This window comes from Oppia nitens, unplaced genomic scaffold (assembly GCF_028296485.1).
Source record: "Oppia nitens isolate AA-2021 unplaced genomic scaffold, nextdenovo-longstitch-racon4-pilon3 scaffold8_pilon_pilon_pilon, whole genome shotgun sequence".
Taxonomy (NCBI): Eukaryota; Metazoa; Arthropoda; class Arachnida; order Sarcoptiformes; family Oppiidae; genus Oppia; species Oppia nitens.
Genome location: NW_026533252.1, coordinates 1 through 122,513, shown reverse-complemented (window position 1 = coordinate 122,513; position 122,513 = coordinate 1). Strand labels below are relative to the sequence as shown.

General features: G+C 26.2%; 15 protein-coding genes across 15 annotated transcripts; 7 read left to right on the top strand and 8 right to left on the bottom strand.

Annotated features, from left to right (window-relative positions):
* Positions 1–2,619: 2,619 nt before the first annotated feature.
* Positions 2,620–9,097, bottom strand: LOC128963900 (longitudinals lacking protein, isoforms H/M/V-like). Its single transcript, XM_054310441.1, has 4 exons — positions 8,669–9,097; positions 4,901–5,752; positions 3,173–3,514; positions 2,620–3,110 (listed from the first exon to the last, which is right to left on the bottom strand). The coding sequence occupies exons 1-4, from the start codon at positions 8,982–8,984 to the stop codon at positions 2,716–2,718; spliced, it is 1,905 nt and encodes a 634-aa protein (XP_054166416.1). The 5' UTR covers positions 8,985–9,097; the 3' UTR covers positions 2,620–2,715.
* A 1,247-nt stretch (positions 9,098–10,344) lies between these two features.
* On the top strand, positions 10,345–12,760 carry LOC128963844 (leucine-rich repeat-containing protein 47-like). Its single transcript, XM_054310367.1, has 5 exons — positions 10,345–10,857; positions 10,928–11,325; positions 11,388–11,814; positions 11,912–12,249; positions 12,321–12,760. The coding sequence occupies exons 1-5, from the start codon at positions 10,560–10,562 to the stop codon at positions 12,654–12,656; spliced, it is 1,797 nt and encodes a 598-aa protein (XP_054166342.1). The 5' UTR covers positions 10,345–10,559; the 3' UTR covers positions 12,657–12,760.
* A 32,673-nt stretch (positions 12,761–45,433) lies between these two features.
* LOC128963880 (beta-galactosidase-1-like protein 2) lies at positions 45,434–47,729 on the bottom strand. The gene is made up of 5 exons (XM_054310415.1): positions 47,377–47,729; positions 46,841–47,312; positions 46,473–46,781; positions 46,080–46,382; positions 45,434–46,023 (listed from the first exon to the last, which is right to left on the bottom strand). Exons 1-5 carry the CDS (start codon positions 47,620–47,622, stop codon positions 45,449–45,451), a joined length of 1,905 nt encoding a protein of 634 aa, XP_054166390.1. The 5' UTR covers positions 47,623–47,729; the 3' UTR covers positions 45,434–45,448.
* Positions 47,730–49,395: 1,666 nt separating this feature from the next.
* LOC128963877 (beta-galactosidase-1-like protein 2) lies at positions 49,396–51,734 on the bottom strand. Its single transcript, XM_054310409.1, has 5 exons — positions 51,327–51,734; positions 50,790–51,261; positions 50,427–50,729; positions 50,069–50,371; positions 49,396–50,003 (listed from the first exon to the last, which is right to left on the bottom strand). The coding sequence occupies exons 1-5, from the start codon at positions 51,570–51,572 to the stop codon at positions 49,429–49,431; spliced, it is 1,899 nt and encodes a 632-aa protein (XP_054166384.1). The 5' UTR covers positions 51,573–51,734; the 3' UTR covers positions 49,396–49,428.
* A 660-nt stretch (positions 51,735–52,394) lies between these two features.
* Positions 52,395–53,798, bottom strand: LOC128963939 (adipocyte plasma membrane-associated protein-like). The gene has a single exon (XM_054310486.1). It carries the CDS (start codon positions 53,769–53,771, stop codon positions 52,485–52,487), a length of 1,287 nt encoding a protein of 428 aa, XP_054166461.1. The 5' UTR covers positions 53,772–53,798; the 3' UTR covers positions 52,395–52,484.
* A 1,415-nt stretch (positions 53,799–55,213) lies between these two features.
* On the bottom strand, positions 55,214–56,544 carry LOC128963856 (cytochrome c1, heme protein, mitochondrial-like). The gene is made up of 3 exons (XM_054310379.1): positions 56,356–56,544; positions 55,514–56,215; positions 55,214–55,408 (listed from the first exon to the last, which is right to left on the bottom strand). The coding sequence occupies exons 1-3, from the start codon at positions 56,404–56,406 to the stop codon at positions 55,289–55,291; spliced, it is 873 nt and encodes a 290-aa protein (XP_054166354.1). The 5' UTR covers positions 56,407–56,544; the 3' UTR covers positions 55,214–55,288.
* Positions 56,545–57,628: 1,084 nt separating this feature from the next.
* LOC128963832 (MICAL-like protein 1) lies at positions 57,629–65,016 on the top strand. The gene is made up of 9 exons (XM_054310354.1): positions 57,629–57,692; positions 59,116–59,288; positions 59,438–59,486; positions 59,594–59,744; positions 60,753–60,982; positions 62,385–64,036; positions 64,121–64,194; positions 64,264–64,378; positions 64,458–65,016. Exons 2-9 carry the CDS (start codon positions 59,131–59,133, stop codon positions 64,891–64,893), a joined length of 2,865 nt encoding a protein of 954 aa, XP_054166329.1. The 5' UTR covers positions 57,629–57,692; positions 59,116–59,130; the 3' UTR covers positions 64,894–65,016.
* A 199-nt stretch (positions 65,017–65,215) lies between these two features.
* LOC128964010 (cytochrome P450 3A8-like) lies at positions 65,216–67,546 on the top strand. Its single transcript, XM_054310568.1, has 6 exons — positions 65,216–65,232; positions 65,674–66,095; positions 66,221–66,514; positions 66,573–67,010; positions 67,114–67,367; positions 67,420–67,546. The coding sequence occupies exons 1-6, from the start codon at positions 65,216–65,218 to the stop codon at positions 67,489–67,491; spliced, it is 1,497 nt and encodes a 498-aa protein (XP_054166543.1). The 3' UTR covers positions 67,492–67,546.
* Positions 67,547–68,225: 679 nt separating this feature from the next.
* Positions 68,226–70,926, bottom strand: LOC128963855 (uncharacterized). The gene is made up of 2 exons (XM_054310378.1): positions 69,963–70,926; positions 68,226–69,783 (listed from the first exon to the last, which is right to left on the bottom strand). The coding sequence occupies exons 1-2, from the start codon at positions 70,816–70,818 to the stop codon at positions 68,291–68,293; spliced, it is 2,349 nt and encodes a 782-aa protein (XP_054166353.1). The 5' UTR covers positions 70,819–70,926; the 3' UTR covers positions 68,226–68,290.
* A 2,527-nt stretch (positions 70,927–73,453) lies between these two features.
* On the top strand, positions 73,454–74,729 carry LOC128964009 (1,5-anhydro-D-fructose reductase-like). Its single transcript, XM_054310567.1, has 4 exons — positions 73,454–73,537; positions 73,628–74,006; positions 74,069–74,252; positions 74,343–74,729. Exons 1-4 carry the CDS (start codon positions 73,459–73,461, stop codon positions 74,727–74,729), a joined length of 1,029 nt encoding a protein of 342 aa, XP_054166542.1. The 5' UTR covers positions 73,454–73,458.
* Positions 74,730–76,689: 1,960 nt separating this feature from the next.
* On the bottom strand, positions 76,690–77,724 carry LOC128964008 (uncharacterized 15.4 kDa protein in ask 5'region-like). Its single transcript, XM_054310566.1, has 3 exons — positions 77,672–77,724; positions 77,323–77,438; positions 76,690–77,262 (listed from the first exon to the last, which is right to left on the bottom strand). Exons 2-3 carry the CDS (start codon positions 77,335–77,337, stop codon positions 76,690–76,692), a joined length of 588 nt encoding a protein of 195 aa, XP_054166541.1. The 5' UTR covers positions 77,338–77,438; positions 77,672–77,724.
* A 5,044-nt stretch (positions 77,725–82,768) lies between these two features.
* Positions 82,769–84,722, top strand: LOC128964002 (uncharacterized). The gene is made up of 3 exons (XM_054310559.1): positions 82,769–82,960; positions 83,046–83,330; positions 84,428–84,722. Exons 2-3 carry the CDS (start codon positions 83,065–83,067, stop codon positions 84,645–84,647), a joined length of 486 nt encoding a protein of 161 aa, XP_054166534.1. The 5' UTR covers positions 82,769–82,960; positions 83,046–83,064; the 3' UTR covers positions 84,648–84,722.
* An 8,491-nt stretch (positions 84,723–93,213) lies between these two features.
* On the top strand, positions 93,214–95,993 carry LOC128963907 (L-sorbose 1-dehydrogenase-like). Its single transcript, XM_054310450.1, has 2 exons — positions 93,214–94,230; positions 94,883–95,993. Exons 1-2 carry the CDS (start codon positions 93,294–93,296, stop codon positions 95,941–95,943), a joined length of 1,998 nt encoding a protein of 665 aa, XP_054166425.1. The 5' UTR covers positions 93,214–93,293; the 3' UTR covers positions 95,944–95,993.
* A 1,803-nt stretch (positions 95,994–97,796) lies between these two features.
* On the top strand, positions 97,797–100,452 carry LOC128964007 (L-sorbose 1-dehydrogenase-like). Its single transcript, XM_054310565.1, has 2 exons — positions 97,797–98,733; positions 99,524–100,452. The coding sequence occupies exons 1-2, from the start codon at positions 97,797–97,799 to the stop codon at positions 100,450–100,452; spliced, it is 1,866 nt and encodes a 621-aa protein (XP_054166540.1).
* A 10,720-nt stretch (positions 100,453–111,172) lies between these two features.
* On the bottom strand, positions 111,173–118,288 carry LOC128963973 (uncharacterized). The gene is made up of 4 exons (XM_054310525.1): positions 118,130–118,288; positions 113,488–113,694; positions 112,508–113,290; positions 111,173–111,285 (listed from the first exon to the last, which is right to left on the bottom strand). The coding sequence occupies exons 1-4, from the start codon at positions 118,284–118,286 to the stop codon at positions 111,257–111,259; spliced, it is 1,176 nt and encodes a 391-aa protein (XP_054166500.1). The 5' UTR covers positions 118,287–118,288; the 3' UTR covers positions 111,173–111,256.
* Positions 118,289–122,513: the final 4,225 nt, after the last annotated feature.

Genomic DNA, 122,513 nt, shown 5'->3' with positions numbered 1-122,513 from the left:
AATAACGTTATTAGTAAATTATACAAAGAGTTAATAACTAGTTTTAATTACAATTTTGATGATCACAATCACTTTGACTATGACTACATGTTTTATGTCTATTGATTTGCATTGAATCCAACGATTGTTTCAATATATCATTGAATGTATTTTCTAATTGATTAACTTTAGTGCATATATCAGAGCACTGGTCTCCAGATTCACGACACCACTCATTGCATGTCTGATCCAAGTCTTTACAATATTTATAGTCGTGTTTACATAATATACTTAAATCAACGACTTTAAAGAAATCACGTTTTGCTAACAGCTCTTCAGCGGTTGTCTTGTGTTCACCAATTTGTCGATAGTTTTCATCAAAAATATCAATACTTTCGCCGATTCTTTGCTCATTTTTATGCCAAAACTCGCCAAACGTATCATTCAATTCCCTAATTAAACGGATCTGTTTCAAGAAGACATTCAGATGTGTCTTAATATCCATTTCATATGTAATATTAGCCACAATCTTGCGATAGGTCTCTAAATGATCGCTGAGTCGTTCAATCCGTTTCAATGCAATCACAGAATTTTGAAGAATATTGCGGTGAATAACAATAATATTTGATAAAATATATTTTGTTTTTCTCATTATTTCCAACATATTATAGATGTCTTCAAGTGCTAAATCGGCCCTCTGTTTGATTGCTGTGATGGCGATCAACACTTTCGGTAAATCTTCGTCACTGACTGTTCCCTTAAAAACTCTTAATAAACACATTATTATTATTATTAAGTAAATAATTAATATTTGAAAAAATTATAAATATTCATAAATAGGATATTAAATATTTTTTATATATTATCATTTTGATCAACATTTTTATACATTTATATTGTATTTATGTCTAAAATAACGACAAACACCAACATCTCTACTGGAAATTCTTATGTCTAACTGAGCCCTCACTTTGCCCTATCCTTCGCTAACTAAACAGTACTATTAAATTATAACTCAACTTAAGTTATATTTAGATACAGTTTTGTTGTGAACTCAATATTTTAGTCAAATACTAAACTTAGAAACTAATAAATAAACACTAGTTTTAAATGAAGGATAAATATCAATAGTTATTATATTGTTAAGTAATAATCACTTTATACGGTAATATTGTTATTCAATAGACATATCTTTTTATTATTAAATTAATTTTTACATGAATCATCAAAATATAAGTATTAAATTATTTTTTATTTAAAATATTTGTTAATTATTAACTCTCTATCCGTACAATAAATGTAAATAAATGCTATAAAATATAAGATAACCGGTAATATTAAATGCCATAAACATATGCAGTAAAATAATATACATACTGTAGTTAAACTGTATATATTAACTACAAAATAATCTTGATTATATTAAATTATATTTTAAAATTAACTATATATTTCAATTTTACATTGCATATTTTCTATAATAGTTTTTATCATAAATACGATAAATAAATAATTTATACTGTATTTATAAAATTTATACTTTTTGACGACTTTTTTCAAAATGGTTATACTTTTAGGTCAATAAAATTTAAACAATTATGTGAATTGATATAAAAGCATAATTGCAATTTAAAATTGTATTGATATAACGTAAAATTAAATTCTTAACACTAATATTTATTTTAATAATTGCATTTAACATTGAAATTTTTATTATTTTTAATGTAAAACATAAAATAAATTGACGACTAATTATTTTTTTGGTATTTAATGTTTTAATTTTTGTGTTAAAAGTAACATTTTTATAATAATAAAATTTTACAATAGATTATGTAAATACAAAATATATATGTCCTATACATATGAATGTTAATATAAATTTTTACTTATAATATAAATATTTTTTTAAATAATAATTATGATATATCAATATTTGGATATAATAAAAATAATAATAATAAATCACTTTTCTTTGTATTATATTATTATAAAATATAAAACTACAAAAACTAATGACACAATTACACTATACTTAGAGTATCTATAAGTATTGACACCACAAACAAATAAACTTAATTATAATTTTWAAATTTAATAGAAATAAATGACATAATTAAAGGTTATTATCTAATAAACCATACAAATATAAGACTAACAAACAATGTAAATGTAAAATATGTGATATATTTAATATATCTATTTTTAGGGTGGGTATGATATAAAAAGGCTCTTTAATGCATATAATAATTGATATAAAATTTACATGAATTACCTGTTCATCTCAATATCTTACCACTAAAAAAATAATTATGGTATTATTTACCTATAATATAATAGCAAATAATAATTAACTGCAATAAATTATAAATTAATACTAAATATCATATTAACACTTATTGGTATATAAATATTATGTGTATTATATACTGTGATATTATTGATGAAATTAACTGAAAGTCAAGTAGAAGTTGCCAATCAATGGACAATAATCTCTCAAAAATATTGTCCGATTTATTTATTATTATCTTTAAACCAAATTATTCATCTTTTTGTCTAAAAAAGATWCTAAACATCAATATATAAATACACAATTACGGTATACTGTATATATGTTATAAATTATATATATAATGAATTATTATTTAATAACTAAAATAATTTTTGGTAAAATTTATGCACAAATGTTTTGTGTTTGGTTTAGATGTCACATTTTGATGGACAGATATCTTAGATGGTTTATGCATTGCTAACTTGGTCCGGATGTACTCCGTGATGAAATTTTAGGTGTTTCCTCAGTGTTATTCTCCACGTATACTCTTTGTTACAAAGATTGCAAATGTATTTCTCCCCAGAGTTCAAGTGGACACTAGTTATGTGATCACGCATTGCATGATATCCGTAATAGATTTGTGGACAGTGAGGACACTTATGATGTGCTTTATCTAAACGACCGGTTAATGACCGCAACAAATCTTCGGGCATTGATGGTGGCCGACCTCTTCGGGAACGGGTTTGGGCACTGGATTGGGCGTCAATGACTGATGCTGTTGATGTGGAAGGGCTACTACTGATTTGCTGTGTTTTTGCTGATGTGTTACCACCCAATTGACTCGTGAATACATTTCCCATATCTGTCATATAAATGATAAATCATTAATTTAATCATTTTTTAATGTATTCGTTTAGTGTATACCATATTTTGGTGGTCTTCCCCGACCTCTACGTTCAGTTGCAACATTACTTATGGTCATCGATTGATGGGGTGAACTATATGAGGACGAAGATTGAGATACCTCACTGTCCAATTCGAGGGCCGAGTTCAATGAGGCTAATGTAGAAGCAGCGATAGCCCGGGCCAGTGGTGTGTCCATTGCTTGATGAGATTCGCACTCTTGTAAGCCAACGCCAACCATTGTCATTGGGTTTCTTTGTTGACTGACATCTCCCAGATCTTCATCTTCTTCCTCATCAAACTCGTCTTCATATTCTTCTTCTTCTTCTATGATTAACTCCTCTTCCGAGTCTTGTTTTGGCACTAAAATATATTTTTCAGAAATTCATTATACAGTATTCAATATTGAAAAATTTAATTAATTTATCAAAAAATTAAAATTTAAGTATATGATACTAATTACCAATTAATGTAAATTTTAAATATTGTATTATTTATATAAACTTTATAGAAAAAATTAAATATACAATAAATTAAAATAACATTTTAATTTTTATTGTAATATCTGTTTAGACATCATGTTTGTAAACAATTTTAAAAGCTCGCCTAAATATGCATTTTTATTTGTAATTTTTWTATATTTAATTGTTATAAATACAAAAAAAATAAAATAATAATATATGTGATAAAATACAACAAAAAATCATAATTATTATTTTCAGTTTAATTCCCATAAATTATAAACAACTACAGTATTTTAATATCAAGTTTTTTAGCTAATAAAAAGTAAATATTACTAAAAATGTGTTAAAGTAATTAACTATATATAAACATACTATAATAATAATTATTTAGTGATATATTTATTATAAGTCTAAGACAAGGCTATAAAGAAAATGCACTTCAAATATAATTAATGAAAATAAAAATAGTTCACTATTTATGGTTAACATAATATTATTATTTGTGATATAATTGTTTAAATTAATAAATAATATAAAAAATTAGAACATATATATATTATATAAAAATAAAWTAAAAATCACTATTATTTGAAGGTTTTTTAGTAGATTAATGTATTTAAAAATGTATTAAATTATTACTTTAAAAATAATTTTACAACTAATACCAGTGACAATAAAATGTAATAATAATAATAATAATACCGTACATATAATAATAAGCTTAGTCATAATGATTTTTTTGATATAAAAAAGTAATCCTTGAAAATATCGACCAAATGATTGATTATAATTTAAAAACTTAATTATTTATTGTAATATTTCATTAATCTGTAAAAAACCTGCATATTTTATATTTTTGAAGTAATTTTTTATCCCAAAAAATCAATAATATTAAAAAATAATGTATAATACTCATAAAATAAAATATACTTTTGATTTAAAAAGATTAAATTTAAAAAATTAATGAGATATTATTTTTAAATTATAAATAATTTCAATTAATACTAGAGTAAAAATTTAAATAATAAATAATATTCCATAATAAGTTTATAACATATAATTAACACATTTTTGTAATATTTTAAAATACACTACATTTTAGTAAATTAAAATAAACTTACCGTATATTAACTCTAATATAAAATATTTAGTAAACTAAATCATAGTGTATTTCTAAAATAAAATAATTTTAATTAAAATTTATATTAAAAAGATAATATCATAATACAGTTTATATAATATTATTTATTAAAAATTATAGACTAAAAAATATTGTTTTAATTACCACTATTATTATCACTCTTAGTTGTTGCTGTACTGTCGGCAGCAGCGGCACCGGTACTGTCGTTAAGTATAGATGTGCTAACACTAGTCCCTTGCGGTACTTTAGCCAATATGGCGGATGCGGTTGTTGTGTCCATATGCTCTTCATCCTCAACTTCCTCTTCATCTTCTGCAGCGTTACTATCATCCGAATGTTGATTAGACTCCGATATATTATTATTGTTATTACTGGTGACGTGTGACTGATCTTCAAACTCGGCAAACATTCCCGACTTTTCTCCCGATGAAACGTCATTTACTACTTGTCCAGTGGTCTGTATCTCCTCATCCAATTCATCGGCAAACTCTTCATCTTCTAGTTCTTCATCAATAAATTCTCGTTTAATACCTCTCTGATCTCCACTCAAATCACTGTCACTAATTTGGTCCGCATTAGATATCTGAGGATCTGTTCCACTAATAATAGTGACCGATGGCTGATCACTAGTAGAAGAAGTCGTGAATTGTTGTTGTTGTGATGGCCTTTGGTGTACAGCTTTGGACAATAGGGACTGTTGATAACTGCGCTGGTATGCCTGTGCCAGAGCTTGTCGGTGTTGTTGTGACAAAGTTCTCATGTGTTGCAAATCAATTTGCATACGACTAGTACTACCATTAGTGGTGCCATTGTTGGTATTGTTGTTGTAATGATAACCACTGCCGACATCACCGGAATTGGTTGTATTTGAATGCTGTGATTGTGTGTGATTTGCACCACTCTTGGGAAGTATGAAATCTTTGGCGCCTTCTATCTGAAGAAACTTTGCGGCGGACACTATGTCATCCAATTTATCGCGAGAAACAAGAATTTCACCTAAAAATTAAACATAAATTTAATACTTGAAATAAATTTTTATTAAAATAACATATTGTCTTAAACTATAATCTTTAATCTGTTTTGTGCTTAATATAAATTATTGTCTGGTTTTACTCTAATTCAATATTTTAGTTTCAATAGATTTACATCAAAATAATAAGTAATGCAATATTTTTTTACTTATATTTATTATTTTAAAAATATAATAATCAAAATGTCTAAATTTTTTCAATAAATAAAAAAAACTAAACTCAGTGAACCTTAAATAAAAAAATAAATTATAATTTTGTATTAAAGTTCAACAAAGTTCTGTATTTTTCAATATTAATTGAATTTATTGATTTCAATATACTATAACATTTAATATACATCATGAAAATTATACAAAATATTTAAAGTTAAATATGATAAAAATTTAATTATAACAAATTATAAACATTTCTATTTACTATTAGATAAATGTCATATATAAAAATATATTTTTAAGTAATTATTATTTTTAAAGTCAAAATATTATTTATATAATTCATTGAAAATCATTACATAGAAAATAAAAGCAATTATTTTTCAAGTCATAATTTTTTCCATTAAATTTTCTTTTAGGTTTTACAACAATTAATTAGATTTATGAATAATAATAAAAATAACAAAATTCATTGGACGAAATATTTTATTGATTTTTTTCTAATATTAAAAAATATATTACATTTTATATTTAATGTATGATTTTTTATATTAAATATAGTGTATATAATGTACTCTCACAGTCTCACTCCCATTACACTCATCTTTATTGATGTATTACAACAACACATGAAGTCATAGACACTACCACTGCTCTCCCAAACAACTCTTCCATCCATTTATCATATCTTTTAATACTGTAATGAATGAGTAGAGAGAAAGCGGGGGTGAGTTGTCTTTTAGTACCAATAGGAGCGGGAAATCGTTGGTAAAGGAGAGACTCCTATATATGATTGTTAGGTATATTTTTGACATCGAAAAGGGGGAGAGGGTTATCAAAGTTTGTTATTTTTAATATTTAGTTGTATATAATTTTGGAAAATTATTTTAAATGTTAGCATAAATATTATATGAAAGGATAAACTTGGATGACGGGTGAGTCAGTCAGTGGGTATCATAATATACATGATTTATAAATACATTGATATTTCAATATTGGATCAGTCATACTATAGGTCAYTCATAGTTATAGTATAAGTGTGTGTGTGATTCAATCAAAGCTCATATAAGTATTAAACTGTTTACACAATTACAGTATATTTATTAAAGAGCCGATAGAGTAATGAATAAAAAAAAGTGAATATATTTTGATAAAAAAACGAGTTCAGTAAAAAAATTATTTAATATATTTTTGTAGTCTAGTTGACTAAAGTCTACAAAAATCTTTACAAATAACTTTTATACAACAGTTATAGTACTATACAGTATTATGATATATAATATTATATAAATATATATATATATTGTATATTTTTTATGAATCCCTTTCCCTCACAACGCAATCCATTTTCTAATAAAAACATTTAATAAAATCTAATAATGTGTATATATATGGAAGAGAAATAAAAATTATATATAGACTATTGGGTTGAATTATTTATTATTTTTGAACAAATTTCATATCATAGTTTCTACAATATATTTGAACCAGTGCTATACATCTAACATACCAGAGCTCCCCATAAAAACAGGGGTTTCAAAAGAAAAATGACTTACAAAAAAATATATATTGTATATACAGTATATAACAAAAAAAATTTGATTAATTATAAAAATTAGGATATTTTTTATTAGTTTTTTTTTGAAAATGGAGGACAAAACTGGGTTGTMCTCACTTATAGTAACAGTTTTCATACATTGTATTTATTATTTGCACAACAATGGAAAACAGTAAAAACAATTTTTCATTTTATCTCATGTACTGTATATTTATATACTGTAAAAATAAATAAGCATAAAACAAAATATATTTTTTACTATTTTTAATGTACAATATTTTCAAATATTCTGATATATTTATATATTATACTGTATATATATTTCAAATACATAACCCTAATATAAAAACAAATAAAAAGTTGTACTAAATTATTTAATTAATTTTTTTCAAATCATTTTGATAATTTCTGCGAATTGGTATTAATTTTTTCTAATTAAATTTTAGTTTCTATATAATAAAAAAAATTATGTAATTATATTGGATATAATTATTAATAATAAAACACAATTACAAAACACAATGGTGTCATAAAATATATATWTTTTTAATTTTTATATAATTTTTATTAAATAATAATAATGTTCTAACAAATTATAAAAGTTCCCCTTATAATAAATATAAAATTTCCCCCATCAAAAATTTTCCAAATAATAAATCAAAAAATAATAATAATATCTAATTTTAGATTATAATTATGATACAATGCACAGTTGTACTAAAACAATTTTATATAAAAAATTCATTGCTAAAAATATAATTTAATTTTTAGGAAAAAAATACAATTTGAATTGGTAAGAAAAATTATAGCAAACTTATTATATTTTATTTTAAAATAAAATATAATAATATAATAGTTATTAATTAAATATCAAAGTTTCCTTAATTATTATGAAATAATATAAATTTATATTTATTTTATTTTATTATAATCTTAAATTATATTAATTTTTTGAATACTGAGAATTATGTAAATAGTGTTAACTTAAAACCAATGATAACATTAATACAGTTTATTACCTAATAATAGTAATACTGTATTATATATTAAATTAAATCCAACAAAACAAACAAAACTAAATCAATTAATTATATTAATATAAAAACAACATTAAGTAAACATTAACTAAGTATAAGACATCTATATAGTGACCAAACAGTGTCAGACTTACCGCGATAGCAGAACTCAATGATTGTGCGAAGTATATCATAACTGATGTCACGGATGATAATCACTGGGAACTGATTAGACGGTAAAGAGCTAAACAATGACTTAAAATACGGCGAAAAAGCGCTTAAAATGATTTTATGGGCGCGTATTGTCTGTGACTGATGTCCAGTACTGATGTGAACATCCGTACAGTAGGACTCACTCAATAGGCCGACCAACGATCGGCTCAGGGCTGCCGAGTGTGAACTGAACCTCAAATAATATGACTGCTGTTGTTGACCACCTATAGTGGTCGAGTTGGCCGTCAATGTGGCCATCGTTGGGTCAGATGGTTGACAGTACTGGTGTGGGGTCACAGGTGGGGTCACCCACTCCACTGTCACTATCTTTTAATGTCAATACGATATGTATATGTGTTTGATATATATTTAATATCAAACACAATGTCTATTATTGTTATATAATTAATAATTGTTATGACATATGATATGATATATTAATTAATTAATTAATTTTTCAATATATATCATAAAATAATAATAACTATTTAAATGTCACTTTAAATAAAAACAAAATTATAGTAACATATCATATGTTAGGAGTATTTATTAAATATTTTTAATCATATTTATTTAGAAAGCATTCAAAATGTGTCAAACAATTATATAATACATTATATATTATATTAATATATCAAATTGAACATGGCACTTTTAAAAAACAATAGTATTTATTAATACAAAATAAGTTATTTGAGTTTAATATCATATATGATAGATAAATATTTTTGGCAATACTTTTATGACCCACACTGTTATATATACTGATATACACTGTTTGTATTGTGAAAACCTACACACAATTTAATTTTAGAAAATATTATTAATAATATACACATACATAACGTAATTAATTTAATTAATAAAAATTGATTAATTTTTATGATGCATTCATCAAGATATTTGTTTGCATCAAAAATAATAACATTCACAACACTACTAATATATTATAGGAAATTTTTTATTGTTTTTTTATTTTAGATTTTTATTATAATTATTAATCCCTCATATATGGTATGCATGTCTGACAAGCGTATTATACAAACAGTATTAATACAATAGCTTTGCCAATATTGTTGTAATAATAATAATAATAATAATAATAATCGGTTTGATATTTCTCATTGCTATAAAAATTTTATATTTGGAGAAAAAGTGGGTTAGGCTTATAAATGGCATTATATATACAATAATAACGTATAATTTTAGAAATATATCTCATTATTCATATTAATTTTACGTTAATCATGAAAACTATACATGTAGAAATTTTTCATATTTAATAAATTTTAAGTATATTTTTAAAAAATACTAAAATTTATAAAAATCAATACAAATTTACTAAAGAATTTATACATTTAGAAAAGGAATTGAAATTTGTATTATAAAAAACTTTGATATTTTTGTTTGTATAAATTAGCATGGTAATAAATTAACAATTTTAATCATTTAATTTTATGTTAACTATTGTACAACTTATTAGTTTAGACTAACATTTCGTTGTAATTATTATTTTATTATACATTAGGTATACATCTGTATATAATTTATTTATATTACAAATGTTATGTAATTATTAGAGTTTCTATACTTTTCTGTACTTTTATAATATGTATAAAGTGTTGATTCAATAGAAACGTTGCATTCAATAGAGTGTGTAATGTATTTCAATCTATAGTCAAAACACACRTTTGTGTCGTTTGTTTCGATTATTTTGCGAAAYATAACAAAAACATTGCATTAAATTGAATGCTATATAAAAACGTGTCATCAGTTCATCAAATCATTAGTTAATTTGATTGTCAGCCGACAGACACAACCCGACTGTAAACTATGGCCACCGCGACATCCGATGAAAACTATGACTACAAGCGTCACGTGCGAGAGTTGGCCAAAGCGATGACCACTCAGTCGGCAGCTCAGCGACAGCTGCTATTAAGCGGACCGAAGATCAATAAATCTGTAATTGCCGATAATGGACAATTGGATCAAATTGTCTTCAAACTTGAATCACTTAACTTTTTTGAGTGCATAAAGTGTGACAAATTGGTTACATTATCACCGCAAGTGTCTAATCTGACTAACTTGACGTCWCTAATACTGCACAGCAATGGCTTGCAATCATTGCCTCGTAAGCAACTGATCGGACACTTGATCTTACGATTACTTATATATTTTGCTCTGATTTGTATTTATTTTAGCCGAAGTCGGGTCGTTAACAAAGTTGAAATTTTTGGATGTAAGCCGAAATCAGTTGACCGAATTGCCCGACACTATTGGCCACTTGACTGCACTTCAAATGATAAACATCGAGTATAACAAACTGACCGCTGTTCCCGATTTTTCTGCTTTGACTGGACTGTTGACACTTAAATTGTCGGGTAATCAATTGACTCAATTTCCGACTAGTATTTGTTGCGGTGACCAACCTTTACAACATTTGAGTGAAATACACGCCAATACTAATCTAATAGAGGAAATACCGCATAATATCAATAAATTACCGGCACTAAAGACACTGGATCTGCACACCAATCAGATACAAACAATACCGGGACAGTTGGGTGATTGTAATAAACTAAAAGACATTAATCTTAAGGTTTAATTTATTATATGAYATAATTTATTTTGATTGCTATAAATTGTTGGGTTATTTTGCAGAACAATAAGATTAAAGACAGACGTTTAGTCAAACTGATAGACCAGTGTCACACCAAACAGATACTCGACTATATACGTGCCAACTGTTCCCGTTCACAGAAATCAAGTAACAATAAAGACAGTGTTAATGATGAAAAATTAGATGAAAAAGAAAGTGGTAATCGTGACGCTTCACAGGATCGCCGACTTCGAGCCAAAGATGCTCGACGTAGACGAAGGTCATCATCTCGTTCGCCGAGACAGTCGGAGAGTAACGACAAACCATTGCTTGACTCTATTCAACTGATTGGAGTCGACAACGACGAGTGGTTTAAAACAACGACAACTCCTGCCGTTCACGAGTTACGCAAAATAGTAGTTTGTTTGGTCAGAAATGTTGATCTTAATAGAGAAGGCATTTTGAAGAAGTTTATTCAGTTACAAACTGGTAGATAATTGTGATTTATTTTAAGAGAAATATCTATATATATGATCTAATAAATATCTAATAAATATCTAATAAATATGATTTATTTATATTAAAGGTCTTCACACTGGTATTTGTGGACACAGACAACACGCGACTATAGCGACACATGATTTGTCTAAGATTTCTGGCAAACAAATTCATTTTGATGTCAAACCTCCGACTAAAATACGTTTTGTTCCATTGAATCGACATAAAGATGTGACGGCACAAGAGTTTTATAAACAACTCAATGAAGAAGCGGAAGCCTATAGAAAGGAAAAGAAGAGACAAACGTATTCAGGAATTCATAAATATCTTTATCTATTGAAAGGCAAACAACGATTTCCTTGTGTTTTGGATGATAACAAAACTGTTATATCTTTGCCACCATTGACCAACTCTGAGACCACTAAAGTATTAATTTTTTATGCGTTTATTAAGTTTTTGACTGTATTTTATTGAACATATTTTTATTACTTATATAGATATCTGAGAATACAAAAGATCTACTTCTTGAGGTAACGGGAGAATCGGTTCCCACTTGTCGTAAAGTGATGGACGCATTATTGCATGCTATGTTAAAACTAGGTTTAGGCAACTCATCGACCGCACCAACCACTGACATCTCTACTGGCGATCAAAAGACCAACGGTGATCAACCACCGCAACCATTGACTGCGATATCTGATTGTGTATCACTTAAAACACTAACTGTTGAACCGGTCAAAGTGGTTGACATTGAGGGCAAGTTGTATGTCCAATACCCGTCCAAAACCGATCTAATATTTGAAGACATTGAAGTAAAACGTTATAAAGAATGATATTTTAATCATTATGTATTTCAGTGTTGTTTACTAACAGTAAATATTAACAAAAACTACAATAATTTTTAAATTCATGTTTAAAAAAGGGTATAAAGTTAGGCTGTATTTTTTCTAATTTAATTTTTTTTTTAATTTACTAAATTACCAGTTATTAATATTTTTATAATATTTTAAAATTCAATTGGTTAAAGTATTCAAAAATTAAAAGTTTAATTTACTTCAAATAAAGTTAAAATTGTGTTCTAAATTGTAATCGTTTATGAAAACCCCTATCAATAAATTTTGATTTTAATAAATAAAATGAAACTAAATTTTGATATTTAAATTTTAAAAATTAATATACGGGTTAATACAAATTAAAACAAAATTCAAAACTCTGGTTTTCATTAACTTATATTTTATTGTAATATCAAATAAATATAAATAATTTTAATTATGTTTTATATATTTAGACAATTTAATTATTTGCTTTATTATAAGATAGCTTTTATTTTAATTTTATATAATTTATTAATTGATGAGTTAAATTGTTTCATTTATTCAAATTCAATTGATGTAATTGATTTGAAAACAAGTGATCAAATTAATGGCAAACTTATTAACAAATTAACAAATGAATCAATTATTGTGGATACGTGTGGTTTGAGTCATATTAATGAAGCGCCAGTCGATAACAAGATAGTGGGGGGTTATGAGGCACAGAGGGGTCAGTTTCCATACCAGGTATTACTGAGGATTCGTCGTAAAGATAATCGGGTTATGGTTTGCGGAGGGTTTGTAAAACAGTTTTATTAATTTTTATAGACTTTGTATTTTTGATTTATTAATATTTTTCAATTATTAATTAACAGTTCAATATTAAATGAACGATGGATTATGACAGCGGCTCACTGTGTGTCCAACGAGAAGACTGGAAATCCTCAAGTTTTAAGTATTGAAGTTAATGCAGGTATAGTACACAGGGCTGACAACGATACGACTGTCCAAAAGCAATCTGTTGAATGTGTTATAATATACGAGAAATGGGTCGGTTTGAAGGCAGGATTCGCTAATGATTTGGCACTACTCCGACTCTTTGAAGATCGACCGCTAAATTTGACTCATAAGTCGGGAGGTTTTGTTAATGGAATTTGTTTACCATCGAAGTCGAAGAAACCTTTTGAATATATAGGAAAAGCTCGGATATCTGGTTGGGGTGTCACAGAAAAAGGCAAATCGTCTTCTATATTGAAGTATACAGATGTCGGTGTCATTGAAGATAAAAAGTGTCACAAAAACTCATTTCCTTTTCCTATCGTTGAAACAATGCTTTGTCAGGGAATCGACAGGACTTCTCCCTGTTTTGGTGATTCTGGCGGACCGTTGGTCATCCGTGTGAGAGGACGTTACACACAGATTGGTATTGTGTCGACCGGACCCTATCARTGCGCCAATGCATACGATCCTAATGGCATATACACAGAGGTGTCATACTTTTTAAAATGGATTGAAAACACTATTTCTCGAAATTCATTTAATAAATGTTTTGGATATAAGTTGAGGCAATTTTAATAATAAAAATATAATAATTTTAAATCAAACTAATTCATCAAATTTATTATATAATGAAATATTATGTTTTATGTATTGTCAACAATTTGATTATTAAACATAATATTTGATTCTTTATAAACAATTTAGATATTACTATATTATTATGATTTTTTTCACTAATTATAAAATTTAAATATTTTGATTTAAAATTTTTATTATATCACGTATTAGTCACTAGTTATGAGTGATAAGATTTACATAAACTAATTTAAAATATTATAACTATAAATTTTAAATAATTTTTAACAATAAATTTATTTTATCTTAAAAATTGAGTCAACTATTATTAAATAATAGAAATATTAAATAATTTAAATATGAAAAAACTATGGATTATATTCATAGTTATTTTAATAGGTAAATATAGATAATTAATTTATTAATATTTAATTGATATGATATGTTATGATAGATTGCAATGATTGTTGGTTTATGAATATGCCATCAAAACTGAATATATGTGGCGATTGGTTGTCTTACAAGAATGAAAAGTGTGTCAAAGTTGTCCTCAAGTTATCCACTGAAGATGAAGCAAAAATCATATGCAACCAAATGGACAGATCATCAACACTGTTGACTATTGAGTCTGAAGAGGAACAGTTGTTTATGAATAACGTCTTACATAAGTATAGTAATGAATCGGACAAAGTTTGGCTCGGAGTTGACATACATAAGCTAGTGTTGAATCCTTGGAACCGGGAAAGTATGTACACTAATTGGGCCGACGGTTCTGCCGATTTGATAGGCTATCATAGCTGTGTACAGATGTCACTATCAAAAGCATCACTGGGCAAGTGGTCAGATGAACCGTGCCGTAGACGAGGGTTAACTGTATGTCAGCGCCGACAGGAATGGACTATCAAAACGTTAAGAGATATATTGGAAAACATGAATCACAACATAAATACCACTTCTGATTGTGAAAACCTTATCAAACAACAGAACCATTTGGTTGAAAGACTCGAAAAATTTATCGAAACACAGACTGTAGTCATCAATGAACATAACCGTACCATTGAGTTAATGAATCAGACGTTTGAAAAAAGATTATTGAAAATACAAAAAGATTTGTTAATATTGGAGAACATCACCGAAACTAAAATTTTTGAAGAATCGACAGTTGCTTCTAATACCATTCCCTTAGGTTTTTTATACTTCCAATTGCCTAACCAAACGGCACCGAAAGATTTGTGGCCAATCTATATCTGGACCGACATTAGCGACCAATATTCAGGTTTGTTCTTTAGGASTGTGGGAGGAAAGGCCGCACCATTTGGTGAGATACAGAATGCTAACCATTCGCGCATTACTAATGTGATGTCCACCGGTTTGGTTGACGTAACCTATACTAAGATTGTGGGGAATCGGTATGTGATTGATGAGGGCGGTTGGACCACCAATTTAGTGCTAGCAAAGGCATTGTCAGATCTATATATTCATCAGTCAGAAGGCGAAAACCGTCCGATCAATACAGCCATTAAAATATGGATTAGAAGCTAATATTTAAACAGTTTATAATTATTATATTTACTAAAAGATTTAATATAAAAAAAGTTSTACACTAAAAAATTTTATTATTATAATACATATTAGTTAATACATTTTAATAAAAATATAATTTTGTAAATTGTTTTTTTAAATATATAATTTATGAAATAATTATCAGTGAATCCTTTTATTGTAATTATTATTTTTAGTAAAACTAGTAATTATGTTATCTAAATGTTTGATAGTTATTATTAAAGTGAATACCTATAATATTACTTATTTAAGTGCATAACTACTTGATAAATACTATGAGAATATATTCACATGTTTAGCAATAAGTCCAGTAATACATATTGAAATTATTAAAACATTAATTATTAATGTGATTGATTATCAATAAATATAAACTATGTTATTATGTTAAATAGTAACATTTCAGAGATATTTTATGACAAAAAAAATTTATTATCATAAATAAATTTATTAATATCTGATTGCAACATTCATATTCACATTTAACATAATAATAAATATTTACGTATAAATACTGTACTTTAGTTACATTTTAAATATGAATCGTCAATAATTCTTTAGAAGATTACATTTATTTTTGTCAAATATATTATAAATTATTGAAAATCAATATTTGTAATCTATGTAAGCAACATAATTAAATATGATTTTTGATCTACAAAATTGTTGTTATTGATTATTTAGTATCATCTTATTTTGTTAATTAAGATTTTTATTAATAAATATTATAGTAGATTACCTCGTTATACAATACACAGGGTTATTGTTAATATCTTAATACTATTTATAATAGTTAATGTCATAATAATGAAATTAATAATACTGTATTATAATTTTGAATCTAATTAATTATGAATTCAACAAGATTAAATTTTTATGGGAAATTGATGAAAGTTGCCATAAATTTGGTAAATTACATATAATTTTTTAATAAGACTCTAATTTGTTAAATACAACATATTAGACAATGATTGACAAAATTATTTTAATAAATATATTTTACTTTTGCATAAAAATACTGTATTATATACYAGAATCCGCCGTTTGTTATCTTCAATGACTCTCATCTACCGAATAGTGGTTTTGAAATTAAATTACTTCAAGAATTGAGCCGTTATTTCAACTTTAAATTTGAATTAATTGATTGTCGCAGTGATTGGGGCAGTAATGTTAACGGCAATTGGACTGGTATTGTCGGCAAAGTTTCACAAAATGTTTAACACTTTTTTTTATTTATAATTAAATACAATATTTTAAACAATTATTAAAATAAATATTTTATATTTTTTGTATAATAAGTTGGTGGACTTTGGTATGTCTGCCCTATCGGTTACGGAAGATCGGGCAAAAGTGGTCAAATTTACCGAATCACATGTTATAACTTCGGTAACTTTCATAACACCGGTACCAAAAATGGGTCAATCAATGGGACTCGTTTTCAAACCATTTCAGCCCTATCTATGGCTAAGTTTGATCATTGCATTGATAATATTAGTGATAATTGTGTGGCAATTAACTAACTTTTATGCACAACTAAAAACAGTTAGTTTTAAATGGTGTGTCATTGCTTTACTGCTAAAACAAAGCACATTAAAGAAAATACCTGATCTACTGTGCCTTCGGTTATCATTATCCGGTTGGCTATTAGCTTGTCTTGTGTTGATTCAGGCATACGGTAACTGTCTGTACAATTTGATGGCATTTTCCACGTCAATCAAACCTATAGATACCTTACAAAACTTAGCCAATGCTCAACTTGCAGGTGATATACTGGTTATTACAACTGCGAGTTCGCTATATTTTAATAGATTAAAGGTTTTGTATTTTGTATTTTTTATATATTTTAAATAAAAATCGTTTTTTATGTTTTGTATTTTAAATATAGTAAACATTTTTAACTTTAAACAATTATTATTCACTATAGACTTCCACTTTTGGAGTTCATAAAACTATTGGACAGTTATTAAGTACAGTACCAGATAAGCAAATTGGATTTGAGCAAGTTAAAAATAGTAGTGTTGCCAAACAACAAATAGCATTTATCAGTACCCGACAAAATCTAGTTTACGGTGTGTTGGAAATCGGAAAACATTATTTTCATATACCGCCCAATAATGAGGAGTCAACGCTTTATTTTTCAATTATGGCTATTGCTATGCAAATAGGCTTTCCATATATGAGAGAATTTAATGAATTGTATTAATAAAATTAATTTAATAATAAATTGTATTTTTAGAAATTAAATTTCTTTTTATTTGAAAGTATTGGTAGAGTCAATAGTGGCGGACTAATTGAATACTGGACTGAATTGAATTACCCGAAAAAATCTCAATTTGGTCCCGAAATTGACGATCAAATTAAATCTGAACAAAATGTTGAACAACAAGATTACAATAGTTTACAAATAAATGAATTCAAATCAATTTCTTTCATTTGTTTATATTCTTTAATCATTTCAATCATTATATTAATATTGGAATATATTTCATATCAGTTACTAATTGTTAAAGTATTGTTTAAACATTCATTTTTCTTATAATTATTTAACAATTTGTATATATATATCAATTAAAAATATTATAAAATAAATAATTTTTGTAGTTTTATAAGCAATAGTTAGTGCTTTAATTAATAAACTGAATAAATTTAATTAATATTAGAGTTTAGCATAATATTTCATAAAAACTATGATTTATAAATATTAAAATAATTTTGTAACAAATATTGCATTAAGAGTTATTTAATTGTGTAATCTATAGATTTAACAATACAAATGTTAATTTTATTGATTGTAATTTTCACGAACTCCTGAAAGGAATACGTAACTGAATTCTAGATGTATGTCTGTCTGTCTGTCTGTCTATCTGTCTGTCACATAAAAATTTGGGAATTTTGAAATTAGATTTGGATTCAACATAAAAAATAAGTTATAAGAAATCATCATTTGAAATGTCAATTTCTCTTCAGGAACATAGAGAAAATGGCGGTCAAAGTTAAAAAATAATATTTTTAAATTAAGATATGGATTAAACTTAAAAATGCAATAAAGAATGCTTTTGAAAATATTTTCCTTTATATCCTAATAACAAAATGGACGATAAATTTATAAATAGTAAATTTTCATCTAAACTTCAAAATATAATTAAAAACATTTAAAARTCAAAACAACAAACTAATAATTTATATACATGTTAAATATCAGACATATTATTTACATGCTTATGGTTTTAGTTATTTTTATTATACTGAGTCATTTGATACTTTATATGATACATATGGTATTTGCTTTAGTTTAAATATAATGTAATTAAAAAAATATTAAATCAAAAAATATTTTTATGATTTAATAAATCAATTTAGATTGAGATCGTCTGAAAATGCTTTCTAGCATTCTCAACTGGTTTATATTGAATTATTGAAAAACTATTTCTAGTATTATGATTATTAGTTTCTTTCATTATTTATTATATACTATATATAATATATATAATTTTGACATTTCATTATATAARTTATATATAAATTTATATAATATTTGATAAAAATTCTACAAAATTAACCAATCAATATATTTAATATAAGCACAAAATAAAAATTTAATATTAGATATTGATATAAATGATAGTTTGAATTAATTAATGTATAATCATTAAAATATTTAAATATGTTTGAAATTATGTAAAAATGAAATATCAAATCATATAGTATTTAAAAGTAATTTAGTGCATCAAAACAAATGATTAGGATATTGTAAAATTTATATCATTTAGATTTTCATAAATAATTTTTTAGTAAATATTTTAATATTTTAAAACATGAAACCTATTGAAACACAATACGGATTATTACGATATCCATTATTATTGTATGGTATATATGGAAACAATGGATTTATAAGCTGTATATGGATTTAGTTTATACGGATAATGGGAACAATGTTCCGTATATACTATATATTCATTTCATTAAAGGATTTATTTAGTAATAAAAAAGTTATGAAATATTACAAAATGGCAATTGTTATCAAGTCGTTGGTTGCACTGACACTGTATGTCATACTATGGTTCCGGTGCAGACAAATGACGGAATTTTTACAGACAATTCGCACCAAACTTAAGTCCGAGCGTTTGAATGCCAGCAGCAGGTGCTCGAAACAACTGTTTCTTATCTGGTTATCTCTATCACTCATAACACCGACCATCGAGATAGGCAATCATGTAATCCATCTATACGTGCATAAGATATCACAAAATTTTAATAATTCACTCATCTATTTCATGGCACTGGAAATTGCTTATGCATTCATCAACTTTGAATGGATTATCACAACTATCCTCCTATACATATATATGGCTTATACATTATATGAGTTGGAGAAGCAATTTTGGGTCAATACTAGTGATGTTCAACTCGTAAGGGCCACACATTTAATTCATTTTCGTAACGATTACTTTGCAATTGAAAGACACAGAGAGTATATGAATGACATGTGGGGTATATTGCCGTTCCTATGGCTGGCGGAACTGTTTACCTCCACGTGCTGTCGTATTACACAAGTCATGTACAATGAAAAACAACTATCCTTTAGCAGCAGTAATGAAATAGTCTTTTACTTTTTCGAGTATAGCCTACAGGTGTTGGCACTGATGGCGTTCCTCTTCACAATAAACAGGATATATGTATCACTAAAATGTGTCAAAGAGTTTATGGCATCTATTAGTGAACGGTGTGAACATTCATCCGATGTCTCGATTGAATTCATACTATTTAATAATACTATCAATTATTGTTTATATGAAACTTCCAGTGCTCTGAGCGCTTGGAGTTTATTTGGTTTAGATAAACGACTTATTTTTTCATTTATTGGAGCTGTCATTCCCTTTACGGTAATGTTTATACAATTGAGTCAATCGTAATAATTATTTTTTAAATAATTGTTGTAAAGCATACCTAATTACAACTTATATTTATATATAATATTAATAATTAAATAAATACCAATATTAATTATTTTTTATTTTTTTAATTTTCAATTTTTACATATAAAACCACATAGATATGATATTTTTGAAATTCTATTAAAAATATGCTTTATTTAATAATAAATATATAATAATTACATTTAGTTATTTATAACAATAAAAAAATAAAAGGAAACTATAGTTTAAAAAAAATAATTTTACATATATTACAGAGCTATTAATCGGGTATTCTTTATATTATTATTTAAATAATGAATAATATAATAGATTATTACTATTTTTTGTATTAAACTTTAATAAATACAGTAAATGTTTTATTCAATAGTAAATGTCATCAAACAATAAAATTATTTACTCTTTTGTCGCATAATTTTCTGCGTTATTATTATTTATTGTGAATTATTTATTATATGATTTCTATTTATAATAAATAAATTCAACAATTTATATTAATATATTTTAATAGATATCAATGATGTCACATAATATATGTGTATACATATTATTAATAATAAAACTAAATACAAAATTAATCGCAAATTTTAATAATCTACAAAATATTTAAAAATACTATTTATTTTATTTTATTAAAATTATTTAGTGCTTAAAACAGTATTTTTATTAAATATTTATTTTTGTTACATTATTTTTTAAACTTATTTATTACGTATTTTATAATATTGTCAATATAAAATCTATTATATAATAATATCCTTATATATATATATATATAATACTCACAAAAGAATTTTTTTAGTAACATTAAATTAATACATAAATATACTACAATACACAAATGTTCGGTGCCAAAAATCCAAACTCCTCTCCCTAACTGTAGAATAAATCTATATAAAATTTTCCCTACTCAGTGCCAGAATTACCAATTTTAGACATCAATCATTACATAACATAGTATAAATAGTATAATATTGTAGTGATTTCTGGCACCAACGCATCACTAAAATATTCCCATACACCCTTGAAAATTTATATTGATGCGACCGAGACTATAAAACCCCAAGTATTCTCAATGATTTTATCATTGAGATACTGGTAGTCACTCGGCATAAGACTAGTACTGCTAAGAGCCGTTAGCAGATCAGTTCTCTCCCCTTCTGGTTCGACCCCCTTCTCTGATATGGTCCGTATACTTGGATGTATACCTCGTATTGATGTCATTTTAAAATAAAAGCCTTGGGATTTTAATGTGAGTTTTTACTTTTATTGTCTCCTACCTTCTCTAAGCGACCTAAATCCGTGGGTTCCCGCGTCGGGAGCTCCAGTATCGTAAAGGTCCCTTCTTGTCTACAGTTTTAAGGTAAGATGACTGGCCATCGGGTCCGCCGTGTCGGGGGATCTGGTCGGTTATGTTGTCAAGCCTTCCCGCGTATATAGCTAATGGACGGAGCCGCCGTGTCGGGGGTTCCGGTCCAGTTACATAATAATACCATACCTTACCCTAACCTACCTTATGATGGTTGGCCGTCGGATCCGCCGTGTCGGGGGATTCGTACGGTCATGCCGTCATTCCTTTACCGTTGATAGTGTGCTAACGGGTCTGTCGTGTCGAGAGATCTGTACGGCTACGCTGTCCTCCTCCCTTACCTCTTTTGACCTATACTTAGTTATGGTTGGTATAGACTACTATATGTGTCATATGGAAGTCTCCGACATCCCCGAGATTGTACCAGGCCGCCGAAGGCTCTGCCCGATTTTTCGGCAATAGTCCTACGTCTTAGTGAAACAGTTGTAGTTTTGTCGGTTCTCAGTGTTATTTAACACTAATAGTCTGACCTTAAAATACAATTTACTAGGTGATCCAATAGTTGCTGTCTTCGTGACAATAGCACTAGTTTGGTTGATTGTTGTAATTATCGGCTGTTTGAGTGAATGTGTGTGTGAATGCATAGCAGTGGATTTCTCGAGTACATATGTGCTTTCGCTAACCTAGTTGGGAAATGCATAGTTACTATTCGATACCGACTGACTAGGCAGGCCAGTGGTCCCAAGAGGGTTCCGGTCTCCCGATCGCGTGATTGTGTGTTAATAGCCGATAACGGACACTGAGTTTAAGACCGTTAACATACGCTCCTCAATAGTGATCCGAGAGTATAGTTAAGGTTTGCCTTAACTTTATGAGTCTATAGTCACCTTCGGGATTGACTGACCCGGTATAAATAAATATTTGGACACCTAATAGTTTATTGTTGTTACATATGCACTGTTCTTACAATATCACGGCCAAAAACCTATAGGTGATGTCAATTGACCCCAGAGACGACATAGTTATGTCTGACCAGATTTAACTGAATACCGTATGTGAGATAATAGAAATGTTACGATAATTATGTAATACTGTCAGCAATCTGTCGGTCATGTATTGTCTTTATCGTAATTGAGTGTATGATGTGTTTCTATAGATTTATGTTAATTTATGTGATCGGTGACTCTCCGGCGATGCATTCGTTGACCGATGCGGCGGCGGTTGTGTACGCGACACCGCTTGCTGTAGTTAATGAGCGCCTTATCATTGACGCCACCACACATACAATTTTGTCTAATATAGTCCTTGTCTATGTATGTTAGTTGAATGTAATTTTGTTGTCTGTTGTAATGTTATACAGTACAGATTAGTAGTCCAGTGATAGTCACCGTAACAAAGGTTTCGGGTGTTATCACATTTCACCGACGAGTGTTGGGTAGGGTTTAACTAGTGTTTAAACGCCTTTATTTAGTGCCGGGTAGGCACGGCTTGGCGGACATATATGGGTTAGATTCCCCCAGAGATTGCTTGTGACGATCCCATGGTTATGTCATCAGAGTCAGAGGACTCTGATTTATAGTTTGGCCACAGGGTTGGTCAACGGGTATAGCATTACTTATCCTATAGTGGGTATTTGAATAGACTATACGCCGGTTTTACCGACGGTAGTACCGAGTGATGGTACTGACCCTTAGACTCAGTCTTACTAGTAGATTGGGCATTGAGTTGCATGTTTTGGTTAGAGGGAGGCTTTGAGGCTTCTCTCGTTGGCAATTATTGGTAGGGCCCGACCAGTTAGTCAATCGTTATGTTTTAGTTACCAGTTTATAATTGCGACAAGACATTTGTTGTCATTGAGTAATGTCGGTTTTTGTTTGTTTTTAGCGCAAGTGTTGCGGCTAGCCAGCCATTGTATGGATGCTGATAACACTGTATCGTCCTGTCTTCAGTATACTATAGTTGTGTCACGTGTAGTGAGTGACCAAACTAGTAAAATAGTTTTTACTGGTCTTAGAGCTTCTGACCAGACCCGAGTGGTACAGACTTCGAGTCTTAACTCTCAAAATAATGAGTCTGTCTTAACATTAAATAGTGTTTCGTTTGATAGTAAAGGTCAAATTGAATTAAATAATCTCAGGACCAGAGATAATACCTTTTATATAATTGGTCCGCAAAGTAGTAATGTCTTAATTTACGATCAATCAGACATAGATTGTATTAATAATTGTGTAGTAAAAGCTAATATTGTGCCCAATGTACAATTAAGACAGCCTAAACCACTACAGGAGTACTGTGCCAATAGTGGCGGCCATTCCAGTGGTTTACGTGAAATCATTGCATGGAAAGTGAAGCGAGTAACTCACCCCAAAAATTCTCATGAAACATCTAAATAATCAACACTTTCCAGATATAAATGGCAATGCTATTAAAATAATATTGAAACGGTATAGAAATAAGATATATTATAGTTATAACAGGAATGATAAAATCTACTCATTACATCATGGTGGAGGTGCTCCGGTATAGAATGTAGATTGAAATTATTATTACTATTTTTTCAAATCTTGAGCTCATTCTAATCTTAGTAGTTAAGCGGTCTTAACTAATTAAGCGATTTCCTGTATTTCAATTGCAAGTTATAATTGTAGTATGAATCCTAATTGGGTATATTTACCTAAACTTAAAGACTTTTCTTTTCTTGATCTACTTAATAGATCTTATGTTAAAAATAAATTAAGACAATATTTCGAATTACGTGAATACAACATTTTAGAAAAATCTGTATTTAATTATTGTATTTTAGTATGTACAGAAATAGTAAAGTTGATAAATGTTAGAATGGAGTTGTATAGTCAAATTTTACTTTTACATACTAACAATAATTATATAAAACACTTAATCTCTATGATAACATATGAAATTAAAGATAGACTTATAAAATATCAAACATGGTATATCAGATTTGTTTTAAATAATAATACTATTTCCCCAATAGTTGCAAATATTTTTGCATGGAATAATAATTATATCACTCAATTACAAATTGATAGATCTCAATATATAATATAGCTATAAGAATGTATATTATAATTGTATTTTATATTATGACATATTGTAATTGTCAATTAGAAAGAGGCTCTCCAATTATTTGGCATAAAGAGCCTGAGCCACTTATTAATGGCACTCATCAAGTAGTATTATTTATCAAATATAAATCACCTTGTTTTATATTTCATGATATTACCGATGAGCATACTGCTAACAAATTAACAGAATGGTGTAAACATTTATATAGAGAATCATATTTAATACCTTTAACTGATTTCTGTAAGAGTCAATCATTAGATTATGAAACTGAACATTATAGGAAAAAACGGTTATCTTCATTACTTTTAGTAGGTTTCGGTATATTAGGTGCAGTTGTTACCGCAGTCGGTATCGGCACAACAGCATTAGTAGAAGTTAGAGAACTATCAGGTCGAATAGATAAACTTGAAAATCGCTTTGATATAATGAGATCTAATATGGATAAATTAATTAAAAATCAACCTAATATTATTAAATCTATAGAAATACTTCAGAAACAGACTTTATTGCTTAACGACAAAATAGATAAAGTTATAACAAATGTTAAATACTTAGCTGAAAATCTACCAAACCTTACAATGATTGTATCAAATTTAGCAGCAAATTTATTGTCCACTCGAGACCAAATCAGAAGTATATCTAATGATTGGCATGACAATAGGGTTTCTAGAAATTTATTATACTTTGCTAATTTTTCTTTGCCGTGTTATCCGAGATGTCAAATGAGATATGCTAATCCAGAGACCTGTCTTATAGATCAAGATAAGCGAATGATATTATTAAAATTTACAATTAAAGAACAGGTATTAAACTCATATATTATGACTGCAGATCCATTTGATATATTTGTCAAAGGTATTAATGAGAACGAAATCTGCAAAGTAAAATATTCAGGTCCAAGTCAAATAATCTATGACTCTGATACTAACTGTATACAAGAGATACAAGTATCTGCATTTGTTAGAAAACACGGGTTAATCAATGTGTTACAAAAGAATTGTACACAAAGACTACAGTCTATAGAATTAGATTATAGAAAATTATGGAATAACTATGAGTGTTATCCCAAAATTAAAATACAGTCTAAAGAAATTATACAAATTAAATATACTAAAGACTTAATCTTAATTTTCTGTTATACACAAAATATCAATTTATTTAATGAACAATTAAGTTGTCCCGACTTTGTTATCGCTTTACCTCTATATTCAAACTTTAGTATAGGTACTATAAATTATACTTCTAATTTTTATCGCTTTAATTTAAGACCTTCTGTAGATTTACCAGTATCTAACCGAATAAATTTTAATTTAATGCCTGAACTTTACAAATTTGATTTTAATACATTGGTTAAAGAATTTAATGAAACAATAACACAAATAGATAATAGTTTTCTTACCGACAGATATAGCATAAACTTTGATAATATACTAATTGTTTTTATAATATCTGGATTAGTAGCCATAATTTTAGTATTAACAATTTACTTGTCTTGGTTGACATTGCAAGTACATTTAATTAAGAAACGCTCAGATAGAATAGATGTAGATGTAAAAAACATTGATAATAATGATAACCCAATTGTTTCTGATATTGATACTAAAATAACTTTAGATACAGATAGTTGTTGTTCAATTGAACAAAAACATAGTAGACCTACTACTCCTAAATTGACCCGTAGTTTGATAACAACACAGCTTTTACTGCTTATAATTTTACCAGAGTTCGAATGTAAGCAGTTAATTGTAATAAATTTTGTATATAAAAACCCATGTGAAAGTCTGCTATTAAGAAAATCTCATACACATCCAGAAACAGTTCAAATGTGTGAGAAAAAATTTAGAGAACTCTTTAAACAAAACATTGAAAAGTTTTGTAAAGATAGCGATAAAACTTTAATATTTCATAGAGAGTTAATGAATAACCTTAAAATAAACAAGAGAGAAATTAAATCAAATTTTATTGACCAACACTTAAATTTAACTGATTTTGAACTAAATTTTGAAATGAGTATTATAGCTAATAAACTTGTTGAATTTGACTCTATTATTAGCGATATCGGTGCGCTGTGGGCTAAAGGTATTATAAGCCCTAAGCTCATCAATCATCCAAAGCTAAACCTAAGACTTGACCAAAATGATATTAATAGAATGAAACCAATTTCATGTCTATATGATAGTCAGTGTAGGTCAATAAGATTAGAAATTGAATATAACGAAATATTTACTGATCAAAATATATATGTAATACTACCAATTGTCATTACAATATTAATGTTTAATTTTATCTTATGTGTACGACTTATGTATATACGTAAAAGAAGTCGATCTAATAATTTAAGACAAATTAGTCTTGAAATGTTAGATCAGACAGCAGTTTAAAATTATTAACAAATTGTAAATTTTGTAAATAATTATTTAGACATAATTCTTCACAACGGCTAGTCTAAATGACTTCGATAATGAGAGTAATAATCATATGATTACAGACTCTCAAAATACTGATGAAAATAGTGATGACAATTCACTTAACTTATTGAACATTTGTGAATCCCTCAATGAAAACGAAGACGATAATTTTGTTGATGCGTCTCCGGAACCACCTGTTCTGACCCGATACGATCAGGATACTTTTGATTATATTGATGAGTTAAGAAATTTTTGGTTACAGGACGATAATCCCCTTGTAAACAATACCTCTACTGCCCAAAATATTAATATAAGAGAAACCTCATTACCTAATAATCATTTCTTTAACAACCATATAAAACAATCGACTCCCTTAGCTCAATCTAGATTGATAGCAAGCTCTTCTAGATTTCTAAATAGAGATACTATAAATAACATGACTACTCATAATAGAGTAAGACATGAGGTTCAACCTGAAGTGTTTTTGGGTGATGGTAAACAAAATGCATTGGGTTGGCTCAAGAGATTTGAAGCTTTATCAGTTCACAATGAGTGGGGTACAGATGAGATAAAGATAACAAAGATCTTAGGGTTTTTAGATAAATATGCACTAAATTGGTGGGATACACATAAATACTCAAATGGTGAGAAAAGTTGGAATGATATTAAAACTAGTTTCATCAATACTTTTGATCCAAATTATGCTAATAAATTGGCAATACAACAAAAGTTAAGGGAAAGAAAATTAGGTGTAAATGAAAATGTAAATATCTATTTACAGGATATATTGCAATTGTGTTCTCAATATGATAGTGATATGTCGGAAGAAAGTAAAATAACTTATATAATGTTAGGATTACCCTATTATTATGTACAGTCTATTACTATGTTAGATCCCAAAAATACATTAGAATTGGAAGAAAAATTAAACAAACTAGAGTTTGGGTTAAAATATCAGTTACAATATAATAACCCATTAACGGGTACTGAAGTTCAAATTAATCAAATTAAACCAGAAAAATTTGATAAAATAGAAAAACAAAATAATGAGGTTTTAAATAGATTGGATAAAACATTAATGAGATTAGAAACAATAGTAGACGTAATGAAATTTCGTCAAAATCAGTATCAGAGACCAAGCCCAGTCTCAAATTATAATAATCGTCAGCAAAGTACTAGATTTAATCCCAGAACAAATAACGTAGAGAGAAGTTGTTATAATTGTGGTGATAGAAATCACATGATTAGACAATGTCCAGTTACCAATTGCTAGTGTTGTTAAATCAACACCAAACACAATGCCGAAAGAACCTTGTCCTCTAACAGACCACCCAAACGGGCTGAGGCCTCCAAACTAAAATTGGGGGCGAAAAACTCTAATGTAATTAAAATGGTAAACATTAATTTGTTACCAAAAAATAATGTGAACATAAATGTATATGTAAATAATGTCGAAACTCTAGCTTGTATAGACAGCGGAGCCGGTATAAGTTTGATTAGATTTGATTTTACTGAAAAGTTAAATCAAAAAATTATATATAGTAATAATCCGAAATATGGTTTATTACCTAACATGAACAGAATATTGCTAAACAAAATAGTTAATGTAAATATAAAATACAAACAATCAAATATAACACTTGAGCTTTTTGTTGTTGATAACATGACTAACACTTTGTTGTTAGGATGTGATTGGCTAAGGAAAAGCGGAGCTATAATAAAATTCACTGAAATGGGTGCGAGAGTATCAGTAAATACAATTAATTATAAATTTTCAAAATTAAGGGTTTTAGAAAATACTGTCTTAAGACCAATGCATTGTTCATATGTCAAATGTATCAGTGACTTACAAGAGGGTGATTTTGTAACGGAACCATCTACTTATAAAGACAAATATCCTAAAATTCTTATACCTAAATGTGTAGTTACGATAGAAAATTATGAGACGGCAATCCCTATTATTAATGTCACTGCTAATGAACATGTACTTTATGAAAAAACAAATATAGCTATTCTTGAACCATATTACGAAGAAGTAGAACTAAATAATATTAGTATACAAGACTCAGAAAATTTGCAATCAGATGTTTGTTTTGACATAAATCCTAAATTATCAGATATACATAAACATATTATTAAAAAGTTTTTAAATGAGAGAGTTAAACAGTTTGCATTTAGTGAAAATGAAGTCACTGAAACTGAGATATTTGAACATAGCATTGAAACAGGGGATCACCCACCTATTTACTTAAAACCTTTTAGAGCAAGCCCTAAAGAAAGAGATATTATAGAAAGCCAAATTAAAGAATATTTAGACGCTGGACATGTAAGGCCAAGCCAGTCTCCATGGGCCTTTCCTATTGTTGTAGTACCCAAAAAAGGAAATAAATGGCGAATGTGTATAGACTATAGAAAATTAAATAAAATAACTCAAATACCTCACTGGCCACTACCTACATTAGAATCTATCTTACAAAGCTTAGAGGGCATGTCTATGTTTACTACTCTTGATGCTCGATCAGGTTATCATGCAGTCAAGGTCAAAGAGCAAGACCAACCAAAAACTGCATTTATATCACATTGTGGTCAATACCAATGGTCTCGAATGCCTTTTGGTTTATCAGGCGCTCCACATACTTTTCAACGTATTGCAGATTGTTTACTAGCCGGACTTAATTATTTAATGACTTTATGTTACCTTGACGATATTATTATTTATAGTTCAAATTTTGAACAACACATGGATAGATTAACAATAGTTTTTGATAGATTCAAACAAGCTAATATTAAATTACACCCAGAAAAAAGTTCTTTTTGTTACAGTGAATTAAAATTTTTAGGTCATATAGTATCAGCAGAAGGTGTGAGGGTTAATCCAGATAAAATCTCTGATATACTTAAGATACCACCACCTACCTGTTTAAGAGCTGTTCAGAGTTTCTTAGGGATATGCAATTTTTATAGACGTCATATTAAAGATTATTCATTATTAGCAAAACCAATGACTAACTTAACTAAGAAAAATGTTAGATTCGAGTGGACTAATGAATGCAATGATGCTTTTATTAAGCTAAAAGATTGTTTAACATCCGCTCCAGTATTAGCACACTATGACCCTAAAAGAGATACTAGAGTTCATTGCGATGCTAGCTATGATGGCATCGGATCAGTCTTAGTACAAATCATTGATGACAAACCTCACCCAATAGCTTATTTTAGTCGATTATTAGCACCTGCTGAGAAAAATTATAGTATTACAGAATTAGAAGCTTTAGCTATGGTTAAGTCAATTGAGAAATTTAGACCATTTTTATTAGGTTTAAATTTTACAGTTATTACTGACCATAATGCATTAGTTTGGTTAATGAATAGTAAATGTAATAATGGCCGTATAGCGCGTTGGTATATGTCATTAGAAGAGTATAGACCTTTTAAAATCGAATATCGTAAAGGTAGAGTGCATTCCGATGCTGACCTATTGTCACGGTATGCTACACGAGAACCCTTAGATAAAGATGATGAGATTAGAATTTTTAACATTGAAGAGAAAAATTTATCCGAATTACAGGTTGAAGATTCATACTGTAAAAAACTCATTAATTTAGTCCAGGCAAATAAAACTAATAAATATTTAATTATAAATGAGGTGTTGTATAAAAAAGGTTCAAAAAGTAATTTAATTGTTTTACCTAAAGATCTAAAAAATGAAATAATGTACCAAACCCATGATCACCCAACCGGTGGCCACTGTGGTATATATAAAACTTATGTGAAAATTAGAGATAGATTTTATTATCCAAAATTACTTGACATAGTAAGAAAGTATATTAATGCTTGTCCTGAATGTAATGCATCCAAAAGACCAGTTAAACCTTTGAGAGCTGACCTTAAGCCATTACCAATTGGCAAAATATTTGAACACGTAGTATTTGACTTTTTAGGTCCCTTACCTGTGACTGAAAACGGTTATGATAATATTATTGTAGGTGTTGATATTGCTAGTAGATATCTTGAAACTAGAGCTGTAAAAGGTGCAACAACAGAATCTGCCTTAAAATTTATGTTAGAAAATATAATTCTAAGACATGGTTATGTAAAAACAATATCAAGTGATAGAGGTAAAGCTTTTATTTCTGAGTTGTGTCAAAAAGTATTAAAAACATTAAAAGTTAAACAGTCATTTACTACTGCTTATCATCCACAAGCAAACGGTTTAGCAGAGAGAACTATTGGTACTATAGTAGGAATGATAAAACATTACCTACAAACCGATCAAACACTATGGGACAATTTTTTACCTTATATTACATTTGCATATAATTCGTCTGTACAGTCTTCTATTGGCTTTTCGCCTTTTTATTTAATTTATGGTAGAGATCCAGTATTAGGTTTAGACATTCCACTAAATATTGATACAAATATAAAATATGGTAAAAGAATTCCTATATTTATTTCTGAAGCTCGTGATATAGCAAAAGCTTGCTTAGAAAGAGCTCAAGAAAATCAGGCAATTATATATAACCGTAAAACAAACGTAATTAAATTTCAAAAAGGCGATTTAGTTTACGTATATTTTCCCACAAGATATGTTGGGAAAACAACTAAATTTTTAAATAAATGGTATGGCCCAATGGTCATTACTCATGTATATAGTGACGCTACATACAAAGTTCAAGGCGTAGTTCATAGCGGATTAATAAAAGTATTTTCTGTAAATATTCAAAGATTAAAACCATATAGAGGTACTATAGTAGACCCCACTGTATTAGACAGTTTAGATATTACAGAATTGCAAAACGAATTGCGTGTTTTAGATGAAGAACCACAATTCAACCTTCTTAGCAATGATGATCAAATCAATGTAAATACAGAACCAACTGACCCTTCAAATGAACCCATAATTGAATCCCAAATTAACATTAAATTAAGTAAACCAAAAAGAGGCAGACCAAAGAATAGCCTTAAAAAACAAAAAGTGATCGTACCTTATGTGACTAGATTTGGTCGTCACAGTAAACCTAGAATTTAAAACATTAGTTTAACTTTTAACTGTATATATGTATATATATAATTTATAGGAAAGTGTAATAACTCATGAACACTAATAAACACGATATCAGAGATGTAATTAACACAATTTCATCGAGATCTCATCTGCCAACACCAGATTATTATTACCGAAAATTTCATAATTTCTATCAATGTCGATGTACTTTATCCACTGAAAACGAGACAGTAGTGTTTTATGGTACTGGTGATAATAAATCTGAGGCCCAAAGAATTGCATTAAAACATATGCAAAATGGTTTTCAAATTTCGATTATGAAATTTAAATCCTTGTGTCGTATTAATTGGCGACCGATCAGTAAAATTTGGGAAAGATTAAAATGGACTTTATTTCAATTAGAATTAAATAAACCCCAAATCTATTATAACAACAAAAACAAATACTTTTACGTTGTACATATAGACTTAGATGTGTATGTAGTAAATAGAAATATAGATATTGCAGCCAAAGATTTACTCCAAATAATTTACGTTAATCAACATACTTTACCTGTTGAATTAAAATTAACTCTAGAGGGTGGTATTTTATATACTCCTTTACCTAGAAATAACATATCAAACCTGTATAGAGATTTACCTCTTAATAGAGAAATCCAATTCAGCAAAAATGATGAACTTTGATAATTTTGAAAACACTGCCGTACCTGAGTCTACCGATGAAGTAGAAGAATATACTTTTCAGGAACTTTATCTAAATATTGAACAAATTAAAAGATATCAAATGAACTTAGATAGAGTTTTACAAGAGTTTCCTAATTTAAATTTCGAAAATCGTATCGAACTCTTGCAATCAGCCTATACTCAATCAATACATTGTTGTGAACAATGGATATTTTATATCAGACAATATAGCATGAAAATAATTAAAAAGAAAGTATATTTAACTAGAATTTTTAATTGTCAACGTGAATTGCGTAATCAGATATGGGACATTAAAAGATTAAGGGATTTAATTCTCAAACAAGAAACATCTATACCTAGTAAAGCAGTGAATTATTTACATGGACATGATTTAGTCCATAGAGAAACTAAAGTCTTTTCTCAATTACATGCATTACATTAGAACTACCATAAAATGAGTTCACAATTAATTACCTTAGAAATAAGTGACTTATTTAATATTGAGAGACCTTTTAAGCCATATTTTTGTCCTTTTGATGATGAACATAATTACCAAGCTAACGATATTATTAGAATGACTAACACACGTGCAGATGTTTTTAAAATATTCGATAATATTGATGATTTACGTAAGCATATAGAAGAATGTCATTTCCAGTACTCGTTATTTGTAAAATTACCTTATGTTAATGCTCTTATAACTAGTCTATGTAACTACCAATTAACTCTAGCAGAATGTATGAATAGAGACAATGTGATCTTACCCAGAGGTTATTTTGTTAATCGTACACTTTATATGGGTTGTCGTGTTTGTGAGATAATAATGACATTGTATCAAGATCATATAGAAAAATCTGTAAACAATATTAGTATAACAGATATAAGTGTTTTAATGGGTAGTAAATATCATTTATTTGAACATTTGGGATATAAACCTTTTTCTTGTACAATATGTAAATTCAATGGTAATTTAAACTCATTTATATACCCAAACCGCTCATCGAGACTTGAAGTGGTTAGAGAACATGTCTCCAATGCACATAACCTTAATTTTAATATTCAAAGTCCAAAATATGACTTTTTAATAGATAATGATAAAATACCAGAAATTGAAACCAATTTTTCAAACCCATTGACTGAAACTGGATTTGAGAATATAACTATAAATCTAACTGAAAACAATATACCTTATCAGTTTATGAATAGATTTATATTTTAATAATCAAATTTATTTTAATAGAGTGATTTAATAAATCAAGATAATTAACTGTTAATAAAAAACTATGAATTTAAACAAAGTTAAAGATCTAATTTCAACAATTAGTGCAACCCACAGACAGCTCAATGTTGAAATAAATTTATTGCAATCACATATCACTAAAACCGATTATCTAACTTTGTTTTCTTGTTCATCATCACTTAAAGAAAATCTAAGTGCTATTAATCGTGTTGTAAACAATTATAATGACATTGACAAATCATCACTTGGCTTTGTGACACTGAAAGCCAAAGAAATTAAACTTTTAAATGAATTAGACGAAATTCAAAAAGTACTTTATAAAAATGTGTAAAGTTTTTGATAAATATTCATTTATAAAAGTAACTATACATCAGTCAAACCATGAAATTATTGTTTCAATAGATTTGTTAAGAGACAAAATTTTAGACAGACTAACACATTTGAAAAGACTTGATTCAAACTTTTATAAGAGTGAAATTGGAAAATGTTGTGAAGCTTTTCAGGCATATTTTTATGCAAAATCGTTAACATTTACTACAGAATTTCTCACACCTGTTGTAAAATACAGAAGATTTTCACAAAGACTTGAAAACTTTATTGAACTATGTTCCCGTTTAGAACCTCCATTACAAATCTATAAATGTGATGATGTTTCTGAACATTGGCCTAACTGTGAACAGTGCAAAGTGTATATTAATCCTAAAAAACAGTTTATAAAACTAATTAGTAAAAATGTCTGAACTTGACCAGTCTCACATCTATTGGCCCATGCTAGAACATGAAATCAAAATTATGCATGAGCTTGATCGTAAACGGTTTAAATTAAGAAACATTGACCCTAATAATTATAAGCTAATGGCTTTCAGTACAGCATTAAGAGATCTATTTAATGAATTAATACGACTACAGAAATTTATTTTAAAAGGATTATTTCTGAGATATATCATTCTTATAGAATATCAATATATCAAAAATGATTTTATTAGATTTATAAGTAGATTTTTACAATGTATTGATTACTATAAAAATCTAAAAGCAAAAATACTTCAATCATTTAGTTTTCTTACTGAAGATAATATTGATACTTTTTATTTTAGTAATCAGCAATTAGATAGATTATGTCATTACAAAAATTATTTTATTCAAGATTATAATAACCATTTAAAAAATGAATAATCTTAAGAAACAAATTATTGAACATGTCGGCTATACTTTGTATATCAGAAACAAAATTATTGAATACAAACACATGAAAGAACAAAACATATTAGTAGAATTAAGTATTATTGATAATATAATTATATTATGTGAACAAATTAAAAATTTATTAGATGAGCGAATTGAAATACTTTATAAATTTACTCTGAAATACACAAACAAATCTGTATTAGTCGTTATGTTAGATCACATTAACTTTTTCCTAAAGTTAATTACATTAAAATTTGAAAATACAAAAAATTATTTAATAACATATAATGTAAATTTTACAAGCCAATTAAAACAAAAATTTCATTGGGATCGAGACCTCCTAATGTTTCTATTAACTCAATGTAAACCGGAAATCGATTAATATGCAAGCATTCTTACAAAATCTCGACTTTCATTTGCAACTAAGACATCACTTAGTGTTGTATAACATGAGATTACTGGCATACAAAAACTGTTTCACTAACAATATAAAAGCACTTGTAAATGCATTAATTAAGACCAATGAGCTAATTTTAAAGTTCGAGGATTTAGTAATTAATATCTTACAAACTATAAAATATTCCCATAAACCTAAATGTTGGTCAAGAACTTTATTATATAAAACTATTTCAGATTTAAATCAAATTTGGAAACACCAATTACATTTACAACAACTGGTGTTTCAACGTAATACTTCAATGCATATTGAAAAAGTGATAATATTTGCCCCATTTAATAACTAAAATATTAGTGTAATATTTATTAAGTACTTGTAAACATTAGTGATTTAGTGCTTAATAATTTGCTAATAAAACTTAATTGTGACCTTTTTGTGTAACTTGTCCCAAAATGATTTTAAGTAGAACTGAATTAAAACTTAAAAGAGGACATAGCGAGTGTAGACAACGTTTTTACAGTACACAAATTTCAACAATTCATATAATTAAAACATTACCAGAGATTAATAATATACCACTATTAGACAAACTTGAGAGAAAATTTAAGCAATTATTAAAAATATCCTCAAAACTTGAAGAGATTTATATAAGATTTTTATTGAAAGATAGTGAACAATATTGTGGTGACACACAGACCTATATCTTTTATGCAAACGAAGACATTATTAAATATACGCACAAAGTTAACAGCTTAGTTGACGAGTTTATATTTTTTAATCCCGAAATACGTGATATCTTTAAGAAAATATTACGTACTCAGTATTATTATAAAGATTACTTCACTTGGCTTGTTGAGCAATATCCCTAAGTGATTAACTTCGTTGATATGCTTAATCTATTAGACTTGCCTATAGACATTTTAGAGTATCATATTATTAATCGACTTAATTTATATGATCGTTTAAGAGCTACAGGTGTGAGCAAAGCATTTGACAATATATTATATGATACGCCCATCAATATAAATTTAAATAATAGATTTTTAAGTGAAATTACATCAACACCTAAATCACTAAAAAACTTATTAAAATTATCTAACGACATTAAGTGTATTAATAAACTATCAATTAAGGTTTTTCATCCGTTAATAATTTTATTTTTGAACATTATTGTCAAAAAGAATGAGAGAGAAACCAAACTTAATAAAGTTAATAAACAGTCTATTTTAACAAATGTGAAAGAATTTAAAATAAGAATACCACCGTCTTACACTTTTGTTGACCCTATTATTTATTGGTGTCTTCATTACTGTGCCCCATCAATAAAAATATTGTACTATAGTGAACATTCAAACTGTGACTTAAAATATTTACTTTATAATTATATTTCATTTAATATAATTAAACTTGATTTTCTTTTAATTTACACACACGACCATAAATTTACAGAAGGTTTGTGTAAAATATATAATAAACAAACGCGTGACAAATATATTGCCGACTTTTTCAATTGTGAAGAAGAAAACTTTAGAATTTGTGAAACAACTCAATTAGCCGTAGAGTATTACGATGAATCTCTTAGCGCTAACAACTATTTAATTGAAATCTTATCCCCATCCCTAACCCAACTGTGCATTCATTCTTATGACAGTGATGAAATAAAAATCCAACACGTCGAACAGTTTATTTTAAAATGTGAAAAACTTAATAAACTTTTAATATCAGGATTTCCAATTGATGACATTAATAGTTTATCATCACTTAATAATATAACTACAAAATTCAGTAATTTATCTGTGCTTAATATTGATATTACTGTTTATTCAGATCAATCAATCATTGATTTCTTGAAACCTCTAAATAGATTAACTAATCTAATTGACTTTACATTGAATGGCTGGTTTGAAGAAACAACCTGTGTGCCATCAATTATTGTTAAGCCCTTTAAAAACCTTAAATACTTTACGTTTAACGGTTACCAAAACAAATTTTCTACAGGGTTTTTCAATTATTCTATACTAAATTATATTACTAAATATTGCCCTAAAATTGAATATTTAGATATAGATTTTATATTTGCTGACACTAAAGACCATCGTTTTTCATTTAATAGTGATTTATTCAAAAATCATAAAAAGTTTTATTTCAATAAAAGAAAAAGAACTTTTGAAACCTTTTTAAAGAATTATAATACCGGTATAAGAGGACTGGTTGAGTTAATAAGTAAAACTAAAATTGCATCAATTACTTTAGTAGGCAATTTTAATTTAAATAGTTTTACTAAAAAACAAATTCTCCGATTAGTCAAACAAAAGAAAACTAAACTTTATTGCTTAGAATTAAATAATTATAGAATTATTTAAAAATGTCTCAACCCAGTACCAGTCACAATTGTGACGAGGACTGTCCATTATATGAGGATCATAGACCAGAAACACCCAATCCTCCTATATATTTACCCAAAAATCGCAAACCTTATGATAATTTAATAAGGAAATATAATCGAAAATATAACAAAAATTATATATTAAGACGAGACATAGACTTTGGAACAATTAAAGTCGTTGTGAGTAAAAATAATGTTGTTTATTATCAACAATTTATTTTTGGTCCTCGAAAATCCTCTATTGAAAACAGAGAGCATATGATATTTTTAATTAGTTCATCTCATAGCCCAAAAAGATCTCTTATTTATAAAATAAGATCTGAATATACACTATTATGTATACTTAATTATTATAAAACTAATATGTTACCTTTTAATTATATAAAACCTAAATATTCAATTAAATTAACCAAAACCATTAATAGTCAAAAATGGTTTAAACGTAGTGTAACAAAACGCTATATTTGTATATACTGTAATTTATTAAATGAAAATGGATATTACTTTACTAACCATATTGTCGACGAAATTAATAAGAATGAGATAACGCATTTGTGCAACAACAAGTGTATTTTAATGTGTGAAACACATGATCACTGGCATAATAACAATCAAATTTGCAACGCAGAATGCAAACTATTTTGTCTTAAAAATAGTTTCGCAAAAACTTTGGAAACTACATGGCTTCCACAATTCACCCGTAATCATTGTGTTAATAAATTATGTATTTATTGTCTCAAATTAACCGACAGTAATGAATTATTAAATATATTAAAAAGTGAAGACATATCAAATGTCTTAAACACTTTCTATAACCATATTAATATGAAATCAGTGTTGTGTTTGTTGTGTCGTGCGAAACATTTTAGTCAATACAAAAATGGACATTCTATTGACCATTATATTGCAAATGATCTAAGTATCATTATTGATCATTTGATATCACACCATGTGACCGATATCCAAGAACCTCTACATCTGGAAGTCTCTACATTTAATTATGGTGAAGACATCACAGACGATGCTTTGACATGGATAAGACGGTACTTCTATGATGTTGGAGTAACGAAAATTGTAGAAATCATCAAAAGCAACATCAAGAAAGCATCACCGGATTCAGTTGTCTATTCATCACTAACAAAGGCGATTTCGGATATGGGAACACTGGGTGAATTTAATTCGTTTTATACCATACCTACTGAAGCTGATAACATAGCAGCCGATGATATAATCAATGACTTATTTAATAAACTTAATTAATAATTTAAACTTTCTTATTTAACCTTATAAACAATGTTTTTATTATATAAAACAATCTTTATAGTCAACCAATTATTGCAACCAAATACTATAATAATCAATATACTTACATAATCTGAATATTGTATACACAATTTAACCCTTTTATAATTATATAATATACACTTATTATCCAATAATTTTAGTCCTAGTATACTATTTACTATATATAAATATCACAATTAATGAGACTATTCTGATATAATTTATATTATTATATAACCGTAACTATGAATCTATTATTATATAATCTATTAATATATTTTGTGACTTACATTACATTACATGCAAAACTAAAATAACCAATTCATATATTTGCATAAATATTTCCCAATATAAACACCTATTAGTGTAACTTAATATTATACTCTAATCAATATTATATAATTAATATTTAAACATATTTATTATAACATTTATATTACATTTATAACAATTTTACTTTATATCCTATTTAATAATTGATGTTTTTAATGTTTAATTGTAATTTTAATCTTTATAAGCGGACAGATATCATGAGATTCGAGTCGAATCTACAGGGAGAAGGGAGTGATGTCAATATAAAATCTATTATATAATAATATCCTTATATATATATATATATAATACTCACAAAAGAATTTTTTTAGTAACATTAAATTAATACATAAATATACTACAATACACAAATGTTCGGTGCCAAAAATCCAAACTCCTCTCCCTAACTGTAGAATAAATCTATATAAAATTTTCCCTACTCAGTGCCAGAATTACCAATTTTAGACATCAATCATTACATAACATAGTATAAATAGTATAATATTGTAGTGATTTCTGGCACCAACGCATCACTAAAATATTCCCATACACCCTTGAAAATTTATATTGATGCGACCGAGACTATAAAACCCCAAGTATTCTCAATGATTTTATCATTGAGATACTGGTAGTCACTCGGCATAAGACTAGTACTGCTAAGAGCCGTTAGCAGATCAGTTCTCTCCCCTTCTGGTTCGACCCCCTTCTCTGATATGGTCCGTATACTTGGATGTATACCTCGTATTGATGTCATTTTAAAATAAAAGCCTTGGGATTTTAATGTGAGTTTTTACTTTTATTGTCTCCTACCTTCTCTAAGCGACCTAAATCCGTGGGTTCCCGCGTCGGGAGCTCCAGTATCGTAAAGGTCCCTTCTTGTCTACAGTTTTAAGGTAAGATGACTGGCCATCGGGTCCGCCGTGTCGGGGGATCTGGTCGGTTATGTTGTCAAGCCTTCCCGCGTATATAGCTAATGGACGGAGCCGCCGTGTCGGGGGTTCCGGTCCAGTTACATAATAATACCATACCTTACCCTAACCTACCTTATGATGGTTGGCCGTCGGATCCGCCGTGTCGGGGGATTCGTACGGTCATGCCGTCATTCCTTTACCGTTGATAGTGTGCTAACGGGTCTGTCGTGTCGAGAGATCTGTACGGCTACGCTGTCCTCCTCCCTTACCTCTTTTGACCTATACTTAGTTATGGTTGGTATAGACTACTATATGTGTCATATGGAAGTCTCCGACATCCCCGAGATTGTACCAGGCCGCCGAAGGCTCTGCCCGATTTTTCGGCAATAGTCCTACGTCTTAGTGAAACAGTTGTAGTTTTGTCGGTTCTCAGTGTTATTTAACACTAATAGTCTGACCTTAAAATACAATTTACTAGGTGATCCAATAGTTGCTGTCTTCGTGACAATAGCACTAGTTTGGTTGATTGTTGTAATTATCGGCTGTTTGAGTGAATGTGTGTGTGAATGCATAGCAGTGGATTTCTCGAGTACATATGTGCTTTCGCTAACCTAGTTGGGAAATGCATAGTTACTATTCGATACCGACTGACTAGGCAGGCCAGTGGTCCCAAGAGGGTTCCGGTCTCCCGATCGCGTGATTGTGTGTTAATAGCCGATAACGGACACTGAGTTTAAGACCGTTAACATACGCTCCTCAATAGTGATCCGAGAGTATAGTTAAGGTTTGCCTTAACTTTATGAGTCTATAGTCACCTTCGGGATTGACTGACCCGGTATAAATAAATATTTGGACACCTAATAGTTTATTGTTGTTACATATGCACTGTTCTTACAATATCACGGCCAAAAACCTATAGGTGATGTCAATTGACCCCAGAGACGACATAGTTATGTCTGACCAGATTTAACTGAATACCGTATGTGAGATAATAGAAATGTTACGATAATTATGTAATACTGTCAGCAATCTGTCGGTCATGTATTGTCTTTATCGTAATTGAGTGTATGATGTGTTTCTATAGATTTATGTTAATTTATGTGATCGGTGACTCTCCGGCGATGCATTCGTTGACCGATGCGGCGGCGGTTGTGTACGCGACACCGCTTGCTGTAGTTAATGAGCGCCTTATCATTGACGCCACCACACATACAATTTTGTCTAATATAGTCCTTGTCTATGTATGTTAGTTGAATGTAATTTTGTTGTCTGTTGTAATGTTATACAGTACAGATTAGTAGTCCAGTGATAGTCACCGTAACAAAGGTTTCGGGTGTTATCACATTTCACCGACGAGTGTTGGGTAGGGTTTAACTAGTGTTTAAACGCCTTTATTTAGTGCCGGGTAGGCACGGCTTGGCGGACATATATGGGTTAGATTCCCCCAGAGATTGCTTGTGACGATCCCATGGTTATGTCATCAGAGTCAGAGGACTCTGATTTATAGTTTGGCCACAGGGTTGGTCAACGGGTATAGCATTACTTATCCTATAGTGGGTATTTGAATAGACTATACGCCGGTTTTACCGACGGTAGTACCGAGTGATGGTACTGACCCTTAGACTCAGTCTTACTAGTAGATTGGGCATTGAGTTGCATGTTTTGGTTAGAGGGAGGCTTTGAGGCTTCTCTCGTTGGCAATTATTGGTAGGGCCCGACCAGTTAGTCAATCGTTATGTTTTAGTTACCAGTTTATAATTGCGACAAGACATTTGTTGTCATTGAGTAATGTCGGTTTTTGTTTGTTTTTAGCGCAAGTGTTGCGGCTAGCCAGCCATTGTATGGATGCTGATAACACTGTATCGTCCTGTCTTCAGTATACTATAGTTGTGTCACGTGTAGTGAGTGACCAAACTAGTAAAATAGTTTTTACTGGTCTTAGAGCTTCTGACCAGACCCGAGTGGTACAGACTTCGAGTCTTAACTCTCAAAATAATGAGTCTGTCTTAACATTAAATAGTGTTTCGTTTGATAGTAAAGGTCAAATTGAATTAAATAATCTCAGGACCAGAGATAATACCTTTTATATAATTGGTCCGCAAAGTAGTAATGTCTTAATTTACGATCAATCAGACATAGATTGTATTAATAATTGTGTAGTAAAAGCTAATATTGTGCCCAATGTACAATTAAGACAGCCTAAACCACTACAGGAGTACTGTGCCAATAGTGGCGGCCATTCCAGTGGTTTACGTGAAATCATTGCATGGAAAGTGAAGCGAGTAACTCACCCCAAAAATTCTCATGAAACATCTAAATAATCAACACTTTCCAGATATAAATGGCAATGCTATTAAAATAATATTGAAACGGTATAGAAATAAGATATATTATAGTTATAACAGGAATGATAAAATCTACTCATTACAATATTGCTATTCAACAATTTTTTTAAAAAACTATTTTATTATGACAATTTTATTATATTATGATAAAGCATTTTAAAGTTATCAAACAATTTTATATATTATTTTTTAAATCTAATTTTTTAATATATAGTATCATAACAAACGTGTAATTCATATTATATCATACTATAGTAAAATAATAATAATAATGTGTTTAAAATAATAATTGTACATTTGTTGTCTAAATATTAAAAACAGTTCAGATTGATATTTTACTAAAAAATTGTTTTATTTAATTTGTTAAAAATTTTTATAATAATATTATTTATTCATTTTTTACGAAAACATGAATCGATGTACACTTTTTCTAATTATAGCAATTATAATAATTATTTATTATATATTATTTTTAAGAGAAGAAACAACTTTTACTAAAATCAAAGATAAACATTATTTTCGTACTAATTATAGTGATTTTAAAGAATTATTTTTGAAAAAATTTCAAAATAAAATCAACGCTATAGTAAAAACTGATTTGAATCAATCAATTAATACAAATATAAATCACAATTTAATATTTAATGGTTCTATCCGTGAATATCCACAACAAATTGTGCCGAATATAATACATTATATATTGTTTACTATACATGAGATACAATTTATACATTTTATATCAATACTATCAGTGCTTAGAAATCATAAGCCAAATATTATTTATATTCACTGTGATTGTCATCAATTGAAAGGTAATTACTATAAGAGGACTTTAAAAGTAGTCAATCGTACCGATACTAAGCTAATTGTTCGCAAAATAAAAAAGCCAACCAAAGTGTTTGGCAGAAAAATTAGCAAAAAATGGTTGAACTGGCACTCGGGGGACATCACCAGAATCAACATATTATTACAGTTTGGAGGCATTTATGTCGATAATGATATCTATGTCGTCAAAAATTTGAATGAGTTTCTCAAATATGAGATGACTTTCGAGTTGGACTYAAGTGTTGGATCACAAGTACTGATCAGTCATAGAAATGCCCGCTTTCTTAAAATATGGTGGAAATCATTTCAAAATTATAACCCTAACAGTTGGTTCTATACGGGTGGGGAACTGCCTGGTAAATTGGCCAGGCAACATTTAGATATTATCAATGTTAAAACACATACATTTGGCACTTGGTCTGAGGTATGTCCCAAATTGTATGCCATGTATTACCCCCAATGGATCCATGAATACTATACCATCCATACATTTATTCGGGGAAACTATTTCTTTCATCATAACTGGTGTATGAAAGGCAAGAAAGTGGATGTTCTTGTCTTTGATGATCAAGTGATCCGTACGCTTAACAACACATTTGGCCAAATGTGTCGCCAAGTGTTTGATTTTGAACAACAATTGATAGCAAATTAAATCTCATTAAATCATTTGCGTCATCATTATAACTATAAACTATTTATGATATTATTTATAACATATGACATAAATACATATATAAATAAAATCAAGTATTTTAATAAATAGGATAAGTCTATTATTTTTTTAACCTAAAACAATAGTATCTAATTTAAAATTAATTTTTAAAAAATTATAATAAAGATCAAACAATAAAAATATCAAATTTATTAAAAACATTATCTATTGCAACAAAAATTATAAACAACATAATTTTTAGCACTTCAGATATACACTGTATATTATACAGTATTATAAATAGCTATAATTATTGTTAATAGTTAAAAAGTGTAATATTGATAATTTACTTAAAATTTACAAAAGTTAATAAATGAAATTAAAATTTAATTATTAATGTTAATTTATATTACGATTTAATGTTATTATTATTTTTAGTTTATAATATCAAATATTTATCAGTCATTTAACATAAATTAAAAATTTCTACAAATTGTTAATAATATAATACTTTACAAAACTTCATATAATATAAAAAGTTTAAATGGATTAACTTATAAAGTTTTATAGAATGTGTTGTAATTAAATGTTTAATATTTTTTTGTATTATTTAAAATTTTAATAATTAAAAAAGAAATTGGATTTATATAATAAAAATTTAGTTTAAGGTATTCAATATCAAAAAATCCTATTATGTTTTAATATATTACTTCCATTCATGTTTATCAATAAACTCAATACTATTAGTAGCAGAATGTAATTCAAACATTGAAATTGTGTTTTTACCCGATTTTAATAACGGCGACGGTATGTATAGTGTTTTTTGTGGACCAATTTCATAATAACGACCCAAATTGAAACCATTTATAAATACATTTCCTTTAACCCAATGATCCAAACGTATGAATGTATCCTTTGGACTGCCATTTATAATAAGTTCTGATCTATAAAATGCTGGACTCTTAAGATTGTCGACAAATGGATTGCCTCTTAAATCATTAATTTGATTAACAAACTGTTCTTTAAACTCAAGAGGATATGTCTGTATATCAGAAATAACTTTTCCGTCAATATTAATGTCGCCATTGAGTCCCTTTCGGGCCCAATTCATCTCTTGTCCGCCATCAGTCCGTCCCGTGTTTTCTACAATTATATCCAAAGTATGTGTCGTTGTATTTGCAAAATCACTGTCTTTTAAGTCCTGATCGTAATCTTTATTACTCACTACAAGACCCACTTGTTTGTGATCAATGAGTATAATTCCTCTATCGGAAACACCTCCTGTGATATAAAAAAACATTATTAATAATAAAATCTTACAAAATTAACTAAAATACCATTTAGTTTTAAATGTTTAAATTTTTGAAGTCCCGTAAGTCTATAATTAATAAATCCATAACTTTGCCCATAATTCTCTCCCAAATTTAATAACTCCATGTGTTGTGGCTTTGATGTTGTGATTGACTTGACTTTACTCAACAAATTGTCTAAACTTAGATAATCTTTGATAATAACTTTGCCGTAACTGGTAGTCAGTTGTGGTTTTGGCGGATCTGGTATCGTGAGCTGTGGATAACCCCTCTCTTTAGTAAATTTTGTGATTAACTCTTTGGTTTTCCAATACATTTCAGTATAATTGCCTAAAATTGATTTGAAAATATTAATTGATTATATAATTTTGATTATTACTTTCAATTTATAAATATAGTAATTAAGTCCATTTTGAATACCTGACTCAGAAAGTGGTCCATTATAGTCATAACTGGTTGTAACACTCGCACCATTAGCACCATTCATAAACCCGAAATTAGTGCCACCAAAAAACATATAGAAATTAAGTGATGAATTGGCGACAAACATAATATCAGTAATTTCTTTTTCAAAATGTTTGATAGGCATCGGTGCCCGGGGAACACCCCATCTATCAAACATTCCCGACCAAAATTCAGTTACAAATAATGGTTTATTTGGTTGCGCTTCACGTAATAGATTCAAAAACTTAAGTGAATCTGAATTAAAATTAACGGTTTCGAGTATTCCTATAAAAACAAATTTCTATATTTATTAATTATAATATAATAGGTATAATAGCAAATACCGGGTAACGCCGTTTTCATAGCCCTGGCCGCACTATCAGCCGGATCACAGTTAAACAACAGTTCCTTAAAACCGGACGATTCAATGGTTGTTCTCAAAAACTGAAAATATTGCCTATCGTTATCATTATGAATGCCATGAAATTCATTCTCAAACTGTAAGGCTATTATAGGACCGCCTTTTGTGAATTGAAAGTCATTAATAATCGACAACACCTTTGTGTACAATCGACCGACTGCTTCAAGATATGGTTTGTAATTTGATCTCAATTTAATGTTGGGATCCCTGATCATCCAGGCGGGAAAGCCACCCATTTCCCATTCGGCACATATATATGGACCGATACGGAACACTACAAACAAGTCATTTTGTTTTGCAGTTTCGAGAAACTCTTTGAGATTTAGAAAACCGGTTTCAAAATCAAACTGTCCGGGTATTTGCTCATGTAGATTCCATGGAACATACGTTTCCACCTAAATTTATGTAAATTTTTTTTATAATTTCAATAATTAATTAATATATATATATAATTAGTACCGCATTAAGACCGGCGGCTCTGAACTTCAATAGCCTATCCTTCCAATAYTGTTGTGGTAACCGAAAGTAATGCAATGAACCGCTAAATAATGTAATTTTCTTGTCATTTAATGTAAAGTCCACTGAATCGGCTCTTAAACCCGATTTGATGCCTCCGCTCGTATAGTACTCGTAATTGGTTTGCAGACCATTGCTGGTCACAACAAAAACAATTACAATTAATGTGATTACGTTATATAAATTCATTAAAGATTTGCTACTTTAAAAAAATTATTATAAAAATAAAATAGTAAAGAGAAAAATAAAATWGTTAATCTAATACTCCTAGCTTTTTATATAAAAATATTTATATTTAATAATACAGGTAATTAATATTAGATCAGTAAAACACTTAATCATRTAAACTTATGTTATGATTCCAACATTCAATTTGTGATTATATTATTTCCACTTATTTATGATTTATAAAATATTTATCTCAAATTTTTTTTGTTAAATATTTTCTCAATAAGTTGTGTTTTATCACAAAATTATTAAATTAATTATTATATTATATATACATAAAATTATTTGTGACTGTATAATGATTTTTAAATTAATATTTATTATCGACTATTTTATTATACATTAGACATTTTTAAATAAAATTCTTAAGATACTAATATAATGGTTAATTTATTGTTATAAATGCTTAATTACATTACTATTATTTAATTTATTAATTATTAAAAATACATAATTATTTAATCACACAAAGTACTAGTACTTTATATCTAATTACTAATATTACTGTATGTATAAACTTACATTTTTTTATTATACGAATACATATAAATAAATTATTGATAAATGGGGTTAAATACTGTGACACCACTTATTAGATATTGTATAATACAATGTATATATTGTGAGATCAAAGTTTATTTTGTTGTTTTACTATTGTTATACTATTTAGTGTAGTATAGTCTTACAAATACTGGAAATTCAATCCAATTGTACTATACATTGAAATTGACAGGTGTTGTGAAAATGCTTGTTTAGTCAAAGATTATTAAATTAATTTCGACTTTGATTTAGTTTAATCTCAGCTTTAAATAACAAATAACACTCAGAAATTTTTAAGATTTTTTATTGATAAATAAATTATCATTTTTGAAAAATAAAATATTTTTCACAGTATTGTGTATATTTTTAGCTATATATTGTTTGGTAATGTAAGATAAACCTTATTATAGGGTACAGTACAGTACATATTATAAATTGATATAAATTATATTAATTAATTTTATTATTATGATATGAACTATTAATGTWTTATAGCATTATAAAATAGTTACTTAAAGTAATTTTGAGATAAAAGTTTAATGGGTTTGTTATTACATTACATTAAATTTAGTTATTTCATTTAAATTTATCGGTATTAAGGTTTTATTTAAAATTAATTATTCCCTTAATTTATAATTTATAATTTAATCATACAAATTACTAAATAAATAAAGTTTATTTTGTTGTTATTAATATTTATTAATTAATACATAGTTAAATAATACTTTAGCTAAATGACAAAAACTAAAAAATTAATAAAATGTAAATTGAATTTGACAGATAGTGGTAAAAATGTTTATTAAAATAATATCAAATCGATTTCAACTTTATTTTATTTTCAATTTTATTTTTTTAAATAATAGTCTGAGATATTTATTTTTAAAGTATAATTGTTATTAAAGTTTATATTCTTAGGTAAAAAATACTTTCTCTAAATATCAGATATTTTAATATTAATATTAATAAAACATATATTTTAATAGTTGTTTAACATATGACTATTTTATACATTAAAACATTTCAATACAGAATTTGTAAAAAAAAATATTATTTATAATTATATATTAGTATCAATATAATGACTATAAATAGTATAGTAATCGTTATAAATTTTATTTTAAGAAATTATGAATTTGAAAATAACATACTGTATAAAGTTTGATATAAAGTGTTTTAAAATTATTTTATGTTCAAAATGTTTTTTAATTAAAATATTTTTTCATTGATTTATCCCAAGTCAGGTGTATCCACAAACTCAATACTATTAGTAGCAGAATGTAATTCAAACATTGAAATTGTGTTTTTACCCGATTTTAATAACGGTGACGGTATGTATAGTGTTTTTTGTGGACCAATTTCATAATAACGACCCAAATTGAAACCATTTATAAATACATTTCCTTTAACCCAATGATCCAAACGTATGAATGTATCCTTTGGACTGCCATTTATAATAAGTTCTGTTCTATAAAATGCTGGACTCTTAAGATTATCGACAAATGGATTGCCTTTTAAATCATTAATTTGATTAACAAACTGTTCTTTAAACTCAAGAGGATATGTCTGTATATCAGAAATAACTTTTCCGTCAATATTAATGTCGCCATTGAGTCCCTTTCGGGCCCAATTCATCTCTTGTCCACCATTTACTCGACCCATGTTTTCAACAATTATGTCTAAAACATGAGTCGTTGTATTTGCAAAATCACTGTCTTTTAAGTCCTGATCATAATCTTTATTACTCTCTACGAGACCCACTTGTTTGTGATCAATGAGTATAACTCCTCTATCGGAAACACCTCCTGTGATATTTTTAAAAAATATTAATACTAAAATTTTTACCAAATATCAAAATTAACTAAAATACCATTTAGTTTTAAATGTTTAAATTTTTGAAGTCCCGTAAGTCTATAATTAATAAATCCATAACTTTGTCCATAATTTGCTCCCAAATTTAATAACTCCATGTATTGTGGCTTTGATGTTGTAATTGACTTGACTTTACTCAACAAATTGTCTAAACTTAGATAATCTTTGATAATAACTTTGCCGTAACTGGTAGTCAATTCTGGTTTTGGTGGCTCTGGTATCCTGAGCTGTGGATAACCTCTTTCTTTAGTAAATTTTGTGGTTAACTCTTTAGTTTTCCAATATTTGTCCGTATAATTGCCTAAAATTAATTAAAATGTTAATAAATGATATATTAATTTATTAACATTGTATACCTGTCTCTGAAAGTGGAGCGTTATAGTCATAACTGGTAACAACTCGGCCCCCATTCATAAACCCGAAGTTAGTGCCACCAAAAAACATATAGAAATTAATTGAAGAGTTGGCCACAAACATAACATCAGTGACTTCTTTGGTAAAGTGTTCAATAGACATCAAATGGTGAGACTTATCGCCCCAATTATCAAACCACCCTGGCCAAAATTCAGATACATACAGGGGCTTATTAGGCTGAGCTTGACGTAATGCAGTTAAATATTTAAGAGAATCCGAGTTAAAGTTATCGGTCTCTAATATTCCTATATTATAACAACAAATTATATTAATTGTAATAAACATTATTAATTGTTATCACTAACCTGGCAAAGCAGTCTTTATAGCACTGGCCGCATTATATCCCGGATCACAATTAAATAATAGTTCCTTAAAGCCATGACTTTCAATGGTTGTCCTCATAAACTGAAAGTATTGTTTATCATTATCGTTATGAATGCCTCCAAATTCATTCTCAAATTGAAGAGATATTATAGGACCGCCTTTTGTGAACTGAAATTCATCGATAATTGACAGGACTTTTATGTAGAATTTGCCGACAGCGTCGAGATATGGCTTATAGTTTGACCGAAACTTTATGTTGGGGTCTCTGAGCATCCACGGCGGGTAACCACCCATTTCCCATTCGGCACATATATATGGACCGATACGAAACACTACAAACAAGTCGGTATCTTTCGCTGCTTTTAAAAACTCTTTTAGATTTAGAAAACCAGTTTCAAAATCAAACTGTCCGGGTGTCTGCTCGTGTAGATTCCATGGAACGTATGTTTGTACCTAAAGTTTAAAAAAATACATGAATTAAACATATATTATACTATTATCAAGTATAAAGTCATTACCGCATTAAGACCGGCGGCTCTGAACTTCAATAGCCTGTCCTTCCAGTATTGTTGTGGTAACCGAAAGTAATGCAATGAACCGCTAAATAATGCAATTTTTTTGCCATTTAATGTAAAGTCCACTGAATCGGCTCTTAAACCCGATTTAATGCCTCCACTCGTATAGTACTCGTAATTGGTTTGCAGACCACTACCGGTCACCACAAACACAATTAGCACTAAAACTATTATATTATAAAATCCCATAATTTTTATTAATTTTAATAAATGTCACTATAAGTAACATTAATAAAAATAAAAATTTTCTATTTAGCACTTTATATAACACTTAAAGTTTATATATTATTTAAATAATACACTATTGATATGTCATTAAAGAAAGATAACAATTAATTTAATATATAACTCATTAACTTATTTAGTAAAATATAAATATATGTACTTTAAAAGCATATATTTTAAACCAAAACACTTCTAAACTTTTGTGATTAAAAGATTTCCATTTATTTTTGCTATTATATTCACACACTTATCAAAAGATAAATATTTGATGTTTAATTTTGCTGATAAAACAACTAATTTTTAACACAAACAAAACAATTAAATAATTGTTATATACTCTTATTTTTATAATTATTTTAGAAGTATTTCAAATGAATTATAATTTTATAATTTAGAATTGAATTTTATTATTAATTTAAACTATAATAATGGATACTAACAAATATTTTGTAAATTAATAAATAACTTGTACTATATTAGTCACTATATCAAATAGTATGATTAGCAAGGTCATTAATAATATCTAAAGAATATTTTAATATTTTTTATTTAAGATAAATTTTAACTGTTTATATAATTTATAACATTTATAAGTAAACTAATTATTATAATATAACTTTTTATTATTTATTCTACAGTTTAGATAATTTTATTATCAATAACATTTAATATCATTGTTAAAAGTTATCTCAAATATTTTTATATAATAAATATATATATGTAAATTTAATTATTCAATTTTATGCAGTTATATTCAATTATAATTAATTATACAGTACTTATAAGTYTACTTATACATGCAAAACAGTAATATTATACAGTATTTAATAAAATATTCATATTTTTAAAACTAATCTTTAACTAATGTACAGTAATTTAGTTTTCAATAACTAATTTTCCCAAATAGTCGTTAATAAAAGATCCGATATAAAGTATACTTTGTTTGCCACTGTTTATCCGTATTTCTCTGACTTCTGTCAATTTAGTTAACGACGAATCCGGTGCTTGAAGTGTACGAATGATATCTCCGTTGCCATCAATCTCGACAATCATACCGTAGTTTAGCGTCTCATCAAACCAAATGTGATGAATGGGAATATCATTGTTTATATAAGCGGCTAAATCGTGAAACCATTTGTTGTCAAAAAAATCACCAAAAAAATTAAAGATTCTGTTGGCAATTGTCAACAATTGAGTCAATTGGCGCCTAAAGTCACGATCTCGAAGAAAAAGATCTAAAGTACTTGGATTCTCCTCAGTTCTCGCCGATAACAGTGCCAACCAATAGGTTTCTTTGTCTTTGTTATCGCTTCGTCTGATATTATCGGGTTCTCCCGGTAGTCCACTCAATAATATTTTTGACTCTCCTTTTTTTGGACCTTTAATATAATGTTTGATGACTTGTCGGGCGCCAAACTCATTGATCAAAATGGCTGTCCTGTCGTCAGTGATTTCCATACCGTTAGGAAAGAATAGATTTTGGACCACAGATTCAACTTTCTTTGCATTTACATCATAGCTGACCACTCGTCCCAAATCGGAAGTCATGATAGTCCAGACAAAATTATGTAAATAAAATTTTTGACTCACATCTGACACATACAGCACATGTCCACCACTAGCACCCGCCCCCTCATCTATGGTCAAGTCATCCAAAAAAGTTGATACTTTACCTAAAGAGCGAGTTTCTTCAATGTCAAACACGAGTGTCACTTTAGGATTGTCTTTAAATATATTTTCAATTGCAAAGACTCCCAAATAGGGTTCAACTACATAGAGAACGCCTTTTGAATCAAATTTCATACCCAGTGGTCGACTACACCGTATGTTCTCTTTGGGTTGAATTTCATGACAACTTTGTTCTGCAATTTTCAAGATAGGTTTGAGTAGATCATCATTGATCTCATAGATATACCCATCCATAGCACTGGCAACTATACGACCGTTAAAAATTGCCAATGACTCGGGTCCAGTAATATTGTGATTATGTAACTTAAGAGTTTGCGACAACTTTTTGTTGGCCTCATAGACACCGCTAAAAGATTTGGGCAAAGGATAGACATTATCTTTGATTTGTATATCTAATAATCCTTTCTTATTGATTGGCAAACTATGAACAATAATAACAGATAAACATAAAACTATAATTAATTTCATTAACATTTTGTTAAAATTATTTTCTACTAGAAATTCATTTAAAACTTACAAAAMTATCTAATACAGTACTTATTACTTAACAGTATCTAATAATTCAACAAAATATAGTATAAAATACATAATTTTATAATAATTTTATATTTTCTAAATATTGATATGAATATTGATATTAATATTTAAACTCAGATTAAATTAAAGTAAACAAAATACTGTATATTAAATATATAAACGATTATAAAATTATAAATTAGATAAACTTATTTCATATAATTATTTAAAGCATAAATGATCTTTATTGAGAAAATACTAATATTAATATAAATAATGTACTGTATATACTGTAGTATTGTATAAGACAATAAATATTTGAAACATTATGTTAAATCATAAATAACTTATTGAACCAAATTTTAGCGTAAAAATAGACACCAATTTTGATCTCTTTTATCAAATTACCGGTAAATGTTTTTATCATTAATTTTCATAATTCTTGAAACATAAAAGATACATAAATTTATTAATACTACTAATTATTTTAAACATTTGAGATAAATCTATGATAAAACAGTAAACATTAAAATAGTATTATATATAATAATATAAATTAACTGAAATAGTTACCTGAATATGTTAAATTTAATAAAAATTCAGGAAAATTTTTGTTTTTATTAATTACTATAATGTTTATGATATATTGTATATTATTTTATAGAAATTACAACTATTATACAAGTATTTAGGTAAAAGCAATTATATAATGAATACAGTATTAATTCAAATTAATTGTAACAAATGCTTACTTTAAATTACTCTATTAATACAATATAGAAAATATTTTATATGACACCCACACAAACTAAAGACAGCAAACAAATTATTCAACGTTTTGAACTAAAATTAAAAATAAAACATTATTATAATTTAAATTRTTTTTCAGATAATAATAATTACGATAAAATAAAAAAAAGTAAATGATATTTTTGTTGAATTGTTCATCAAAAAAATTTACAATTTTAATGCTAAGATTATACAATTACAGTATTTATTTAATTTCTTTTATTTTAAACAATGAAAAGCCTAAGTTTTAATTACATAATTTTCAATTTAAAATACACAATTATTTTTGAATTTTTTAAAAGTTGATTGATTATTTCAAATTAGAGATAATTATATGAAAATAAGTTAGCAGCAGTTAATTATTATTTAATCAAATAAAATGATTAAATAATAACAGTTGATAATTTTAATAATTACTATATAAATATATATATATATTTTCTATATATATAAATAATTTCAAATGTTTTATAAACTAAAAATAAAATATTAAACAAAATTTTAAAAATGTTGATCAAAAGTAATAAATATTGTAACATATATATAGGTACTATTAAATTATCTCTTAATTTGTATAATGCAATTAAAAATCAATTTTTCAAATGTGTCGCCAAATTTAAATATAATAACTACTCTTACAATTTATTTAATAATAACATAATATATAGTTATGAATCGTTTGGTGGTTAAGATTTTTTCTGTGGTTTCTCCTGACGGAACAGTATTTTTCTGGTTTTCACTTGTGACCACATGTGTCGCTTCCAATACCAGACCATCAAAGTCAATGGTAATAATATGAGAAGCGCCTAAAGATATATCAAATTAATACATAACTAATTAGTGATTCTGTTTTAAAATGTTGTCTATCTATCAGTTAAATTGATTGTATGAATGTGTAAATCAATACTTACATCGATTGACATTTTCTTTCTCTGGTCGTGTTCCGGCTGTGCGGCCCAACTCAAGAAAGTCACCACATCTTTGGCCATTTGTGATTGTGTGGCCGGAGTGCCGTCTGAGTACTCAATGGCTTCGTTATAAAGTGCCTGAGCCATAGCCGTCTGTCCACCACCGCTGGCAAAGTATGGATTAAAATGCATGCCATCAGACATCTGTACGCCGGCCGGTGCATCACAATAGCCGGTCAAAAGTGAAAATATGTAATCCTCGTTGCCGTGTCGGGCCAGTACAATGAGACTAAGGTCGGGTGGCAGTGCTCCGTTATTGGCCAATCGGGCCGTCTCCTCGTTCGCGTATGGGTTCGGGAAGTGATCAAACAGTTTGCCTTCTCGTAAAAACATCTTGCCGTCATCTCCGGGTCCGTCCAATACTTGAATTTCTGCGGCTTCAGCTTTGGCTTCGGCTTCCGTGTGCGAGACACCGACCAGCTCTCTATAGGCCACAAACTTCATGCCGTGACACGCGGCACACACTTGTTTGTAAACCTCATAACCGCGACGAATGGCCGAGTGATCCAAGCTCTTGATAAAGCCATTGTGTGGCCACGGATATGATGGCGGGTGTAACTCGAGGTCAGACGCCTTTACCGACTCGTTTAGCACATAATACAGACCAATGGATGCGCCGCCCAATACACCACTGGTTGCTACTAACTGTTTAAACATGCGATTCAATAAATGGTCATTAATTTACCGATCGGTAGATTAGATATAATAAATGAAAATGTAACCAAAACAATCAAATCAAGTAAAACTAACCAAGCTAACCTAACAAACAAACAAACATAACTAACCTTGCTCAATATTCCACTATAACGTGACGTATGTTTAATAAATCGGTTCATTATATAAACGCAAATATATTTATATATAATAACAATCAATGACTCAATTGTTTTACATATAATTAATGTCAATAAAAGTCATCAATTGTTTTGCTGACCAAAACAACAGTCAATTTCAATGAATATATTTTATACCAAAATATCACACTTTCTATGTGTAAACCAATCTTATTGATCATAAATTACGTCTACTATATTGTAGTCCCCGTTATAATTAATAATAACAGTTTACAGTAATATAATTATTTGCATTTTAATGTTATATAATTATATTTCTGACATATTTTATGTATTCAATGTATATTTTTATAATGTGTATAATTAACATGTATTTATATTACAAATTTAAAATCTATTGTATATATTATAAACAATTATTAATATACTATTATATACCAAACAATTGATAAATTATTTAAAATTAGATTTTATAAAACAATTGTTTTTAGTTTTATGCTATTAATTGAAACTAATTGATGAAAATTAATGTAAACCGGCTAAGAATTGTTGTCCATATAAGTAGTATAACCTGTATATAACACCTATAGTGCCCTCTATTAGTGCTATTGTTTTATTGTCCTTCGAGTCCTTCAATAATACACTACAAGTTAGTTATAGAAACTGTTTAAATTTAATTTTATAATTATATACAATTTAAAAGCAATTAATATAAGTTAGGATTTATATATAATGCAGTATTTGTTACATTAATATTATATATTAAAATTATTTAAAAGTTTAATTATTTAAAACAATGATTTGAAAACAATTAATATTATTGAGTTTTGATTGTATTTCTACAATGTGTTGTWTACACTGTATAGTATAGTCAGTTGTGTACTGTAGTACTAAACGCCATATTATGGCACACATTATACTACAGTGTTATTGACTGACTGTATGTGTTGTGTATGAGAGAGATATCCGTGTATTTCAGTGACTGTATTGTCAGTCAAACACATAAAACATCAACACTTAAGACAAATAATTGTCAAAACTTTTTGTGTTTCGTAAACGTTGTGTTACTTTGAAATTAATTGTTATTTTGTTTTAAATTTAATAGTATTTTATTTAAATGACTTAAATTAATATTATTATTGTCAAAATATTGTGTGTATTTTAAGCTATATGTTATATATTTGTGTTTTATTTAATTATTATTAATAATAAAATAATATAAAGTTGTTTTGTTTTTTTTGTTAATATCATTAATAATAAAAAGTTTATATCAACGAAATATTGAACTGAAATTAATAAATTGTTAACAATTAAACATTTTTGTTAAGGTATATATCATATCATATATATTTAATTGAATTTTGAATTTATAATTATCAGTCATTAATAGTATTATTGTATTCAAATATGTGTACATATATAGTAAATACTGTATACATATATAGAAATAATTTAGGTTAATATTAATAGTAAAAAATGATAGCAAAAAAGTAAACCGACGATTAAATATATATTTTTTTAAACTTCAAAATCAATCATTTATTTATGACATTTCATTTGATCGCTTAATACTATTGTATTATTATTATTATTATATGAAATATGAGTGTCTAAAGTAAACATCAGACATTGATTTTGTTTATTATTTTTGTTGTATTTAATATTTATTTTATTTTGTGTGAGAAAAATGATTTCCATATTATATCAGTGAGAATACATGTCATGCTATGGCCTCCCTATCCCTCTCTATAATATCTTATACTTTATTATTAGTACATTGAGTATCGTATATACTGTATATAAACTGTATTAATAGGTTATACACTTTTTAAACACTTGTTTTATGTCTGGTGACCAATATATTAGAGATAAGTATACTTAAAGATAGTTTGATAGTTATAATGGTTTAAATCGGTCGGCAATCGGGTGTAAAAATTGGATACTTATAGTAGTGATTACACATATTTTTATTATTATAGTTATATATATTGTATATCTTATGAGTCATTTAAATAACCATAAAAAGTATCATTTTTTTGTAAAATTATTTTTACCTAATCATATACATTGTATGTTAATTTATAAATACAGTACATATTTTATAATATATAAACAAATATTGTGCAATAATAGCGATTATCTCAATCATTATTGTCAAACAAAAAAAAAGTTTATTACTGTTTGCGATATGACTATCAATTTATTGGACACCTGATTAAAAACCAAACAAATTCATTGAATGTATTGAAACTACAATTGCTTAGTAATCAATAAAATATCTGATATAACATTGTAAGGCCTATCAAACAATAATAACTGTCAAACATGTCATAAACATTTTAATATATTATTTTTTGTTGAAAATATATATATATATATATATATGATATAAAATAAATAAATAATAGATTAACCAAACTATCCGAAGTGGTGACTGACCTGTAATGCAGTCATTAATGCTCGGATGTACACCAAAAGCTAGCTCTGACTCTACCAATGAGTTAGTATTGTGTTATACAATAGATATTAAGTTTTTGGTACAAATTATTTAATTTTAATATATCCTATAAAATACAGTTCATTACTTTTATTAAATGATATTTACATATAGTTTACTCAAATTAGTGCAAAACAATTGTGTTTATTGTTTTTGTATTACAATTTTTATCACATTTCGACAAAAGTTTGGAGTATTTGCTATTTTTCGACAAAACAATTAATATTTATAATTATATTATACGATAAAATTAGATAACTTTATAAGCGATGCCATTGGTTGAGCTGCGAGGCCTGTCGGCACTCGAGGCCTGGACCAGGAAAGCCACCAACGGCTACAAAGATGTCAAAGTGCACGACCTGAGCACCTCCTGGCGCGATGGTCTGGCCTTCTGTGCACTCATTCATCACTTCAGACCTGATCTCATGTAAGCCTTGCGGAAGAGTTTTTAGAAAATTATTATTTTTGTTTATTTGATTCAAAATAGTTGTTATAATAATTTATTTATTAAACATTTTCTATTTTATTATTTATTATTATAAAATTGCAATAAATTAATCCATAAATATTTTACAGTGATTTTGATAGTCTATCGAAAGAAAACATCTTATATAACAATCGTTTAGTAAGTATTAATAGAAAATATTATTATTAATATTATCATCAATTTTGATTATTTTTTGATGATATTAAATGTTTATTTAAATATATATATACTATGATATCAAATAGGCTTTTCAAATTGCGGAGAAGCATTTGGGTGTACCGGCGCTTCTGGACGCCGAAGACATGTTCAAACACGAGGAACCGGACCGGCTATCAGTGGCCACATATTTGTCCCAATTCTACGAGTGCTTCGAGGGCTCGAAGAGTGGCCGAAAACGTTAGTTTGTATTTACTCTTCAATAGCTACTACTACTACCACTACTACTGCTGCTACTACTGCCTACTCTATCAATGATTAATAAATAATTAATAATAATCAACAAATTTTTAACAACTTGTTATAGTAATAATAATTATTATTACAGTATTATAAGCATCATTAACGCATCTAATGTCAATATTATTGATATTTTGTATATTATATTAAAGTTATATATAATTTACTATCAATTAATAGTAAATACTATAACATTTGATGAATTTAAGTTTTGAAATGAAATGTTTCAATATTACTTTATTTAAATATTGATTATCCATTAAAAATTGAGGTTTTATTTTGTGTCTTAAAGTACACACTAATACTAAAATCTAATTGATATTTAAGTAATGATTATTATTATTAATTTGAAATATTTTTAATGAAAGTTTATTTATATTATGTTATTATTATTATTTTAATTATTACGACAAATATTATTTTTAATAATATTATATATTTTAGTCTACAATTTTTGAATTATTTTGAAATACTTTGAGTCACATATTATTATTATATTTTAAATCTTAAGTCATTTGAAATTTTGAGCAAAATATTTGTCAACAATTTTTTATTTTATTTTTGCTCAATATTTACATTTTGATTTTAAAATCATAAATATTATTTTTATCATAAAAATTAAATGAATTATGGATTTAATCTCATTTTAAAATACAACATATGCAATTTATTGATGTATTATAATTTTTACTTATTTTTAAAATTATACCAAATATTTTATAATAATTTTTTAAAAATCTAATTATATTATGCATTTATTTTTGATAATTTAAATTTTTGTATTTAATATTAAAAATTGAAATAGCTTTATATAATTATAAATTTATATACATATATATACTTAAGCCTTTAATAAAATTAAATATGTTTTATAAAACTTTAAAAATTTGTGTCAAAAAATTTATTTTATAAACATTTTTATAAATTTTAATTTTATTTTCTCTATAGACTCGATAACTACTAACTCTTCGAGTGCTTTGGTCTCAAAAAAGGATAACTCTTTCTTGACTAACATTAACTGTAAAACTACTGCTATTACTACAGCAAATACTACCACTATTACTGGTCCTACCGGTGCCCAAACCGATAATAATAGTATTAATAGTAATGATGGAGGAGTCGATTCATGTAATATTAGCGCCACAATTACACCAATAGCTAATCGTCCCGTACCACCAGTAAGTATTGTATGACATTATAATATATACTTAAATATTAAAACTACAATTTAATTGTTTAATGATTATATGTTTAGAGTATTATTTAATTTGTTAATAACAATAATTATAAATACAGTGTATATAAATAAATATAAGATACTGTATATAGTATATGCCTTCAATATATACAGTAGTATATCCACTAAATTATTTCAAATGACTGAACACAACTATTGAATTGTAATTTAGTTTTAGTTTAAACTTTTTTAGTTATATTTTCAAGTAATAAGTCATTATTCTGATCACTGATAAGCACGACATTCACATCTAAACCCATTTGACAGAAACATTATTATTATTTAAGATAATAACTACTATACTATTGTACCAAACATTTAGTAAATCTATATCTTTTTATCTTCTCATAAAACTATTATTTTTATTAAACTATTTAAATACATGTATAGATTCATCTAACTATCTATAAATATAAATTAGTTTTTAAAAAATGTTTTATACATGAAAAAATAGTATTGAATTTAGCAATTGATTAAATATGGGAAACTCAAAATTAAAAAACAAATAAACGCTTTTAGAAAGATGTCATAAAAATTGTTTTAAACTTTTTCAAAGTCAAGTGATGGATAACTGAGTAAAAAACAGGTTAATAGTCATTGCAGTCTCATTACAGTCATTCAAATTCATTGACTATTAAGTCCTTCTCCTAATGGGAACTGACGACCCACTGCTGTGGCCATTGAGAGAGAGAGAGAGAGAGAGAGAGAGAGAGACCAAAAGCATCGGTATATTTATAATAAAGGGAAACAGGATTTTAATATAAATACTTATTTTATATTTCTATTAGTTATAAAATACTACTTCTATTTTGATGTTTTTATTTTGATTTTTATTACATTTAATAAAATCTCCATTTGTTAATAAATAAATTTTTTAGCGAAACGTTAGGTTTGCGCTGACATTTAATTCAAAATTAATTAATTAAATTTTCTCTCAAATGGGATTTGAACTTTCCAATGATGCCCTTAAACTTAAAATTATTATTAGATTTATAAGATAATATATATAGTCCAACGGATAATAATTTAATAAATAATTAAATGATAATATTATTATTACTTATTATCTGTTTAATGTACTATTTTCTCTTAATATATTGTATATAAAAGTGTTACCTTAATATGACAGTTAATATTAATAAATATATTTTTAAAAATAATATAATAAATATCTAAGTAAATTTGCATATATATAGTAAGCATTAAATTGTAGTAGAAAATAGACACAAATTTTAGTAAATGATATAAAATTGTCAGTTTTGATAATTTTGTATAAATGTAAAAAAATATATGTCATGTACTAATTATTTTTATTTTACGTTATCGTATCACTGCATACATAGAAACGTGATATAAAATGTCACAAATGTCGTACTCGTGTATCAGTATTGGATCGACTGATAGTCGATGATAATTGTTATCACAAGTCATGTTATGAGGACAATACCATCGAAGGTAACGCCGCCGGCAATGAAAAAAATTTGGATGACACAGACAGTAACGACTCCCACACAAAATCTATAGCACCAACACATAAAACTAACGACGCTTTAAATACATTGTTAACAGATAAGACTGATAACGATAATAATAATGAGATTATATATGTAAATGATATTAATTTAGATGTAAATACTGTTAGACGAGATGAAAATGAATCGCCAGTTACTCTTAGAAATACTGGCCGTATATCTGAGGTATCGGTGGATAGTATAAGTAGTTTTATGAAAACTAGTGATTGTCATAACAGTGATAATAACAAAAGTGATGAAAAAGATAGACCAATAAGTGCTAATTCCGGTGATATTTTAATTAAAAGTTTAAAAGAAACGATTATGGATTTAGATAACGATGTCATTGATAGCGCTAAGATTGACGCCGTATTTGATGAAGTGTTTGGTGAAGATATTAAATCTAAAGAAGACATTGAAAAGAGTCGATTAGTTGAACCAAAGAATAGATCTTTTGTAGACTATAAAGATATAGATAAAGTGACCACTGATGAGGACATATATCCCGACGATAAGAATCCTTTTGATGATGAAGAATGTAATGACATCGAGGATGTGATAGTTGATAAAAGTGGTATTAAAGGCTCGCAAAATAATAACAAAGAGAATGAATATCCTGACGACAAGAACCCGTTTGGTGATGACGACGATGAAGACAATGATAAAGTGACCATCTCTAAAGGCAACGGCAATAAAGTCGCTATTAAACTAAGAAGTTCTTCGGATGCATTAAATCCTTTTGCTGAAGACGAAGACAATGAAGATCTGGAAGATGCCTCTAATGTGACGCCGAAACCAAGACCTAGAAAATCTCTATTTATTTCATCTCCGACTAATACGGCTACTTCATCGCCTACTTCTAGCCTTAAGTCACGTAAAAAACGACCGGCGCCTACACCACCAGTGACTGCTTCCAATCAAACTACCGATACTATACCCCAAGTTAGCAGTACATGTAGTCTTAGTACATACGGTGACGACAGTTTCAGTAGTCGTAGAGATAGTCTCGCATCCATTATTTCATCGGAGTTGACTACAGCTTCCATAACATCTTCAGTACCAAACTCGCGTACACCGACACCACTTCCGAGAAAAAACGTACAGAGATCTGGTGATGAACTCTCTGATGGTGATAACCAATCTGATAAAAACAAAACTACTTCACCATTAAAAAATAATGAAAGTACTGGTAGTTTGAGAGGTTTAAAGAAACGACCGGCGCCTCCAATTCCTGCCATTAAGCGTATGATTAAAGGATCACTGACTGAGATTGAAGACGAACTTAATAGCATTGGCGACAAACTACCAGTGATTGAGAAGAAGACTCAAGAGTTGGAACAAATATTAATCTCACGTATGGGGACAACAGTGGGCGGTGAGACGCCTCCTATCGCACCCAAAGACGATCCTGTATTAAATGAGTTCTTAGCGACGGCTCGAGAGCGATGTCGGTTAGCCAGACGTCAGAAAGAATTGATGTATATGTAAGTCATTGTTATTGGATATAGTCTTCAGTACTTGTCTTAAATAATGATAATAATTGACAATTTTATTATTATTTTCTTTAGGAAAAGGGAACATAAATTAGAGGAAATACAGGCAGACATTGAATATCAAATGCGTTGTGTTATATCAAAACAATGTATATTATTATTATACGCTAATTATTATTAAAATCAATTTGAATTAATATTATTTGTTTGGTTAACAGCCGCTCAAAAAACAGACGAAGATCTTAAACGCGAAGAAGAGTTGCTTCAGAGGTTAATGGAAATCATTGAAGAGCGCAATGATATCGTCGAGAATATGATTAAAGATGAGAATAAGTAAGATTTGTGTTTAGTTGTGATAATAAAATAAAATATTAAAAGATAATTATGACCATTATTTTTATAATATTAACAGAGAGGTCGAAGAATATCAAAAACTGGTCTCAAAAGTGTTGCCATCAAAACCAGATTTAATGCCAAAGCCTAAGCCATCAGCTTATGGTTCGCATTCAACTACAGATCAGTCGTTTTCGGGAAAACTGTCAAAAGAAGAACATTACGTCAAATTGAAGAATAAACTAAAGCTTAAAGATATTAAAGAGAAGAAACGCCAGAAGAAGTTGGAAAAATTGGAAAAAAGTGCACAAAAATCAGATAAAAGTGACGACAAAGTGGAAGATATGAATAAAACTACCGATAAATCATCGACAAAACATATGACACTTAAGTCAACACTTAAACCACTTAAAAAGTTTAGTTTGAARTCATTGACCGGCGATAAAGTGGACAAAAAGACAGACAAACAAACCAATGGCCAGAAATCCGATAATATAACAGTTGAGACTCAATAAAATAAAAACTAAAGGTTCTGATAATTGCAACGAAAAACTTTTAAAAAAAGTGCCTAAAAAAGTATTGAAATTTTGTATTTTTGAGTATTGTTTGTATAGTAAATAATTTATGTCACGTTTTTGAAACCCTTTATTTTCCTATTAAATTCATTTGAAATGAATCTAATGTTTTAAATAAACTTTAAAATAAATTATTGATATTTTAATATAATTACAGCACATTTTTAATTCATATTAACGTTTATAAATAATTACCACAATTATTGTCATCAAAACATTAGTGACAATTACAATGTTCTATTTTACTATACATTAGTTAGAAATGATTAGAGATTATAAGTAAAATAATTATTTATAATTCAAAAATTAATATAATATAGTCTTTTATAAAAGATATTTGTTAACTATATAGTAAAGTATTATTTATATTATATTTTTTATCACTAATTAGATAATTAGGACTTTTGGTACGTTTTTTAATGTAATTTATAAACAGATCTTTAAAAAAAACTATTTAAACATAAGTTTTTCTACATTTTATCAAAATTTAATTTATTTTTAAGTTTTCACGTATTTTTATTGTAATTAAAGTTTAAATTTATTTTTATACTTATAATATTTGTAAACATCAATCTTTAAAATTGTAAAAAYTTTCAAATATGTATTTAATAATATTTCTAATAATAATAACATTATTTTTGTTGTAAGTTATTATAAATTTATTACAAATATGATTCAATTAATTTAGATATAACTTAATGTAATAAATTTTGTTATTAGATATACCAGATATTGGTTCACTTACTGGATCAGACATGGTGTGCCCGGTGCCAGTCGGGTAATTAGGATTGAGGCATATTTTGAGTCAATTCTAGATTTTTTCCAACGGTATCACCGACGATATGGCCGCATATATGGCGGCTATTTTTTTCTTCAGAAATATTTGGTGGTCAACGAACCGGAATTGGTTCGCGATATTATGGCCAAAGATTTTCACATATTTCCCGATCACTATCACATGGCTTTAGGAAACACCAGATTAAATATGACACTGTTCTTCATGCACGGCGGCGATGACTGGAAACGGGTGCGCTCTGTCATCACTCCCGCATTCACGTCGGGAAAGTTGAAGACAATGATGGGAAACATATCGGATATTTGCGACACATTTGTGACAACTATATCCAAATATTCAAACACCGGTATGTCTTTACACTATTAACTAATCATTAAATTTATTGTTTAATAAATAATCAKTTTATGTAAGAAAAGTCGTTTGTATCTGAAAAAACATATGGATTTATACTGTATTTCTMAAAAATTTTAGGTCAAACTGTAGATATGCGTAAATATTTCGGCGGTTTTGCAATGGATGTAATCGGTGCGTGTGCTTATGGTGTTACAGTGGACGCCATCAACAATCCGGATCATCCGATTGTAGTGAACGCCAAAAAGATATTCTCGGAGAACTCCAGTTGGAGTAACGCTGTGTCCGTATTATGTCCACCATTGGCCCGATTTCTTAATCTGGAACCCTTCCAACCGGAAGGCATACTATATTTTGAAAGGTTGGCTGAAAAAATTATTGCCGAAAGAAAAGCGGAAAATAAAAATGGGAAATGTATGTAAAGTTTTATAAGTTATTTATTGATAAGAAAATATTTTTCTCTCTAAATYAGCGATTAAACGAATGGATTTCATACAACTAATGATCGACAGCGAGACCACTGATAATCCAAACTCTGATTATAGTTATAATAAAAATGATAACAACATTAACTCAATTCATACAACTAATGACAATACAACTAAACTAACGACGAGTTGGTGGTTAACAAAGGATGAAATGATAGCACAGGGCATCACCTTTTTTATTGCCGCTTACGATACTACCAGTGCCTCATTGACACATTGTATATACTATTTAGCAAAATATAACGATTGTCAGGAAAAACTATATGAAGAACTTAGAGGTCTTAAATCGGATGAATACACGTTTGAACGGCTCAGTGAACTCCGGTATTTGAACGCCTGTATCGATGAGACACTTAGAATAGCACCTCCTTTGGCTAACTTTCAACGAGAATGTAATCAAGACTACAAACTGGGAAATACAGGTCAGAGACTGAAAGATTGGGAAAAACATATTCAGTATTAAGTTTTAATTTAAATTTAAAATATACCGTAAATTATTTTATTAATATTTACATTATTGCATAGGAATTACAATACCTGCGGGAACTACAGTTGAAATACAACCGCTTACTATTCATAGAGATCCGGATTTTTTCTACGATCCAGATGAGTACATACCGGAGCGATTTCTGAACCCAACCCATCCTAGTAATGCTTATATGCCATTTGGTGGCGGACCCCGAGCTTGTCTGGGAAATAGGTTTGCCTTAAACGAGATGCGGATGTGTATCGCAAAGTTGATCAGCAAATATGAATTCACACTCACACCAGAATTTAAGGTATGACTGACAATGAATATATTGAAAAATTATTTTTTAAATTTTAAAACAGATTGACTACTATTTGGGAAACATATTGTTTACACCTAAAGAAGTTTTAGTGAAAATCAATAGTCGTATATAAAATTAATGTTTTTTAAATTAAAATGCTATTAAATATAGACTGAAATAAAATATAAAAGTACAGTATTTACAGATAATTTGACTTTTGTATAAAAATTAAAAAATAATTATTAGTAAATTAATTAATTGAGAAAGTGATATAATGAACAAAAAAAGGAACAATATAATTTATATTAAAACCTAAACTAAAGTTATTATTATTATTATTATTATTTTAAATAAAAATAAAATTTAAAATATAGATTACTTAAAACTATTATCAATAGTACAGTTAGTGCTGAAAATTTCAAGTAATACTGTATACAGTACAGTATAGTACAGTATTATCATATTGTTAATTAATGCAATACTTATTACAGTATTTTTGTAGAATTTATAAAATTTGAATTATTTTCATACTTTATTAGTAAAACCCAAACACATTAAATTTCTATTGGAATTTCTATTGACTTATTAATATTTTTAGATAAATTTATTTTTATTAGTTATAATTATTACTTGTTATCAGAGTTTGGGAAAATTCTTCCATTATTTTATTTTATACAAAGTTTTATATAAATTTGAATTAATTTTACGGTAAGACTGATGTAGAATATGAATAAATGAAAATAAATTTTTATTAGTATTACTGTATCTTATTTTATCAATCATTCAATAATAAATCTCATAATAATTGAATTATTTCTGACAAATGAAAAATTGATAATATTTTTGTCAAATGAATATATATTTAAAAAAATAACACAAAGTTTTTAATATAACATATATATATATATATACTAAAGTCTATAGATATCCATTTATTTGGTAACAAAGCCGACAATTGTTGAGCAAAAAGTCGCCCTATTGTCCGCTTGTTTTACTCGACTTTGTCCGTCAACGGTCACCATAGTGTCGGCCGCTTTAGTATTTAAGTTATAAATGTATATATCTTTAGACGATTTCTCAATGGATAGCATATTGTCCTGACAGTGCTCTGATTGCAGACATCCCTGATCGTAGTTTTGGAAAAAGTTGTATAGACCGGCCCCATAGATAAACACACTCTCGGAATTTACAATACGGAGACCCCATGCCATAGGACAAGTCACTGAACCTTTGGGACATTTACTATAATCAGGATCTGACCATTTGGCTAATGGATGGAAAGGTTCGGGTGCCGGTGGGTACGCCTGATAATAGGGTGTCTCAGTTTGTATCATTCCAAGTATGACATTCTTTGTATTGAGCAATTGATATTGATACATAACCGAATGCTCTGATGCGGTACCGTAACCCCAAACGGGTCCATCTCGGGACTCAATAAGAACACCTCTACCATTGAATACACTGATCTGAGTTGGTCCGTCCAAATCGTGATCGGCCACCCAAACCCAGTTATTTTCTAAGTATGCGCTACCGGTAGGCGCCACGTGTAGCATTAGAAACGATCCGTGGCACTCGGGTTTTGGGCTAGTACCTTTTCCACAGTTACCGCTCTGCAATCTGGTACCCTTACCACCGCCAATCCTAAAGTGGACGTCCCATAATCCAACAGCACCTTTTTGTCCTGCAGGTTCTTTTGCATTAATTTGTACCATTATAGCTCCGGGAGCAGGACCTTCAGTTGAGAATAACATATCGCTCACTTCGGCCACTCCTACATCACCCGGTTTTCCCAATTGGAATACCGGTCGTGGATTGTTCGGGTCATTAAAGTTGGCACCGGTAGCCATAATCACTGACCAAACTTCGCCTGTTATGCGTGAACCAACCGGTACTACAACGGTATCGGTGACCACATAATCGCCGGCGGGAAAGTAGATGACTTTACAACCGGCCCATTTGGTCACTGCATTTCTGATGGCTTGAGTGTCATCAGTAACACCATCTCCTTTAGCGCCTTCACTGATAACACTAATGAAGTCATTCATAGCTATATCGGTATAAATAGGTTTTGTCTTCTCAAAGAAGTTTCCATTATTATCCAATAGAACACCCGGTTTATTAGGTTTAGGTAACTGTCCTTGATGATACTCGGCCTTGCCTGATACATCATAAAATCTGCCCTGTCCCCATGAGTCGATAACTTTGTTGCCCCCATCAACTACTGTTTGGCCATTGGGTTTGGCTACTGCCCGCTGTACATTGGTCAGCTTAACGTTGTCCAGTGTGAGTGCACCGGCACCGGCAGGTTTTGATGTCGGACCGTTCACAGTTAGAACACCTACTGGTGTGTTGGATATTTCAGAGTCCATCAACAATACCGAACCGACTCCCTGTGCAGCCTCTCCTCCAGCAGTCATATCAATACCTGTTTAAACAGATTTTATATTATGTTATTTTAATCTAACTTTTTTGTAATTATTAATTAATTATTTATTATAATATGTTATGTCAAGTCAATTATCATTATTTCCTTCAATTATTAGCAAATGGTTTAATTTGAATTAATATAAAAATAATTAACTATTTATCAATTGATGGACTGACCTGTTTTGCAGTTATCAATTTTGACGCCCTTAAATGTCCATGCCCAATTCCAATTCATAAATATAGCAGTGTCGGCATTTCTGATAGWAATATTACGTGATGTGAACTGTTGGTTTCCGACCCACATACCAAAGTTGCCCCCTTCGAACACCAGGTCCGACATGAAACCTCCCGATCCATTTTCCATCCATATGCCCTGATGTTTATTGCCGGGTGCTGTACTCATTTTAACATGCACATTTGTAATGGATGTAGCCTGTGCCACCTGCCAATGTATAGCAGTGGCCGATTTTTCGGGAGGCGCTCGTGTCAGGTCGAGTACAAAGTTGCGCACTTGACGGTAGAAATTRTTTTGATTGGTCCATACTTCGTGAGGTCCGCTCAGGTACTCATCGGATGTAATGAGGGCGTGAACATTGTCACCATCAAAGTTAGGAGCCATAATCAAAGTCGGCGGATTAGTGGCATCACCGATAAATTGAGTGAAATAAAACTGTAATAAAGAGTGTGCGATGAGGTATTGTCCCGGAGGGAAGTAAACGATTGCAGGAGATATTGTTGCAGACTCACAAGTGCCCGGACCGCACCGGTCACCCTCACTGATGGCCAGATTTATAGCGGCCGAGTCATCTGTAACGCCGTCGCCTTTGGCACCAAAGTCTTTAACATTACGGAACACCTTATAAGCTCCGGGATTATTGTTAAACGGGGACTTCTCCTCGTGTTTAAGTGTCTGTAACCAGTAGTCATGTTGAGGACTGTGCTGTAGCTCTTTACCGCCACAACTCGGACCTAACGAGTTGATTCCCTCACACAGATAGCCAACCAGTGCTAAGACTAATAATATTTTAATCATTATTTTTAGTCTTTAGTCTATTGTAAGTGTTATATATAATGGTTGTAATTGATATACAATATATGATATACTGTATAACAAAATAATGACTTCGAGAAACAGCTATTTATTAGAAAAAAATTAGAGCTTTTGTTTCACAACACTTATGTGTTTTCATTAGATATGATTATCGACTTTCACTAATCAATAATAACTAATAAAACTATTTATTGAGTGGTTTGGGATTAGATGTCAAACAGTAATTTATAATTTTTAATAATTATTAATACAAAATACGTGATTAATTTTATATAAATATATTTTCTATTAATTATCTATATTTTGTATTTTCAATAACAATATTTAATGCCTATTCATATGTAATAAAATATGATCTATTCATAATTACCTATAATCAATTATTAATATATTGATTTTTTAATTTTCAGAGAAAATAGTTGTAATAAATATAATGAATATGATATTTATTTTGAAAATTCATTGTATAAAAATATATGGATTTTTAAATAATAAGTGAACATTCATTGATTTTAAAGCWAATACAGGTATAATAATATACTACATGTAAAGCATTGATAAGGTTTTAGTTTAAACAGTTTCATATCTTAACCTACGGTAATATTATATATAATTTAAAATAATTATGGCATCATTCCAAACACAATTAATTATATTATATTTATATTATATTGAATTAAAATTATTTTAATTGAAAAATGCTGCCAAGGTGATATTTAAATAAAAATATTTATAATAATATTTTCTAAAATGTTATATTTTTAAAAATTGTAATTTATATATTATAAGTTTTATAGTATTTTACTCAAAATTTTGGCAGAGGCAATTAAAAATAAACAATAATTTATTTTATGATTTATAATCTTATAATTTTTTACTTATTTAGTCTATTATTTTAACTAAACAGGAGCTAAACCTTCTTAATAAACAGATAAAAGATTGTATTAATTATTCTATGATTTTCAATGATTTAGTACTAAATTTGATAAAGTTATTAGTTATTAAAAATGTATATAAAATTGATTAAATTGTTAAAAGTATTATAAATTATCAAAAATATAGATAAAAATAGAATCTTATTATTAATATATTATTCCACTATAAAAAACATTTAATATTATACAGTAATATAGAATTAAATTATCAATAAAATATTGATAATTTATTAATAGTTATTTTTATAACACTTGATTTTTTTTGTAAAAACAAAATATTTGTAAGATAATTAATTATAATACTTTAATTTAGTATTTTTTCGAGTTTAGTTTATATGTACCAGTATATAATTATGATTTATTTTATTGAAATGATAGGTGCATAGTAAAGTTGTCGATTTGTGGAGAGTTAACATATAAGTGCTAAATTAAACAATAACAGATTAGTTAGCAAATATTATAATTATTATTTAATGTAATTATTTGTTTATTTTTTAAATTTTTAATTATTTTTCATTTTATTATATATTTATCATTATTTTTTATTTTATAATATTTTTAAAACATGTACTTATAATTTTTTTCATAGTGTGTATAATAAATGAATGTTATTATAAATTTTGTTCCACAATTCGACATGTTTAGTGTATAGTTTGTTTATTCAAACTTATTAAACTTATTTTTATTATTTAGTATAATTTATGCATTTTTATAAAAAATAGTCACAAAATCAATGTAAATACTTCATAATATAAAATTTTATGAAAGAATTGATAATTATATATCAATAGTTAATTAAATTGTAAACATGTTTTTAAACAAATACAATAAAGTACAATAAATTTGGTTAAATTAGGATTTTTATATACAGTATATAACACATTTGGTATAAATTGGTAAATGTTATCTAAAATGTTATAAAAAATAATATAAAAGTAATATAAAAGTAATATAAAAGTAATTCTAATTCTTAATGTAAAATTGGATTAAAATTGGATACATTTTAAATAAAAGCATTATTAGATACAACTATAATCACTTATTTTTAGTAATACAGAACAAAAACATATGTAATTATAATTTATTTTTTATTTAAAACTTACAAATGAAGACAGTTTTCGGTGACTCGAGTGTTGTGTTCCGCAAAGTGTGACAGAAATTGTCACCGAAAACTGTCTTCATTTGTAAGTTTTAAATAAAAAATAATTATAAAGTATTGTGAAAACTACATAAAACTTAATATTATGTAATATATAAATATTTATTGATATTTGACTACTGAATTGTTTTACTTATTTAAATCGACGATTTTATTTGATTACACACAAAGATTTATACAAATTGTTAAACTTGACTTAATTAATTAAAAAACTATAATTAACCTGGACAAATTTTATACATTATATTACTGTATAAATTCATTGGTTAATATTGAACAAATTATTATAAATTATTACATATAATTATTTTTATTTAGGAATTACARTATATTCAACATTTAAGTATTAATAGCATAATTATTAACCTAAATATTTATAGCAATATTATAATTAAACTTAATTGACTTTACTTAAAAAACATATGGTATTGACAATTTAAATATAATTATTAAAATAATAATATACACAATTTTATTTTATTAAATTATTGTAATTTCATAAACTATTAATACAGTATAAGTTAGACAATGACATTCCGTTTCTATTTTATAATTGTTTGTATTATTAATTTATATTATCTAATATCGGCTGAAGAAAAACAAATAGGTTTCTAATAATTATGCATTTATTATATACTAATCTATAATATATTACAAACATTATTAACTAATATTAACTAACTCTTACTATAATTAGCACCTTTACCTAAGCACGTACTTCCGTCCGGTCGTGTATTACCACCAATAGGTTTCGGTACATTTGGATGGGGAACACATTTGAATGGTCTGACATCATATTTGTCGGCAATCGATAACGGGTACCGTTTAATCGATACGTGCAGTTTCTACGATAACAAACTTACAATAGGTCTGGCCGTCAAACAACAAATTGCTGCCAAACTGATCACCCGAAAGGATGTGTTTATAATCAGTAAAATCTGGAATACATTTCACAAAAGTCAAAGTGTTGTCGAAAACATTAGGGAAGACCTAAAAGAATTGGGTTTTGACCGAATCGACGCCGGATTACTTCATTATCCGACTTCATTTCAACCGGGAATTAACAAAACACCAAAGTATTAGTTATTTACACTTATATTAAATAATAATATTTACTATTATTTATTGTTGTTTACAGATTTGAAAACGGCTCGTATGTACCAATGTTTTGGGAGAAAGATAAGGGATATCTAGAGGCCTACCGGGGTCTTGAAGCTGCCTTTCTATTGGGTCTAATAGGAAGTATAGGATTGTCTAACGTTAATGTACATCAAATCAATAAGATCTTAGAGAATGCATATATACGACCAGTCATATTAGAGGTTTTCAACTATTTTTAAATGATATATAAATATTGTTATTAATAATTATATTTTTGATATTTATTACTTATAATAATAATAATATTATAGATTGAATGTCATCCGTTTTACAAAAACGAAAAACTAATTAATTTTGGTAAACAAAACAATATGTCAGTCATATGTTATGCACCGCTGAGGGGTGGTTCGCAAGAGCTCAAGAATAACCCGGTGCTCAAAGAGATAGCTTCCAAACACAACCAAAATGTACAACAGGTAGCCCTGCGCTGGAATATGCAAAGGGGAACCATTGTTATCCCCAGATCTCACAATAAGATCCATCAATTGGAGAACATTAAGTCTCAAAATTTTGTATTGGATGAAAATGACATGGACAAAATTAACAATTTACCTGATCTCAAAAAATTGATGAATATTAGTGGCCTACAAACTCATCCGGACTATCCATTTGGACCGGGATATGATACTGAACCTTAAAATAATAGCTATTACTTAAATAATTTAATATTTTTTGTTTGTTTGATATTATATATATATTCTCTTAAACTAAAAATTACAATTAAAAAAGAGATTTTATTAAAGTAAAATATTTAATAAAAAAATATAATTTGCATTATTATATTAAATATATATTTTTTTAATAAATTCCTGTTCAGATTCCATATATTAAGTAACTTTTTWATAGACACTTAAATGTCACTCAAATGTCACTCATTTGATCTATTTTTAGTCCTTTCGATGGTAAGCACCCGACAATCGATAGCTATTATTAACTCAGTATTAAAGTCACTATTACTTTGTTAAACCATTTCTCAACTTTCAATTACTCAAAGGCATAATGATTATAAGTTTTACTTTTATCTGATATTAAAAAAAAATTATTGAAAAATATACTGTAATACATATAATTCATTAACATAAAAATTAACTTACATTATAATCAATGTCATAATAATAAGTTATATTAATGTTGATGTCTGTTAAAAATCAACTATGTTAAGGACTATTAATTAATTCAATCAATTAGACCCATCAGCGAAAAAAACTGTAATTTATTGTACAATAATTTAAAACTCGATGACCTCTCTCTCTCCCTCAATAGTACTACACAGTTATGTTAACAAAATTGTTGGTTATTTATATAAAAAAAAAAATAATATACTTTACTGCATAACATTAAAATATTGTAAGTTTGAGTTACTTTTTCATCACTTAATAGCAACAATTATCTGCTATTGATTTGTGGTCACTAGTGTTTCGGTACTCACTTAGTACCACTTCATCAGTACAGTTGCACAGATAGTTATAGATATTTAATCCGTACGGAAACTGGGTGTTTGTGATAGATATTTAATACATTACTAAATAGTTTATAATTTGTGTGTTTATATAATATAAAGAATTAAATTATTATTCCCGTACGGCTTAAAGCACTGGTATGTCTATGACTGTTAATGCATCTGTACTGATGAAGTGGTACTAACTGAGTACCGAAACACTAGTGTCAACAAATCAACACCAGATAATTGTTACTATTAAGTGCTATAAATTTACAATATTGTAATATCATATGTGACATCAATTTTACAAATTTTAATAAATTAATATAAACTTATAATTAATTTTTATTGATTACACAGGAATTAACTTAATTTAATTGATAGTCTCTAAACAKTTATTCGTGTGATTTGACACTATATTTATGTGACAGAAAATTTATTAATTATTAAAATTATATTTATTATTAAAAAAATTGGACATTTTATTTTTATATTTAAATAAAATTATTAAAAATTTATTTTTATATATTAATATTATTTGTTAAAAATACATGTTATGCAATATTTATGTTCTAAATTAATTGCATGTAATTTAACCATAATTATAACATATTAATATGTCATTAATAAAATAATTTTTAATTTTTTAATGTAAATTATATTTTATTGTAATTTGCTATACAATATTTAATAAATGTTAGTAATTATTTATCAATAATTAAATATTAATTTTATTCTTAATTTTTACTGTATATAAAAATAATCAAACAATTATCAATTAGTAGTTTTTTAAATACAAATAAAGTTACTTAATGGGACATACAAATAAAAAATATATAGATAAACAAATTTATTACCATTTAAAACAAAATAAAAAGTAAACACAAACTTACGTAAACTATATAATATAAATATATAATATTATTTATATTAAAATTACAGATTTAAAGGATAAAACAATATATGTTACTTTAAGTTATATACTTATATAGTATAATGATTAATAACAGTGACAATGAAGTGAAATCTGAGTCAAATTATTTATATAATATTTAAAAAATATAATAAATTCAAATCACTTAAAAAATAATAAAACAAAACTAAGAAAAATTGCACATAAAATATATGCATACTATTAGCTAAAAGGACTGATAGCCTCAAAATCTGGGACTGAAATAGCCTTCAGACACGATTTCATCGATAGATTTACGCTGAGAGGTCTTCTCATCGGTCCTACCCTTATAGTTACGTCGTTTTCCAACCGCAATCATGGCCTCCACCTGATAGTCGCCATTGTTAGGCATACGTATGGCGCGGGCGGCTTTCGGGTAATCAAAACCGGCCATTGCGTGCACTACATAACCGCGCGATACGCCCTCCAGTGCCATAGCCATCCATGCGGCRCCGGTATCAAAGCTGTGGGACCGGACAAACGATTTCTTGCCTTTATATACACTGAAACGATTGGAGACGAGTATAATGAGTACCGATGCGTCTTTAGCCCACTCYTGATTGCCTGCTGTTAGCAATGATAGAAATTTGCGAAAATGTTTAGTCCCACGTTTAGCATATATGAACCGCCACTCCTGTGTATTGAAATGACTCGGTGCCCATTTGGCCGCTTCGAACAGTGGATACAGTTCCCCGTCAGTCATTTCTTCGCCCGACATTTGGCGCAATGAGCGCCGCCCTAATATCATAGGGTGTATGGCGTATTCGCTGCGGCGGCCCTATTAGTTATAATAATTTTTTTTTAGGTAATATTAAAATAAATATTTTGTATGACTTACACCAATAGCCTCCATATCGTAAAAATATGGGCCCTCTTGTAAAGCCTGATGTTTTTCAACAGGAGATACATCACGATATTGTTGGTGTGAGGAAGTGTGGTATTTCTCAAAATATCCTAAAATATTAAATTAATATAAATTTTAATTTATTTATTATTAATTAATTATTTTATAAACTTTGTCAATCATATTTGTTAAATCAATTATTTGTTATTAAAAAATTATAAATAGATAATAATAATTAAAATACATAATTTTACATTATTATTATTATATTGCATGATAATAGTAATTTTACTTTATTTGACTTAATTGTGGCATAATTACAATAAATAAAAATAAAACTTACTTTTTTGGCATACTACTTGATTAATATCAATGCAAATAAATATGAATATGATAAAAACTAAATTGATCATTTTTTCAAATATAAAATATAACTTAATATAAGTGTGCTATTAATGAATCTGTATTTTCATTTATGAAAACTATTTTTCTAAATTTGGAAATTTATAAATTGTTATATTGGTATTTACATTGATAATAACAATATAAATTTTTGAAAATAATTAAATGATTAAAAACAAATATAAAATAAAAATTTCAAAAAATACTTCAAAAATTATATGTTATAAGAAAAACAATTCTAAGTGTTATTATTAATATTATTGAGACGATTACTAAACGATGACACGAGTGATGAGAATTATTATAATATTAAATTCAATGATATTTTTGAAACAAAAGCACAATACTTTGCATAAAACAAATAAATTGTTTTTAAAATAAAAATAATAAATTTATAAGACCTTCAAATTCAATGTTTATTGAATTATAAAACACATATCTCATCATTTGATTATAATCATAAAAACTTATAATTAAATGGGCAAATCAATGCACACAAACACACATACAATATCATTAAATCGGCTCAGGTATGCTATTTTTACGGCAGTGTGGGTGCACTTGATTCACTGCTCCGATACACAATTAAACATTAATATGAAAATATATTACAATTCATATGCAAATACAGATTAATAATTTTCATGAGAAACTCTATAGACATGTTTGACAACATTTTATTATTATGACTGACTGACCATTTAAAGAGAAATAAAGAGAGAGAGAGAGAGAGAGAGAGAGAGAGAGAATAGTTGAAACAATTACCTATATATTGAGTATACCATTACAATAGCTACAGTTCCTTCCCTTGTGCTTCCAACTTAATTTAAATTATATCATTTATTATACAATAACATAATAGTTAAATAATTGTTATGCACTTTAATTGTAGTGAAAAATAAATAGATTGAGAAAGTGAGAGTGAGTGAGTGAGTGAGTGAGTGAGTGAGTGAGTGAGTGAGTGAGTGAGTGAGTGAGTGAGTGAGTGAGTGAGTGAGTGAGTGAGTGAGTGAGTGAGTGAGTGAGTGAGTGAGTGAGTGAGTGAGTGAGTGAGTGAGTGAGTGAGTGAGTGAGTTTGTGTGTGTGTGTATGTGTGTGTGTGTGAGAGAGAGAGAGAGAGAGAGAGAATAAGTGAGACTCTGAACTCATTTAAAATATAATTTAAACCAGAATTTCGTAATTCAAGGGTAATTGAAAAGTAAGTGAAAGCAAACATCAAAATAGTAATTAACAAAAATATTAATACAAAGCATTATTAGGCACAGTATTTGTATAGTTTATTAATAATTATATATATACTGTACTTATAATTATATAAGTATTAATTTCAACAAAATGTAAGCTTGTATTTAGTTTTATAACATTTAAATTATTATAATCATTTAATAACATCTTATTATTTAATAATATTTAATATGATATTTGTTTGCGGCTATAATATAAATTTTTTTGTTTATATTATATTTCTACAAATCTAAATAAATATATCTTTCCTTAAGATTTTTTTAACAAACAAACAAAACAAATAATAATAAAATTTAAGAGATAATTATAAAAGTGTTTTATTCATTTTCAACACTTGYTTATAAACTAGATTTAAAATACAATAAATGTGAAAGTCGTGTAAATATTAAACCAATAAATATATTTTAATCTATTTGTTTAGTTCTTATAACAAAAAACTATTTAAAAATTAGCATTATTTAAATTTATTAAATATTATCTAATTTTTATTAAAATATTATTAATTAAAAAATGTATTAATTATAATCTAGTTTATAGGAATCAGGTTTAAAGTATTATATAATATTAAATTTTTAAAGTTTAAAGTTTAATTTTGTTAAGTATTTATTATATTGACATCATTAACGCAAAACAATAACATTTTTATTTATTTCTAAGTAATATAATTTTCTTATAAATAATTTAATACATTTCAGACTTTTGCCAAAAAGCTGAAAACAATATTGAAAAACGACATATATTTTTAGTGACAAATCCCACATACAAATGTGTATAATGTTATCACAGAAAAAAAAATATTAGCAAAAAGTATTTAGTCTATAATTATAAATAGATATACAAATGCAATTTTCATAAACATAATGAAATAAACATTAGAGTGGTTGTAAAAATTATTATATTTACGGGATTCCCGTTTCAATTTTATTTTAATAAACATAGATATAAAAAATTTAAAAAATAATTCAACATTATTAAATTACTAAAAAAATTTAGACGTTAGAGATTAACGATAAAATATTTTTTTATGAGTTTATATTTTTATAAATAAGTTTGAATTTAAACTCAATTAAAAAGTATTTATTTAATGAATAAATTAAAATTATTTATTTAATAAAACATATTTAGTTTTGTTAAATTGTATAGTGAGTTGAGTGGCCGTTGATCAGGCGGCCAACAACTCGGGTTCGGTAAAGTATACGAAATAAGTACACGTTTTTATACGAAAGTAAACGATTTTATTTAATATAAAATATGCGACTAAACGCTGTGAAAGCTAAACGACTACTACTGTTGCGGAAACGGTAGAGTCGTTGAAATAATGCAATGCTGTCGCTGTTGATGTTGTGTTGAGCGCCAGCTGTTAACACACTCCCCGGCCGCGTATATTGTCCGAATTTTTCGACTTTCGGGTAATGTGATCACGTACATCAATCGGTGATGTGTTTCGGTGATTACGGTCATGTTTATCGTCAAACCGTCGTTGTTTGTCTTGTGGTAGACGTCCAATCGGTGTCATAGGTGGTCGTATTAGTGGACGTTTCTTTTCGCTGTAATTTGTGATATCACGCTTAACGGTAAACAAACCAATTTGAGGTATCCGCGGACTACTGCCGGAACACCTAAACGATTTGTTATGCGATTTGATCGGCTCCTGTCGTCGACATTGACGTTTCCAATGATATTCGGTGAAACCGTGTCGAAGACATCGAGGACAAGGAGTCGGCGGTATGTCATACTTACGATTGTCTTTACGATTAATGCGATTATTTTCGGTGACAATACCGACTTTTTTGACTGTCATATGTGCGACTTTCGGTTTATTCGAGATATGTCGTTGACTTCGCAGGCGCACAGTTGTCTTCATTTCTGCGATGTCGAGTCCAACGAGAACATCGTACGCGATGTCCATTACGTGAATCGTTACGTATTCGGTGTGTCCGTCCATTTGAATCTTAACGTTGACGACACCGAGTGTATACTTATCGCCGGCGATGGTACCTACTTTGGTCTTATGTCGCGCGTCCGGTCGGAGTTTCATTTGTTTTGCGACATCCTTCGATAAGATAGTAATGTCGGCGCCATTATCTATGAAAGCTCGTACGGGTTTGTCATTAATTCGTATGTCTCGATATCGTTCAGTATGCGAGACAGCGTTAACCACTGGATCCGGATTTTTCGGTTCTGTTCTCGGACAGACGCGCATCCAGTGATATTCGGTTATGCCGTGTCGTCGGCATCGTGGACATGGAGTCGGTGGCCTATCATTGTTACCATTCTGTCGCTTTTTCCAACGATTACGTTTGGGTTGGCCGTCTTCGTCGTCGATAGCGTTAACGTTAAAACTTTTATTTCTTTTTCGTGTCTCTTCGACGAGAAGCGCTATTTGTAGCCATTCTTGAGGCGTTGTCGGTCGTTGACAGGCAATCAGCGGCCTGTAGTAGTCGGGCATACCCTTCGTGAGTAGACCTATCTGTTGTTCGTCGGAGGCGCGCGCTTCGTCCAGAAGGCGGCGCATTTCGTGATAATACGTGAGTACGCTCTCATTAGCTTTGAGTTTTCGGTCGGAGGCTTCGACAAGACCGTGACCAACCATACGACCAAAACGCGCAATCATAAGAGATCGGCATTCGGCCCAGGTCAGGTTTGGAAGTTTTCGGGCGACTTCACGACAATACCAACTGAAGGCATCGCCGGTCAGGTGCTTGGCAAGCGCAAGCAGCCTCTCGTAGTCGTTATAAGCGTATGTCAATGCGGTGAAGCCATCGAGCCATTCGTCGATAGGAGTTACGGAGGAACCGCCTATAAATGGTTCACATAATTTAGATGCGTGTTTTACGGTACTATGCGGTCGTGTTGTTGAGGTATCGGCATCGGAGTCCAATCGCTGTACGCTAGTAATCGATAAACTCGATGCCGTATTGCGATTTTTAATCACGTTTCGTGCGGCGGCGGCCACTTGAGCAGCTCTGGTCAGCGTTGCCAAACGTTGTGCTAATCCATCCTGTGTCGGGTCGTCGGCCATATCGCGTGACAATGCTTCTAAGTCTGAAGCGATTGACGACAAGTCTTCATTCGTGTCTTCGGAAGTCGGGTTGAGTCCGTTCGCACCCGTCGGTACATTAAGTTCGTTACTGAATGGCGGTAGTGTTCGGCCACTACGTAATTGTTGAGACATCGTTGTCTTCGTATCGTTTCTTTAAAACGCTTTATTAACGAAAAACCGTTGAATCGATGAGAGCCGTTAAGGCGACAAAAAACCGTTGTTTTTTGAATTCAAAAGTCGTCGGTGAGTAGGTCGTCGAAGTCGATTTACTTTCGATATCCGCGAGGTAAGTATCTCAGTCGACTGCGCCAATTGAGTTGAGTGGCCGTTGATCAGGCGGCCAACAACTCGGGTTCGGTAAAGTATACGAAATAAGTACACGTTTTTATACGAAAGTAAACGATTTTATTTAATATAAAATATGCGACTAAACGCTGTGAAAGCTAAACGACTACTACTGTTGCGGAAACGGTAGAGTCGTTGAAATAATGCAATGCTGTCGCTGTTGATGTTGTGTTGAGCGCCAGCTGTTAACACAATAGTTTAATTAATAAAATCTAATAATATTTTAAAACTAATAAACTTTTTAAATATTTTAATCATTTAAGACACGGACGGGATTAAAATATTATAAAAAAACTGAAACATCACACATGCATACAATGAGTGTGTACTGGTATTTATAAAATGTTGTTCCCATTTATATTTATATTTATATTTTGACATCACATACAATATATAGTCAGAGGAAAGTTTTTTAGTGTGGGTTCGCCTTAAAGTGATATTAGATTTCATTTGCAAACAAGTTATTTATTTTTACCATTCATTTACTCATTTACTTTATGTTTAAGCGATATTGTGTTGAAACAAATGCTTAAAAATTCTATAATAAAGAATATTCTTTTCAAATAAAAATTTTGTTTCAGTTATTCACCACATATTGTAAGTATATATATATATATTTATATTTATATTTATAAAAATATAATTATTAATATATTTAATTAAAAATATAAATATTTATTAGATAACTGAGTTTTAATAAGATGTCAGAATTGGAGTCAGAGTCGGTGCCCATATCAGGTCCGACACGTGAGGAACGCAATCGTTGGCTGTTTGACTGTAAACGATGTTTCGGTAAATTTGAGACTAAACATGCATTGGAGGAACACCTAAAAAGACGACTGTTTAAGTGTCCGTTTCGTTGTAAAGCATCGTTTGTTCACAAGGATGAGCTCAAAACACACGAAAAAGTTTGCACTAATCGACTGAAAAATAGTTCATTTGATTGCTATAAAATCTATAACATGATGTATGTATTATTATATTTATTAACTTTTCAACTATAATAATATTATTTTTACATAAAAATATTAATTAAGTGTTTGAAATATTTAACTATTAAATATTATATTCATTTATACAATTTATATGCAATTCTTGCCTTTAAATGCCTTATAGATTGTGAATAATGTTTTTTCTTTTTTTCAAAAGTGAACCAAAACATTATGTATTTCGTGATTAATAAGAGATAGAGATTCACACAAAATAATAGATTAGAAGTATATATAGTTAGTTGGGTCAACATTATGTATATAATAACAAGGTTAGTCTTATTTATCATATATATATATATATAAAACTTAATTTTTATTAATTATATTACCCAAAATATGTTTATATTTTAGTGGCAGTATTATATTTTTATATATAGATATAATATTTTAGACATAAAATCTATTTTATATTCAATATAATTTTATATCTTATAATTATAGTAAATGAATAATCCCTATTTTATATATAATATTACTAAATGTATATATTATAAAATCTGAAAATATCAATAGTATTAAGAAAAGTATAATATAAATCATCAAATTTATAAAGAAATTAAATTATAATAAAAACTATTTCTAATTAACAGTAATTACAAATCAATAAACAATATACTATAAATTATGTAAAATTTAAAAAATCTTATCATWGATAATGATATAATACACCTGTTCATTGTTATGTGACTAACCTTGAATACTTTAATACAGTAAATGATATTATATATAAATATTTTATATAACTTTTTTGACATTTAACACCACAAATATTGTAAATATAAAACTGATATATTAATACAAAACTAATGCACTTTTTATTATATATTTATAGACTTAAATGTCATATCATTTACAAAGATATGAAAATAAAATATTAGTCGTAAAAATAGTTTAGAAAAAGTTTGAACAACACTTCGATAAGTGCATACATTATAACAATTATTTTGTCATTATATAAATAAATTTTCTAAACTTAAATATATTAAATAATATTTAAAATACAGTACATATTATAATTAATAGGATATTATTAATTTATAATATATTTTTATAATATATTTTTATAATATAGTAATCTACGTCACAGTTTAACGCCAAGGAAACGGGAAAAATGTCTGCCCGGTCTTAACTTATGGGTTAGATATCCCTATTGGTTTGATAGACCATTGATTGACAACTTGGGACTACCCGTACCTATCAATAGACTGCTTTACGAGGAAAGTGCTATCAATAATAAGATTCTCAAAAATCAATATCTCAAATATAATACAATTCAATTGTATAAAAAATAATACTGTAATTAATTATTTGCTAAACTATTATTGATGTTATGGTGTTATTGTTTTTTATTATTATTAATATTATTATTAATATGAAAATCAATTGTGCGCTTAAACTGCAATCTGTAAAACTATTATAAAACGAAAAATCATTAGTAAATTGATATTAGTATTATTGGTAACTAACTATTTAAAAAGCTTTTTTCGTAATTAAATACCATTAAATTTGTTTAAATCATTATATCATTAAAAGTTATTTTGTGTGAAAGTCTAAAAATAAAAACATTTTYCAAAATTTAAGTGTATCTATCAATCATCTATTTGTATCAACAATTAAAAAAAAAAAATATCATATAAATATATTTATCATATATTTGGCTAAAAACGTTAAGTGGATGAATAGTTAAAATACTGGTGCCCTCCAAAAATGGTACAGGGTCGTTTGGTGACAATATTGCGATTTTTATTTGCCGTACTAAACATATTGATAATAATTGGCGGTATTGTGGGCTTTATATTGGGAAACATCAACTTCAATGACAAGTGGTTTTATTGCGGTAACTTTATCGGAGGACAGTTGGCATCAATATCCATACTGTTCATAGTGTATGGATGTCTGGGACTGTACGCATCGATGAAGCATGATAAAATTGCTATATTAATTTATTTGGCCATATGTGTGGTCTCATTGGTGACTCGGGTGCTATTATGGGCACTGGCAGCTATGCATAGCTATAGATTGGGCTCTGAAAACTATGCTTATGTATCACTCGAGTTGGTTATTATTTTGATGTCTGCCCTCGAGTTTTATATTAACCGATAAATTATTTTTAATCTTTTTTCTTTTTATTTATATAAATAATATATAATTAATATCATTTATGTAATTACTAATAAATTGATTATTATAATAATCTCAATTTTTTGAACCGATTGGTAAAAATATTTAAAGCATCATAAAAATGTTTTTCATTATAATTATGGAAATCAATATAATTAATGTTAGATTTATATAAATATTTACAGTATTATAACACATAAACATACTGTACTTTCCTGTTATACTGTTTACAAATATCTATATTATGCAATAATTATCTAACTTATTGTATTGTATTGTGAAAATGTAATTAAATACTAATTTATTATTAATGTAATGTAAAGTTAAAAATATCAATAAATTATTCTCACATGTATTCTCATAATTACTGACAATATTATATTAAATATTATTTTAACTAATAATTTATTAATATTTTAAACATCACTCCATCTATTAATTAATAAATACAATATTGTAATTTAAGATTTAAATTTTTTCATAATAAGTAAATTTATAAAAAAATATAGAATTATATAATACTAATATTTTTATTATTTTTTACAAAAAGTGAAAATAATAATATTATACAAAAATGTTATTAGTTAGCTAAATTAAAAATACTTATAATTTTAAAAGTTATAACCAATAAACTATTCATATATTTATATCATAGCATAGCAGCTAAACAATAAATAAATAATAATAATAATAAACTTTATTAATAAACTTTTTATTATTTTTATGGAAATATCTGATAAAAGTTTTAGAAATCTTTATTTTATATTAATTTATTAACAAAATATATAATTTTAATATCAATTAGCAAATTGTTTGATTTTTTGGTTCAATAGATTTATTGTTTTATTTTCAATAGGCATCGGAAGCTTTGATGAAATAATTTGATGTAGAAATACATTATTTAAAACGATGAACAAAATTGGCACAAATAAAGTGTGAAAATTATAGTCAACAGATGTTTTACACACAAAAAATGTATTGATTATTACACGCAATATTAAATCCATATAAATGGCATATTTTAATTTAGCCAAATTAAGATTATGAAAATCACTTTTAAATGTCTCAATTTTATCGTTAATATACGTAAAAAATGTTTTTGTATTATTTTCATTGTCGATGTCTTCAAAACTAAATTGCAATATAGATTCATATCTGACATAAACAGTATAGAAAATAATAGAAAACAATTGTGATCCGGGTATTAGTGTAGTTATGAAACAATGATTATAAAAAGGCAGGTAATCGTTGTGTCGATTAAAGTTACCAATTGTGTCATACATATACAAATATATATGCAATTTAATACATAATAAATGTATTGAAATATTTAATGCATTTAATAGCCCATAATATTTGATGCTATGTTGATAATCGTAATCAATTAATTTGTTAATTAATTGATTTAATATATTTTGTTTTATTCTTAAATATACATAAGTTATAATTATTGAAAGATATTTCAGACAACACAACATTTTACAAATTAAAAGTATCGCACAATTTTCATTAAATGTAATTAATGATATCATATGTAACAATAATGATAAATATGTTATCATAAATATAGCACACATTAGATGATTGACATATTTGTGCGATGATGATAATCCATAAAATATTAACATATATTTAATCATTGTTGACTAATTTATACAATATACAGAATATACTGTAAATAAAGTAAAATTATTGAATTAAAAAGCTTTATTATTATCGCAATTATTCAATCACATTGATGTTATATAAAATTATTATTATTATTATTATTAAATACTAAATATTTTGAAACATTTAACATATATGGTAATATTGTATAACATTATACATAACAAATATTTGTTATAATAACAAAAACTACTTGTAWTGTTTAAAATGTAATATAATGTAACTAAAAATAGTAGTTTTGAATAAAAGTGATAATTTTTCTAAATAATATAGTGTCGACCACTAGCCATTTGAACATTACATTGTTTGCAACTCAAGTTATTAATATTTCAGAGCCCAGTGTAATATATAATTATATAAATAAACATATATTTTATAGATGTTTATTTACTTTGTTTAGTTAATATGATTTTTTATATATTCAATAGTCTAGACTCTAAACAAATGTATAATATTTTATTTATTAGTACAGAATAATTAAAAAAAATATTTATTTCATAGAAAATTTACTTAATTCAATATTTTGTTTATATTCGAGCAAATAATWATAAATTGTTTTTTATTACATTTCTAATTAATATTAATTATAATAACAATATGTTATAATTTAATACAGTTTTATAATATTGGATATTTAGTTATTCATAAATATTATTTAATCTTTGCCTAAATATACAGTAAATACAAAATATTAAGTAATTTTAAACTTTTCACTAATTCTTAGTATTTTTATTAAATTTCTATAAAGTATAATATATGATATCATACTGTATTCATATTCATAGTAATATAATATATTTAAATATTAGATGTTTTTATGATCAATTGTTTATAAAATATTATACTTATCAATAGCAATGTTATAATCTCATGTTTATATTAAGCTCATAATACAGTTACATAAAACCTATTATGTAAAATTTATTGTTTTTCAATGATAAAGTTAAACTCAAACATAAATACACAAAAAATGATATCATAAAATATTATACTGTACTGCATATAGTCTATTTATACATTGTATAATTGATAACAATAACTTATTTGGATAATACATGTTAATTATTGTTATTTGATATACAGTAAGTTATCTTTAAAACAGTATATTGTATTTTAAAAGATATTATTTAGAAATTATAATAACTAGTTATAAACATTGCTTTATATTACTTAAGTTTAAATAGCATAAATTTGATTGAATTTTCAAAATAAACAACTTTATATTTTGTATATTATAATTATTATAATAATATATCAATAGWGTATTTGGGTTAAATTGTCCATGTTAAATATAGTTTTGAATTAATTTAGTTAACTTTAATTATTCAATTTGTATAACTCTTTCGTGTGAATTATTATTATGTTAATATTGTAGTGTATTCAACAATATTTAATATAATATAATAAAACAGTAATATAATATATATAAATATATATATATTATTTACATAATTATCGAAATTTTTGTGTGATATGAAATATGCTGTTAAAAATAAAAATAATTATATCTAATGTCTCACAATAAATGAAATAATAAATCAATAAATTTTATATTGTAACACATGAACTGAATAACTTTAAATAATGATTTGTTAAATAAATTAAAAAACATACAAAAAAATTTTATTTGATATATATATATATATATATATATTACTCATTTAGTAAGTAAATACAATATGAAAATAACACTTGAGATAAGATAAATAAGAGGTGAATTATTATCGTTAAAATTGAATTATCATTATTACTTGTAAAACGGTTAGCAAAAAAAATTCTTAATGTAAACTAACTGTTTGTTTTCTATTTGTATACAATTTTCATTATAATTTTTTGTGATAATACAGTAAATTTATATATAATTAAATTTTCAGCAATTACAATTTATATTTTGCTGCATAAATATTTATTTATAATATAGTTTAACACATTGAATAACACATTAAGAAAAATAAATTCTAAAATCAATAACTATTAAGTGCTTTTATAATTAAATAATCATATTATGTATTATTAATTTTTAAATCGTGATTGTTATATAAAATTAATTTTTATTGTTTGTGTCTGAGTGTATATTAATAGTAAATTATTAATTATATTGATAGTTAAAATAAATGCATATATAGAAAGACAATTATAAGTAAACAGTGTTTTATATAATACTATAAAAAATAATGTCAAAAATAAAAATACAAATTATAAACATGTAATAAATATATAATTAATTGTAATAATATGATAATTATATAAAAAAACAATTTTATAATAAAAATTAAGAAAAAATTAATTTTTGGTTTATTAATAATAATTTTTAATAAAAATAAACCAATTAATTTATTTAATAATAACCACAATATTTAGTTAATAAAAACTAAAATATCATAAAAATAATAAATTTATAAATAGTTATAATTTACATAATAATATAATTTATTTGTGATATTCAACAAAAAATAATTATGTTAGAAAAATATTTATTAAATTTAAAGTTTACATTTATTGGACTCAATGTATTAATAATAATTTGTGCCGTATTTTGCTTTATATACGGAAACTTTGACTTCTATGACAAGTTTGTTAACTCGGGTTCAGTGATTGGCGGACATCTGACACAGTTATCTGTGCTGTTCCTCGTCTATGCCTTACTGGGTATCTATGCTATTATAAGAGTGGATAGGATGGCATTGTATGTCTATACCAGTATTGGATTAATATCATTGTTGATCCGTAATTTTTCTACCGGTTTGGCCGCATTGCACGGGTATTCGTGGTTTAGACAGGGATACGGCAACTCATTTTATGCAATATATACCTGGTTTGAGTTGGTGTCTGTCCTACTATCGGGATATCTTGTTTTCACTGATAAAGATTAGTATTATTTATTTAATTAATTTGTGATAATAAGTTTCCAAATATTAACTAAAAAATATGTGATAAAGATTATTCAATATTAGATTAATGTAATTTTTAAATATTAAAAGTATTTACYATAAAATCTAGAATTATATTTAATTGTAAATAAATATTTTATTTGTAAATATTTTCACACAATTTGAATGAACTTTTAGCTTAAATTATAAGCTAAAAACAAAAATATTTACTATCTGATAGCAAAAAATAATCAATTATAATTTTAGATATTTAGTATTTTAGTCGTTAAATTATTTTTTAATTTTAATAGATATGAAAACTAAAGTGGAGTTTTAAAAAATAATATTTAAAACTGATTACAACGATAACCAATAAAACTAATTGATAAAGTATTTAATTAAATAACTTTTGTAAAATAGTTTATATACCAGTTTTAGTTAAACTTAATCAATGAATAAATAAAATATTAATATTAAATAATTAAAAATATATGTTTAACTTATTATAAAAATGTTTTAATTATAAAAATATMTAATACAATACAATATACATGTAATATGAATGTATGTTAATATTGCAAAATATTACATTACATTATTTTTTTTAATTAATTTTACTAATTTTTTATAAATTATATAGATTTAAAAGTTGGAATAAAAATAAAATAAAATAACATTTATAGTGCATATATTCATAAAATAATATTTGTTAAACTTAACAAACTATCTGAAACTTATAAAAAATTATTTATTAATATAATAATGTATATATACTTTTAAATTAACTTAATATAACTTTTTACAATATAATGAAAAGTATTATAGGTTATAATGTAATTACAATAATTATGATGAATCTATAATATCTTATAAATTACATGATTTATCATTTATTTGGGTGTAATTAATAAAGATATCATTGATGTTGTCCTTCATTATAATTTTAAAACCAAATCTAAAGTATTTAAAATCAAAATATCTTACATTTAAAGCAATGATTTTTTTGTAAGTTATAACTTATAAGTAAAATTAGACCAAATATTTGCATAAATGATATATAATTAAAATTGTAGTGCAATAATAATTTAATTTKATAATACAGTATAACGTTATATAGTATATATAAAACTATAACTATAATATTATTTGTAAATATTTATATTATATTTATATATATTAGATCTACAATATCTATAAAATTGAATGTAATTAATTTTTATTTTTAATAAATTTTATTAAAGATATATCAAAATTTATTTATAATATTTATATTAATATCTATTTAAAATCTTTCATATATTATGAAACGGTTCGGTTAGAGTTATCCTTTTCAATAACCCATATAAAGCAATCTTTAATGAGCTAAAAATAATATGTGTTAAGTAACTGTTAGGGTCTATAATTTAATGTGTATTATTGGGTCTTACGGGTCATTAGTTTAAATTTGTAATACTATAGCGGGAATGGGTCTCATATTTAATAGAAACACCACCATTGGTTGTGACCCATTGGTCATCTTTGCTCAAATAGACTGTCCATCTTTTATATTCTCCATCTCCTCTCAGATCTTTTCCATAGCAGTTCCTCAGCTGATGCTTCTCCTCATAAGAGGCACTCAATGCTGTTCCGCAATCAGTCGGCGCTAAAGGACAGTAAGTCGAGTCAGTTTCGATATCTCTTTGCATTCAAGCAGACAGTGTGCGGTTAACCCACAGTCAGGAAACTTTACATTGTTTCTAGTGAATCACAAATAGTGATATAAATAAAGTATAATAACTTGATATTCATTAATAAATCAATAATTAATAAAAATAATATTTTTTGTATATTTAAATATTATAAAATACAAACTCTGTTCATATATCCAATTAAATGCAATTACATACAATCACATACAATCAATAGCCTAATTAAAACTTCCCTTAAAGTTATTGTGAATATTATATTTAAAAACAATGTTTTATTTTTATTAAAATCCAAAATACAAGAAAAAAAAGTTTCATTGAATTTAAATTGGATTTTTGGGTTAGTTTTTCACTAAACAATTTACATATATATATAATATATAATTTATTATTACCACACAGATATATTTTCATTTAAAAACGTTTTCATATATTTTATAGTTTAGATGGGAAAACGGTAGATAAAGTATTGACATATACGATATAATACAGTATTTGCAAAATACAAAATAAATTTTATTTTGTAAGATAYTATATTTTAAACTCTCTCTCTCTCTCTCTCTCTCTCTCTCTCTCTCTCTCTCTCTCTCTCTCTCTCTCTCTCTCTTATATTTGCCACACCTTAATGATCAATAATAATCTCGTATTTATATCTCTTATATTAAAGTAAAGCCTCAAGCATTTTATATACAGATATAATTAATTAATTTGATTCCGTAATTCCTAAAATAACTTAGTAGTTAAATATATTGATATTTTTATAATTAATTCAAATTAATATTTATATTATTTATTTATTTAAAGTTTAATGTTTATTAAAATTATAATATACTTATGTTTCTTATTTATATAATTTACAGTAGTTTTAAATATAAAAGTAAAATTATATTTAGAATAATTAAAGTTTTATTTTAATAAATTATTTACTATAGTTTATCACAATATTAAACTAAACAATAAATCTAAATGATATTGAAAATAATAATAATTATTGTTATAGTAGTAACATATTTTTAAAGAATTCATTATTACTATAATTGTTTTGTTTATATTAATATAATATAATTTTATTGAATATGAATAATCATAAAATATAATTGAAATACTTTATATAACTTTTATTATAATATAATATATTCCTAGAAATGTGCCCTTAATTAGAGCACAAGGAGTTGCTTTAAGTGAAAACTTTTATGTATATGTAATAAAAACCATAAGAAAAAACAAACAAAAGCTTTCATAAAACAAAAATTTAGAAAAATTTAAATCAAGTTTTAATATAATATTTAAATACATATATCAGGAATTAATAACTTAAATAAAATATAATATAATTATTATTATTATAACCATTATTAGTATAAAARGCCTGTCCGCCAAAATATAAGTAATAATATATAATAAAAAAAAGAAAAAAATAAAATAAAAGGAAAATAAAAATAATGTAATTATAAAAAACAAAAACCAATGTAAAAAACAACAAAAATCGAGATTAAGTCCAAAAACTTATGACTCGATTATATGTGTGAAACAACACTTTCGCCAAACATTAATATATTGTTGACTGTTGTGGACGGTATTAGTCGATGAAAACATGATTCCCTACCGAATCCCATGGAGAAGCCTAACCAGTRTTGCGGTGCAAATGATAGCCGTAGCCCTCATTGCTATCGAAAGAGATGTTATGCACCGTAATGTTAATAACGCCCGACCCTATCGTGATAGCTATGACTATATAGTGATCGGTGGTGGTAGTGCTGGCTGTCCAGTAGCCCGACGTCTCTCAGATGCTGGACATAGCGTATTACTTCTGGAGGCCGGACCCGTCCAGAGCTTTATATCAGATGTTCCCGGAATAGAACGGACATTGTTAAGAGATAATCCCCAATACAACTGGTTATATATAACAGCACCACAACGTAAAATAGGTTTGGGCCGTACAATACCAGGTGTTTATATTGAGGACAAGGGTCGCGCATTGGGCGGTACATCAACTATAAATCGTATGGTATGGATCAGACCAAATCCCCGTGATATGGATAATTGGGTTCATACATATGGCGCTGAGGGCTGGAGTTGGGCCGAGACGTTGCCAATATTTACCAGAATTGAAAATAATAGTGACTATCAAGTGGTCTCTCAAAATCCCGAATATCACGGAACACATGGACCGGTGGGTATCACAACTGTCAACCCAAAAGACAACTTCATTCTGGATCAGGTTCGCCAATCATACAACTCATTGGGCATTCCCATTGTCGACCTCAACGGTCCGACACAATTGGGAACTAACTTTGTTCAGCTCAGTATTGAAGACGGATGGCGTGAAAGCTCTGCCAATGCATACTTGGATCCGAACCCCAATCCCCACAACCTGTACATCTCAACTGATTCCTATGTGACTCAAATACTTATAGATGATGTTCACGGAAAACCTACGGCTACTGGAGTKCAGTTTGATGTCACTGATGCTTACGGTAAACGGGAGACATATCGTGTGCGAGCAAACAAAGAGGTCATATTAAGTGCGGGTAAGTTATCACATTATTAAATACTGATGTAATGATATTATAGTTATTAAGTAATAATTAAATTTATGGCAAATCGTGTGGCAAACAGACAAAACAATTAATTTGATTATATCAGTATTCATGTTAATTATTGTTTGCATTAAATGGGTAAAAACATTGGCTTTCACACAAATTTATATAATTATTTTAATTAACAATCGTTATCTACAGTATTAAACAAATTATTTATTAATAAGTATTGTTAAATTAATTTATGGCAACCAAATTTGATAATATTTTTTTAAATTCATCTATCTAACAAAATTATAAAAATTTAGCACATTAATTAACCTTATATTATTACAAAATAAACTACTAAAAAATGYTTATTTTAAATAATTATTTTATTTAAGAAATATTAATTTGAAAACGAGTGATTAAGTTAARCAATTTAAGTTTATTTGCATAATATAGGCCATTATTAAGATAATAAAAAAGTAATTAAAATATTTTAAAATTTGATTTTGTTGATATTAATATATTTATATACAATTAGTATTAGTATTAAATGTTTTTAATTACCGATATTAAAATATAATGATTTATAATAATTAAATAGAGAGACAACTTTAGCTATACTAATGAAATTAAAAAAATTATTTTTTATTTTAAGGCTCTTACGGTTCGCCACATTTGTTGATGTTGTCCGGCATCGGACCTAAAGATCACTTGAGCCAAATAGGAATTAATACTATAGTAGACCTACCGGTTGGTTACAATCTGCAAGAGCACGTCCAGGTATCAGTCGAGAGTCTCATCAAAGACCCCCAACCGTTCCTCAATGACTTTCCTGAGTTAACCACTGAAAAGTTATATCAGTTAATCAAGAAAAATATGGGTCCACTTAGTTCGTCACCTGTTGTCCACACTTTCATCAATACTAAGTCTAACTCGGAAGAGCCCAAGTGGCCAAATGTTGTACTTTCCAATCGTTTCTTACAATTTTCGACCAATTTGTCCGAACTTATTGAGATTTATAGTAAAGAACAGTTRCATGAATGGGCTCAGTATTACTACCCATTGATGGGCGCACCCTATTTATTAACAGACATATTTGTAAGGCGCACCCGTAGCGTAGGTCGTGTTTGGCTTCTTTCCAAAGACCCTTATATTTTGCCAGCAATTGATCCCAATTTTTTTGGTGACGAACGTGACTTCGAGGACCTGTTAGAAGCATTCAAATTCCAGCTCTATTTTCTGCAGAACTCTGCCATCGCTAAGTATGTTCGCCTTATCGATACACCTGTGCCTCCTTGTGCTCAACTCTTCTGTAAAGATCGACCCATTGAACAGTGCGATGACTATCTTAAGTGTTATATCACTAAAATCGGAGACAAAGAGCACCATTCAGTTGGTACGTGTCGTATGGGAGATCCGCACAGAAAAGACACTGTTTTGGATCCCAAACTCAAAGTTAAAGGCGTCGATGGGTTGAGAGTATGCGATGCATCAGTTATGCCGCGCTTACCTAATACTAACACCAATGCCGTGTCCATTATGATTGGCGAGAAGTGCGCCGATATTATTAACAGTAATGGAGGTTATGGTAATCACAATAGTAATAGTCTCGGTTATAGCAAAGAAATAATAGTTAGCGATAGTGGACACGGATATGATAGCGATAGTGTTAGTAATGTTTATGTAAGCAATGATAACAAGTATTTAAAAGCTTAATGATTGCCAAATAATAACTTTTATATTATATAATGTATACTGATATATATATATTACAAAATATTAATGTTTAGTCTATATGTTTTGTTTGGTAAATAATATTTAAAATTTATCTTATTTTATTTTTGTTTTGTTTTCTTAAAATTGTTGTATTTTTAATATAAATTGCATAATTTGTTGTTTTCATTTAATAATAGACTTCATCAATAAATATTTTTTAAAATATTAATATGCAAGCCGTTAACGATTATTACTTTCATATTAAACTAAGTAATATAAGTAGCGGTAAATTATTTTTTTAAATTAGATATAAAAAAATATATATTAACAAATTTTGTAATGACAATATAATAAAAAATTATACACAAAAAACTTGCACAAAATATCTTAATTGATATTTATTGTTTAATATTATTATGTGTTATGTCTAAAGTGCATTGATAAATTAGCCAGATGTTTTAGTATAGAAAAGCAATTAAGTTAATAACATGATTAATATTTAGATTAAAACTATTTTTAAATGAATATTAACATAAATATATAAATAAACTTACATTTAAACAAAATTAAATATACTCAATTGTAAATTTACTAGATTAATAATAAAAATATTAAAAATCTATTGTTAATAACAATTTGATATATAATAATTGAGATTATTGGGAAACTCTTATTTAAAAAATTTTAATATTACAATATTAATTGTTACTTTACACAAATTATAAATTATTAGTTAACTATAAACTTTAAATTTAATTAAAAGTTAGTAAAATGTTTGAATACTCATAATTAATAAACTGATATTCGAAAACATGTTATTAGAAAAAAATAAAATTTTTCCCCTGAGTGTAAATAACTATAAATTTTTAGGTTAATTTTGTTATTTTTAAACTCAATTCATTTAAATGATAATTTAATAATTTTGATATTTATTATCAGTATTTTATTATTTTTAATTATATTTATATTTATTTGTATTCAAATAATGTATTTATAATATACTCTATTTAATTATCCTTTTAAGCTATATCTAAAATTGACATTTTAATTATATATCATATAAATTGTATATTTATATTATACAATATTTTATAATATATTTATACAGTATTTTCTGCGGAAAATTATGTCTTATTTAATAATATGCCTAAAGTTTAGTCTTTGAACTACAATATTAACTTCAATCAAACAAATTTAATTAATATTAAGTAATACATTAAATAAATCAAAATACTTATTTTTATTTCTTAACAATTAAATCCTGCATATTAAATAATGGACATATTTATTATTGTTAATTTATTTTTTAAAAATAAATTAAAATAATAAAAAATATTTTATTATTAGAAAATAGATTATCATTAAATTATATTTATATATACAGTATATATAATTATATAAAAAGTTAATTATTTATATTTAGATTTATATATTTTTTAATAAATATTTTAGAATTTAATTGGAATACAAACAAAAACAAACAAAAAAATAGTTAAAAATCGAAATTCAAGTTTTCTATTTTTTTAAAATAAAAATAATATAATATATAAAAATATAAATTTAGCTCATACTATTAAAATTTATACATTTAATATTGTATTATTACTTTAAATACTATATTTATTAAAAAAAATCAAAAATTGTAGAAAAAATAATGTATTTTAAAATCAATAAAATTAGATGTTTAACAAAAATAAAATATTTCTAAATTTATTTATAGTAATCAAAAATTAATACAAAAATAATAAATATTTCATTTTAAGTTCAAATCTAGCGACTCGATTGTGTGAAATTTTTTACAAAATACTAGTGCATTATCTATTTGTTATCATTGCATATTAGTATCAAAAAACATGTATCCCTACCGAATCCCATGGAGAAGCTTAACCAGTATTGCGGTGCAAATGATAACCGTTGCTTTCATTACTATACAAAGGGATAATCAACACCATAGTGTCAATAATGCCCATTCATTTCGTGATAATTATGATTATATAGTGGTCGGTGCGGGCAGTTCTGGTTGTCCCGTAGCTCGACGTCTATCTGATAGAGGCTATAGTGTATTGCTTCTTGAAGCTGGTCCCGTACAGAGCTTTATAACTGATGTTCCCGGTGTTGAACAAACTATCCTTAGGGATAATCCACAGTATAACTGGGCATTTAGTACAGTACCTCAACGAAAAATAGGTTTATCCCGAACTATACCGGGTGTTCTCAATGAGGATAAGGGACGTGTGTTGGGAGGGTCATCAACCATTAATAGTTTAGTGTGGCTCAGACCCAATCCACGTGATATGGATAATTGGGTTCATAAATATGGTGCAACGGGTTGGAGTTGGGCCGAAACTTTACCCATATTTAACAGACTCGAGAATAACAGTGATTATCAATTTATTTCGCAAAATCCCGAATATCACGGAACACATGGACCGATAGGTGTGATGTCAGTCAATGCAATTGACAACTTTATTCTGGATCAGGTTCGCCAATCATACAATTCAGTGGGCATTCCCATTGTCGACCTCAATGGTCCGACACAATTGGGAACTAACTTTGTTCAGCTCAGTATTGAAGACGGATGGCGTGAAAGCTCTGCCAATGCATACTTGGATCCGAACCCCAATCCCCACAACCTGTACATCTCAACTGATTCCTATGTGACTCAAATACTTATAGATGATGTTCACGGAAAACCTACGGCTACTGGAGTTCAGTTTGATGTCACTGATGCTTACGGTAAACGTCAGACATATAAAGTTCGCACAAACAAAGAGGTCGTACTAAGTGCGGGTATGTTATTGCATACAATTTCTTTAATTATGTTATTTTTATATTTGATTGAGTCTTAAACAGCGGCTATAATGTCGTTAATTATAATTATCTGATTATCCAGATTTAAAAATGACAAAAGTCATAGAAAATATTATAATTAATCATTTATTAAGTTATTGTATTATTGGTAAATAACAGATAAGTGTTAAAAAATATTAAAAATAACATTGCGACAAAAAACTGCTATAAAATCTATGAGAATACTGTATGTAAAACTTTAATTACAATAATTACAATTATCTGATTAATACCATTGTACGAGTTTTACAAATTATAATTTAAATTGTATTAATTTATTCAAAAATATAGTTAACTCAACTAAATCAGACAAACATTTTATAGTATTTTTAACAGTAATCTTTCAGTTAACAATTACTGTATATTGTTAAAGTATTTGTCTGAATTAGTTAAGTTAATTATATTTTATGAATAAATTAATAAAATTTAAATTACAATTTGTATAACTCGTTGCAGTGAATAGTAATTATCTGACCAATTATTAAATCAACAGTTAATTAAAAAAATGATCAAGTACAATGTTATTAATCAGATACAGTAATTGTAATTAATAGCATCACTGATGATTTATTTATCATTATCATCATTATTTGAAATAAATGTTATTAATTTAACAAAATCACTATTTTATAGTATATTTAGAGTTAATTTAAATACATAGTAATCTTTTTTAATAGTTTATAATTATGTATATTTCTATACTAAATATTATCAATAATTTTATTTGAAGGGTCATATGGTTCACCACATTTGTTAATGTTGTCCGGCATCGGACCTAAAAGTCATTTAACAAAATTTGGTATTAAACCGATAGTGGATCTACCTGTCGGTTATAATCTTCAAGATCACGTACAGGTGTCCATTGATAGCTTAATTAAAGATCCGCAACAATTTCTTAATGATTTTCCTGAGTTAACTACTGAAAAGTTGTATCAATTGATTAAGAAAAATATGGGTCCATTAGGTTCATCACCAGTTGTTTACACGTATATTAATACCAAATCCAATGCAAATGAACCCGAGTGGCCAAATGTTGTCCTCTCTCATCGCTTTTTACAGTTTTCAACCAATCTAACTGAACTAATTGAAATCTATAGCCGAGAACAGTTAGATGAATGGGAACAGTATTATTTTCCATTACTGGGTGCACCCTATTTAAGTTCAGAGGTATTTGTTCGCCGAACTCGTAGTTTTGGTCGGGTGTGGCTTATGTCTGAAGACCCGTATGTTTTGCCTGCTATTGATCCAAATTATTTTGCCGATGACCGTGACTTTGAAGATATGTTAGAGGCTTTTAAATTCCTGATTAACTTTCTACAAAACTCTGCCATTTCAGAGTATATAAACTTTATGCATACACCTGTGCCTCCCTGTGCTTCATTACTTTGTATGGACCGACCATTCCAACAGTGCGATGAGTATCTTAGGTGTTATATAACTCAAATAGGTTTCAAAGAGCATCATTCAGTTGGTACGTGTCGTATGGGAGATCCGCACAGAAAAGACACTGTTTTGGATCCCAAACTCAAAGTTAAAGGCGTCGATGGGTTGAGAGTATGCGATGCATCAGTTATGCCGCGCTTACCTAATGCTAACATCAATGTCCTGTCCATTATGATTGGCGAAAAGTGCGCCGATATTATTAATAGCGGTTACTAAAGATTTGTATTGTAAATATAATAATCCATTTATTTATTTATTTAGGTTTATATTTTAAAACTATTAACTTACACAAAACATTTATTGTACAAATTATACTATAATATAAAATAAAATAATTTGTATTTATAACTTATTTTATTGTATACTAATTTAATTACTCTGTATAATATAGAGTATCAAACATTAATTTTTTCCCACATTCATGTAGTTACATGACAAATATATGACATAAAATTTATTTTTCGTCTATTTTTAGCAGCCATAAAATGCTTCATTTTTGAATATTTAAAAATTATATAAAATGAATTTTTATATCTTAATGTTTTATTAATATAATATTTAATAATTATTATTTTTCAATGCTAAATAATATTTGACTAATTTATAATACAAGTATTAAACAATATTTTTATTGTTGATTTAATGACTGATATCTTCTATATTATGATATAATAATAACTTTCAAAGAATTAACTGTATTATTGAATACCATTATTAGGTACATTAAGACCACTTAGATTAGGTACACTAATTAAAATTTTTCAAACAATAATTATCTCACTTTATCAATATAATGATAATATTTAATATTTAAGTGATTTATAAATTTACGGTAAATAATAAACAATTTATAAATAAATAATAAACAATTTATAAATAAATAATAAACAATTTATAAATAAATAATAAACAATTTATAAATAAATAATAAACAATTTATAAATAAATAATAAACAATTTATAAATAAATAATAAACAATTTATAAATAAATAATAAACAATTTATAAATAAATAATAAACAATTTATAAATAAATAATAAACAATTTATAAATAAATAATAAACAATTTATGATAAAATTTATTGTTCTGTTTTAAAATATTAAGTTTGTAAACAATTTTGTCTTTTATTTAAATAAACTTAAATCATTTTTTTAAAAATATGATACTAATGTAGTATATGATATTGCAGTTTATATAAATGTTATCATATTAATTCACAATCTACAAATTGTTTACTAAAATTGAATATTATTTTAATAAATAGAAACTTAATTTTATAAAATAATTTATGATTTAAAATAAAATATTAAAATATTATTTAAATTAAGCAAACATATGGAGTGGTTTTATTACTAAAACTATATTTCTAGTTTTCAACTCTAATATATTTAATATAAGATAACGTATAATAAATTTATCATATATTTGAAGAGTATTTTATTCAACTATTAATCCCATTATAAATAATTACTAAAAATATTATTTCAAATTGAGTTCGTATGAATAACGTTTATTATAGAAACTAGCTTGATAAATTATATAAATTGATAATGATGCATTTTTATAATAAAAATATTATTATTGCATAATAGATGGAATATACTGTACATAAATTGTATATATGATGTGATATTTTAGTGTAAAAATGCATTATTTTGCACATTTATAGTATATATTGTACTCACAGTAATAACTTAACTGTTGTATGCGATTATAATTTTTTTTAAAAATCATAATTGATAAACTTGTTTAAATGTTATTTCAATGCTAAGTTTATATTATGTAATAAAACATACAATTACATGCTAACAGTAACAATGGTAAAATATATGAAATTGATTATTGATTATTGGCATAATTTGTTTATCAAGTAGTAGAGTACATAAACTTATTGTTTTATAATTGCATGAAATCAAATCAAACGCAAACCAGTAGCAACACAGTGAGTGAACAAATTTTAATAGGAGTATAAATTAGTGAGCTTGGTGAACTATTTAAAAATTATTAAATTATTTCTACAAATTGTCAAAACATTATATATTTTTCTATAAAAGTTTATTTATTTAATTTGTTGTTAAACTGTAAAAATCATGTCTACAAATAATATTAATAGTGAGAATATAACAAATAATATAAAGTTGACCCTCTCATTTAACAAATTGGGCAAATATTTATTATGGTTTGGTTTTTTTAGTATGTTTTTCATAAATTTATTCAAAGTTATTGAACAAAAGTGGATCCCATGGCCGGCATTAATATTTGTGTGGGCAATGAGTGCCACCACTATATTTATCGGGTGTTTAATACTATTTATTACACGTAAAACTATATCAAAATACAAACGCAATGGACTGGTGTTTGACGGCGTCTACATAAACACCATCTCTGGTCTCGTAGATATGCAAAATACCGGCTCCCGACCGGCCATACCCACACTGTTTCGACAGTTTAGCTATAGTACACCACCGCCCAGTTATGATCAAGCGGTACAACAGGACGATCCAAGCTAGACATATACACAAACTGATACACATGTATACCTGAGCTTAATTGGATACTCATATACTTAAATATAGCTAATTCAATGAATGTTTGGTCAAATACAGTAATGACTTGATTTTGCTATAGTTTTCACACAATAATCATAACATTTAGATTTTGCTTTTGATCTCAACGATTGCTAAATAATTATATTAGTTATAGTTTACTATAATATTAATGTATTTTTATAGAATTAATAATAATTATGTACTAATTATCGACATTTATTTTTATTTATAAAAACTTTACAATGTTTATCACAAAAAATATTTATTTATTAAATGAAATATTTATATTTATAGTTAAAAGTATTAATTATTATTAAGAATAGTATTTATTTTTAGAGAAAAAGCAAATTGAAAACACAATTTTCGTAAATTATTTATAATATGCAAAATGTGGCTAATATTTACCTATTGGTCAATACTTTTACAGCTATTTTTTGCGACATTATTAGTATTCAAATGAACTAATCTGTCGATACCTATACTATGATTTACTGGGATTTAACAACTAATAGATGATATAATATTAATAAATACTTTTTGGACTAAATTTAATGAAATCTGTTTTGTATTTTTTTAATAAAGAGAATTAAATAAAGTATTAAAAAGAAAAATGATATAAATTAATTATTTTTAAAACTAAATATTTACTTGAAAAATATAAAATCTCTCTCTCTCTCTCTCTCTCTCTCTCCCATCTTTTTACAGCTATTTAAAGTAAGATACTGTACTATACATAGAGTATGTAAATATATTTTATGATATATTATATTATCAATAACAGTTTATGTTTATTCATAGTTTATTAATAACAAAAGGTAAATAATGTATTTATTAATTTATTAGTTTAATTGCAATTATAGTGAATTTATTAAAATCTATTTAACTTTTATAACCTAAAATACTTTTTAATGTTTTTTAAAAAAAACTTTCATTTAAATTTTTAAATGATTTAATAGCCTGGTTAAAACATTTTTATCAATTTATATTTAAAAGAGATATTAAATGATATGTTATTTATAAAATACATTATCTCAATTTTTAATTAATTTAAATTTTAACAGCAGTGTTATATTATATTCAATTTAAATATCCTAATTTATTTATTAGTATATTTTTTACAAGTTATCGAGTTATACGAAAAAAATACAAATTTTAATTGCAAATATTGTCTCAACAAAACAAAATTGCGATTATCAGGGGATGGCTAACAATAATATTACTTTAGGTAAATATTATATCAATTAAAATATAATATCATTAAATGTATGAAATGCTGTACAATATGTCATTAATTAATTCATACTTTAGCCAATTTTTTTGTGATGGCAAACGTGGTCGCGGACAGGTTAAACATGACACCGGTGCATATTTTGCTATAATTACACAATATAGTGGTCATCAATTGATTATTTATGTGGACGGGTTTGCTGGCAACGGTATGCACGACAATGGAGATAAAGGGTCACCACTTATAGCCTATGAGTTAGCTGTCGAGCCTAAGTTTAAAGACAAGTTTTCAGCTAAAATACTATAGATATTCGTGGAAATGGATCCTAAAAAATAAAAAAAAAACTTTTTAAAAAATTTAAATAATTATAGACAAACATTAAATGTATTACCAATTCATGTGGAGGACCAGATATTATGTAAAAGTTTTGATGAAGTGATACCTTATCTATTGGACAATTATACTAACTATTATTCAATCCCTATGTTTGTATTGGCGAACAAAACAATAGTAATGATGGTTTGACTAATGAAGGTTACAATCAATACAATAAACCAAAAGAAACTGATTGTGAAATAATTTCTGCTAAAAATACTACTGAAAATGTTTTAATATATTTTAATTATAGCTCTTTTAATAATTAATTATAATTTACTTATAGATTTAAATTTTACATATTTATACATATTTATTATTTATAATATTAGAATAAACAAATTAAAAAATATTTTAAATTATTATTTTATAATTTCAAAGTTATAATATTTTGATATTATTTATTTATTTTAAAAATTTATTGCTTTAATACAGTAAATACTAATTACTATATATTAAAATAATGTAGAATAAACTATTGGTAATTAGCATAATATTATTTATCAAAATATCATTTTTAACAATTTATATATAAGTAATTCTACATAAAGTAGTATAAAATTATTCTTATTATTATTTATATTAAATACATATATGACATATGAAATTATAATAATCTCTAAAAAAATTCAAACTGAACTAATTTTTTTTATACCTACCGTAAGTATTTTATTTTTAAACATTTTACTATACATATAATATTTATTCAAACAAATGTTATTATAGTTTAAAAAAACAAATTATTTACTAACATTTGATAAGTTTATGAAAAGTTCATTATTATACAGTATTAATACTATTTATTTTTATTATTTATAGCATATCACTAACAATAGTTGATATAAGTTAATATTAAATAATTAATAATAGTTTTATTATATTTTTATTTTTTGATAAAAACTATTAATTACATTTTATGTCCCCGTAAAAATTGTTTGATTATTTCGATAACAATATTATCTCAATATAAAATTGTATTTAAGATAATTTATCTGACGGTAACCTTAAATACATAATCTTATTTAAGACTATAAATTTTTTGTACTTATATTATACACTTTTATTAACATTAATCACAAATATTATTTTGGATAATGTTTTAAAAATTAAAAATTTTATAATTTAAAGAAATAATATTTAAATAAAATGCAAAGTAATTGTAATATTGCTGTAATTATCAATGAAGATAATTTATTTACTAACGATAATATGCTGTCAATTGATAATGGAAATAATAATAATAATATTAGTAGAAAGTTAATAAAATTATTAAAGTTGCTGAATATCATGACGTATGGTATAATAATAATTGCAATATTGGGTCAAATTTTGTTTTTTGTGCCCAAAATCAAAAATATTGTCCACATTAGACATCATTACATAAGCGCCACGTGTGCCGGACTAATCATTTTGGCCGTATTGGTAAACATATTGACCCGTATATACATACTGTTTCATAAACGCAATGCAAATATTAGAAGTAATTTGACACAAGAGTCGACAGTTTCACGACTTGAGCTCCAGAAGCCACCCAGTTATGAGCCGCCGCCTAATTATGAAGATATCAATTGAACATTGAATTTCAAATAATCTCATAATCATTGCCTGTATATAATAACACTTGATTTTTATTCAATAATTATTATATCTATTAATAATATATCTATATTTTAATAGTTACTGTATCTTTATTAACGTAATGTACTTTTGTTTAATATCTATTTAATTTTTGATTATATTTATTAATACTGTATTATAACAAATGTCAGTCTAATATGAAAGTGAATTAAAATTATGATAAAATAATTTTTAAATAAAATTGTACATTAATATATTTTAATAAATTAGTTTTAATATAATTTAATTTGTAATTGTCTTTTAATTCAATATAAATGTTTGAATTGCATTGTTATTTATTAGTATAAAATGTTTTTAAAATTTACTTATTAGTACTTATAGTATTATATATTAATATTAACTATAATAGATTTTTTACTATTAGATAATTTGATAGTTCTTATGTCAATTGGATAACGAGGTTATAATTATATTATAGTATCATATGTTTAATTTTTAATAAAGTTTTATTATCTAAATACTAATGGAAAATAATATCTCTATTTTAAGTATATTTCTTTAAGTTTATGTAATAATTTCACTTCAATACAGTGAATTTAGTATTAGTAAATTATTAAAAAAATATAAGTATTAAAATAAAAATAAACAATTAATCATTAAATATAGTTTTACAAAATATTTATGCAATAATAAATAGATAACTAATTTGGAAAAAACGACAATATCATCAATTTATATAAAATAGTTGCGTATATTTAAGTTCAATTTATCTAATTCAACTAATGATAGCATTAATTAATTTTTACAGTATATAAGTAAACTACTAAAAATTATTTTTCTATTATCTATTATATAAATTATTAATATTCAATGAGTGAAATAACCTATATAAACAATTATACAGTATATGTAATATATATATATATTAAAAAATTGCTACATTATATAATTAATCATTTATATATACTGTATATTATATGTAATTTATTTATATCTAAAATATGCATCTAAATAATTTATCAATATCACCTGCTAAAAAATTGTTTAATTGGATCAATTATGTGACCAATATGTTTATTGTAATCGGTTTTATAGTAATTGTGTCCCTATTTGTCACTCGACGACACCATGGGGTTAGTCTATCACATGAACATACAGTGTTTCTATACATTACATTTTCATTGATCATCGCAGTGTCGGCCACAATCAATATTACTATTAGACTCATCTATCGGTACCACATAAATGATAATAATAATGAAACTAATAATAATAATATGACATCTATCGGTTCAACAATTATCACCGATAAGCCTGATTTTAATCGAGTGCCCAGTTATGAAGCACCTCCTTGTTATGAACAAACACAGTCACATATCATCGTTACAATTGTTAAATAATTTATTTTTATTTACTAAAAATCTATATAATTTATTTTATATAAATGTAGAATAATACTTATATGCCATTGATCTCATTAACTTATTTTTCTAGATTTTTCTAGATATCTATTTTAAATAATAATATTTTTATTTAATTAACAATAAAATTTTTATTTTAATTTTATTTCAAATAATTTATTTTACTATATTTCATACTTTCTTTAACCTATAATATTACATAATTTTGATAGGTTTTTGAATTTTTAAAATTCTACCTAACCTAAGTCATTGTTTTTTATCATAAATAATAATAGCATACTTTTTTAATCAAAAAGTAAATAACCATTGCAACCGATAATATACATTAACTATATAATCAAAATGTTATAAAAAATAATTTATAATACCCTATTGAATAACAATGTTGTCAACTGATACTAAAAATAATATAATAAAATAAACTTTATTAAATGGTGTCAATCAAACATTGAAACTTTGATAATAAAAATAATTTATAAAATTAAATTGTGTTATTAGTATGAAATAGATATTAGTTAAAAATGTCAACTAATTCAATAACAATAGATCATGAATCTAACAATGACTACAATAATCAAAATGCTATAAAATCAATGCTATTATTAAATAAGATAGGTCGTTTATTTATATTGTTGGCATTTTCATTAATAGTCCTCATATTGATCACCGAAATTGGTTTTTCAATTATGACTCCACTATTGTTGGTCATATTATCGGCAGTCAGTGGGCACAGCCCTATTCGGGGGCTTTATTGTCATCACAACTGGCCGAACATTACAAAGACTTGAAATGGTTGTACGCAATAATAGACAAATAGTTAATAATATCAATAGTTTGTCTGATAATTTTGATACCGCTTACACTAATCCCAGTTTTGTGGAACCACCAGAATATGAGTTACCACCTAATTATGATGATGTTGTCGTTACAAATAAAAATTAAACAATTTTAAACATTATTATAAATATTGTATTATTTATTGTAAGTATTTAAAAATAATAACAATGATGCTTAAAAACAATTCAAATTAATGATAATACTGTGTATTCGTTAAATAATAATCATATATTGTATATATTTTTTAAATCTAAAATTATTTTTAAAAAATGTTTTGTGATATATTATAGTAATTATTATAGTAAATTATAGTATAGTAAACAGTAATTATTATAAGTTTCTTAAATTATAGTAAATATTAAAAACAGTGATTATTTATGTTCACACAATATGTTGTGTTAAATACAATTAAATTCTTTGATTAAAAATAGTATATAATGTTTGTAATTAGTTATAATGAGATCGAGGTTTGATCCATGGATTGAGTACTGAGAGGCCAACTAACATACGAGATGTTAGCAGAGATGGTTCGTCGAGGCTCTCAATTTTGGCCGACATGTAAAACATGAGTAAACGAAACTAAAAATTATAGTAAAAATTAAAATTACCGGTAAATGTCTGTATATTTTAATATTAATATATTATAATATTATAAATTATTACCGATTGAAATAAATATTGCGATATATTATGTGTGGACTGAGAAAACCAGTCGTACAGATTGATCGGTAGGGTTCGGCACTCATAGTTAACTGATATCATATGCCATATAATGGATAACATGAGATATATTCTGATTATTATAACCAGAATATCGGCTGATACGGTGCGGACCAGTTTTGGGGTGTCGTCAACAATGTTCAATATATCATTAGTGCAAACTATAAGTCATTCAAAAAAAAATCATAAATATTTCAATATTAGTGGTAAATCATTATTAAATTTATTGTTACTAAACCTTTGACAAAAAATGATATAATATGATTGATCACATTTACTGAATACAATCCAACCATTTGTTGGACAACTATTATTATATCAAACGTCATGACCACAAATACCGTAATCATTAGCAAATTGAAGGCCCGATTGGTCCGCGCAATTAAGTCGGCGTTATTGCGAAACCATTGCTTAATAATGTTGAGATGATTGACAGTCGGCACAGTTGATGTGTTGTACAAGYGCTTCAAATAATCATTTAATTGCTGGCAGTGGTATTGAATAGCCTGCAAAATGTCAAAAAAAACAATTATTAAAATAACAATTACTTTAAGATATCATATATCATATGATACCATTGCAAACGTTATATAGACAACTATGAACCAAGTATTGACTAAACGCATCGGTAAATTTGGCCAATAGTTTATAAATAACATGTTGTGCTGTAAATGCAATTTAGCCACATTTGTCACCAGTATTATCACATGTAGTATTATGATGACCACCAAAATAGTCACTATCTTATAGATAACACTGACTTTATTGACCGGTTTGGGCCAAACGGGTAGCGATTTATCTAACTTTAAAATCAAATTTTTCATAACATATCCTTTCATCCAAAGCATATCAACTGCGCTAACAATCGGCACGAGTTGTAACAAATAGCCCATAGATATGATGAGATTGCCGTCAAAATTACCGATAATAAACAATTGTCGCAAAATATCAATCATTAGGTATGACATCCATGCGTTCAATAACACCGTTATTACCATTAATAACACATTAATCAGTGATAACACACCGTTTCGTTTGAATAGATATGTTAGCCATTGCTTTGTATTAGTGGCCTCACATCGTCCAGTGGTTAATGTAGTGCTTAGGACGGGAGCACCGGTCAAAGATAACGGTGCCATCACTATAGCTAAAGTTTTAAGCCAAAAGTTATCATACTGTTGCGGTTTGTGATCAGTCACAGCTAATTCAGAAATGGGAGACAAATTAGACAGTGTGTCATTAAATTGTTGATTAATGACACCCCCGACGGTAGACATGTTGTCCAACTCTATATAACTAATATTTCTGGCCATTTGTGATCAATGAGTGATTGACAATAACATACATCAATTGATCACACGTTTCAATAATTAAGCTTTTTTTGTTATAAAAGTGTTAATTGATTGCAGTTATTGTAGGCATTGATTGAATAAAACATTTCACTTAAGCATTAATTTGTCAAATATAGAGAGTATTACTGTTACAATCAAAATGTATATAAAATACTGTACAATAAACCATCAAATTTTCACAATAGTTTAAAGTTTAAACAAACAATAAAGTATTGTTTCTTATATTTTTTATTTATTAATTTTTTGAGCATTTTATTAATTATTAATTAAATTTTATTAATTTATGTATATATATATATAGAAAGAAAGAGAGAACAAGAGAGGAAAAAATATATTAACAAATTATAATAAAAGTTTATTATTATCAAGATAATTTTTTTATTTCAACAAAATATAATTATCATAATATAAATAACAAGCATAATTTATATTTATATACATAGAGAACTTATTACTGTATAATAATAATTATAATACTGTAGTTTATTTTCAATGCTCAATAATAATTAATTTTTATTGTTTTTTTAATGATTGTTTAATTACAATATGAATGGAGGTATGAATGTTAAGGAAATTTTCAATGGATTATTCATTATAACAGTAACTATAAGTCTAGGCTTTATATTATTAATCCAATTATAATAAACAATACAATAACTAAGGAATATTTGTCGTAATTTCCTAAACACCTATCCCTCCAACCAAATAATTAATGTTTTTACATAATTATTACAATTTAGTTTCATTTTATTTATTTTATAAAATGACAAGTTTAGCAATAATAATAATAATAATAATGAGAATAACAATAATAATCCTAATCATAATTATAATAATTGTTTTTTATTTTTTGTTTTTTATGATCAATTGCTTAAATTATATATTAATTATTTAAAATTACATTGCAATTAATAAATGATTGATTAATTAACGATGAGTTAAATAACATTTTTAATCATTACTTCATATGCTTTGACTCGCCGTTTACTGTAAAAAATAAATTTAATTTATGAATATTAAGTTATATATATATATAAATATATAAATTTGAAATATATAAGTTTTAGCATATTTTTTAGATTAGAAAAATTTTATTTAATAATTATTATTTATGATAACTAGAAGAAAATGATTTTAGTTTTTTATATAAAAATGAAAGTTAAAGTATGCAAATATTAATATATTCATTTTTCAATTTAGTAATTTTTCAAAATTTTGTATTATTTTATTAATAGATAATAAGTTTTAGTTATAATATTTAGACATTAATGAAATATTATTTAAAATATGACTTTAGTAACACATTATTTTTATACATTTCGCAAACAAATATATTTAAAATATTAAATATTTATAACAATGAATTTAATCATTCAATAAATATTCATGCATGCAATTTTTTGTAGTGATAAAATTTGCTAAAAATTGTTATAATTTAGTAAAATGTTACATATGTTAATAATAAACAAATAAATAAATAATAAATTATTTAGCTTAAAATGTTTAGTTTACTTTATATTTAACAAAAATAAAAATTTTTATTTTTTATAATGATAATATACATTAAATAAAAAAAATTTAAATTCAAGCATAATCCAATGTAAAAGTTATTTATAATATTTATCCATTATATTTAATCTCATTTTAATGTTATTTATACATAACAAACTTCATATATGATATTTATAATATATTTAATATTTATATCTTATTTAGCGTACAATATCATCCAGTCATTGAATTACAAATTAATATCTATTATATACCATAATGTAATAAAATAAGCTATAAATAAAATAATTTAGTTTTTTGCAATTATTTCTATTTCTACAGTACTAACTATAGCATAAAATTGATAAAATATGCAAAATACTAATAATGACATAATAATTTAATAATTTAATCTTATAACTTGTCTAACAATTTTTATACGTATAATATTAATTTTAATTAAGTAAATAAACAAAGCAAACAAAATTTATAAAAAATAATGACATTAATTATTATAAATAGACATATTTCTCAATTATATTTTAAAAATCATTTCATTTTCTTCTATAAATCACAAGTATTTCTCTGATCCTATGATTAAGTAAATTATTATTTAGATTATTATTATTATTATCATTTAATAAGTAGTTCCTACCACTACTGTCTGTCAAAAACCTATTATCATTAATCAATTGTCTCTTAAATCTCATTCCTTCACCTTCAAGTATATCACTACTGGATCCACCGTCAGTGTCCCGGCGCTCGTCTACGGCAAACTCATCTATGGGTAGATAATTATATTTGCGAAGTCGGGCTAACTGGTTGGCCATCAATTTTTTGAATCGCATACCTTCTCCATCTAATACAGACTTTTTAAAGCGCATCCCTTCGCCATCAAGAACTGACTTTTTGAATCTCATGCCTTCATTGTCCAAAATTGACGCTTTTTTAAACCTCATCCCTTCGTTATCCAAAACTGAAGCTTTCTTGAAGCGCATCCCCTCGTTGTCTAATACCGATGCCTTCTTGAAGCGCATCCCCTCGTTGTCTAATACCGATGCCTTCTTGAAGCGCATCCCCTCGTTGTCTAATACCGATGCCTTCTTGAAGCGCATCCCCTCGTTGTCTAATACCGATGCCTTCTTGAAGCGCATCCCTTCGTTGTCCAACACCGATGCCTTCTTAAACCTCATCCCCTCGTTATCCAACACCGACGCCTTCTTGAATCTCATGCCTTCATTGTCCAAAACTGATGCCTTCTTGAATCGCATACCTTCGCCGTCAAGGACTGACTTTCTGAATCTCATGCCTTCATTATCCAAAACCGATGCTTTCTTGAAGCGCATACCCTCTCCATCAAGTACTGACTTTTTGAAACGCATGCCCTCCTCATCCAAAATACGGTCGTTTTTGCGAAATCTCATTCCCTCCCCGTCTAACACAGATTTACGGAATCGCATGCCTTCGTCAGTCAATAGACTGTCCTTTTTGAAGCGCATACCTTATAGAGATTGAAAATATATATTTAAAAACTAATTCTAATAGTATTATAATAAATATATTTTTGATAACAATTACAAAATTATAAGAAATGAATATTGTTTTTTTGTAAGAATATTTATATAATAATTTATAATTAGTTTGCATTATATGTTTTATGTTATGACTATACCGGTATAAATATATGAAAATTCATACCTTCCTCATCAAGTATAGGGTCTCTTTTGAAACGCATTCCCTCCCCTTCCAGTACTGACCTCCGTTGTCTGTCCACACCATTAATGTTGTTATTACTAATGTTAGCATTTCTGTGCTGTTGTTTCTCATAACGTGTTTTCATACAATTGGCGTATAATTTATAAATTTCCTGATTGTTTGTTATGTTAAGTTTGTTTGAGGGTATCGCTGAAACATACATTAATTTAAATAGTATTACAAATATTTATATTAGATTTTGTTCAGAAAAAAACAAAAAACAAAAATTATTTAATAATATGTTTTTTTATCTCTTTAATATTATAATAAAATAAAATATTTTATACATTGCTTAGCATTCAAGTAATATCAATAATAAATATTTAATGCAAACAAAAAAGTTTAGACATTTAAATTCAAGTGTTGTCTTATAAAAAATATTATTAAAACTATAAACGTATAAAATGTAAATAACAATATAACATCAAAATCTCATCAAAAAATAATACTAATCTCTTTAAAAATCAGATATAAATGTGTGTAAACTTTTTAATGTTTATATAAAATATCAAATAAATAAATATATTATAGCATATATTGATACAAATTTGTTATTTTATCACATAAATAGTTGTATAAGATTTATTGAAAATGATTTTCATTTGTTATTAAACGCTTAAATGTCATAAGATTTTTATTTTATAAATAAATAATTTTATGTTAATTGAAACATTGTTTGTAATTATTCTTTTAAATAAAATTTACTAATTATTTTTACATTAAATATTTTATGATTGTTGTTAGCATAACAGTATATAATAATAATAATTATTATTATTATCAACGTTATACAGTACCTTAATTTTTTAACATAATCTAGCTTACATATTATATTTGAATTATTTTTATATAGTTCTTTGTATAAAATTAATATACTAGAAATACCACTATATAACTAGTATATAAATAAAATATAAAATTTAATTATATTTATAATTATAATATTTATTATATATATATATATATATATATAATGAAACTCTTTATTATTAATTAATGTGGACACACACATAGATTATATATAAATATATACAGTAACTATACTCCTTATTTATTAAATTTGCTTAATGCATGTGTATTGTAATTATATAAAATAAATAATCTTATATAAACATATGTCGGAACTGTAACTGTATTATATAAATTATATAATAATAATAATAATATTGTTTAGCACTCAATGCATTTAATGCATAAGGGTTTTTGAAGTCCACATATTTGTTTCAGTAAACCAATACAACAAAATTATTGCAATTTATATCAAGTAACTCATAGTTATAAGTAAGTTATTATTAAAAAAACAAATAATAGTTAAAAGTATAATTAAGGCAAATAAGATATTTAATAAACACTTTAGTTAAAACTTTTCACTTGTAAACCATTAAAATCAATAATGAGTATAACAAATAACGAAAAAATTATGTAAATATAATACATAATAATCTATAAATTACTTGATTTTGTATTACTTTTTCAAGCATTAATTTTATACATGTATATAAGTTATTAAGTTATAACTAGAACTATGTATAATAGGCAATTACCTAAATTTTATTACATATTAAATCGTCGGGAATTTAATATTTAATATTTACGATATACAATTATGTTAATATTTAGATTGAAATAAACACCTATTGTTTTTTTTATTTTCCCGATTTTAAGTATTATTTGGGAAAATCCTGAAAACTGTATATAAGTGTGATTTTTGTCAAAATTAGACAAATTTTGAAATAAATAACAATTAAATACATAATCAGTAAAACATTAACTGCACATCCGATATAATATTAACTCAATAACAATGAAATAGACAATTTGTATGATCAGAAAGCACACTATAGAAAATAAATGTAAAAATTTTATTATATTAAAATAAAAATATCTCAAACATAGGTATTAAACTACATAATTTATGTTTTTCTACATGATAGTTTACAAGATAAATTGTAGTTTAAAATCTAAGTTGAATTTATTTCTATTATTAAATAATAAATTAAAATTTGGAAATAAATGCGTTTTTCATCTAATATAAACCAATTTCGTGATAAATAAATTATTTACAATCAGTACTATAGCTAATAAATAAATTTTAATTTCCCTATTTATCTCCCGATTTTGTCATTTTTTACTCCCGATTTCCCGACCGATTTTGACAATTTAAACTCCCGAAGATGCATTAGCTCTAGTCATAACTCATGTTTTTTTTAAATATCCATTTTATTACTTAAATAATAAAAAGATTTTCTTAAAGGTTTGTTTAATTATTTTTGTATAATGTGAATCAGTAATGAAAACTAATCACTTGATATATTAATAATAAAATGTATAGAAAATATAAAAATAAATAATGTATTTATGTTATAAATTTTTTAATTAAAATTATAATTAGTTAATAAAAGATTATCAGAAGATTAACGAATTTTCTATTATAGATTTCATTAAATTTTTGTTTAACACATTTATTATGCAATAGAAAAGCATACAAATGATGTAATTATATTTAATTAAAATTATATTATTTTATTAAATTATATAATTTTCATATAATACTTATTTTAATTGTTGGATCTTAATAAAATGTTAATTGTATGAAACATACAATATATAGTATAAAAATATAAACATATGATAAATGAAATTTGATATAATGTATAAAATTAACTTAATGTCAAATTTGTTATGTTAAATAATATAACATTATATAAAATCTTATACTATAATATATAATTTATTACTATATTGTATATTAGTTTATACTATATTTATTACATTTAATATCATTTTATATACTTTAATATTTACTTTAGTTTCTATTTATTTAGTAGTTAAATGATTTATTAATCTATTTAAATACTTATATTAAATAATAAGAATTTAAATAAATAATTAGTTAATAAATACTGTAACTATTAATATATATTATTAAGGTATCATCAAATGAAAAGTCAAGTTAAACTTGAAGAAAGGTTTAATTAAATTCTGGAAAGTACTGTAATATTCTGTATTTACTGTAATATATTAATATATAAAAAATAAAAATTTTAGTAAATTTTCTAACAATAGATGAATATACTAAAATTGTAAATATTTTTTAAAATACATTTTGTTTGACATAGCTTTTAGAACTTTCGATAATATATAAATACTACTGTAGTATAAAAATGATTAACATTAAATCAAATACAATTGCATATTATATTTAGTATATCATAATATATAAAGTAAATATAAAGTAAAGTACATGTATATTTAGTTATCATTATAATAATTTATTTTATATTATTATTATTCTTTTTATAATTTAAATCATTAATCTGCTAATATATATTAATTATGGTGCGTTAAAATTCAAACGAGTAATGTATTATTTAGTAGAAAACATGTTTTTTAATTTTATAATCTATGATTATAATATATAGATATCATCAACAGTTTAAACTATACTCTAATTTGAGAATAAATATCTATAAAATTTTTGTAAATTGGATATAAAAGTAAACCACAAATTTTGTATTCAATGATATTTAATACGACACTGTTATGGGTTTTTTATGTATAATTTTGTGATATCATTGGCTTCACTGAATTATTTGAATGCTGTATATTCACATCACATATATTTTTATAAAAATTCAAGTTTTTTTGCTGTTAAATTTAATGCCTTATATAATTTGAAATAAAATTGCACTGATCTTTTTATTTTTATTATAATACATATATACGATATATAGATATATATATAATTTAAAAGTATAACTTACATTATTATATGAAAAATATATTTTTTATAAATAATATTTTAAAAATAAAATCGAATAAAATTTAATTTATACTATAATGTATTGTAGTTAAATATATAATTTTTAAATATATACAATATATATTAATATTAGTTTGCATTTATTTGGATATTATGTGTAAAAAATATTTTCTTTTTTTCTCTGCTTTACTTATTGTTTATTTGTGTCAAACAGTAAAATCTGTTTGACATTTGAATGTTATTTATGTATTATTACTATACAATATAAAAGTTAATAAATATATATCAGTATTAACTAAAAATGAGTGTTAGATTTTGTTTATTATGTGTAAATATTTGATAACAAATCAATTTGTACGTCAAAAATTTTTTGTCAATAGCTATGGGCCACAAATAAATCTAATGTAATTTATAATTAAAATTTTTTATTTGTTAAGCTACACATAAAATTTATTACCAATGTTAATTTAAAATAATTGATAATTAAGCAAATTTAATGATTTTACTGTAATAAAATAAGTTTTGGAAACTTTGAAAGCTTTTAATGTAATTGTTTTGCAAATTAACTGTAACTTTAAATCATTAATAATACACAACCAAACTATAATTTTTTATTGATTTAAAACTACAAAATTAAAAAAAAACTTTATAAATTTTTTACATATTTAATATTTACAAACATAAAGCAAATTGCATATTTATTTTAAACTTTATAATTAATAAAAAGAATTTAAATATAATTCAAAAAATCAATATTTTAGAGTATATTTTTTATACTTTTAGTATTATAGTTAACAAAATAATTATAAAATATAAACTTACTTGTAGTCGTTGTTTTAGTATTATTATTATTATTGATATTATTAATTGTAAGATTTTTCAATAAATGGGAACAAACGTCAACATTATTAGCGCCGCATAATTGTTGAATGTTAATAGTTATGATTACAGCCAATAATATCAATAATCGTTTGCACATAAAGTCACTTATTATTATATTAAACATGATTTTATATTTAGATATGTATGTTTGGTAATTATTGTATTATTAAATATAAAAAACTAAAAACAAAAAATAATATTTAAAAAATATCAAAAAGTTTTTATTATACAATTAATAAGTTTATATTTTAATAATTATATATATATCAATATTTTAATATTTATTATATATGTATATAGATTGTGTGTATAATTTATATATACTTATAAGAGTATAATAAGCTTTTTCTCTTAAGTTGGTTTTAACACAATATTTAGTGATATGAGAAATTGAGAGACTTTTCAACCGATTTATATATACTGTGAGACAGAAAAAGCCAACAAATTCTGTAATTCTTGAGCTCAGAATCTCTACGATTAGTGAATGTAATGTAATATAATGTATGGATGCGTGTGTTGTGCGTCTAAAGTCTATAATATTATTGCCTATATATGTATGACTATATACTATATTATATACTCTATATATATCTTATAAGGAATATATATATAAATATATTTTAATTCATTGGTTATATGCTTACAAGCATTCAACTCAATTATCAATGATTTCATATTATACTTAATATATAAACTTCATTTTAATTCTATAGTTAAGACCACAAAATACTTTCATTCATGTTATGTGAATATCGTATTTCTAATACAATAAGTTATTATATATAATATAGAGAATAATTTATAATAAATTAGTATTTATAATTTGTATATAATGTTATTTAGTTACTAATAATAAGTAATTTTAATTTTAAAACTGAAATTTTTATCATACTTAAAAAAAATTAATAAAAATCATATATCCATTATAAATATTATATTTGTAAAATAAAACTTTAAGTTTAATTAATTTACTAATGTTGACTAAACATACTACAAGAAAAGTAATATCAATACTAAGATACAGTTAACCTAAAAATGTTAGACACCTGTCAATAGATGGTTTCAATTATTGTCAAACTCGCTAATCACTGCTATTTTTAGTGATGAAGAATATAGGGTTACACTGAAAAATCACATCATTCACAGTATATTACTCTATAAACTCAACTAATATACTACTGTAGTGTATATTGTAATATATTTAACTCTAAAGTATAGCTAATGTCTGATCAAAATTAAATATCAGACCATTTGATAATTTGTGTGCAAAAAGTAATGGAAAATAGAGAAAACAAAATCAATGTTAATTTCTTTTAAATCTTACAATTGTTTTATTATTTCAAATCTAGTGATATCAGGTTATCTCTATGTTGTTGTGTCCATACAATTGGATGCTCTATCAGTAAATGAAATATTATAGATTATTTACATTACAATGTTATTATTTATTATTATTATGTAATCCATCATCTATTATTTAAAATGAGAAGATAGATAACATTTTAGTATATATGATACTAATCACAATAATGATTAACATTACAAGATAGTTGTAACACACACAAAATTATAGTTACATTTTATTTAGCAAAAAACACAACGCCTACATTTAAAAATATTGTTGTTTTTAATTATTTATAATAATTATTCTTTAAATATTTATAAATTAAAAACATTCTATAAAAAATGTTTACTTAAAAATGTTTACAGTAATTAAGAGTTTATTAAAAAAAAGTTTTAAAAAGTTTAATAATAAAAATGTTGTCTAACTTTTATGTATTACTGTAACAAATATAAATTGGAATAAATTTTTATTTAAACTGTTATGTTTTTTTCAATCACTAACACACATACATAAATATATATACATACATATATACATACATACATATATACATACATACATATATATATACATACATACATATATATACATACATACATACATACATATATATACATACATACATATATACATACATACATATATACATACATACATATATACATACATACATATATACATACATACATATATACATACATACATATATACATATATACATACATACATATATATACATTCATATATACACTTATACACAAATAGCTCGTCAAATGTTATTTTGATTTTATTATTTGTTTTTTTATTTTCATCAAAAAATTTAATTTTGAACGAAAAACCTCGTCTGACGCCAAATAATGTCATTTCGTATCATTAATTTGTGGTCCATTTTGACGCAATTTAGACCCAAAATTAAACAACAATTTTATTTAATAATATTGTTATGTTTAATGTTTCCGTTATTTAACAATAATGTTTACGACATTACATTATTTTTTATCATATCTGTCAAAATTTGTTTTGTATTTACTTGAATATTTTTTAAAAATATTAGATACCATACTACCATACTAAATTTTACTATATTTTTAAATTACAATATTTATATCATACATTTATTAATATAAATTATTTGTTATAAAATATTATAATATTTATATTAAGTTACAGCTTAAATACTGCATGTTAAATACTATTTTTCAGATTATTTATTTTAAAATAAAAAAGTATAGATAATAATCAAATTATTATAATCAGCAATTGTTATTTCACATAAATTATAATAATAAAATTTTTATAACAAAAAAACGTATTGTTTATTAGATTACTTTTAGTTAAATATTATTTACAATATTTTTTAGAATAATTTAATAAATAAAAAAATTATCAAAATAATAAAGATTGATTACTGTATAACAAAAATTATTTAAACAATTTTTATCGTCAATAGCATAGTAACAGAAATGTATTAAAACACATTATGTAAATATTATTTTTAAAGTGTTTAGATATACAAATATCAATAAATAATGATAAATTTTAAAAATCCATTATCTACAGTAGTTTATTATTAAATATAATTTATCTTTAGTTAATTTTTCATTTTATATAATTTATTTTATAATAGATAAATATGTTATTCTCAATAATTTACTAAACATATATTTTTGCAAGTAAATATTATTATGCTGATTTAAAAAAATTAAATTATTATTTATTAATTTATATAATAATACAATATAGAAGTAATTGTTGTTTAATTATTTATATTATAAACCAAAAATTTATTATACTATAACATAAAATAATATAATTAATAAAGTTAAATATATTAAAGTAACTTAACATTAAATATCTGTATATTCTAATAATTAAATAAAAAATGTAAATCTGTAAATAATGTATTTAAAATCTTGTTAATGTTTTCAAACAATTTTCTCGTAAAATAATTATTTTTCAATTAACATTGTGATAACAAATAGTTTTATTTAGAATAATTACAGCAAATATAAAATTTAAGTTGTAAAAATAAGGTTAATTATATGAATTAATTAATAATTACACAATTATAGTGCAATGTGCTAGTATAGTATCGTATGTGTTATATACTGTACATATGTAACAAATAATGTTATAATCTCTTTTTGACTGCAATTGTTTGAATACAAAAACAGTAAAGCGCTTAATTAAATTAAAATTAATTTACCGAAAAATTGTCAATCATAAATGTCAACAAATATTACATTAAATCTATTTTATACTGTTGTCACATATTCATTGCACAAAACAAATAATTAGTAATTATTATATACTCTTACAAATTGTTTACAACTAAAATATTTATTTTAAGTTATTGTTATAAATTATTAAACAAACTATACCATAATATAACAAAATTATAAAAGTTAAGTTTTATTTTTAAATTAATAAACTAAATAAAAATTATTGTCACATAGTTTTTAGATAGAATTTTTTATTTTAACATTTTATTTGTTTGTTTGTCTAATAATTTTTTAAAATTTAAAATTTATTTTAATTATAATATGAATTTAATTCTAGATTAATTTGATATATTTTTCACAATTATCCGATTCAATAAATGAATGGCTAAACATTTAAAATTTATATTAAGATATTTTGAAATATATTAGTCTCTGGATAATTTTGTATTATAAACTTTATATACTATTGTTTCTACAGAAAAATGCTAATGATTATTCCTGCATATTAAATATATAAATTGTTTTTAAGTTTATTGGAATATATTTATTATAGATATAAATTATATCATATTATTATAAAAATGTTTATAAATATGATGAAATTGTAAATGTTATTTTTTAAAATTTTATGCAAGTATTTGTTTAGTTAATAGAAAAAATGCTGATAAAAAATATTGGAATAAATTTATATGCTGAAAGCATGCAAGATTAAACTTTTTAATAATACATTTTTAGTTACTCATTTGGGAATTATCAA

Coding starts and splice junctions, on each gene's coding strand:
- LOC128963856 (XM_054310379.1), bottom strand. CDS start 56,406: ATGAACCGATTTATTAAACATACGTCACGTTATAGTGGAATATTGAGC. Junction 56,216..56,355: donor ATAGTGGAATATTGAGCAAG/GTTAGTTATGTT, acceptor ATGTTTAAACAG/TTAGTAGCAACCAGTGGTGT. Junction 55,409..55,513: donor GAAAGAAAATGTCAATCGAT/GTAAGTATTGAT, acceptor ATATATCTTTAG/GCGCTTCTCATATTATTACC.
- LOC128963973 (XM_054310525.1), bottom strand. CDS start 118,286: ATGTGCAAACGATTATTGATATTATTGGCTGTAATCATAACTATTAAC. Junction 113,695..118,129: donor TACTAAAACAACGACTACAA/GTAAGTTTATAT, acceptor TGTATGTTTCAG/CGATACCCTCAAACAAACTT. Junction 113,291..113,487: donor CCCTATACTTGATGAGGAAG/GTATGAATTTTC, acceptor AATCTCTATAAG/GTATGCGCTTCAAAAAGGAC.
- LOC128963900 (XM_054310441.1), bottom strand. CDS start 8,984: ATGGCCACATTGACGGCCAACTCGACCACTATAGGTGGTCAACAACAG. Junction 3,515..4,900: donor TAAGAGTGATAATAATAGTG/GTAATTAAAACA, acceptor AATATATTTTAG/TGCCAAAACAAGACTCGGAA. Junction 3,111..3,172: donor GGGAAGACCACCAAAATATG/GTATACACTAAA, acceptor TTTATATGACAG/ATATGGGAAATGTATTCACG.
- LOC128964010 (XM_054310568.1), top strand. Junction 67,011..67,113: donor CTACAAACTGGGAAATACAG/GTCAGAGACTGA, acceptor ATTATTGCATAG/GAATTACAATACCTGCGGGA. Junction 67,368..67,419: donor CACTCACACCAGAATTTAAG/GTATGACTGACA, acceptor ATTTTAAAACAG/ATTGACTACTATTTGGGAAA.
- LOC128964007 (XM_054310565.1), top strand. CDS start 97,797: ATGTATCCCTACCGAATCCCATGGAGAAGCTTAACCAGTATTGCGGTG. Junction 98,734..99,523: donor AGAGGTCGTACTAAGTGCGG/GTATGTTATTGC, acceptor TTTTATTTGAAG/GGTCATATGGTTCACCACAT.
- LOC128963877 (XM_054310409.1), bottom strand. CDS start 51,572: ATGGGATTTTATAATATAATAGTTTTAGTGCTAATTGTGTTTGTGGTG. Junction 50,730..50,789: donor TATAAAGACTGCTTTGCCAG/GTTAGTGATAAC, acceptor GTTATAATATAG/GAATATTAGAGACCGATAAC. Junction 50,372..50,426: donor CGCTCCACTTTCAGAGACAG/GTATACAATGTT, acceptor AATTAATTTTAG/GCAATTATACGGACAAATAT.
- LOC128964009 (XM_054310567.1), top strand. CDS start 73,459: ATGACATTCCGTTTCTATTTTATAATTGTTTGTATTATTAATTTATAT. Junction 73,538..73,627: donor GGCTGAAGAAAAACAAATAG/GTTTCTAATAAT, acceptor TACTATAATTAG/CACCTTTACCTAAGCACGTA. Junction 74,253..74,342: donor TACGACCAGTCATATTAGAG/GTTTTCAACTAT, acceptor ATAATATTATAG/ATTGAATGTCATCCGTTTTA.
- LOC128963939 (XM_054310486.1), bottom strand. CDS start 53,771: ATGTTAATGAAATTAATTATAGTTTTATGTTTATCTGTTATTATTGTT.
- LOC128964002 (XM_054310559.1), top strand. CDS start 83,065: ATGTCAGAATTGGAGTCAGAGTCGGTGCCCATATCAGGTCCGACACGT. Junction 83,331..84,427: donor TATAAAATCTATAACATGAT/GTATGTATTATT, acceptor TTTATAATATAG/TAATCTACGTCACAGTTTAA.